This window comes from Myiozetetes cayanensis, unplaced genomic scaffold (assembly GCF_022539395.1).
Source record: "Myiozetetes cayanensis isolate MyiCay16 unplaced genomic scaffold, myiCay2020 scf4, whole genome shotgun sequence".
NCBI classification, from domain to species: Eukaryota; Metazoa; Chordata; class Aves; order Passeriformes; family Tyrannidae; genus Myiozetetes; species Myiozetetes cayanensis.
The window spans coordinates 6,350,783-6,461,584 of NW_026087631.1; the positions used below are offsets into that span (position 1 = coordinate 6,350,783).

The 110,802-nt window shown below is 42.4% G+C and overlaps 1 protein-coding gene across 5 annotated transcripts; it reads left to right on the forward strand.

Moving 5' to 3' along the window:
* The first annotated feature begins 846 nt into the window (after positions 1 to 846).
* PIGG (phosphatidylinositol glycan anchor biosynthesis class G) lies at positions 847 to 83,805 on the forward strand. Of its 5 annotated transcripts, none has more exons than XR_007630458.1 (14): positions 847 to 1,054; positions 4,279 to 4,484; positions 5,450 to 5,659; positions 7,175 to 7,363; positions 8,875 to 9,013; positions 12,535 to 12,747; positions 20,014 to 20,231; positions 22,918 to 23,199; positions 29,769 to 30,226; positions 37,601 to 37,792; positions 45,508 to 45,817; positions 54,163 to 54,326; positions 77,208 to 81,374; positions 82,189 to 82,278. XR_007630458.1 is itself a non-coding variant. In XM_050328596.1 (14 exons), the coding sequence occupies exons 1-13, from the start codon at positions 895 to 897 to the stop codon at positions 56,724 to 56,726; spliced, it is 2,787 nt and encodes a 928-aa protein (XP_050184553.1). In that variant the 5' UTR covers positions 847 to 894; the 3' UTR covers positions 56,727 to 56,774; positions 82,189 to 82,328. The 5 variants fall into 5 exon arrangements, 4 of the variants coding, with proteins under 4 accessions (XP_050184553.1, XP_050184551.1, XP_050184552.1 ...); XM_050328596.1 differs by lacking the exon at positions 77,208 to 81,374 and adding an exon at positions 56,681 to 56,774 and having other exon boundaries at positions 82,189 to 82,328; XM_050328594.1 differs by lacking the exon at positions 77,208 to 81,374 and having other exon boundaries at positions 82,189 to 83,805.
* The last annotated feature ends 26,997 nt before the right edge of the window (positions 83,806 to 110,802 follow it).

Sequence of the window (110,802 nt, forward strand, 5' to 3'; positions counted from 1 at the left end):
ACCGCGGCAGGGCAGCTTCGTCCCGGGACCGGCCCCAGCCAGCTAAGCCCAGGGGCAAATGTGGGTGCAGCCCTGGGGATCCCACTGCCCCTGTGGGATGGGGGAAAAGGTGCCGCTCGCAGGCAGTGCAGGAACACCCGGCACGCCGTGCCGGCGGAACTGTGGGCCACAGCAGAACGGCACAGACCGCTTCACTCCGCAGAGCGCCTTCAGCTCCCCGCTTCAGAAAATTAAACCCTTAAAACTCATTTCTTCCCATTCGTCTGCCGCGAGCCACCTGCTCCAGTCTTTTCCCCACTCCAGTGGAAAGACTGAAAGGTTATCGCTATTCGGCCGTGTTAAGAAACGTGCGCGTGTGTGGCGGGGAAAGGCTCTGCTTCGCCGAACAACTCGGACTCCTTCCTCACCTGCCACGCTCTCCTTATGACAACGTTACATAAAGTTACATAAAAGTCTCCTTGCACCTCCCGCTCCAGCGGCTCGTCCTCCGCTGGGGAGCGCGGGGCCGAGCCGCGGGGTGGGATGGCGGGGTACGACGCGGGAGTGGGTCGCAAGGAGTAGGACACGGAGTGGGGTGCGGGGCGGGATAAGGATGCGGGATAAGGATACGGGATGCGGAGGCGCGAGCCGCGCTCAGGGCTGAGGGGGCGGCGCGCGCGGCTCTACTTCCGGCCCGGCGTTGACACCTCCCGCGAGCGGAGGGGCGGGGTCGCCGCTGGCCAATGGCGAAGCTCGGCGGGCGCGAGCGGTGGCCGCTGGTTGGCCGGTGCGGGCCGGGGGCGGGGCTCGGCGGCAGGGCCGGGCCGCGGGCGGGCCCGCCCCTCAGAGCCGCCCCCAGCACCGCCCGGGACGGGTCGGGGCCGGTGCCGGCGCTGCCGCCCGGGCCGTGCCAGGATGCGGCTACGCTCGGGGGTGTTCGCCTCCTCCTGCCTCCTCGTGCAGGCCCTCGGCGTCGCGCTGTTCCTCCGCGGCTTCTTCCCGGTGCCCGTCAGGTCTCTGCCCCGCAGAGAGGCCCGTGCGGACCCTCCCGCCGAGCCGGCCCCGCCCGGCCCAGGTAACGCGAGCAGCCGCCCGGCGCGCCCCCTCCCTCGGTGCCGCGGGACACCTTTCTGGAAACGCCTTCGTGCTTCCACAACTGCTTCCGGAGTAGTTTAGAACTTAGCTGGTTTCCGTGTAGTTGTCGATCACTGCCAGCAGCATCTGCTCACGGCGGCAAAAAGCCTCCAGTGCCAGCTGTCAAAGTCCGTGAAGGGTTTGCTTTCCTGTCCTTTTATTCCCCGTTCCCTGACGCTGATATTGCCATACCTCTCCTGTTTAATGGCAAGTTTTCTGCATTAAATGATGCCCTCTCAGTTAAAACGCCCGAGTGCTTACCCTGTTTACTTTCTGGCTACGTTGTCCCCGAGAACCATCCTGTCTGTTGGGACTTCAGGGCCTCAGGAGTGACAAAGTGACTGTAGCAATGCAGGTTGCAACGTGCACAGTATTGCTGTCCCATTGCCATTTCTGTGAAATGGTCCTGCTCTATTCCCCAGCTGAATGGGCGAAACCAAAGTTTTCCAGCACCTTTTTAACGAGGAGTCAGTGGAGGTCATGTTGGTAGTATAACTTTCTTATATGTCCAGTCACAGGTTGTATTAAAGGAATATGAAGAGGAGGACTATGTACTTCAAGGAGTGTTCTTCACCAGTGCTTGGAGCTTGTGGGGTGAAACTTCAGGTTCAGTGGGCAGCTGAATTGAGTAGAATTTATTTTGCTCGTACAAAGCTCTTGCTTGGGACACCTACTTATGAACTTAGTAACTTTGTGGAAGAGGACTGTACCTGCCAAACTGGGTCTTCAGTTGCTTGTTATTTGTTGTTATTCTTCTGAAGTGTATGACTTTTTTTTTTTTTTTTTTACAGTATCACAGTATATTCTGAGTTGGGAGGGACCCACGAAGGTCACTGAGTTGTTACTTAAATTGCTAGACACAGTGGAAGAAAAAGAAATTTGTGTAATTTATAGTGTGATGTGCTGATACCAGTTAAACACGAACACTAGTTTGGTAACAGACCTGAGTGGATTCTGCTGGATGGCAGGTTGCTTTTTCACTGGGGTTTACCAAGACTGCCAGAGATGTTTGACAGGCTGCTGTGAGTGAAGTGTTGCATTCACATGTGGTTTTTGGCTGGAGACTAATGTAGAGGGAGAGTGCTTGGGTGGGAGGGAGGTGACAGGCAACTGGGTTTTTGAAAGGACTGGTTTGTGTTGAAGAGTGTAAGTGTGCACCACAGGGCTCTACAGGCAGTTTAAGTTTAGGTGTGTCACTAGTAATCCCAGTAGTAGCAGGCAAAAATGGAGTGGCAGTGGAAGAACACTTTCTGTAGTCCTTGGGTCATGGTTTGCTTGCACAGTGATCTCTTGGTTTGGACAAAAACGTCTAAAGGCAGGGTATTGCTTAGTAAATACACGGTGTAGAAGGCTTTCAACCTACTTTAGATCTATTCAGGAAAGGCTATTCCCCAGTGCCTCAGGAATGTTTCACTTTGTGAGTCCTGACTGCCATTGACTCCATCCTGTCTTGCTTGTGAGATGGCTATAATAGTGAATCCTTGCAGCACATCACTGTAGGCAGTTTTTGATAGAGAACCTGTAGTTTTCTTCACTGCTTGCAGTTCAGCTGTGTTTAAAGTAACTGTTTTCTAAGCAAGTAACCATAAATAAGCGTGGCACATGCCAAGACTTGCACAATGTGTTGCTTTCACTATCTTACAATAAGTATTTTCAGATGGTTTGTGACTCAAAAATCATTTGAACTTCTCAATACTTTGACTTACTGATGAATTACACTGCAGGAGGAACTTAGGAGTAGGGTATATGTGTTTATGATCTGATCATTTTTGGTGTCCAGGAAGCCTTCTTTCACTAAGCAAGTGGATAGGAGTAAATTATGAGGAAGATTTTACCAACAATACATCCAGTAGTGCCTTCTTGTTTTTCATGAAGAGCCAAAGCATGCCTTTTAGTTGATAATTCAAGTCCTGGAAAACCAAAATTGTCAGTTTAATTAGGGTTGCTTGCAGTTAGCATTTTATTGTTTTTTGAGATTTCCTTCTTCCCCCTGCTGTGCTCTTCTCCATCACTTCCTGATCTGGAAAAATCACTAGCAGTAATGAGTCTGTGAATGTCAGTTTATTGATGCTTATCTGTACCCAAAATACAGTTTCTGAGGTGTTTTGTTTTTGTTTTTGTTTTTTTTGAGAGTCCTGTGTTAGACACACCATTATCTGTGACCTTTCCAAATTGTCAGCCACTTATGCAGAAACAAACTTTATTCTAAAGAAGTGTGAAACCCCCTAACTTTATGTAGCGCATGTACCGAGAAGTTGATTGAACACAATCTTGTTAAGTAGAGGTCTGTGGACAGGATCCATTCTGCTTCCATTTTACCCTTCTGTATTTTTTCCTGGTAAAGAAGTGAGACCTGCAGAGGGTGAGCCTAGAGCTTAATGTCACCATGTGGACCAAGCTCAATGCAGATCAAGAGTTGCTGCAGGCAGAATTAAGTCCGCGCAAGAGAAGGGTGGCCCTGGAGGCATGACATTGCCTACTGCTCGATGCACAGCAGCATTTTGCTGTGCCCACCCATGTACCACGTTCAGGGAATTCTTGAATTGTATTTTGGCCCTGCAGCTGCCATCACAGAACTAGCCTGGCATACAATCTTCTACCTTGAAGGGGGCAAGTGTGCACAGATCTTTTTCCTGCAAGTCTCAGTGAAATTGTGTGTTTCTTTGTAATTTTCCTGTTACCTGATGGTGAGATTTCATTCAGAGGCATTGCTTTTGTTCTGATGTGCAAAACTGTGTGTTAGTAAAAGCCAATGTAGCATCTTTTTTCTAACAAAAGTCTGTCAGATATATGTAGTTCAGCCTTAATGAATCAACAAGAGAGAAGGTAGCAGCTACCCCTTCTTGTTGCTTTGAACACTCTCCCATTTCAAAGCTTTTCCTCAGTTTTCCCAATTTCACATCACACATTCCATTCAAATTTTGTTTTACTTCTTAGATGCTGTGTTGGAGTTGTTGTTGTGTTAATCCTGTGCTGGATAGCCTGAAAACTGAGCGTCCCCTGATTACTTCTCACATTGACCATTGTTTGCAACTTCTCATTTCCAAATGTTAAAATAAGAAAGGACTTGAAAGCACTCATTTCTGTGGTCTGTCCTTTTAACTTCTGTCTAGTCTTTGGTAGAATTTGTTAATGACTTTTGTATACCCTGTATTTGTTGCTTAGGAACGGTTTCTAACTGGACCAAGATTCCTGCACCGCTTTTCAGTAAAGTTGTCATTGTGCTGATAGATGCTTTGAGAGATGACTTTGTGTTTGGATCCAAAGGCAAACAGTTCATGCCATATACTACGCAAGTTGTTGAAAAAGGGACTTCCTACAGCTTCATTGCTGAAGCAAAGCCTCCTACTGTGACCATGCCTCGAATTAAGGTAAATGTTTTAGGTTTTTTCCATTTCATTTGAGAAAGTTTGAAGTGTTTGTTTCGTATGCTTGGACTTGGCATAAAGGACAGGTTTGTTGTGTTAGTGCAATCTCTCTTTGCTATAGTAGTGCATGTGACAGAGTCCTGATTTGCCATCGCCCAGAGGTTAATGCCCTAGTGCATAATCTTTTTGTTTGTAGTCATGGGAAGACCAGTATCGTCTCAGTTGTCAAGTTTTCCACTGGTCTTCCATTCAAGAACATGTTTATTGGTATTTCTCTATGTTCTTGTAACTTGGATAGAAATTTCAGTTTAGTATTAAATTGCTTTGTCATAAGGATGTTTTTGAAGAGCTTAAAAAGGAAACTGTGCGAAGTTCCACATAACTAAAAGATGAATTGTGGAGGTGTCGTCAGAGTACTTGATCATCCAGGCTTGTCACTCCAGGATCTGAGTGACACCTCTGCATTGAAGAAGCTGGGGGAGTGATCTTTGGTAGGTCAACTAGAAAGCCAGTAAGAGAGTGAGGGGGAGACAGTCTGGAAATTCTTCATAGGTGGACTTCATTTCATTTCCTAGACATTTCTTATTTAGTGTTTCAAATGTGCTATCATTGTGAATGTTGAGTCAGTTTACTTAGACCTTCTAAACTCTCTTCTGGTGATTTAATGACTAGTAAGTGAAGCAAATTTCAGCTAAGTCACACAAAGTCATTTCACTGTCCACTGATTAAAACAGTATTATTTTTACCTTTTGTAAAGCAGTTTTTATCTCTGACATCAACTAGCACTGTATTGTGACAGGTGAGGTTATGTGTCAGGGCAGCTTGTGTTCTTTTACTTTGTTATGTTTCTTTACTGAAAGTGAAGAAAAATCCGTCTGGGTTATTGCTTCCTCCTGCTTACACTGCTACTGTCTTCTGATCTCTGGAAAGTTCTTGTTTAATGTTGTCTCTTTTCTTTTTTCATGTAGGCCTTGATGACAGGTAGCATACCTGGTTTCATTGATGTCGTTGTGAACCTCAATTCCCCAGCTCTGTTGGATGACAATCTGATATGGCAGGCAAAAGCAGCTGGGAAAAGAATAATCTTTTATGGTGACGACACATGGGTTAAATTGTTCCCAAAGCACTTTGTGGAATATGATGGAACTACGTCGTTTTTTGTGTCAGACTTTACAGAGGTGAGAGGCTTTGTATGACCCCAAGGTAAATAAAGTGAATGCAAACACAGAGTGGCAACCTCTAAGAGTGAATGAGTAAAGCAACACTTGTTCTGAAATAGGCACCTGGCAATTAAATAGAAATTAGGTTTACATGTGTGTTTGGTATGGGCACATGTGGATCTAAGCATTTCAGTCCTTCATGCAAATACTGTGGGAAGTGTTTGGGTGATGCAGTAACCATCAGTGTTACTGTATAACTTTCCTCAAGGTGCGATTTTCTTACAAAACTTCTTGTGGTGGGAAGTTAGACCAGTTGCTTTGTTTAAAAATTCCACTGTCCACTTTCCAGTTTGCTGTCATATTTTTATTAGTTAGTGCTGTCTTTAAGAGGCCAATTAATAGATTATCTTGGTCTCCTAGAGGCATACTTCTGTAGTATTCCATCACTTTTGTAATTGCATTAGGAATAGTATTTCGTTATGTTATCAAAGAGGGAGCATAGAAAATAAGTGAAACAAATTTTGAAAGTTCTTACTCTGGACAGAGTAGAAGATTAAATTTGGCAATTTTAGTTCATTTTTGAACCTTTATGATTTGTTAAACCTCATTCTACTGACCCACTGCTACTGACATATTTTATTAACATGTGTAAGGAAATTAGAAAGGTCTAATGTGGATTTGAAGACACTTCTAACTGGTTACACTAATAAGACTTGCAAAAGCTTCAACATGGAGTGGAAAAATGCAAATATGCTGCTGGATCTGTGATTATGTGACTCTCAAGCTATTTATGCAGTCTTTATGTATCTGAATATAGTCCATTAAACACACAGCTTTTTATAGATTTTTTTGGTAGTTATATCCAGAGTCAGCGAAGTGATGTTGTGTGTGAAATATTGTAAGGATTTTTAATATCCAGGGAGAAAATATGCAACTAAAAATGCAGTCAACCTAAGCAGGAAAACAGGTAAGTTAGGGTCCAAATAACACACACCAAATAATATTTCTTTCTCGCTATGTTGCCAGTTCTTTCACTCTCAGCAAGTAAAATCTTTTTGTGTTTGCACAGTAGCAAAAATTGAGTTGAAAAAGCAAGTGTGGGGTTTTTGCCCTCCTGTGATTCCAAGCACTAAACAGAGGCTTTTCCCTGTACTTATGATACTTGATGTACTTGATAGTTCGTGAGGTGAGAAATTCAGGAGTGTGAAGGATGAAAGTGACTAAAAATTTCTTGAAACAGTTTTAAGTTTCTGTGGAAGCTTTGTGACCCATTTGCCTTGTTTGTATGTAATCTGATGCGCCGTAACCAGAGACAAGTAAATGGGGTGAAGAAACTCTTTTGCAAGAGAAATATATTTGAATATCTGACATTGAACTAATCAGCCTGGTTTTTTTTCTCTCATTAACATCGTGAGTGACTGTATTTCTCATCAACTTCTACAGAATTTTTGTGGCTAGTGCGATCTAATTTTTCTATGTTTTTTACAAGAGGGAAGTTGTTTTTACCTTTTAATTGTTTTCCTTTTCTTTGAGGTTGATGATAATGTTACCAGGCATTTGGATAGAGTATTAAAGAGAGAAGACTGGGATATCCTAATACTACATTACCTGGGGTTGGACCATATTGGACATATTAGTGGGCCAAACAGCCCATTAGTGGGACCAAAACTTCGTGAAATGGATAACATACTGAAGAAGATTCATATTTCTCTTCTTTCAAAGGTAATATAGCTTCCTCTTGGATCAGTGTCTGTTAGTTGTGAACTGACGTCAAAATGTTTGCTGGTTGGGGATGGTACCTCATTTATTCCTGGACTAAAGGGGGTATTCTTCAGCTCTTTTCCTTCCCTTCCCAGGCCATTCCCCAGTTAACACTACAGTGTAGCGCTTTTTAAGGATTTACTGGCTGACTTTAGTAACATCTGTTAAGAGCCTCCTCTGAGCAGCTCTGGGAAATAATTCCCTCTTGGTGTGCAGCAAGAGGAATGCATGCCAAAATTCTCTTATCACTCGTGAATTAGGACAGTGGTTGATGTGCTTTTTAGTAATGAGATTCGGCAGGAGGAGCAATGGGCGTGTATAGTTAATGGCTCTAATGTCTACAGTAGTGAAGGCATACCTAATTCTTAAATATTTGAAAAATTCAAATGGAAATGGTGGTTGTAAACTGCATTTTGTCTTATGCTAAATGTAGCACATTTGAACCTGTTTTTAGGTTTGGGAATACATGTTGTGACTTACCTAGACTGCCTGGATGTTAAAGTACCAAGTCTTAATTCCAAGTGGCCCGAAGTATTTTTTCTTGTTTGTTTTTGGCAACTGCAATTCAGAATAGCTGCTCATAAAATTTCAGTTGTATTTTTAGAGAAATGGATACTGTTGTATGAAAAGAGAGGTTAAATCCTATGTGTGGAAATTTCATGAATGTTGTAGTGAGTGGTTTTGCTACAGTTTTATAGTATGTTTGCTTTTGTCATCTGAAAGCCTTTGTCTCAGTTTCAGAATACAGGAATAATAAAGGCACTTCACTTTTTGGGTAGAACAGGTACTGGTAATAACTAGAGATGACAACAAACTACTTTTTTGCGGACTGACTGTTTATTTTGTGCCAAATTTGATTTGTTAGCTCAAAATCCTCGGACAGGCCTCACTTATGCTTCTGTTTCTCTTTATTCAGAAACATACGCATCATTTAACATCAATCATGTCAGATTTAAACCCCAAAAGCACTTGAGACACTAGAGAGCATTAGAAATAGGATTCTTTTTCATATTACATTGATATTATTTTAACATTTGCCATATTAATAATTCAGCATGTATGTTAAAAGCTCAGTGAAGAAATGAAGTGAGAAATACGTCTCTGTTCCTGGCCTTCTGCTACTGTTCCTGGCCTTCTGATTTTCTTCCCACAGTGTGATAACCTTTCAGTGAGTTTCTTGAGACTGTAAATTAACGGTTTTTTTAAGTTTAGGGGGGTCTTTGTGGTTTTTTTCCCATAACTTATTGACAAGGGTGTTAGTAAATATGTGCCTTAACTTCTAAAAATTACTATTACTGCACAACATTTATTTGCAGACAGCTCTTGTTATCCGCCCCAGGTGTTGTGAGCAAGTTTAAAAAAAATTAAATTCACTTTGAGACATATTCATGTTTGAAAATGATACAGATAGTGAAGTGATACATATGAATCATGTTAGTATGATAACTTAAATTTTTGTCTGTGATTTGCAGGATGAAGCTTCTTTGCCCAACTTACTGGTTGTTTGTGGGGATCATGGGATGTCTGAAACAGGTAGTCATGGTGGTTCTTCAGAAGGAGAAGTGCACACACCTCTGCTGTTTATCAGCTCTGCTTTTGAAAAGAGAAGTGGTAAGGATCAAAGAAGCATGACATTTTTTAGAACTGTTTTGGTTTCAGCTGGAATAGTGTTAAATTTCTTCTTAGTAGCTGGTACAGGGCTGTGGTTTGGATTCAGTATAAGAATAACTTTGATAACACACTGATAATTTTAGTGCTTACTGTGAATCAAGGACTTTCCTGTTTTCCTGTGCTCTGCCAGGGAGCAGGTGCAAAAGAAGCCATGAGGGAGCATAGCTAGGACAACTGACCTGAACTGGCCAAGCCATGGAGCATCATGCCCAGGATATAAACTGGGGGCTTCCAGTCTCCACTTGGGAAGGGCCTGGACGTCAGTCAGCAGGTGTGGAGCGATTTTACTGTGCATCACTTTTTTCTCTTGGGTTTTATTCCCCTCCCTGTCTCCTTTTCATTGTTGTTATTATTATTATATTTTATTTGTTTCAGTTATTAAGCTGTTCTTATCTTAACCCAGGAGGTTTACCTTTTCTTTCCAGTTGTCCTCCCTGCCAGGATGGGGGGTGTGAGTGGGTGAGAGGTTGCATGGCACTTGATATAAGGCTCCAGTGGATACCAGTGCATAGGGCACCCTAAGAGTCTGAGAATACTACTACCATATATGACTGTAACAGTAACAACAGTAATAATTATGTGTAGTTTATAATAATTATTATTGTAATGAAAAGGAGAGAGGGAGAGGAGTAAAGCCCAAGAGAAATGAGTAATGCACATTGCAATTGCTCACCACCTGCTGATCGGTGCACAGCCTGTCCCCAGGCAGTAGTGGACAGCTCCCAGTCAGCTCCCTTCAGTTTGTGTACTGGGAATGATGCTCTGTGGTATAAACTGTTCAGTCCAGGTCAGCTATCCCACTTGTGTTCCCTTCCAGCTTCTTGTGTACCTGCTCACTGGCAGAGCACAGGAAATGGAAAAGTCCTTGGCTAAGGGACTTACCAACAGCTAAAACATTAGTGTGTTATCAACATTATTCTCATACTGAATGGAAAACACAGCCCGGTACTAGATAATAGGAAGAAAATTAGTGGTATCCCCGCTGAAACCAGGCCAAGAAGACACTGGCAACTCTAATTTATATTTTCTTTAGAATATTCTTCCCAAAAAGTGCTTTGGTTTCTTCTACAACTATCTGGCTGTAGAAGGCCCATTCTGTGTGACCCAAAACTCTGGTTTTAGCCAAAGCTGGCATCTATATCTTGATGAAACCACGAGTTAAGCTTTGTAACCACTGAGAGAATTGTGGTTTTTTTTGGATGATAATTTTCTACAGTACTGCCCTACCTGACTGTTGAGAGCTAACAAGATCTGTTGTGAGGATCCTGGGCTACTGGTAAATGAATAGGTTTAGAAGCAATATCTTATTTGAAGTGAGTTTTAAGTTTTGCCTTTCATTTTCCAGAATATTTCTTTGGCCTCCATTCTTCCCTTTCAGACAGCTAGGACAGAGAAATGAATGACAGTTTCTCACACTGAGAGTTAACAGGCAGGAGGAAGAATTGCTCTTGGGAAGGGGTGAGAGGTGACAGCAGTGAAAACTCTTGATTGCTAAGCCTTAAGTAAAGAATATGGAACATGAGACTGTTTACTGTATCGGCCAAGTAGTTGATTTTATATCGTTGGTGTGAGTTGGTATGTTTCTGAAACTGATTTTCTACTTGTAAATAATAATGAAAGATAAAAGTAAGATGGCTTAAGGTAAGAGGCAAGAAGGAAATGGAATGGTGGAGAATCTTTAGTCTGATTTCTATAGTAGTGCTTAAAGAAACTCCTTGACTGAGTGAATTGGTGAAATGTATTCACACCAGAAGTGAATATCTTCCTCATAATGCCTCTCCTGCCTTTCATTCTGCCTCTTACTCGTTTCCATCTGTTTTCTTTGCTTTTAAAGCCTGTTTGCAGAACTTTCATTTGTTTATCTTGCTGGAGGTTCCTGCAGCACAGTGGAAATACATTTTTCTGTCTGTCATTTGTAAAGCTGTTATTCAACTGCAACAGAAAGCATTGCTTGAGGACTTGTTGAACTCTTCTTGGGTCTAAAAACAAAGTCAAGAGTGGACCAAAGCTCTTGGATAAGCTTTTGCTTTATGAATTTCACTAGTATGTGTTGACTGCAAGGCCATGAGAGTGAAGATTCTGTAAATGCAATCTTCTGTTCAGTGGGTTTGCTTTCTGTTAGGCTTAGACTAAACATGCTGTTTTCACAATGCAGTGAAATATATCTCGTCACCTGTCTTTTGGGATAGAGTTTGCGATTTTTAATTATGCCTTTGTAAATATCCAGCAGTTTACTTCTCACTGGCACAGTAATTGGGATTCTAGTGACTGCTCCTTATGATCCCACTGTAAACAAAATGTACTGTGGTTAATTTAGTAGACCTCAAAATAGTAATCCTGTGGGCTTTTTGCATTTAGTATGCTGTCAGAATATTACTCGTATAGCCTTCCACAGGGATGCGTCACCCATGATTGGCTGAATGCACTTGGTGGTTTGGCTTTTTTTAACCAGTTAAGTACTCGCCTTTAAAGATAAAATCTGAAAACTGCTGACATACAGGCACTCATGCAAAGAGGCTTTACGGATTATGGATGGCATTCCGTACAAATATGGGATTAATCGGAGCTAGATAGATGAGAAATGAGAGAAGTTCTAATGCTCTTAAGGGGAAGCCTTGAGAATAATAAAGACTATATAGAACTCTTTCTGTACTGTACTTAAGTTAAAACACTGCCTGGAGTTACAAAGAGGATGAAATAAAAGCATCATAGAAAAACACTGCTGCGTAACTAGTTCAACATGCAAAGGAACAATTGGCTCAGCAATCTTAAACAAAAGGTTACTTATGTTAGTGAAGTCATTCCCATGGACAGATATCTGTGGGACTGAAGGCTAATCCTGATAACTGCAGTAAGTTAATGGGATCCTGCACAGAACTCCTTAAAAATCACTGAGTCTGCCTGCATGTAGCTGCAGATTTTGAGCCTCAGCATTCTTTACCTGATCTCTAATTCTGTTTGCCTAGCAACCTGATATTAATTGAATCTTGAGCTGTTGTCATTATATTGAGAAGCTTCTAGAATGCTGTCAACATTATTTTAGATTCTCTTTCTTTGTTCATGCATTAAATTAGTCTGCTGTAGTGCTTCCTGCTATTTCTAATGTAAAAGTTATGAAACCCTCTTAGGATGTAGGCTGCAACTTGATGTTAAGGTGATCTCCTGGACCATCTGTTTTCTTACTTGCATAACATTCATGTTGTGTTTACAGTAGTTGTTAGCACTGGAGAGTGATACTGGCTGAGAATTTAATAAATTTTGGATTTACAGCAGCAGAGGACAGCGGCTGAAAAAGATCAGTCAGCTCTCTGTAGACCACTTGAAATAGCTGAGCTAACAGCAGTGAAAAAATTTTGAAACTAATAAGGTGCCAGCTGTCTCTGGAGAAATAGAATGGGCCTTTTATTGAAATACCTCTCTCTTTTTTCCCCCCACCTGTTCTTTTATTTTGTTCATTCTAGGTCCTCTAACCCAACCTGAACGTGTGCAACAAACAGATTTAGCCAGCACACTGGCAGTAGGTCTTGGTCTACCAATTTCAAGAAACAGTGTTGGGAACCTTATTCTGCCAGTTGTCGGAGGCAAGACAATGAGAGAACAACTACGTTTTGTGCACTTGAACGGGTTCCAGCTTAGCAGGTTGCTGCAGGAGAACACGCCTGCCTATGAAAAAGGTAAACCAGCTGTACAGAAAGTGTCACGTAGATTCTAAAAGAATTAATTAAACAGTTTGGACTTTCGGATTCAAGAGTATAGCAAAGTAGCTGCAAAGTAGCTATTCATTTGAGAGCAATATTCAGAGAAATGATACCGAGTTCAGCCTTTGCTGTAAATTACTTTGATACACTGCCTCTGAATACAGTTTTTTTAATGACCATTAATACTCCTAGTAGGCAAAAGAGCAGAAATAATGATGAAGGAGTAAGATTAAAGGAAAATTGCCAGTGTGGTTAAATCTTAGTGGTTTCATAACTGCTCTTTGTGAGGTGTCCTACATAGGGCACTTACTCTGAGCTATTTGGAGAATTAGCACAATGGAGTGAATTTTCTAGTTTAAATAAAAAGATGCTTCAAGTAAAACTCTGAAATAATTTAGGGTAGGTTATCTTTTTATTTCATTCTTAGGTACGAGTTTATTTGGAGTGAGAACCTAAAGAACTACAGAGCTGCTAATTAAAAATACATGCATGTGTGTGTTCAGAGGAAAGAATAAAAAAAAAGTGGAAAAAATAACCCCAATCTAGCAAAATGTAGTATTTTGTTAAGAAGTACGGTACAAACTGCAATATAAATAAAGAAGTTAATATGATAATTATGTGAAAAAAATTGAGTCAGAGGATGAAGGAGAATATTTTACCATAGACCTTAGAAGATGTATTAAAGTGGCTGTGAAGCTTGTCACTTGATTTATAATCCGTTGAATCATTAAAATAACCAGATGAGAATGCAGAGCTGTGTTGCAGCTATGAATAATTAAAGTGGATAGCAACGTAAATTTTAGCAAGATAATCATTGTAGGTCAAGAATCAATTATCTTTCAACATCACAGCTTCTAATCATAATTAAACCCTGTCCAGGAACTCAACCAAAATTGCTGCTTGTGGTAGCAACATGTCAATAGCAGGACCTGTGCTCCAGCTACTTTGATTTTTTTTTTTTTTTGCACAGATTTCCTCTCTTAACCCATTTGTCAAGTGAGGAACTTGCCCTGTTGGGGGGGTTCAGGATATGCCTGTGTTGCTGAAATTTCTATCACAAAGCTCCATCTGATGGTATTTCTTCAGACTGAAGTTTCTACCAGCTTCTGGTTTATATCTTCACAAATAGTCTTGTTTTTCTTAGAGTGTCCTAGATATGCAAGGCTGTAGCTTAATGATTTGGTCTGTATGATTAAGATTGGCAGGGAAAAGTTATGTGCTGTTTGTTTAATGTTGTTTGATTGATGGGGATGCTTCAGACCTTAGAAATACTAAAGAAAAGGTCCCTAACTCAATGACTAATGTATGTAATTTAAAAGCATGCATGAATGGCCTTTTGTTTTGCATGATTTTTAGGTGGAGATAAATGCCATCCCACCCATCCCACTACAGGCACACACACACACACGTATGCATGTCGGTCGTGATTCCCGTAGAAAGAGTTACCTTGCAGAGAAGTGCTCATATTCCATAATCTGATCCATATTTGAGGAGTTTGCCCTGTTTTTAAAAAGCTTGCAAAGGAGGACCCTGGGAACTGCTTAGCAGTCAGCCTCATCTCTGTGCCTGGTACGATCATGAAACAGATCCTCGTGGAAGACATGTCCAAACACATGGAAGGCAAGAAAGGTTGTTAGAGATGGCCAGCACTGCTTTGCTAAGGACAGATTGGGCCTGACTAAGTTATTGTCCTGTAATGGAGCAGATGCCCCATCAGTGGACTAGAGAATTAGTAGATTTTCTGACAGGTAGAGGAAGCCTCATATTTATCATTCATGGTGCTGATATGGTGCTTCAGCCCCCTGTTGCAGTTCAGGCTAGATAAGTGGACAGTTGCTGGGCTCATGTGATTGTGATCAGTGGCACAAAGTCCACACAGGCCAGTACTATTTAACATCTTCATTAATGGCCTGGACGAGTGCACCCTCAGCAAGGGGAGGACACAGTACAAAACTGGTTGAAGTGTTTGATGCAGTAGGTGGGTCTGCTGCTACTCAGAGGTACCTTGACAGACTGGAGAAATGGGCTGGCAGGAACCTCTTAAGGTTCAGCAAAGGGAAATGCCAAACCCTACACCTGGAAAGGAATAACCCCAAGCATCAGGGCAGGTTGGGTATTGCCTGACTGGAAGACAGCTCAGTGGTGAACCACCAAGGGGTCCTTGGGGTCACCAAGCTGAACACCAACCAGCAATTAATTCCACCCTTGTGGAAGTAAGACTGATAGCCTGCAAGGCTGCATTAGGAAGACAGTCATCAGCAGGTCAATCCTTCCTCTTATCAGCTGTGGGAAACCCCCATCTGGAGTCCTGTGTCTAGTTCTGGGCGCTCCAGAACAAGAAAGACACAGGTATAATGTAGGGAGAGCAGTGAATGGCCATGAAGGGTGATGAAGGGGTTGAAATGTTTGTCATGGAGAGGCTGAAGCTGACAGGACTGCTCAGCTTAGATAGGCAAAGACTCAACAGGGATCTTATTAATGTAAACAGTGTGTGATGGGAGGGAATAAAGATAATTGAACCAGTGTCTAATTGGTGGTCCCCACAAAAATAATTTGCTTGGATTAACTTTTTTTATGAACTTTTTTTATGTAAGTTTTGTCAAGCACTGGAATGAGTTGCCCAGAGAGCTTGTGGAGACTTCATGCCTGGAAACATTCAGGACCTGACTGGACACAGATCTGAGCAATCTGCTTTAGTTTATCCTGCTCAGAGCCTTTGATTTTTATTTGTAGAACATCTGGACGCTCATCAGAATTGTACTGACAGGTATTGAGACATATAATTTCTGAATTCCACAGACAAGGTCTGCTGCCAGGTTTTTTGAGGAAAAGAAATCCCAGACGATAAGTCAGTTAGACATCTCACTTGCATTTGCTGCTGCAGGTTCAAACTTTCCAACACAGATTCTCAGCTGGTAACAAATGGTGGATCATAACATTTCAGCTGAATGCTCAGAGAAGTGTCTGTGATTGGAGTTTAAAGTAAAAGATACTTGCAGGGTAACCTAAGCCTTGATATTATTATTATTTTCAACTCAAATGCAGTAGGCTCTTCTGAAGGGGAAAACATAGGGTTCCTGTGGAGAATATTTTGATTTACGGCACAGAGGTTATGACACCAGCTATTAGGACCATGAGGATGATGACTGAATCAGTCATAGTAAGAAAAGTTTCATCCATTGTAAGCTCATAACATACACATTGATTTTTGGTGCAATATGAGTTTCCTTTTTAATGCAGTAAGATGAAGTCAGATGTCAACTGAGTTGAATCGCAGTCAGATGGGAAGGCACAATGACCTTTATAAGCTGTTTCATGAAGAAGCCATGGACTTCCCTGGGTTCACCTGCTCCAATGTTAAGAGTAAACTGGAAGAGTACACAAAAATATCTTCATCTTCAAGTGTGTTTTAAATACATCTGTTAATAAAGAGCAGAGTGAAGGCAAGTCAGTAACTTTTTTTTTTTCCCCTAGTATTTGTTATACAAACATGGTTTCTCTAGCCAAGAGGTAGTAGAGCATTTCAGGGGAATCAGATTTTGATTTATTGAGATACAAAGGAATCTTCACAGCTAAACCTATCTTCAAGTAAATTAAATTTTACATGAGAAACTTGAAGCTTGACTAAGGGCTTTGTTGTTTTAAAAACAACTTTTTGAAACATACTAATAAATGCTAATGTCAGGCCTTAGGTTTTCTTTTGATAGAGATGGACACCTGCAAGTAAGGAAAAAGTCTGAAAGAGGAGAATAAAAACAGCTGGCAAAAATGAGGAAGCTGAAAGGAGAAGTATCTAAAAACACACTTTAGGTTTTTGAGCAGGTTCCTACCTCAGTGTAAGGTGGGCAGATCTAGGTATCTAGCAGTGCTTCCCTCATGTTCTGAACTTATCAATGTGCATTGGAAGGATAAACTAGGACTGTTTCTTTGAAAGGCACTTTGCAGAGTCATGACTGAGAACAAGTTGGATGTTGTTATTAAAATGAGTGACCGCTTTTCAATTTGGGACTGATCCTGAACTTTTATTAGATGCATGTGCTGATTGAAATAATTTGACTGTTACTGGGACACTTGTATACTGAAACTGCAGGAGTCACCTTTACATTATTCAGTCTTTTTTTAGAGCTCTTTTTAAGTGATTGCTGCCTGTGACTGTAACTAAGTGGAATTGTTGTCAAACAGATGCTTCTGAAGCATAGCCATCTGCTTGTGATCAGATGGTTGTGAGGCTGAAGCACAAATTGCCAGTGTAATACTATGCAAGTAAACCATTGCTAGTGCTTTGGGAAATGTGTAACTGGGCAAGCTCACTTTGGATTTTGCCTCAAGTTTAACCTGTCTTAGGAGTATCCCATGCAGGAGTGACTTGCCAGTATTACCTGCCAGTTACCAACAACTAGTGCCTGTGACCCTTCTTTTATATGTACAAATGTGCCATTGAACAGATATCATAGGAGTTCTCAAGGGAAATTTGGTAACTGTGGTCCTTTATTCCTGTCTGCAAGATCTTTAAATCACTCACTCATATGTGGATTTGACTAGTCATCTTACATAACATGGGCAGAATGAGTTTGGTGGGCAGTAACACGGAAAGAGGTAGATGAGAATGAAATAAAAATGCTAAAAAAGGGAGAGACTGAGCAAGAAGCATGACAAGTGAGCAGAATAGGAGCAGAAGATGTGGAGGGAATTTATTTATGTATCAAAATATGGCTTGAACTCATTTTGGTGTTCTGTGTAATGAAATAGTATCATGTCAAATCTCAGTTTGATTAAAGCTCATTTTAGATGATCCTTTATGGATGTCCTCAAAAGTATGAATATTTAACTCTTATTTCAAACATACTGTTAGAGAAACTTTACAGGGAATTAATTTTTCAGAGAACTATGGGAAGGAAATAAAATCATCCCTGTGTACTGGCAGCTCTCCTGATATGTAAATGTTTGCTGCTGGCTGAATTGTACTTTCTAGCAGATGTCTAAAAGCCTCCTGCATCACAGGATCAGCATGCTTTGGAGTCTGCTAGAAGTCTTGGGAGAACAGACTGGACACTGTGAGTTAAATGTTGGTTTCTAAAATTCCCACTTTGAATGCAGTAGATCACAAAGCGTCTTGTATGATAAGAGACTTACAAGAGGTAGGCACAATTCTTTCATAACTGTACAAGAATTGTGAATAGACATATTCATCTTCATTCACTTGAAATAAAATTAAAAATGTTTCTGGATTTAATACTGTACTTTTACTGAAAAGGCTTAGCAAAAAATATAGTGGTTTTTTTCCCACATCTGATATACTGTTCATCTACCAGGGGTAAAAATGAGCTGTAACGTAAGACTTTGTGACACCAAAGTTATTTCAGTTATTGCTTTAACCTTTACTATCTGAAATTGTACAGCAAATGTATTACCTTACCTTTAGCTAAGAAGGGAAGAATTGCAAGTTATATAAAAATTTCCAAATTGACCCTTTTACTTTTTACACTTAGGTTGTCTTTAACTTTCAAGTGAAATTGCAGGGAAATAACAAGGGCTATTAATCTGAAGTGAAAGCAAATATTTTTTTTTTGCAAGAAATACAGATAAATGTACATATTCATGCACAGCATAATGTTCAGTGAGATGCAAGTTACGCTTTTGCTTTCCATGTGTTGTCAACTGAATTTATATTGTGAATCCTTACTACGCTCAGTGATCAATATTTTAAAAAGAGAATTACAAATTTGGTAAGTTAGGAATGGAATACTATAGTCATCTAGTCCAACCTTCCTGCTCAAGCAGGGTCCCCTACAACACTACTCAGGAATGTGTCCAGACAGCTTTTGTGTATCTCCAGAGAAGGGCTCTGCAACTTCTCTGTGCAACCTGTTCCAGTGCTCAGTTGCCTGCACAGTAAATAAGGACTTCCTTGTGTTCAGGTAGAACTTGCTGTGTTCCACTTTCTGCCTGTTGCCTTTTGTCCTATTGCTTGGCACCACTGAGAAGCGTTAGGCTCCATCCTCTTCACACCTCCCTTCAGATAATTGTATGCACTGATAAGGTCTCCTCTCAGTTGTTTCTTCTTGAGGCTGAACAGGCCCAGCTCCCTCAACCTTTCCTCACATGAGAAATGCTCCAGTCTCTTAGTCATCTTTGTAGCCTTATGTTGGACTCGCTCCAGGAACTCCTTGTCTCTTATTTGCTGAGGAGCTCAGGACTGGACACAGCTCTGGATGTGCCTTGGCTGAGCTGAGTAGAGGGGCAGGATCACTTCCCTTGACCTGCTGGCAATGTTCTTCCTGCTGCACCCCAGGATCCCATTGGCCTTCTTGGCCACACGGGCACACTGCCGGCTCATGGACAGCTTGCTGTCCCTCAGGACCCCCAGGTCCTTCTCCACAGAGCTGCTTTCCAGCAGGTTGGCCCCCAGCCTGTGCTGGTGCCTGGGGTAATTCCTCCCCAGGTGAGGATCCCGCACTTGCCTTTGTTGAATTTCAGATGGTTCTCCTCTGACTGTCTCATCAACCCATCAAGGTCCTTCTGAAGTGCTGCACAGCCCTCTGTGGTATCAGCTACTCTTTCAAGCTTTCTTGTCAGCAAACCTGCTGAGGATGCATCTGCCCCTTCCCGAAGTCACTGATGAACAAGTCAAACTACACTGGAGCCGGTATCGACCCTTGGGTGACACCACTAGTGACAGGCCTCCAACTAGACTTTGCACTGCTGATTACAATCCTCTGAGCCCTACCATTCCTTCAGTTCTCAGTCCACCTCACCATCCACTCATCCAGCCTGCACTATCAACTAATGCAGTGTTTGTGTCTCCTTTGGTGTTTCTTTTAGAGATCAACTAGGTGATCATTTCCCACTCAGCTTGTACAATATGCCCAGGATAGTGAGTGGTTCCAGTGGAAAACTTTTTTTTTTTTTTTTTTTTTAACAGGATCTAAAGCATTTGAATTGTTTGTCCTGGAAACTTTTTGCAAAAGTGAATGAATATTTAAATAAGTTTGTCAATTGTTAGAGACCTTGACATTTTATTAAGTTAGGGATTAATTGCTTTTATTCTGAGTAACTGGCTCATCATGGTATTGCTACAGGGAGATGTTGTAACTTTGTAGGTCTGAAAAAAGCTTCAACCCCCATAGCAATTATATATTTTTATGTATTATACAAGCAAATATAAAAATATGATCACAACTCTAATTAATCCTCCTTTGTTCATGCATCCTTTTGCTTCTTTTCTTTTCTCCCACCGCCCAGATCCTGGATATGAACATTTTAAGATAGCAGAAAAATCCCATGGTAATTGGATCAAACTGTATTTAGAGGGGAATAATTCAGAAATACTCTTAAATCTTGGCAAAAAGGTCCTGAAGCAATACTTGGAGGCCCTCAAGACTCTGAGTTCTTCACTAAGCAAACAAGTGGCACAATATGACATGTATTCGATGATGGTGGGGACTGTGATCATTATGGAGGTATGAAAATAGATCTTTCAGTGAAAAGGTTAAGTGTACAAAAGTAAAAGTATCTTGGTTTTGACTATTTAATGTATACACTTACTGGTCTTAAAAATTACCAAGTATGAATTCTTAGAATTGGCTGACATTCTGCTTGGATGAGGTTAATACTCTTTTTAATAATCTGGCCTTTATAATGATTCAAGAGTGCTTTTGATGTGAATTACTAATGTTTCAGCATAGCTAGTTACAGTAAATATGCAGATGTACTACAATTTAAATTACTCCCGTATTATTTAGCCTTCTATTTTTGAGTAGCTTTGCTGCATTTAAAAAAAAAAGGTCTAACAAGTAAATTCCTACCCGTTCCTCTTTATCTATCAGTGTAGCTGCTCAAAACAGGCAATGCCTTATATGGACAATTTTCACAATTCCAGGAATTGTTCTTCACACTGATGGGTTTAGAGCCCTGAAATAAATACTTGCTGTGAGGTGTTGGGTTGCCACATTGTATCTCCTGTAGGAATAAAGATAAGATATGCCATGTCTGGAATTTTAAGTGGATTTCTTCAACTGATCTTTTGGGCAAAACTCAAATGCTGGAAATAGCCTCAAAAGCCTGGAAATAGTGTAATGCTTTGAGAACCATGCTGAAGGAGTAGCATGCCTGGACACTGAACTTCTATGTACCAGAGTTTGCACTGACCTTTTAGATTACAACATTGTCAACTTTTGTAAGTAAAAACATTTTTCCCTAGGATGGAGGTACCTACTACAAGCTTAACTTAGTCCTTGAATGTGGTGCTGTACAAGACTCTCTTACTGTTCAGTGCCTGGAATAGATAACAGCATGTGAGCAGCTCATTAATATTTGAGTTTCCTCTATCCTGGCAAGGATCTGTGCCTTGTCTCCTATGCTCTGCTCCTTGCATACAGAGTATTTCTGAAATGGCTTTGTGGTTAGACTGCTTGGTGGGGTTTGTCCCTCTGCTGATCACCTCACAGGGATGAGTTCCACTGTGCCCTTGGGTAGATGAGGTGGTGGGTTCTGCTCTACAGATGGAGGATCTGGAGATGGACAAAGTCCAGTGCAAAGCTGAAGTGCTCATATTTCTTTCTTGTTCCTTTGTTTTGGGAACCTGTGTATTCAAGCTGTGGGCAACTGAAGCACTGGATTATTTTTTACCTCATGAAATGTTTGTAAATGCTTACTGTTTCTAGAAAACAAATCTTAGGTATTATTCTCAATGGACCTTTGTTAAAGACACATGCAGCTTACTAACCATGGAAATTTTCAATTTTTCGTTGAGCAGTGCGTGCTCAGCATCACTGCAAGACTTGGTGCAAAACAACTGGAGTTTTTTTTATTTTATCCAGCGTAATACTCAAGAAACTGCCTTGCTTTCCAAAATCTTTTTCTTTTGATACATATTTTCCACCTTCACTGAATAAATAACAGTAGTGAAACTCATATGTCACTTCAAAATACACCGTGCTAGAAGTGCTGTTTATTGGATGAGGAGGGTACCTCTGGGACATGGACTGATAATAATGCACTTTCTCAAAAGACCTACATTTAGTTTTGTAGATAACTGGTGCCTTCCTACCATGACTGCTGTCTTTGTTTTAATTTTAAGTTCTGTGTTAAATGTAAGACCCAAGCCAGTTCGCTACTCTGAAACTGTATATTTTCATGACCAAATGAAATGTGGAGTAGAATATGATGAAGCAGCAGATGAGTGCAATGCATTTGATGATTTTTGGTCTACTTTACTGCATCTCACTGTAATGTGGGAAAAATTTAGGCAGAGGTCTTCACAAGTGACAGTGAAAGATTGCAGGTTGGCAGTAGTCTGTTTTTATCTTGATTTGTTTTAATCTTGCCCTAGCAGAGGCTGATTGAGGTCAGTGTAGTCCTGGCTCCATCTGTTCAGCTTGCAAAGCATTTTAGCATGTGGCTGAAGTTTCTTATTTTTTGTAAAGGTTTGTACACAAGTAGCAGAAATTTTCATTGTATTATTCATCTCCACTGCTGCAGTTACCCGAAAGAAAACTTGGAATTCTGCCTGATCTGTGTGCAGGTTAGGGCAAAGTTAAAATAAAATCAATAAATCAAATTAAGATGAGGAGAGGTACAAAAAATAAATAATGAGAGAATTCATAAGCTTGAAATTCAGCATACACTTGTGTGATAGTATGAGAATTTCCTCTGGTTTGAGAAGCTGCTTACCTCAGCAGGATCTCATATATGTGTATCTCTCATAAAGGAGGTAAATTGCTTTTGATAGAGTGCATGTAACTTCAGGCATTTATAGGCGACAAGTAATAGGTCAAATTTGTTTGCTTAGGAACTATTTTGATGTTGGGAGTTAAAGCTCTTACTTTTACAGGGAATAAAGATCATACATATTATCAGTTACCACAAGTGAGGATCCAAGTGGTAATTTATTAAACGTGGGAACTGGTGTGTCCAAGCCCTTAATAAATGAAAACACTATCTTGGATTCTCCCATTTATATGGAAATACCTTACTGGGGAAAAAAACCTCTACATAGTTCTTCACAGGGGTTTTATTTTGTGAAGTTATGTACTAGCAGAGTGACATGGATGACAACAGCATGATTTTTTTTTTGTGTGAATTCTCACTGTATGTTTTAGCTAACCCCAGTTTTTAAAGTATTAATTCTCTGGTTTTTTCCCCTAGGTTCTGCTGCTGCTTTTGCTCAGTGTTCCAAAAGCCCTGAGCAAGCGGGCAGAATTTGAAGTGCCGCTCTCCCCTCCACTATTCTCTCTGCTGTTTTATTTGATGTGTCTGATGCTGTGTGCAGTTCATGTCATTGTATGCACATCGGCAGAAAGTTTGTGCTATTTCTGCAGTATGTCCTGGCTAACAGCAGTTGGAGTGATGATGCTGATTTCTGCACTCATGTGTGGTATTTTATCTGCTATTGCAAAGATCTATGAGAATTCCCGACTTCCGCTGAAGGTGAGAGCATGTGTTAATTATGGTTCAAAATGTTTTGCTTTTCATGGTGTGCTTTCAGTTAAAATTTTGTTAAGTTTTTCTCTCTGTGTGCCTAAAGAAGTTTTTATTTTGTAATGTAATTTGAATAATTTAAAGTTGTAATTGAAGTGTGGTGTTTTCACTGTGGCATGATACCAATTGCCACAATGAAGATCACAGAAGTGCTTATTTTGACATTACTTGAGGAAATGTTGTAAATATTATAAAATATTTTGCGTTTGACTTCATGAGATCGGAAACAGTTATGCTGTGTACAAATTCCGTGTTGTTACACGATGATGTTTCGCAGTTGCAGTTGAAGCAAGATGTGTATACTTTGCAACAACGTGCACCAGTGATCATAGAATCATAGAATTAGCCAGGTTGGAAAGGACCTCTGAGATCATCAAGTCCAACCCTTGATCCAAGTGAATCCAGTGATCCATGGTCTGGTAGATGCCATAGTTACCAGATCATGGCACTAAGTGCCACATCCAATCTCATCATAAAAACCTCCAGGGACTGAGAATCCACCACCTCCTTGAGCAGCCCATTCCAATGTCTGATTACCCTCTCTGTAAAGAATTTCTTCCTAACATCCAACCTAAACCTCCCCTGACAGAGCTTAAGACCATGCCCTTTTGTCTTACTGATAGCTGCCTGGGAGAAGAGACCGACCCCCACCTGGCTACAACCTCCTCTCAGGGAGTTGTAGAGAGTGATGAGATCTCCCCTGAGCCTCCTCTTCTCCAGACTAAACAGCTCCCTCAGCCTCTCCTCGTAGGGCTTGTGTTCAAGCATAGGGATGTGCTGTTTTTTAAATGGACTCAGTTCACTTTTGCCATTTCTGATTTGTTCTGCTTAGTGTTCTTATTAGCTTTCTGTATTTTATTGTAAATGAGATAGACATTAGTTTTAGAAAAAGGAAAAATAATATGGTCTTGGAATGGATGTGGACGTCGGCATTGGAATAATTCATGCTTCAGTGTATTCTGTAGAAACCTCACATTTACTTACTTTTTTCCATCTTTTTACCAGTTTTTCTAATTTTAGTAGACAACAGGAATCTAAATATGATGACTTTCTAGACCTGCATAAAATTTACGGGCATTCCACTTCAATAGCATTGAGACCAATTGCAACAGGTGATAAGTTTCTTCCCCAGGTGGATAGAATCAGAGTTATAAAATATATCTGGTCTGGGTTGGAAGGGACCTGAAAGATCATCCAGTTCCAAACCCTTTCTCTGGTCAGGGATAGCTTTCACTGGACCAGTTTGCTCAGAGCCCCTCCAGCCTGGCACGGAACACTTCCAGGGATAAGGTATCCACAACTTCTCTGGGCAACCTGTTCTAGTGCCTCACCACCCTCACTGGAAGTGGATCAACTGCTTCAAGTTGATAGTACACAAATGAGGAGGTTTTCAGCAATGCTTTCCAGGGTTTTGTGTGTGTTTGTTTCTTCAAGGCTGGGGCAGGTAGGAATAAAAAATACTCGATTCTCTATCCCAGGTCTGTCTGTGATCATTTTCCTCCTTGAGATATATCTGACAATGTGGAAAGCTTAAACATGTCTTATGAAGTGTAGGTAATAGTAATTCTGATCGGGGCAGACATGACTTTGTATTCAGACCTGTAGAAATACATTTTTGTCCTTCTGTCTTCAGTCCTATTCCATAGGTGACTGTATTGCTGGATGTGCATCTCATCTCGCCAAAGTCAGATAGGCTTCATTCCAGCCATGGGTAAAAGCAGTGACCTGGTTTTGATTAACGTTTCATCCCCCTTTCCAAAAGAATGCCTAGACTCTGCGGGAGAAACTGGTTGTCTTTGTGTGCTCTGTGTTGATCCTGGAGGGCCTTCTGTGTGAGTTAGGAGTGCCACTTGTGATAAAGTAACTCTAAATCCAAGTGTGTGTGACGTGCGCGTCTCCACGGTGAGAATCTGTGGATGGGGCCCACTTCTGAAAGGGCTGTGAAGCCCTGATCTTCCCATGGCAGGAGCAGAGTCCTGAATCACGGTCTCTGCCGGCTAAAAAAGGCTAAAAAGCCTTTTCCAAGCTCAAGCTGTACGATAAAGTGTAGGTATTTTAGAAGTAATTAAGATAAGCTCTCCTGTTAATGGCTTCAGAGCTTTTTTCCTTCAAATTGTTTCCGTTCACATCTAAAGATTTCTCTGAAGTGCTTCTCATTTGTAATGCTTTTTTTTCCCACTGTGGCTGAATATAGAAACTGATTACCAAGTTCATGAATTTTCTGAAGACCAGTGCAGGCAGTGTTAACATCTGCTTCCTGACTGTTATTTATAGATTCTGATTGCTATGTTTCTAGCAGTACCAGTCCCTTCTTTTAATGATACTTAAGGCTTTAAATAGTTCTGCAGCCCTTTATGAGCTCAAAAAAATCATCAAAAATTTTAACTTTTTGTTCATAGCCTCACTGTAATTGCTTGGTAGTTGACATAAGTATGGTATTTACTACTACTAGTTGTGGGTTTTATCTCCCTGTTTCTGATAGAAATAAAAACTAAGTTGTTTTGAAACTAGACCACAAAAGTTAAAGCTTGTCAAATACAGTTTTTGAGAATTTTCATTATGCAGAATTATAGTGGGTTTTTACTGCATAAAGAAATTGTTCCTCTTTCGGTTTATTTTGAAGTACCCTGTTCATCTTACAATATTTTTGGGGTTCCTCCCCTATGTGATATTCTTGGTTAATTGAACAGTGATACATTTTTATGGAGTTACACCTAAAATTTTTTTGGCATTTTTTGACTTGGGGGAGAAAAAGGGTGACTGGGTGGTGTCTTTACCAGATAGCTTTCAAAAATGATCCTAAACTGCTTTGAAAACGTAGGAGCAAGTGTCATCTGCAGTACTTTGCTGTGGTGGGTCTGGCTGAGCCGAGCAGAAGATAGACTACAGGAGGTTTTATTTCAAAGTGAAGAAGTTTCAAAATTTACTGGTCAGAGATTCACATATTTTATCATTTATGTACTGGTATTTCTGTGAGCTAGCAAGATATGTTCAAAGACAGGGCAAGAGGTCAGTTTCTGTATTAATTGCTAATGCTGGTACATTGGTTGTTAAAGGTGCCTTGGCTTGGGAGATCATATGCTTAGATTTGAAGGCTGGAACTTATAAATTTCTGAACAAAAGATTCTCTGTTAAGTTTGATTGCCAAGATATCGGTTAGAATCAGACAGGTCTTCCAGTGTCTGGAATGTCTGCTGAGTTCCTGAGGGTTGGACGTGCTCAGCAGCTAGAAAGACAGAGCTGTGAATAGCAGAGTAAGACCTGCATTTCTGTGCCTTTAAACCACATCTAAGAACTAAGTACAGTCTAAGTATTCTAAAGTCACACTGTATGTGATACCAGACTCATACCTAGTAAAGCACAGTTCCTGTGTAAGGGATTGCCAGTATATTTAGAAAACCTCGATGGAGATATCTTCAGAATTTCTTAGATTACCGAGGCTCAGGAGATTATAATTTGCAACTTAATTTTTGAATTTGCGTAGTGATTTAACTCTGATCTGAAATGTGGTTTATCAGTAAATGGCATTGGATTTTAATCCTTTGATGTGAAGGTAGGAGTAATTTTTTTCTCTTTTCACTGGAGTTGTGAGAGACAAGCAGGCAAGAAATACAGATTTTGACCCTGGGACATTTCACACTAATGCCATTGTTTTCATGAGAGTTTTGTGTATTCCTTATTGATAAAGCATCACTTCTTCAGTTTTCATATCAGTTACTGACAGCAACCAGATACAAGAGACCAACCATTCCATAGATTTTCTGTTATGTCTTATAAAGAAGATGAATCATATCAAAGACTTGTTCATTGTCATTTATTGAGGATCTCAGATTCCTTTGTCTTTTCAAGCAGATAATACTTACATGCTCATTATTTAGTTAGCCAAGATCTTTAAGGTCAGCATGATGGAATTATTGGAATTTAAACTTTCGGTAGTTCAGTCATGTACTGTTCTTGTCTCAGCTTTGTAAATTTCGTGCTCTTTGGTCTTTGCACAGAATACCTTGTCCTTTTATTCCAAATACCAGCTTATGGTATTTGCTTTTCAGAATAGAGTACTAAACAAACCAGAGTGGTCTTTTGAGCACCAAAGAAATTTCAAATACTAGTAAATTTAGATTGGCCCTGGACATTTTTTTTAGTTTATTAATATTTTTCCCCCTATTATGTTGTGTGTAACCTCATGGGACCTTTTTTTTGTTGTGGGTAGTTTGTTGGGTTTTTTTTAAAGTGAAATGACTTTGGTGTAGTGTGTTCTTTAACAAAAGAGGAAATGAAAGGGCTGTGAGTAGGTGATAACTGTAACTATACCTCCTGCATTCTTTCATAAAATTTTGATTCCAGAGAGGGTTAATGAGGTTTTTGCATCAGTGTGTTTGTTGTCTTCTCCATGTTACATGGTCCTGCTTATTAAACAAAAGTACATATGCTGCTGTCAGTAAGTCATAAAAACAAGTGAGACTTGCATCTGAGATGCTCAGAGATACTTGTATTTTTTACACCTGCTTTCTTTTTACCTGCTTTTTTGTTACCTGCTCCAAGATTATTGAGTTTCGATATTCTTCTAACCTATGATTGAAACAGTTCAGGAATTGTAGTACACTGTGCATTTTTTAACGAGAGTATTTCCTCTGTGAATTTTGTCTCTGTGAATATTCACCATGTTTTTTTAAAGTTTGTTCATAGGTCAAATGTAGGAGGATGATGTGGTTGAAATATGCGGTTAAAGAAATGAATGTGACAGTAGGTTCAGAGATCTTTGTTCTGAAGTAAAAATGGCATGCAGTAGTTTTGATTTGGCTTTTAAATTGTTATCGGGTGCTTAAAATACCAGTTTAAGAAGTAGTTTGTGATATTCTCTAATAGAACAAAAATTGAGAAAATAAAACGGTAATAGATAATTTTGACTGTGTTTTTCTCAAAATACTTCACAAGTGTGTAATGCTGTTTGTTAAGGTGTGTTAAGAAGCTCCTGCTGGCTTTGGTGTTCTCCAGGGCTGGAGTGTTTGTCTTGCTTTGGTGCTGGAGCCCAGCTGTCCCTGCCTCTGGTGATCCAGGGTCACTTTTCCTGTCGCTGACACCCTGACCTGTCTTGCTTGCACTCTGACCTCTCCAGCTGCTGGCACCGAGGGCTCAGAGTCCTGATGGCCAGTGGTCCCCAGTCCAGTCACTCTGGCACATGGACAGCCACGTGCTGCAGTCACTGGCACTGCAGATGTATGGGTCCAGTGATCCGTGATCCTGCTCCAGCTGCTGGCATTTGCTTTTCCTTGCTCTGGGCTCAAGTTGCTGACATGCAGGCTTTTTCACAGCTGTTTGCAGCGGCACCTCGCAGTGCTCACAGGTGGGAGCTGCAAAATAAGATAGGACAGGATTTAATAAGACAGGATGGACAACAGTGACCAGGCTCAGTCAGAAAAGTGCACTGACTGGCTCCTGCTTGTATGTAACTGGCTCCTTTACCCTTTCTCCTCTCACTTTGCTCTCTGCTTCCATCCTGTTCCCCATCACCCTCTTTTCCCCACTTTTAACCACTTCCTGTATCATTACTTAAGGAGTTGGCCAGATGTCAGATATCCATAATACCTGTGGTCTGTCACTCGCCCCTTATCTGTTATAAAGTCCAGACTGAAGCTCTTCAGAGCTATGCCTGTGATTTCCTAATGGCCTGTCAGTTAATGGCTGAAGAGTTTTGGTCATCTTTGTGGTCTCCCTTAGTGCTTACTTATCATGTTTGTGTCTCTGTGTGATCTCTTTATGGCTTTCCCTGTGTGCTGAATGGTTCTCTACATGATAACATCAATGAACTGGGTGCTCTCAACAACTTCCACACGCCCTTACGCTCTCTTTTTAGCCCTATCGTCGAGGGTAGTGATGATGAGGCAATTCCAATTATCCACTGAGAACAGGAAATCGCACTAATGGAGACATGAGACAAAAAATATTGTGGTTTTAGGTAGGCACTGTGTGTGAAGTAAATAATAGATGGGTAAGGTTTAAAGTAGATTTTATGATGAAAGACGCATTTCAAGCTAGACAAGGTTAAGGGGTGCCATCAGACAGCAACTTTTGTTAATTTGAGTAGCGAAGGCTGTCACTGTATTGTGCTGAGGATATCACAGGTTTAAACTATTAGAAAATTACTTATTATCTGTATCTTAAGTTTGATTTCTGCATGGTTTCTATTTTTACTTCTACAAATGTGCAACAGGGAGTGAAGTTGTTTAGAACCTTCTGTCACAGGATGGTAGGGAATCTGTACAGTTATGATTATTATTCATAGAGAAGTTTCATCCCTTAAACAGAATGCAATTATAAAAATTATTACTATGCTAAATATGCTACACTGAAATGATTCTTGTGTAAGTTTTTGAGATTTGTTAAGATAGAAATAACTTGTCTCATGATTTATTTTGTTTTCTTAGAGGAAATTGCTGTAAGCACACTGTGAATACTTACACATGAGAAATTTTTATATCCTTTCATCACTCCTGTTTTGTTTTTTGGTTTTTTTTCAGAATCCAGTTGTGTCCAGTTCTAGTTGGTCAGAAATAGATGTGCTGATTCTGGCTGGAACAATTGGCCATGTTTTGAGTTTGGGGGCAAGCAGTTTCATAGAAGAGGAGCATCAAACTTGGTATTTTCTTATCAATACGCTTTGTTTGGTGCTGTGTCAGGAGCTTTGTAGAAATAATTTTCTTCTAAAAGAATGTGACCTTCAACATAGCACCAATGTGAAGCAAAATTTTGATAGTCTCGGGGAAACCTCTGAGTGCAAGAATATAGACATTCCAGCAGCAGGTAGTTCAAAATTGGACAAGGCCGCGTCTTCCTCTGAATTCATGGAAGGATCATATAAATGGATAAGCGTAGCAACTCCATGGGTCATCCTTATTTGCTGTCGGCTGCTTCGATCCTTGAATCAGACAGGTGTCCAGTGGGCTCATCGGCCAGACTTTGGACACTGGTTGACAAGGTGGGTATCTGATTTACTGTCACTCCTTCTGCCTTATTTGAAAACTAATGTGTGTTTCATTTGGTGAAGTACATATGTGTTTCTGTGCAGTCTGTGATTAGAAGGTGCTGCAAACGTGCAAAGCAGATAAATAGTGAGGTAAAATTCCTCGTGTACTATCAGTAGTTCATAATCTTTGCCCCGCACCATGACTTATCTAATTAATGCCAATTATACACGATAGGTTTATCAGAAGCAAAAAGTAAATATTTTCCGTATGTAAGTCAGGATTGTCTGGTTGGAGAAATTAAAAATCGTTTAATAGAATTAAACCCTTGAAATTAAGACAGGAAGGTTCTGCAGAATTCCGAACTTTATGAAGTCACAGGAGAAGATGCTTCATGTAGAATTTTTTTTATTTGTCTATCACAGGCTTTTAACGTGTGGGTGGAAAACTGAAGGAATTTTTTGAGTGTAATATGATAAACAAGAAGAGGAATTTTTTTGTAACTTGAAGTACACCAGAGAAGAGCTTCTGCTTTTTCTAATACCTTAGTATTTTGCAGAACTACAGTCTTTATTCAGCCATAAAAATTACGCGAGATTTGAACTGTCTTCTGTACTTCAGTTGGTGGATGGAGAAGCAATACCTTGTGACTGCCTAGCTAAGGTTTTGCAGGCAGCAGATGAAGAGGCTGTGCTGTGTAAGATAAATAGATTTCTTGCCAGTTCCTTACAACACATGGATGAAATGTCATTCATCATTCATTAAAAACGACATGAGCAAATGGACCAATATGAGACTTGTTATTTATTGGCAACCTCACAGATGAAATACTAATTGCTGTGACAGGCATGAGTGCTGAAAGACATGAGTTAGGAGGGGATTTATTGCATATAGTGGTTGTTCTATACCAGAGCTTTCACTGTGCCTTCGTGCTCCTGAGATGAGGCGAGGGATCAAGGAAAGAATATTGTATATTGTACATCAACTCCACATGATAGATAACTCCTGCATTTTGAGCTAAGCCAATGTGTGAGCAGGATGGGGCGTGATTTGGTGGGACCATGAGAATTTTGACAGTTAATCCTGGGCCAGATGTTTTCTTCAGACTGGCAACCCTTTTCTTTGGAATGTGCTGGTGCCACAAAGGCATGGAGCAAGGACCTGATACTCCTGCAGCTGAAAAAATTGTGTTTGTTTCAGATATATGCTTTTACTCATGTGGTGCACTGGGACTGTTTACTGACTCTTGCAAATGTTACCAGCTTTCTAAAAATTCTGTGCACATTTGGACTTGGTTTCCAAAGATCCTGCTTCAGTTTAATGTGCTCCTGCCTCTGATTTCACGGTGCTAGGTATGTCTGTAGAGCAGCAAAACCTATTCCAGCCTTGGCCTGTAGGGTCTCAGGGAGATAGCACAGGTAGAGCATAGCTTGCAGATAGAGCAGGTGCCTCCAGGGCTTCCTGATTTATAACAAAAGTTGGGTAATCCTGGGAAATCCTATATACCCAGGTCTAACACCTACTACCTGTCAGGAGCTTCCAAGCAACCAACTCAGGTAAACCCAGGGCTTTGTACACCTGTTCTGGCTTCCTCTGGGGTTTTGCTGTTGTTGTTGAGGAAGGAGTGGGGAGAAGGGACGGAGGAGGTTATTTTTGTGTTTTTTGCCCCTATAAATTGGAATTTGTGTGAATTTGAACATGTCCATATCTTTCTCTGTACTGAGTAACCCATAACTGGACCCAGGGTTGAACACCAGGGGAAGAAACAGCCTTCCTCAGTCTTCTGGTAATGTTTTTCATGATGCAGCTCCAAATGCTGTTGGTTGTGTTTGCTGCAAGGGCATGTTGAATGCTGATTATCAAGTCAGGAGTTCATCAGGGTGCTCAGAGCCACCTCTGAAAAGAGGGTCAGCCTCCATCTGTCCTGATGTGTGTAGCTCTTTGTTCCAAGGTGCAGGACTTGCCTCTTGCCCTTGTTGAACTTCATGAAATCCCTGATGGGCCATTTCTCCAGCCTGTCGAGGGGCCTTGGAGTGTCAGCAGACCCACCTACTCTCCCAACCACTGCTCCCAGTTCTGTGTTGTGTGCAGATTTCCTGAAGGGACACTGCCCCATCGTTCAGGTCATTAATGTAGACACTGGCCCCAGTGTGAAGTCCTGGGGTTGACAACTAGCGACTGGCCTTCAGGTGGACTTTGTGCTTCTGATGGGAACCCTGTGAATCCAGCATTTGAGTAGTTTTCAGTCCACCTGACTGCTTTACAGTCTTCCACTGAGCTTGTCATCTCATCACAGGAGTCTGTCAGGTTGATTATTCTCCTTCATAAAGCCATCGCAATCCTCTTATTGAAGCTATCTGCTTCCCCCTTCAGTAAGGCTGAAGTACAGCAGCTAGATATCAAAAAGCCAAAAAGCTTCAGAATTTTACAGGTGAATTGCTCCCTGTGTTCTCTGTCAAATTATGGCCTCACATTGGGCATATTTGCTTGGGTCTCGAAGCAAGTAGAAGAGAAGAGGTTGTACATCTACACTCTTAGGCTGTGACTGATTATTTGGCTGTAACAGGGTATTGGAGGAGCTCTTGCCACACAAGGCAAGGTACTTGCTCTCTTACTCTTCCCCTCACTGACCCTGTATTTTACCTGTTTGCATGTCAGTATGGTGAACTAAATCACTGAATAGATGTGGCTGGAAAAATAACTCAAGATGGCATGGGAAACACTTGGCTTTCTGCTGGATCACAGCCTGATTTACCATCAGGCTCCATAGGCAAATGGACTGGCTAGTAGTAGGAATGCAGGAAGGGAAGAGTGTACAAGTCAACACTGCTGTTGTTGGAATTACTGTAGAAACAGAATGTGGAAGTATCTGCATCTTTTGAAGCGCTGCAGACATAAAGAGTTCGTTCTTTCTTTCTGCCATTGTCAAGCGTTCCTTACAAGAACCTGCATGCCTTTCAGATATGATTGAGAAAGAAGCAGTGATTCACAAACTTGTGTTTTGGGGGGCTTAAAAACACTGTACAGGAGTCCAGAGTGCTGTGGCAAGCTAAGAGTGCATGTGATTAGGGCTGTCACACTTCAGCATTCTCCCTTTCACTGATGTGTTTAGGCAGCAGGTGAAAGAACAGAACCCTGGCAGCCCAGGCACAGGCTGGCTTGGGCTGCTGTGGAGCTATATCCTGACTTTAACAATGGAGCAGCTTTTAGCCTAACAAGAGAATACAACATGTCACCATGCTGATGTATACTTCAGTTGCTTTATAGGTTTAAAAGATTAGCAGCATTTGAAGTATACGAAGTTTGGACTCGACTGATGGGATGGTAGTTGAGTTCTTGAGTTCTGTCGTTCACTGGACAAACTTCAGGAAGATCAGTCAGTGATGCAACTAAATCTTTACACATCCTGGGGTTTGTAAAGTGTTAGTGGAGCCCCTGGTGGTCTAGTGGTAAAGGCGCCGCACTATCACCGCGGAGACCCGGGTTCGATTCCCGGTCAGGGCCACTCCCGGGCAGGTGGGGCTCGTTAGCCCTTAAAGGCAACCCACCTACGTCCTAAGGACCTCGCTGCCACCGTCCAAGCTCGCTTGGCCCCGGCAGATGAACCTTAGGATTAAAGGGTGGGCTCAGTTCCGCGCACACTGTGTCTCACCTAAAAAATCCAATGCGCAGGCTGGAAGGTGTAAAGACCTTCCCCGGATCTTCGCTCGCGAAGACTGGCCATTATTATTATTAAAGTGTTAGTGAATTCCTATTTGGCAAACACGTTTGTATTTTCTTTGGTTAGAGGTTTTAACGTCTTTGTTCCTTCTCCTTTACAAGAGAACAGGGTGGTAGAGATGTCTGTTTCCCAAGTGTTTTGATCAAGATTGAGGTGATGTGTTTTCCTTAACAGCATGAATTAAAAGTTGGTGATAAACTGAGTTGCATAAAGCACTTATTCCTCTTCCCAAAATGCATTGCTAGTCTGTAAGGTTGATTGTTGTTTTATTTTTAGCATGAGTTTAATTTGCATAGTTATGTCTTAATAGCTCCCTTTTTACTAATAAGTATTTAGAACTTTACTCATATCGTTTGTACCCTTGTTAGTTTGAGTTGCAGCTATTCAGGCTTTTTCTAACCAGTCTATTATTTTGTCTCTAAAATGAATTAATTAACAAACTGCCCTCTTTTTTTATTCCCCTATATTGACCTTTTAGACATCTGGGCTCATACTCAGACTAATATTTTGCTTATCTGGACAGTGCTTAGTGCCCTCAGCATTTGAGACAGAGAGACTGTTATCCAGGTTTGTCCATAGAAAAATGTAAGTACCCAAACACAGAAAATCAGTGTGCCTGTAGTGTATTGAATTTGGCTACTAGGGATGCATTCAGCAGTGCTGAAATAAGGAAAATGTTCTTTGGTATTTGCAGACAGACTCTGTGAAATCTGCTACAAAGAGGAAAAAATACTTTGATGGGGAAAAAGAGCAAAAGAAAAGTAGATGAAGTGGAAGAGAAAATGTAATCTAAATCTGACTGGAAGTCAGTTTTTCTTTTTAATTAGTTGGGATTTAGTTAGCTTCATTTAGCTGGTGATCTTGGTCAGAACTGATACTTGAAAGGTGTCAGAGCTGCTACATGGCAGCATCACCTTGAAGAGAAGTGACAAGAAGCATCATCATGGGAAGATGCTAATATTTTCCTTTAATTATCTTAATAACTTAATAACTTAACCATCCCCAAATTCCCTTCCCCTGAAGCTAGCATACCTTGTGACTCCTGTGTATTCAGTTGTACACAGTAAAATGAAAGTCAACAAATAAAAAAGGCCTTATCTACTTTACTATTAGTCATGCGCATTTATAATTCCTTTCACTCTACTTGTACTTGCAGTAGTGAGGTGACGTCAAAGAGGTGGAAGGAAATTTCTTCAACCTTGATTCTGTTACCAGAAGTATGACTGTAGTCCACAAGATGTTACAGTAACAAGATATAGGCAAAGTGCTCTTTTTTTCCTTCCCCTCTCACCAGGTTTTCTCTCAGGAAGCTGTTGGTTCTTCACTTCATTTTGTGGTTTGGGCAAAACCCACTACATTGCAGCTGACATCAGGGTAGCATGTTTGTGCTTGCATTTCTAAGTAGACTATCAAAATCATTCAGAATTTTGCTAGATGACTGGAGTCTCTGTGTCTGTGTTGAGCAACTACCATCCCCTTTCAGAATACATGTTAATTACATATGCTTTTAGCTGACTAACTGGAGGAACCTTGGCTAGAGAACATTGAAACTGTTGGTGATTTATGCTGACCTGACTTCACTTGCTATAAATCCATTTCTTCTTTCTTCAGCAAACACTATGAAACACTGGGATAGGTTTTTTTGAGTGGATTTATATGGTTCAAAAAAATTCCCAAAAGAAATCACAGAGGACTGTTACCTGAAAACCTGGACAGATTTGTATATAACCCCTGTGCTAGCAGTCAAGAATGCAAAGCCATGTGACTGATGTGCACATGCCTTTGAATATACCTTTGCTGTGCCCCTATTTTCTCAGGGGGAGGGTGTTAGAGTATGAATTCAGATGTTCACTGCAAGAATTGCAGCTGTTAGTGAGTGTCTGCCTTGAAATGGCAATAGCAGTTACTTCTGAAAGACAGAAATGGCTTTTTAAAATTTTTTTTATTGCTGTGTTAGCTTTGTCTGCAAGAGTCTCTTGACAAAAGTGTATTGATTTTTTTAGATAAAGAGATAAAATTATGATGATGTGATGTTATTTATTCCTGATGTGACTTGCTCTCATACAATGAGTAGCCAAGGAGATTACGACCTGAAAACTTAAAATTTTCAAAAATGTTCATTTGAAATGTGCAATGGCTACCAAGTTAATTATGTATTGATCATAAGAGATGGTGCTTTCACTGTCTTCATGGGTCGCTGCAGGAATCCATTCAGTTCTTCTGCTGACTGCTTATGTAGAAAAAGAAGAATTGTGAGGAGAAACATCAAGACTGCATTTTCTCTCCCAAAGTGTTCTAGATCTTGTTTCTCTCGCTTTTCTCCACTGGCTTGCAGAGAGCAGTGCATCTCTTCGGAGTCTTGTTAAGTTCTATGAACTACTAGACTGGGTCCTGCACGGAGGATTAGCAGGACTTTTTTTCTGTCCCATAACCTTTCCTCTGTGACTTTCCAAGTGCAGTAGCTGAAACAGCTGTTGGTCAAACCCATGATAAACCAAATACTAGGAACAGGAAAGTAATCCTCTTTGAAGTACAGTAATTTTATTAAATCAGAGATAAAACTAGAGTTTCATAAGTGTGATGGCATTTAATGCAGATGACGGCCCAGGCTCATTGTTAGTTTTCTGAAGTTAGTGATTTTTTATCTTGGCATCTTCAGTGTGGAAGGCAGAAGATGGAGTCCATCTACATGATGTTCTTAACAGAAGGTAAATCTAACCAAATTAGTGGTTTTACATCATTTGGGATACTGGGAATATTTGCAGTAGGCATGGGTTGGCAATTCTTGGACTACTATGGACTTTATTAAAGTGTGTAGGTAACTGTGGTAGGGGTTGGGTGCGGATCTTCACTTTACCCCATTAGATTTTGCAGTGCTAATTTATACTACTGAAAATTTAAATACATAACATTGGCAGCATGCTCGGTGAAATGCCCTTGATTCTGGAATGAATGTTACCTCTGTCTAGGATGCAGAGGAACAAACAAACTGTATCTCTAATAGTCTCTGTCAATGATGCAAATTTTGTGTCTTTCTCTTACATACTACAAAGTGCTGTAGCTGCATAAGGGAATCATATTGTGCTAATGAATTTGTATATGTGTGTTGTAAATTATGTAAGTATATTTATAAATATATATAACATTCTGGGTAGGTAGTGTGTTCTATGTTTAAAATTAATTAAACAAAATCAAATACATGTGTTGTTACTTGAGAAGACAGAGTAGTTCTAATCTGGCAATGCAAAAATCTTTTTCATTTTGCTAGAAAATAAAATATTGTAGTATAAACCAAATGCACTCTTTCAGAATGTATAAACAACAAAACCCTAGTTTAAAAGCATTAGACCCTTTTTCATGATGCAATATACAGCTCAGTTTTTATATAATTAACAGAATAACTAGCATATGGTGGAACACAATAATTACACTTTTAAATATGTGTACCTGAATAGAAAACCTTATTAATAAAACTGTTTTTCTAGAAATACTGAAATATTTTACCATACCTCTCAGCAACTTCATAACAAATATCAGTGCAGTGATTAATTTGGTGCTGCATTAATTGATACAGTTTATTAATTGATTAATACGCTGCTGTAGCTAATGTGTTTAGCTCTAATTTATGTTTTAAAGGAGGTTTTTTGTTTGTTTGTTTTTTTCCCAGCTCTGAACATAAACCTGAACTCTCCTTCTTGGCTGCAGTCTCCCTACTTATGATCTTCTTTCTGGTTCAAAGAAGATGCTCCCTGGTTTCAAAAATTGCTATGGCACTCGGGCTCCTGGGAGTCTACAGTTACCGGGCAGCTGTTGGAAATGTCATATTTCCATGGCAACATGGTGGCAAAGATATTTCAAAGTAAGTTAATCAACAGATCTGTAACACTGTTTCTAGCAAGGTGTTAACACTTTGGATATCAGGGGATGAAGGTGGAGGGGGCATGATGTCTGGGTTGGAATTACATTGTTATGAATGGAACTCTAGTTGTGTAGGTGACCAGCACTCAGGTTTTGTTGTGTGTGCTTAATTTTAAGCCCAAGTTAAGTGTCTTTTGACTGTGACAGATCAGGAGCCAGTCAGATAAAAATTAATACGAGGAAAATCTAGTAGTCATACCCTATATTTTTGTTAAAATGAAACTCCAAATGCACCGACTCCTCTTGCTTTAGATGGACTTGCCGTGCTTACCAGAGCACTTGCGAAGCTCATTTAGCTACTTCTTAGTTTCAGAAATGCTTAGGCAGTAGTTCAGAGAGCTGCTTTTCCATACCTTGCTTTTCCATTTGAGTCTTCTGTAATATCTGGGCTTTCAAGATGTAAACACGTCCTTCTTGAGGTCTCATCTGCACAGCACAGTGCATACTAAGGACTTTTCGGCTGATGTTAAGTTTCTTAGAGCTAGTCTGTAACTGCAAGGAAGCTATTAGCTCTTTTGCTAGTGACCCCTTCTGGAACGTGGCTAAGAGGTTTCAGTTTTCTTATCCTACTTTTCCCTGTTGGATTGTACCTGAGGCTCTGCAGCCTCACGTTTTGCTAAATGTCAGAGAGCTGTAAAAAAAACTTCCAGAGTCTGTTACAACATTTGATGAAGGGGAAGAGATAATGGAAGAGATGTTGTTGAAACCATTGTCTTCTGGATGTAGTAAACTTCCTCTTGCACTCATTTTGAATTTCATATGAATACAATTGGTTTCTGTTGGAGCTTCTTAGTCACGCACTGGAGATTTACAAGATGTGCAGAGATAGAAAAAGCCCTTCAGGGTAAGACCTTAGGACATATGGAAAAATCAGGTTTGCTAACATGGCATGTTTTACAATAAATATTTGTATGTATGTGTATCTGGATATATTTACATACAGTCCCTCTTTCCAAATATTGAAGATAGTTCTGGTTGTATCCTAGTGTTAACATTGTGTGTTAGTGCTGCTGTATGAGAAAATAATGATAATCTTTACTTAGTCTGCAGGATTTGGCTCTATGTTTGAAACATACTTGATTTTTGAGTGTAATCTCTAGGTTTGCTTTGTGTTTGGGTAAAATCTTTAGAGAATAAGACTGTTCTTGCAATAAGAACTAAATACTGCAGCGTGGGACAGAACATTAAATACAGCAATTGAGCCACAAATAAAATACGATTAGAAAAATAAGTGGAGTACTTCAATACTGAAGTCAAACATTTATTTAAAACTTGGTCATTGTGTAGTCAGCATATTGATCGTATTAATACAAAAAGCATAAGGGCTTTTCATATTATTTCACCTTAAATAAATAGTTCATGTGGTGATTTGCTAAAATTATGTCAGAGCTTTATATAAAGCCCAGATGAATCTTCCCACGGCACGCTGTGGCACACGGGTCCCATCTGAGGAGAGGTTCTGCCTCCCTCCCACGTACCATGGTGCCTTTCGTAAAAGCAGAACGCCAAACAATCCAAAACAAACCCATGTGTCTACTGCTGCCAGGTCAGAACATTGTCCTGGTACCTATCAGTTCACAGCACAGGCTGGCCTAGGGGTTCCAGCCTGGTCCTCTGCAGCCACCACTCGTGCTAACACATTGGCTTCTCAGGTGTAAAGTATGAGGCCTGACAGAGAGAGACCTGGTTTGCCCAAGATGACTAACTCACCTTCAGCAAGGCTCCCAAGACAGCACGTCAAAAAAGATGGTAGACACAACTTAATAGGTTTCAGATGATAGGTGGAGTGTCGACATAGTGATGCCAAGTCATCTCTGTTATATTCCTGATGTGATATATTTGGTAAAAGCCTGCTTAAAATGCCACTGGGAACAAACCCAGGACTTTCTTTTACATGTGTCTAGTTATTGTTAGTGCATTCACGATCTGGAGTAACTTCTGATCCAGGTGCAAGGTAGAGGTAGTTTTGTGTAATATCAGTAAAAGCTGTAGGCAGCCACTGCGTTTTTCATGCATAATTCATTCTTCTGTAAAATGGAGGCTCTTTACTCTGTAATACTCCCCCTCTGTACCCTTTACTGCAGATTTTCTCTTAATGTTACAATTGCTGGAAGGTGGATGAGGGAGAAGAGGCAATTTAAGAGTTCTGTGTGTTCTGTGGCTTACCCTAACAAAAATCTCTAAACTAAAAAAATGCAAAGAAGTAATTTGGCCTTAAGTTTTCCTCACAGTTATTTTTAAAAATTATATTTTGAGAAATGAAAAAGATGAGTATATACTGTACTAACACAAAATAATAGTAGTGCATTTCCTGCTAAAAATTTTTTTTTAATTTGAATTTGCATCAACTGCTTAATTTCAGTTCTCACTTAACTCATTTAATAGACCTATACCCAAAGCTGGTTCCTAAAGTTTTATTTCTAATTTCTATATTCATATTCATATTATTTCTATATTCATATGAATATATTTGGTGTAATTATTACCAAAAAATATAAATATTCAGAGTTATCAGAGACACTGAAAAAGGTCACTGAGTTTCTGCATTAACCAGAAACAGAAGAACTCTCTAAACTTCACTGGTTTTTACTTTTTTTTTTTTTTCCCCCCCAAAAAAGAAAAAGCCAATGGGCCTTACAGGGATTTTACAAGGGCTTGCTGTTTAAGGTATAAAATAGTAAAACCTTTTTAGAAGGGTCATTAGGTATAATTGTGAACCTTTGAAACCTAAACCACAGAACACTGTATTGTATTCAGCTTTAGGAGGGCCACATCAGTGTTGTGTGGTGGTTTTGCCTTTTTTTCTTGGTTCTGTGGATGCAAAAAGAAAACTGAACGTGAAAATGCTCTTGCTTATTAGTTGTCCTGTTGCTTTTTCTTTCCTGTTTGTGAAAAGGAGGATTGAATTCAAGCTTATTTCTCAGTAATTGGTTGAGGACGGTGACCTTCCAAAGAATGAAAAAATAATTAAAGTTTAATTCTTGATAAAATTATGTTTTATTGATAAAACTTATTTTTAGAAATTCTGACTAGTGGAGTTTTGTTGTGGTCAGCTAGTTACACTGCTCAGATGAGTATAACTATACTTTTACTATTTTTAGAGTCCTGGTCTAATCCTCCATATATTACTAAGTCCTGATGACTCAAGAATCCTCACTTCTGAGCGAATTATATTAACTTTGTAGGAGACCATGTTCACTCATTACTGATGTAAAAAGTGATTGGTAGTAAGAGTTTGACTCGTGGAGCTGCAGTCTACCGTGCTTTAGACCGACAGAACCACCATCCACTTCACAAGAAGTGATGGGTTCTTCCACCCTCTCACCAGCAGCCAGAAGGAACTTAGGGATGGAGGGCAATGGAAATGGCTTTCTGCTCTAATATTGGGGGAATTTCCTCCTGATCTACCTCATCTTCCCAAGTTGTTGACCTACCTTATCTCTTCCACAATAGATAAGAGGCCCTGGAATCTGAGGACCAGAGAAATGCGAATGTGAATGAAGGTCCATCCAGGTTGAAGAGGTTGCTTAGGGCAGGGCAGCTCACCCCCTGCATCACAACCTCCTCAGTTAAAAGAAAAAGAAGGGTAGTAGTTACTGGTGATTCCCTCTGAGAGGAATGGAGGGCCCGATAGACTGACTGGACCCAATCTGTAGGGAGGTGTGTTGCCTCCCAGGGGCCAGGGTAAGGGACATCAACAAGAAACTTCCCAGCCTGGTACAGCCATTATTATTACCCACTTCTGGTTTTCCAGGCAGACAACAACAAAGTTCTAACTAGAAGTCTGTGGACAGCCAATAGGGGTCTCAGGCCCTTGGTCAAGGGATCTGGAGCGCAAATCTTGTTCTCATCTGTCTTACCAGTTGCAGAGATTGATGGGGCAAGAAACAGGAAAATCATGCAGATGAACACCTGGTTTTGAAACTGGTGTTACCAGCAGAATTTTGAGGGTTTTGGTCATGGACTGGTTTATATGACACTGATCCTGCTGGCAACACCTGCCCACTGATCTCAAAGAGGAAATCGCAGGTTAGGAGTTAGCAGGACTCCTTGAGAGAGCTTTAAACTAGACTTCAAGGGGTACAGGGACATAGCTGGGCTTGAGAGAGATAAGGTGTGGAAGGGGAGGGGAGGACTATAGCAACCACACAAGTAGCAAAAGGAGTCCTAAGAGGGGATACCTTGGGCAAACACAGGCAACCAAATACATAACCACAGGACAGGACTATGGGTTGTCCCTTTGCACCCCCCACTCGGATAATGACACAAATCAAATACTTCTATATAGAAAATACTTCTATATAGAACCTATACACCAGTGCAGTGTAGGGAACAAACTGGAGGAACTAGAGATCTGTGAGCAGTCACAGAGCTTTGATCTCACTGCGATTATGGAGATGTGCTGGGATAGCTGACCTGACTGGAATGTTGTCATGAGGGGCCACACGCTGTTTAGGAAAGATGGGCCAGGAAGGCATAGTGACAGTTTCCCTCTATGTGAGCCAAACACTTGAAATGTATCAAGCTCTGTCTTGGGATGGATGACAAGCAAATCACAAGCTTATGGGTGAGGATAAAAGAGCAGACTAGTGAGGGTGACATTGTGGGTGTTTGCTACGGGCTGTCTGATCAAGAGGAGAAAGAGATTGAGAACTTCTACAGGCAGCTTGAAGCAGCCTCAGGGTCACAGTCACTGGCTCTTGTGTGGGACATTAACCCTGACATCTACTGGAGATGAAACACAGCAAAGCACAAACAGTCCAGGAGGTTCCTGGAGAGCACTGATGACACCTCCCTGACACAGGTAGTGGAGGATCCCACCAGGATGTTCAGCCTCATACTGACAAACAGGGAGATGGGAAGGTTGGAGGCAGCCTTGGCTGCAGTGACCATGAGCTTGTGGAGTTCAGTTTTGGGTGAAGAGGAAGCAGGGCAGCAAGCAATCACAGACTTCAGGAGAGCTAACTTTAGCTTCTCTAGGGATCTTCTTGGAAGTATCCCACAGGCCCTACAGGGTCCAAGACAGCTGGTTGATGTTCAAGGATTACTTAAGAATGACACATCCTGATGACGAATGAGGAACTCCTGTCATTGCTCAAGTGTAAGCAGGAAGTACACAGGAGAAGGAAGCAGAGCCAGGTCTCTTGGAATTAATGTAGAGAGGTTGTCAGAGTAGGTAGAAATGAGACAAGGAAGACCAAGGCCCACCTGGAATTAAATCTGTCCAGAGATGTCAAGGAGAAAATGAAGGGCTTCTTCAAATACATCAATGACAAAAGGAAAACAAAGGATAACGTGGGCCCATTCCTAAATGGATGGGGGACGCTGGTAGTAACAGAGGATGCAGAGAAGACAGAGTTACTGAACACCTTCTTTGCTTCTGTCTTCACTGACAAGACCAACCCTCAGGAATCTCTGACCCAGGAGACCAGGTAAAGTAATGTTGAAAGGAAGACTTTCCCTTGGTCAAGGAGAATTGGGTTAGAGAACACCTACACAAACGTGGCATCCACAAATCCATGGGCCCTGATGGGATGCATCCCTGAGTGCTGGGAGAGCTGGAGGGCACCACAGCAAGGCCACTCGTGATAACCTTTGTAAGGTCGTGGTGATCAGGAGAGGTGCCTGAGGGCTGGAAGAAGGCAAATGTCACGCCTGTCTTCAAGGAGGGCTTCACTGGCCACCTCAATCCTTGGAAAAGTGATGGAACACCTCATTCTGGAGGCCATCTCTACCCACATGGATGAAAAAAAGATGATCATGAGTAGTCATCATGGATTCACTAATAGTAGATCGTTCTTAACAAATATGACTTGCCTTCTACAAAAGACAACTACCTGGATGGATGAGAGGAGAGCAGTGGATATTTTCAACCTTGACTTCAGCAAGGCTTTTCATATGGTCTCTCATGACATCCTCATAGGCAAACTCAGGAAATGTGAACAGGATGAGAGGACAGTGAGGTGGATTGAGAAATGGCTGAATGCAGATCCCAGAGTGTCATGATCAGTGGCACAGGGTCTAGTTGGAGGTCTGTCACTAGTGGTGTCCCCCAAGTTTCAATACTGGTCCGAGAATTGTTTAACTTGTTCATTAATGACTTGGATGAAGGGGCAGAGGCCTCCTCAGAAAGTTCACTGATGATACAAAGCTGGGAGGAGTGGCCAGCACCCCTGAGGGCTGTGCAGCCCTTCAGAAGGACCTTGACAGGTTGGAGAGTTGTGCACAGAAGAACCTTCAGAAATTCCAATAAAGGCAAATACAGAGTCCTGCACCTGGTTTTGGGGGACCAACTTGCTGGAGGTTGGACCAGAGAACCCTCTGTAGTCTCTTTCAACCTGACCTATTCTGTGAGTCTGTGATCCTGTGAAACCTAAGGATAATATATATTAAATTACAGGTGAAGTATGTAGATAATGTGCATTTTTATCTTTTGCAAGATAAAATAGATCTGTAAGCAGAGATTTTTCTCATGTGCTTGTTTGGTGAATTCTATGGATTATTGCTAGCCTAGCCTACACTAATATGATCTGGGGTTTTTTTGCCCAGAAAACATGAGAATGTCACTACATTTTGATGAATATTTGCTTACACTTTCTTAGTTTGTCAGACCTTGCACTTCTAGAATAGCAGGTCAGTTTTTAAGCTTACTGGTCCTTGTCAGCTTTTTAGACTACATGCTGTGTTTTATTCAGAAGCTGCCTTGCATTGGTAATTAAGAGGCAAATGAATTAATAGGTGGTTTGAAAATAGCATAAATGCCAATTACACTTAATACTTAAAACATTTAATTTTTTTTTTTTTTTTTTGGTAATGGAATTGCTTTTCAAATGGATTTCAAAAGTCTGTGCACTTAACAAGGTAAAAATGAGCTGGTATAAGCCAGCACCAATGTGTATCTATGCAGCTGTGTAAGGTCTGCCTGAAGTGTGCAAAGATTTCAGACTGAAATAAGGATCTTCAAATACTGTCACTGTTGTTTTAGTGGGCTAAAAAAAACCCATATTTGTGTGAATGAGTTGTGAAAAATCACTGAACAGCTTAAAAGATATAGGAATTTTTAAGTCAATTTAATTTCTGAAATAAAGTTTCCGTATCTCGTGAAGGAGTATTTTTTTATTAACATTCATTATGCTCTATAAATGGCATATGTATATGTATATATTTATGAATCTAGATCTTGAATAGTATTAGTGGAAATTTACTTCGGTTACATTAGTTGTTCGATCCTTGTATGGGAGAATGACTTAAGAGTTGGACTTGATGATCCCTGTGGATCCCTTCCAATCAGCATATTCTGTGAAATCTGTGAAATACAATTTTATTTTTTATTTTAGATTAGTTTAGATTTTTAGCTCAAGCTTTTTTCTTTGCTAAAGTTGATTTGGAGTTGTTTTAATTCAAGTATGAACCCTTCCTAGGGTTTTTGTATGTGACAAAGCTCTCTCAGGAAGTTGGCCAGTACCAGCCTTAGATTTTGATCTGTTTGACAGAACTGGTTGGTCTTGACCTCTCCTGAAAGGCTCTGTGAAATAGGTGTTAGTAAATAATTCATCTTTCTGATTTATTTATTTATTTATTTATTTATTTATTTATTTATTTATTTATTTATTTATTTATTTATTTATTTATTTTCCAATTTTATTTTCTCTTTAGGGGGATCACTGAAGCTCGTTTTGTTTATGTCTTTGTTCTTGGCATAGTCTTCACTGGCACTAAAGATTTACTAAAGTCACAGGTTATTTCTGCAGACTCCAGCACGAAGAGCACAGGATTATGGGAAGTATATAGCGGATTGGTTCTACTAGCAGCCCTTCTATTTAGACCCCACAATTTACCAGTCTTGGTGTTTTGCCTGCTGATTCAGACAATGATGACAAAATACATTTGGAGACCTCTGAAGTTCGATGCGGCACAGATTACTATCATGCACTACTGGTTTGGCCAAGCTTTCTTCTATTTTCAGGTAAGCTGAATACTCTCAGAGGTGGGAGGGGGAATAAATTTTCAAAGAGATATTGGCCATTGTAAATAAAATGCTAACTAAATATTAGAGTGGAAGAGTTTAGTCAGTCCTCAGAAGGGTTTAATTTCTGATTGTTTTATTAACATTTTGGTTTTAGAATCAGGGAAAGATGCATACCTTGATGTCTCATCCTCAAAATAGATTTCCAAAGTGTTGCAAGGATCAGGTACCTATACCAGCATGATTTTGGTCTGTTAATGGGCCTCATAAATATTGTTCAGGTGATAATTAATTAGAAGTTATTATCTAAGTTGATTAATACCATTAAAAGGCAGATGGCTGTTTGTCACTGATTCTTGAGCATTACAAGCCTTTAGTTGCATCAAAATAGGCCTACATGCAGTTTAAGACTGTGACATGTAGTATCTCTTGTGAGTATCAAACTAATTTTATTACTTATTATATCAAATTGTATCTTCTTTCCTGAGGAGCCTTGCTGATTTCAATAACATAGTTGTCTGCATTGCAAATAAAGTTGAAATTCCATAAAAACTTTCCTGTGCATGGAAGGGAAGGACCTTTATCATTGAACAGGATCTTTGTGTGTAATAACATTGGAAACAGTGTAGCAGGCTATCTAAAGTTAAATTTGTTAGGTTGGGAATCAGGTTATTTCTGATTTAGGAGGAGAGGTTTTCTGATTTGTTGCAAAAGTTCACGGTGAGACCTGTGTTGACTTTGCTTCTAAGCTGTGGCTGGGGATGTTAAAACTGTGGTCAAGCTTAGGGTATGTCCTACTCTGTAACTACAGACTGAGGATTGGCTTGACTTTGCTCTGGCAGTACATGTCCAGATAGGATATTGCTGACAAAGGTAAGGTCATCATGATTCTTCCCTTCCTACCCAGTTTTCCTGCTCAGAGAACATAGCATTTCCTGGTTGAATGGCTTTTGCATGCTTTGAATGTTACTGTTCACCAGTCAGCTTTGATTACGGCCTTCTGAGAGCAGCTCTTAGTGTGGCTGGTAGGAGGCTGAAGGGTACTGAGACACTGAGTCCAACCTCCCCCCATCCAAGAGCAGGTCAAATAGATTAGGTTGGTCTGGACTATGTCCACTCCCCATTTTAAATATCTCAAAGGATGAAGACTCTGCAAGCTCTCTGGGCATTTGGTCCCAGTGCTTGACCAGCCTAGCCAATAAAAAAGCTTTTTTTGGTGTTTAAACAGAACTTGTATTTCAGTTTGTGTGTGTTGCTTTTTATCCTTTTGCTAGTCACCCTTGAGTGACTTAGAAGGTCAGAGTCTGACTGCGTTTTCTGTACTACCCCCTCATCGGTTATTTATACACATTGTTATGATCCTTTGAGCTTTCTTCTCTTGAGAGTAAACAGACCTAGCTCTTCTACATAGTTGTTTGTATCACAGATTCTTTCTTCCCATCATCATTTCCGTGCTTCATCTGGTGCTTCAGTGGACATTCTCCAGTACACGCATGGCTTTCTTGTGGTGGCAAGGCCAGAACTGAACCCAGGCACCCAAATGTGATCTGGGTTAGTAGAAGGAATAGAGCATCTACCTCAACCAGCTAGTGAGGCTCTGCACAAAGGACAAATAACTAGGTGATCTCTTCCAAGTTGCTTTCCATACAGTTAGTTCCCAGTGTGAGGAAAGGCATAGCTTTATTCCTCCCCAAGTACTGGATTTGCTATTTCCTTGTGCTGAACTTCCTGAGTTTCTTGTCAGTCCATTTCTATAGTCAGTCAAGGTGTTGAGTGGCAGCAGACCCATTTGCAGACCCATCTGCTGTATCGAGCACTCCTCCCAGTTCTGTATTGCGTGTGCACTTCCTGAGGGGACAGTGTGCCCCATCGTTCAGGTAATTAGTGAAGATGTTAAACAGTATCAGCTCCTGTGTCAGTCCTTGTGGCTCATCACTAGTGATTGGCCTCCAGGTGGACTTTGTGCTGCTGATGGCAACCCTGTGAGCTCAGCATTTGAGCAATTTTAAGTCTACCTGACTATCAACTTTCCTAGCCTGGGCTGCATCAGTTTGTCGCTGGGGATGTGGTGAGAGATGGTCTTAAAAGCTCTCGTGAGGTGAAAGTCCATTAGATATATGTAACCCATGTATCTGCAGCCAGTATGGTACGATGGAATAGAAAATAAGGACTTCCTGAAAAAATGGTTTTGTTATGGAAGTATAATGGAAGGCTAAATTTTGTATCTTCTCTGATCTAAGTGATGCCAAAAATTTGGGAATAACTTTTCTGGAAGAATTTACCTGAAATTTGGAACAGCTGTACACATTTTCCAGAAATGAGTTATTAGACCTGTCAGGAGCTTGATATGTCTTTCCATTTCCAGGGCTAAGGGTTGGACTCGATGGTCCTTGTGGGTCCCTTCCAACTCAGTAGCTTCTGTGACTCCGTGATTTAGAAACAGCTTAGCAAAAATTCTGACAAATTCTTAAATCTCTTTAGCATAGGAGTTTTTTTAAATGTATCCATTTTAGAAGGACATGCAAACAGTCTTTTACAAAAAAATATTTTTTATGTTTGTCTACTTGGAAAACTAAGGTATGTGGGTGCAGTCACCATGCCCAAGACTGATAAAAATGGCAAACGAATTGTAGTAGAACAGAAAGAAGAATTGTGATTGGGGCCTACTTCTCTATTTTATCTCTTTATCTCTATTTTTTTTTTTCTATTTTCAAAGCATCTTAGAGATGTTTCAGAAATAGAGAAATCAATTCTGCTAAAGGAAAAGTGCTTTTAAGAGTCCAGACAGATGGGATTTTCTTTCACACCCCCTCTTCCTTAGAGAACAAGTTTTCAGTTCTCTTTTAAAAGTGTTGTAAGTACATTTACATTAGATGCCCTTTTTAGAATGGAGATTAAGAGTTTGACCAAAATACCAGTCTTTGGATGTTACCTTTGTTCTTTTATTGAAGAACAAAAAAACTGTTCTGGAGGCATGGAAAGAAACAAATTAAATCATACAAGGCTTAGAGGGAGAGGGTTTTTTGCTGTTCACAATTGAAAACAGTTATCTGATGTACAAAATATTAGCATAGAAAAGCAGAATGGTTGAGCTGGTAGTTCATAAACCTACAGATGTTACAAAGGCCCCTCAAAATCTAATTAATGCTCTCTCTCTTCATTTGGTAAATTTCTCTCAATTTATTCTCAGAATAGCTTTTCCAGTCTGGGACTGTAGATCCAAGAATAGAAGAAACTTCCTCCAGAAATTATGTTTCATTTCATGACCTTTTTATGCTGTTTTGCTCACTATGCAGCATTCTGATCTGCACTGCCAGGTAAAATTAAAAAGCTGGCAACCTTAAAAAACCCCACTGCTTCATTAATTGTTTTTTTAAAATATATATACATTTAAGTTTCTCGTTTCCTTTCCTTTGAGTTCAGAATGACTTGTTGCAAGGAAAAAATTGCTCAGTTTGTGTAGCTTAAAGTCAGGATTGAAGTGTCTTATTGTTTTATTAGTGACACATAATTAACTGACAATTATATATTGATAATTAACTGTCAGTCGCTGAACTACAGATGCAGGATCCATACCAGGTATACAACAGGTGAACATTTACCAATTTCTACACCATTTTCTATACCTGTTTTGGAAAAAAAATCTATCCCCTGCACTGGGACTCCCCTCTCCCAAACACAAAGAGGCAACCTCCCTTTCAGGTGTGTTCCAAACAGTCTCTTCTCATGGCAGTGCAGTTTTCCTGTTTGCTCACACCTCTTGTGACAAATGCAGGCAGTCAGACTTTAAGTATATCCATTGTATATCTCAGGCATACCATAGGCAAGTGACCCTGAGTGAAACCATAGGTGATTTCATGCGGTTTTGTACGTTTTCCAGCTTTTCCTTAACTGGGTGATGAAAGGTAGAACTCTGAAAGTGCCCGTGCTGGTTTAGTAACAGATTTTAGTTGCCTGAATAAGCCATTTAATCTTTTTTCCTTTACCTTGTGGGAAAACCAGGAAGGTCTTTGCTTGGTGATGGCTTACAGATCCCCTCCTTAGTTCTGTGCCTTCCACTGAAGTGCCACCATTCCTACTGAGTGATGTGCAGCTGCACCAGATTTAGCATTTACCTTGTCCTGTCCATGACCATGACTATGAGCACTGAGGCCTTATGTTTTGAATGGCTGATTTTTGATGCTGGAATTCCAAGATGTGAAGGAAGCACAAATGTATTTTTAGGTATCATGTGCACTGCTGGTATAGATTTAAATTCTTCCCTTACATTTTTTCCCTGTGGTTTCTAGAGCTGTCACCATGAAGCTGACTGGGTTTAGAGTGGTGCTGGGGTTTTAATTTCCAGGCAGTCATAAAGATCTAATGTAGCATATAAAAATGATAGCAGGTTTATGATTCACACTGAAATTTGTTGTTGATGTCGATCAGATTGGATACTAAATTTAAACTGTGCTAGCTAAATGAGGCAGGAGAAGAAAAATATAAACTAAATATGAAGCGCTTCCATCTGGAAATAGGAGAGAGAGTTGGAGGACTGCTTTTTGCACATGTCTTGGTTTGATTGGGAAAAGAATGAGACTTCTTTGCCCATGTTGCTGAGCCTTATTAAATCTTGGTAGACAAGGGGGTGCGTAATGACAAAAGCAGTAACTCTGTCTTGCTGAGTGTGGAATGGAAGTGCTGGCCTTTTGAATATGATACTGACTAAAAATAGCCTTGTTCAGGATAGCGTATTTAATGAATGAGGCAGTGTTCTTCCAAAAAAATACCATAGGGTCCTTCTAGACTTTATGGAAGAAGAGCTGTGAAAATCCTAAGTGTACAGAGTAAGCAAGGTTCATAGGAGCAGATACTATTTTTCATTACTCAGCTGGTATAACTGGTGAATGTGGGGTAAAAAATGAAGTGCATGGGTATGGAAGCTAATTTTTTTATTTTGAACATAAGTAGGAAAGAATCACCCCAAATTAAGGGCAGGTTGGAAACAAATGCCTTGATCTTACGCTCGGTTTTGCATTCTACGCTTCATCTGTCTCAGGACCCTGATTGCATCTTCTCTCTAGTTAGGAGAGTTCAGTGTCATCTCCTTTGTGGAGAGCTGTTGGGATATCACAGCTGGGTGAGCAGGGGAGTCTTTGCCTGTCCTGTACTTTCTTGATCCTGACCTAGACCTGGACATGGTGGCTGGGCTGTTTGGCCTAATCTTGGACCTGCCTTTTCACTACAGGCTTGCAATCCCTGGATTACATCTGGCCCTGATCACTGTCTCCACATCCAGCCCTGACCTGGACATGGCCACTGAACAGTCCTGACTTACTGCTCTCACCTACCTTGCTTTCGTGCTCATTTCCCTTGCAGAACCAGCTGGCCTTTTCTGCTCTCTCACAGTTTGAACCTAAACGCAAATTTATTAAACAATTGTAACTTAAATGGGAAGATTACACATTATCTCATTTTTCCAGCCTTTTAGCAAGATTTTTATGAATGGTAGGCATTGGAAAAGGTTGCTCACACAGGTACAGTCTTCATGGCTGGAGGTTTTTAGAGATTGTCTGGATAAAGCGCTGTGTTATTTATGTGGAACTGGGTAAAACCAATTTGTTTCTTCATCTTGTTTTAGTAAGTAGGGTATTTGCTTTATTTATCACTTTGTGAAAAAGTTTAAAGTTAAAAATACTCCAGTATTGTCAAAAATGTATGAAATTAATACATTTTTTTCAGAATGCTACTTATTTATCAAGATATTATTTCAAGCTTGAGAACCTCTTGAATTTTTCAATGAGCTTGAATGGTTGATTGTGTTCTCTTAAGCTCTTGAGTCGTCGTCCACATCTCATCTCTCATTAGTAACTTCTCAAAAGTATGCTGTATCTTTATCATTGCCACTTACCCTTCAAATGCAGTGAGAATAGAAATAGATAAGTTGGTGGTTTCTCTTAACTAAAGCAGCTCCTAAAAAATCTATTTTGCAGCAAGTATGTCTTAAAAATATTTTCATTACCTTGGGTGAAAGCTTATAAATGAACAAAAATTCCACATGTTTATTTATTAGTCTTGTGTGGGTTTGTTCCCATCCTTATTGCAGCATATCTGTAGAACAAGAGAAATAAAATACAGTCTCAATACAGTCTCAAAACCTTTAAGACTTGTTTATACTTTCTGGTGCTTTTTATTCGTGGAGGAAAACAGAATAGGTTTATACATTTTTAGAATAATTTATATCTAATTTATATCTAATTTATCTTGCCTCTAGGTAGAGAGATGGACTGAGTGATGTTTTCAAATGGCTTGTAGCTTTCTCTTGTTATGATTTCAAAGCATTGTAGGGTGATTTACACTGGAGAGGACTCTAGAAGGCCTATAGTTCCATCCTGTTTTCAGAGCAGTGTCAGCTGTGAGGTTCAGACCAGATTGCTTGGGGTCTTGAAACCTGCAAGAGTCTGTCTGCAGACAGCAAGCAGAACCTTGGCATCCTGGGGCATGTCCCCATCCCACTACATGTGAGAAAGAGCAAGAATAAATGCAGCACTGCAGAATAGGGCAAAAAGATGTACTCTCCTTGGGAAGGTAGTGAGGCTAAGAAGAAACTAGGAAGGAAGAGTGCTCTCGCCCTTCTCCTCGACTCCCTGGATTCCTTCTACACCAGGTTAATTCCCTCTGTCTTTGACTTTGTTTAAAATGATGTAGATGTAGAACAAGGTGGAGTAAACAGTGTTGAAGAGATGACATGAGCATGATCTCCTGATGTCTCAGCTTTCTACTCTGCATGCATCATGCAGAAAGGGAAGGCAGTGAAAAAGAAGTTGTGGTGGGGAAAAGACCTGTTGCTGTAGACAGGGACTGGGGGAAAAGAAATCATGTTCTCTGCCTACCTGTCCCTGTCAAACCTTTGTTCGTTGAGGAACAGCACCCTGCCCTGCTTTGAAAGTGCTGCACTTGACCTTTCAGCTCTTGCCATGACCTCGGTCTACATCCCTTAAACCTGAGGATTAGCCTTAATTTACAGCTTTCTTTTCCAGTCTCATCTTACAGGTTCTAGGGCATAGATATGCTTTTTCTTTAGCTGCTCATCATTAGTTATTCTTTGCTTTGGTTCTGTCATTGCTGAAAATTACATTAAATGCATGACAGTAATTTATTACACCGGTGCAGTGTAACAGTAATTTACTACAGTGGTGCATGGTGAAAGTCAAAATGAGGAAGACTGATGGTCATCAGTCAAGCCTTTTTGGTGTATGATGTCTTTGTAAAATTCATACTTTCCTGTCCTCTTTACATCTTCAGACTCCCTTACATGTTGAGGATATCTTCATGGTAGGATCCACGGGGATAGTGACTGCTTATAATGAACTCAAGGTTCTGTCAACATGGATGGCTTTCGCCTCTTAGATTTTAGAGCTGTTTCAGGAACAGGTTTTTTGGTGTTGGGTTGTTTTTGTTTTGTTTTGTTGTTGTTGTGTTTGTTTTTTTTTTTTTCCTGTCTCCTAGTGCCTGCTTAGTGAGGTACCTTGCTGGGGCAACTGACCATTCTGCCTTAATCACGGGGTACTTTAGGTATTTGAGTAAAGTTAAATACTTGGGGATTTTCAGTCAAAAACACTTCCTTCAATTTCATATTATTCCTTGTTATTTAGTGGTTTTGGTCACTGGAAAACTACATAAAATACACAAGTCTTGATATTTTTATTACTGTATGTTCTTTCTCTTTTTCACTTACTAGGTTTTAAATGTCTTTTATTGATGATTCAGGCTATCTAGGCTGCATTTTGGTCTATTTCAATGCAGTCTTTTGTGGTATAAGACTTGGATAGGAGCAACCTTTCTAAATTTTCCTGTCTTAATCTGTTTACATGCAGACACTTGTGCCATGAGGCAGGCAGGTGGGCGATGTAGTGTTCCATTACAGCTCTAAATTAGAGTCCTGTTGTCTCTGAGGGCAAGAAATATTTATTTCGTGGTGTAATTTTAGGCAGCAGGCCTAAAATCTTGTGTTTGAAGTGTGTGTGATGAAAAATGCTTTTTTTTTTCATTAGTGCAACTGAAATCAGCAAGTGCTTTCTTTAAATTATTTTAAATGTAATTTATTAAACAATAGTTGTGTTTATTTGCAGACAAAATACGCAAAATAGCATGCTGTTTATACCTTCATTAGTCTGTAAATCCTAAATAAAAGCATTTGTTTGGCAAGCTGTTTTATTAAAATTCAGATGTAAAGAATATAGCTGTGCTATAAAGGGGCTTAAAGAGTAATTCTTAAAATGGTGCAATAATTAATATTATTCTAATGTATTCTAAGTGTATCTTTGGGGATACTTGAATATTTGCAATTTTATCTCTGTTTTCAGGGAAATTCAAATGGCATTGCTACTGTGGATGTTTCAGCAGGCTTTGTGGGACTAGAGAGCTATGTGGAGGTACCGGCTATCTTCCTTACGGCGTTTGCAACATATGCGGGACCTTTTCTTTGGGCCATTCATCTGCTGTGCTACTTAAGTTCTGAAGTTAGCAGGTAATCGTGCTTTGAACTAAAGTAATGCTCCTCTGTGTACTGCAGATATAAATACCATCCACAAAGTGCATATTTTTTCAAAGAAACAGTTTTTGTTCCTTTTTTCCTTTGGAAGTTTTCCATTAAGAAAATGCATGTTCTTTTTTCTGGTATGGATTTGTATCCCCTAACTCTTCCAGTTTCATTTTACCTGCAGAAGTTTTGCACTGGGAATATGCATGTATGTTTCACTGATTTTCTTTCTCTGAATGCATTCTCAGTTTGCTGTGCTAAATTACTTAAAATTTTATTATGTTTTGTTGTGACAGCATGTTCTGCTTAAAAATGTTCTTCTTGGAACCTATTAAGTCAGAGACCTGAGAAGGACATTTTAAAGTAGTAGAATAGAATTCAAACTTAACTAATGTGATGTCCTTCTTTGACATAGTGACATGCAATGCTTTATGAATAAAACATACTTATATTATTGTATGTTACTGGTTATTGCAGTCATTTGTAGATAAAATATTCGTGCTTTGGGTATCTTGTGTGGTGGATAAATTAAAATGAGTTAGTGCATTAGAGTTTTAAGAAGACAGTTGAAAAATACTAGGTAATTTAAGTGTGCATGTAAAATCCAATTGGACTCTCTAAAACTCTTTTTAATTCATCATTCAGGGTACTCAAAGGGAGAGATGCATTATGTTAAAACAGACAGAGGAGTTGTGAGTTCTGTATTGTATTGTATCAGTACCCAAATTCCAAAAGTTGATATATTTTCACAGAAATAACATTTGACAGTGACTAAATTCTTACTATCTCAGAGTCTTTTCTCTGTTATCTGTGGAATTGAAATGCACTCCTTTTTTATTGATGAAGAAAATGTCGCAGTAGGCTTGGCAGGTGGGATTTTAGACAGTATTTAGTTTATCACAGCCTTTTACCTTATGTATTGCCATGCTCTGTGAACCTCTGACTCCCTTTTATCTACAGTGTCATCCAGTCTCATTGTGTCAGTGCTTTTTGTTTTTTGACTTTTGTCTTTTGCTTGTTTGTTTTGGGCTGTGCCTTCACTGTGAACTTGTGTTGGCTGGTGTGTGTTCATTAAAGGTGTAAGGAGGACCCCCAGCCGACCCAGCTGCATTGTCTAGGGGAGGTTTTTTGAGCCAGCAGGGACCTGTTCTAACAGGCTAAATCATTGCACAGTCACTGTGTCCATCGTCCTGTATTAAGAGGCACCTTTCACAGGTATTCACAGTGATTAACCTTTATTGTCTGACTTGTCTGTCTGCTGTGTTGCTCTCTAAAGATGTCTAGCACTCTGCTTGGTTGCTGTGGAATTATGCAGCCCAGTGCTGGGCCATTGTATTGCTCTAGTAATGCCCTCCTTAGCGTAGATTGAGACTGTGGAACATTACCTCTCAGCCCAAGGCCAGCTAGCTTGAAGACATCTTTGGTCTTACATAGATTGGTACGGTCTAAGTACTGGTGTTGTTGTATAACACTTCTGAAAGCCAGCCTTTTCTCTGTTCATTCTGGTATTTTTTTTGCTTCAGGAGGAGTAGATGTGAAATACACTAATTATTGATGTCTTAAAGAATCAAGAGATTTTTTTCTTGAATTTTCCTTGCTGCCTGGTGACTTGACACCAGACTAAGTTTTAACTCTAATGATCCTCAGTTTAGCTTTAGTTACTCCTTTGCTCCATCAATATATTTTTCTAGTATCCAAGCTCTTCAAGTTTCCTCCATTCTTTCAGCTCTCTTTAAGAAGGGTGCTCATGTACGTAGAAAAAGTGCTGCCACTTGTCTTCTAGAAAATATGTGACCAATGAACCTGGGTATTGCTTGCATTCTATTAATGTCCTGTTTTTCCTCTTTATACCTCTTTATACTTCTGCCATGATTTGTTTAAAATAGTTCTGTATGGTTTCACTGTTCACAACCATGTTCTTGTCATGTTGGGGTTTTTTTTTTCGGCAGTCCCACTCTCCATTCTTCACTATTACACTGTAGGTGCCTTGGAACTGACACTTTTTGCTTGTGCTTGGAGGACTCTGAGCACAGCAGAGTAAACGGCTCATTCTGTTGTCTGAGGAGGGAGGGGGAAAGAGTTAAGAGTTCCCATAATTTGAAGAGCTGCAGTTTTAATGTTGTTTAAAACCTAGACAGCAGACTGTGATGAACACTAACATACAATGAAGAGAAAATGATACCATATAGCATGTTCTTTGAAAGCTCTTCTAACAAAATAATGACAAACTTTCCGTAACAAAATCTTTGAGTGTCTGTACTTGTTTGATATTGTTTCAAATAATATGCCTCTGTAGTGGTGTTGGTTGTTGTTCTGATGTTTTCTTGGTTGAATTTTTGCAGATTAAAAGCTCAGCTATTAGTGTTGCCAGGTACAGTGCTGGTTTAACCTGCGCTCAAGTGGGTAGCTACGGCCTGTAATACCCACATCACTTATGTAAGTAGATTCCATTGAACAGCTTGTGTCTCTGGCCATTTTTAAATTCCTTTGGGTCAACTGGTAAGGTTGTTTCCTCTATGAAACAGTGCACAAAAGTGGACTGGAATCTCTAGCTCCTGAGACTTATTTAAATTGGTATGTTAAGTTGCTCAGAACTTGGTCTGTGTGCTTTTTATTCTACTCTTGTGCTTTGTCATTGCTGTCCAAATTATTGTCTTATTGCTTTGTTGATATTCACTGGAACCAAAGCTAGAAGTGAGAAGGCAGAGGGTCATCTGCTTCATGTGTTTTCTTAAATGTATGGGAGACTGAACTTCTTAAAAACTGCTAGATGCTTTAGGATGTTGCAGTGTGCCTTGGTCAGTGAAATTCAAATCCTTTCCTTTTTAAGGTCCTGAGAGCAAGATGAAGATCCTTTCCCCACTTCCTCCAGATGGGAAGGTGTGAAAGAATCATCTGGCCTTGTTTGTGGAGTTCATTTAGTGGGTCCCACTAGATTACCACAGGATGTTGTCAGGATTCCTGACCCATCCTGGTCTGAGATGAGTGGATGTGCCTAGAACCACTCAGCAGTGCTGTTCTTAGCAAAGAGCCTAGCATCCTGCAGCCTCTTTTAGAGCTGTTGCTCTAAAAGAGGAGGTTGACCTAGGCAGGGAAAACTGACTTTAGGGCTATTTTTGTTTATTCCAGCCATTTAGCAGAGCCCATGTTATTTATAGCTGCATCACTTGTGTTGGCTTACCAGCGCTTCTTGATGAAGATCTTTGAAGCTGAGTTCCATTGGGCATCACTGCCTAAGGGCAGGTACACATGTATACCTTTCCCTCTTTCTTCATTTTGCATTTATGAAACCACAGAATACCTGAGTCTGGAGTCCAGCCCTCCTGTCCGAAGGAAGGTCAGCTAGAGCAAACAGGGAAGCTCCAGGGCCTCCTTGAGCAACCTGTTCCAGTGTATAGCAACACTTGCAGTTAACCAGTTGTTTACCGGTGTTTAAGGGGAGTTTACTGTTTATCAGTTTGTGTCCATTAACTTTCATCCTTTCACTGAGCACCAGTGAGAAGAGTCTCAGTACATCTTCTTCACCTCTGCCTGTGAGACATTTATGAACGTTGGTGAGAACCCTGCTGAGCTTACTCAAGGCTAAACAATCCCAGCTTTCTCAGCCTCCCACCGTATGTCAGATGCTCCAACCCCTTAATCATCTTTGTGGACTCCCTTCAGTACACCCATGTCTGTCTTGTACTGGGGAGCCCACAGCTGGATCCAGAACACCAGATGTGATCTCACCACTGCTTAGCAGAGAGGAAAGATCACCTTTTTCAGCGTGCTGGCTCTACTTTTCCCACTACAGTCCTGGATTGTTTAATGAGAACATTGCATACTCGTGCTCAGCTTTTTGTCCAGCAGGAGTAACATATGCCTTCTGCCAAGCTGCTTCCCAGATGGTCAGCCCCAAGCCTGTTCTGGTGCATGGGCTTGCTTTTCCCCAGGTGCAGAATTTGGCATCTCCCTTTGTTAAACTTCTTGAGTTTCTTGTCAGTTCGTTTCTGTAGCCTGTTGAGATGCCTCTGAGTGGCAGCAGACCCATCTGCAGACCCACCTCCTGGACAGACCACTCCTCCCAGTTCTGTGTTGTGTGCAGGCTGGCTGAGGGGACACTCTGCCCCGTCACCCAGGTCATTAATGAAGACATTAAACGGTGTTGGCCCCAGTGTGACACCCTGTTGATCAGTAGTGACTGGCCTCCAGGTGGACTTTGTTTGGTATCTGAATTTTCATTCCACCTGACTGTTCACTTTCCCTAGCCTAGGCTGCATCAGTTTGCCTGTGGGCATGCAGTGAGAGACATTAAGAGCCTACCTGTGAGGTGAAAGTGCATTAGACACGTATAGCTCATATATTTTTGGCCAGTAAGGTAAGATGGAATAGAAGATAAGGAGGTTTTCAGATAATACACTTTCTGTGGAAATGTGTTTGGAAGTCCTTAAATAATTTGCTTCCATCTGATCAAAAATGTGAAACTGTAAGTTATTTTCCTCATATGGAAAGGTAAATATGTTTCCAAAATAATTAAGTGGCATGTGATAGACACTAACATGGATATAAACTGCCACTTTTAATCCTTCAGGCTCTCCTGAGAAACTTGGCAGCTTAAATGTGATGGGATTTTCACAGACAGAAATAGAAAGAAGAATTCTTTAGGTTCAGTCTCCATGGAAACTGTGCAATAACTCTTGAAACTATTTTTGATACAGGGAGTACTGATTAAACTGATGCCTGAACTTAACCAAGTGTTCTGTGTGTGACTTGCATAAATTCCAGGGAGCACCTCATTCATGTAAAGGGTAGTTTTTACAGTGACTACTCTGTTGGTCTGATCTGAACTAGAACTTAGTAATTTTTGGATCCTTGACTGGAAAGCAGGGCCATGTTGTTGGATCATCTGGCCTATATTATATGACCTCACTGTGCAGTACACTCCAGATGGATTCAGTTTTCAAGTTTCTACCCAAACAAAATTGTTATGTGGGTGATGTTCACTGTATTCTGTAACTACAACTCTCCAGCTCTTTGGCCGTCGTGATAGTTTTTAGATTACCTGCACACTGGAACTTGTGTTTCAGTTGGTTTAACGAGTTAAGTGTCAGGGTGAACTGGTGGCTGTTTCCCGGCATTGAAGGCTGCATACCTGTTGGCTTTTCTTCCTCGGTGATCAAAGTTGTAACAGTGCTCTCATGTTAGTAAATGGCTTTCAGATATTGAACATGGAAGTTATGCCCAATCGGAGGGTGTTAATAGTTGCATAACTTTAATGGTATGCCTTGAGTTCTTCATGTGGAATTCCAGCACAGCAAACTAAAGTTTCACAGTGAATTCTTTTATAATACTGATCTATGCACAATTAGGAAGGCATGCTAACTAAAGGAATTTCAGCAGTTAATATCAGCTTTTGCCATTTTTGGCCTCATGTGTTTGATCCGTTGAGTGCCTCGTTCACAATCCATGTTAATATATTAACATTAATATTTTTCTTTCTGACATAAGCTGGACATGCAGTGAGTGTTTCAATATACTTTTTTTTTTTGAGTCCTAGTCAAAAAGTGCAGCCCCCTTAAAGACAAAGGAATGATACATTTTTCAGTGAACCCTTCAGTATTTTATACAAGTAGTTTTTTATTCTTTGAGTTTTACTCCATTCTCTCTTCTTAGGTTAATTAAAGCTGAAAAAAATGTTTACAGCTAAGAATATACGCTGCTGCATTCTCTAGAATGGTAATTCTTTTTATCTATTGTGCTGCCAGCAGCCCCACTCTAAATAAATAAAAACAGTACAGAAGAAGTTATTTACTTGTTTGTTGATGTGCATGGAAATCTGGAAGTGATTTGATAAAATTGGGCTGGGGTTTTATTGCCACAAGCTGGAAGAGTTTTTCCTGAGATACTGTCATTGTAGATGAAGTAGGCTGAAGCCATTGTAGACTGAAGATTCCTTTTAGACTTAGTTACCGCTCTGTGATGGATGCTTCTTCATTCATTCCTTTGTCATACTGGGGTGACACTAACTTTTTCTGTGAGGTTTCCTTCAGGCATCCATGACTTTTAGCGCTGAAAAGTATTTTCTTATTAGAAAGTGATCCACCAAAATAGGGTTGCCTCTGTTATAAACAAATGACAAACTGCTTCAAAGTCATTTGCAAAATAAACATCATCCTCTTGCTCCATGGACCACTTTTTAAGTGGTCTATCACTTTTTCTTTGTGGGTAGTATAGAATTGAAAGCGTTCTGAAAATCTTTCATGTTTCTGCCCAGGCTCTGATTTGAGGTTGTCATGGTTACATTGTCTCCTTCCTCTTGCTCTTCTGGTGTTCATGTGACTTATAGAATTATACTTAAGAGCCTATAGCTTAGCTGAGTGTACAGTCTTCCAGTTCTCATTGCATCTGTAGAGCTGCAGACTGTCTCTTACTCTACCTAGAGTGCAGGTATGCAGTATCACTTTGCTGTATTTGTCCTTTATTTTTGCTTGGAACCTCTGTCTTGTGAAACAATATTTTTCTGCCGTCCTGTATGATTAGGTTTCCTAATGCTGCTGACACAAAAAAGTTCAATAAATGTTAATACATAACAAATGTTAACACATAAGCTTATTGAATATATTAAGAGAATCAGCATTAACAATTTTGGGCATGAGTAACCTAGGGGAAATTTTTTGATCCAATGGTAAGCACACAGAGTATCCTTGAAGAATAATGACAGTCTAGTCAGAAGGACTCTAGAAAGGCTGAAAAAGACACTGAAAAGGTGAAAAAATAATGAATGGAATGTTGGTTAAGTTCTGTGTCTGTAAATAAACTTATGGCAGTCCTTCCCATTTTTTCTGAACCACAGCTACTGGAACATAACAGAGGAAAGCTAACTTTCATCAGAATTGCAGAATAACAGGAGATCATGGGGCATGTTATTTTCAAAAGCTGTAGGTACAGGGTACAGAATTTTAGTAAATTCTGATGAAAGGGATTAGGTTTGTCTGTACCGGCATCTAAGAAGATTTTGATTAGTCCACACAGCTGATAGTAGAGGAAGGGCTGTGAAACTTGGTGCTGCTATAAAATGAAGTTGCACTTTCCTGTGTGCTTTCCCTCTCTCTCTCTCTCTCTCTGACTCACTATCCTTCATTATCCCTTGATTGCTATCCTTTCTCTCTTTCACTTGGTATCCCTTTTGTTATGTTGCTTGGTATCCTCCCTACACCACTTTGCCACAAGCTTCCCTTCTCTCTTAGACACACTTCATACCTCTTTTTCATGCTTTGCCTCTCACTTGTACGTGCTTTGCCTCTCTCCCTCTCACGCTCGTGGCAAGACAAGACTGTTCCGTGTATACTGAGGAGAGAGACCAGGACAGAAAGCATAGAATTACAAGAGTACATCTTTATTCAGGCACATGAGGTGTCCCAGCCAAACTTGGGCACCTGAATGTGGTTGTACACAGGGTTCTTACACCTGTGCTCACGCTTCTGTCTTGTTATCCCAGTTTCTGTCTCTCTCTGTCTTGCACTACACCTGCCTTCTCCCCACACCCTGCACCCCAGCTTTTCCTCTCTCTTGCTTTCTTAGTCTATCACAGACACTTGCCCTCCCTGTGCACTTTCCCTGTCTCTCATGCCCATGCTTTCATCACCCCTCATACTTGGGTGTTCCCTGCCTTTTCTGTGTGCACACTTTTCCCACCTCTCACTCGTTTGAGCTTCCCGCCTCTCACATGTGTGCTTCCTCTCCTTGCAGTTGCTTTCCTCTCTCCCATGGGCTTTCCCACTCTCGTGCTTCCCTCCCCAGTTCACTTCTGTCCCTCTCATGCTTCTGTCCCTTTGCAAGCTTACCTCCCACCCCCCATCTTGTGCTTCTGCATGCGCTTTCCTCCTCTCACACTTTCTCACTCAGACTTCCCCGGTCGTGACTACCCATCACGTTTTTCCCCTCTCTCATGCTCACTTTATGCCTCTCCCAGTCATGCTTTGTCCTCTTCACGTGTGCATTCTCCCTGCCTTGTGTGCTCTTTCCACTTTCTCTAATGCACTTCTCCCGCTCTCACACAGCCTTCCACCTTCTCTCATGCACTTCTACCTTCTCTCACATGCCTCTCTCACTCTCTCTTGCCTGCTTCCCTCACTTTTATGTTCTTCCTCAGGCTGGCACACTTCAGTCTCTTAGGGTGCTCCTCCCTTCCTGTGTGTGTTCCCATCTTGCAGCTTCCTCCTTGCATGCTTCCTGCTCTCATGCATGCATTCTCCTTGTTCATGCGCTTTCCCCCTCTTGCATGCATGGAAATGCTCTCTCTCACTTGAATGTGCTTGTCTTTCCTATGCTTACTTTCTTGCACACATTTGGTCTCACGTGTGTCTGTCTTGTGCATCTTTCTCTCTCTTGTTTTTCCTTTCTGTGTCTTCCTTTCCCTTCTGTAGGTTTTCTCCTTTCTTGCATACTTTCTCAAGTCTCACAGATCTTCCAGCTTGCACACACACTCAAGCGCTTTCAAATTCAGATTCCTTGCACTCTCCCTTTGAGACACGTTGAATCTTTTAACTGGGTTTTCCTCCTCTCCCACCTCTTCTCTCTTGCATACGTTTTCTTCCCCTAGCCCTTCCCTCCCTCATTGCCACTTTGTCTCTTTGTATCTTACTTTCTCTCTCCTCTGTATGCTTTCCAGTCTCTGACAGACTTTCTCTTTCTTTCATGCACTCTCCTTCTCTTAAGCTTGCAGAATCTCTCTAGTGCTTTCTCCTTCCCACTTGCTCTCTGTACCTTCTGTCTGTATAGCTTTTCCTCTAAATCTATAAACCTTCTCCCAGCCATACTCTGCTTTTGGCTTATCTTGAACCTGATCTTCGTCCCCCTCAGATTTGCATTTTCCTTCCCTCAGGGATTTCCTGTCTCTATCTTTGAAGCTTCCTTAAGTCCTTCACACACACAGTGGCTTCCACTCCTTTCTTCCCTCTGTCGTTGTCTCCTTGTTCCTCTTCCCCTTCTCTGTTGTTCCTTCCACTTCTCTCCCCTTTTCACATTCCGCCTCACCCTGAGGCTTCCCCTCTCTTTCCCCCTGCACCCGTATTTCCCTCTCTCTGAAGTGCTTTGCCTTTTTCTAATGTGCTTTGCCTGTCCCTCATCTATTTCCTTATCAATGATCTGTATGAGAGGATCGAGCGCACCCTCAGTTAGTTTGCAGATGACACCAAGTTGGGTGGGGATGTTGATCTGCTGAAGGGTAGGAAGGCTCTGTAGAGGAATCTGTAGAAACTGGATCGATGGGCCAAGATAGTTGTATGAGATTCAACAAGGTCAAGTGTCAGGTCCTAAAATTCAGTCACAACCCACGCAGTGCCACAGGCTGGGGGCAGAGTGGCTGGAAAACTGCCCAGCAGAAAAGGACCTGGGTGTGCTGGTCAGCAGCAGCTGAACATGAGCCAGCAGTGTGCCCAGGTGACCAAGAAGGCCGATGGCATCCTGGCCTGTATGAGAAATAATGTGGACAGCAGGACCAGGGCAGGGATTGTCCCTCTGTATTTGGCACTGGTGAGGCCACACCTCAACTTTGTGTCCACTTCTGGATCCCTCTCTACAAGAAAGACATTGAGGTGCTGGATCGTGCCCAAAGAAGGTCAAAAAAGCTGGTGAAGGGTTGGGAACATAGGTGTTATGAGGAGCAGCTGAGAGAATGGGGTTGTTTAGCCTGGAGAAAAGGAGGCTGTCATTCTCTACAACCACCAGAAAGTCCTAGCAAGGCAGGTCGGTCTCTTCTCCCACGCATCACATGATAGGACAAAACGAAGTGTCCTCAGGCTGTGCCAGGGGACGTTTAGATTGGATATTGGGAAAGAATTTCTTCACTGAAACGATTATCAAGCTTTGGAACAAGCTACCCGGTGAAGTTGTTGAGTCACCATCCGTGGCTGTATTTAGATGTGTAGATGTGGCATTTTGGGACATGGTTTAGGGGTGGACTTGGCTGTGTGGGGTTAATGGTTGTAGATGAAGATCTTAAGATATTTTCCAGCATAGATGATTCCATATGCTCTACCTCTTGCATGTATGTTCCTCTCATACTTTCCCTGCTACCTGACACTTGCTTTCTCCTTCATGTTTTGCCTCTCCTGCCTTTCACCTCTATATTGTACTGAGCCTCTCTCATGTGCTTTTTTTCTTGTAATTCCATACTTCCCTGTCTAATTCTGTCACTTTGCCCTTGTGCTTTACCCTTTGCCTCTTGTGTGTACTTCCCTCCACTTGTGTGGTTCCCTTTCTCACACACATTTTCCCCCTGTTGCATACTCACCCCCCTTAGGTACATTTTGCTCCCTTGTGCATGCTGTCTTCTCTGCATGCATACTGCCTCTCTCTCACACACTTTGCCTTTCATGTGAGCTTTACCTTTCGTGTGCTCTGCTGCTCCCTTGTTTGCGCTTTGCCTCTCGTGTGGGTGTACTTTACCTTTCTCTCTTTTTTGCATGAATGCATGTTTTCTCTCTTCTCAGTCTTTTGTGCTTGTGCTTTACCTCTTGTGCATATGAGCTTTGCCTCTTGTGTGCATGCTTCGCTGTTCTCCTTCTCTTATATGTGTTTTGCTGCTGTCTTATGTGCTTTGCTGTCAGTGTGTCAGTTTAGGCACTTTATTCTCCTATTCTACCTTGCTTTTGTGTCTCATGTTCTTTCCTGCCCTCTCATGCATTTCCACCTCTCGGTTTTTCTCTGTTAGCACTTTGTCTCCCTCAAGCTTTCTGTCTCTCACAATCCTCCTTGTCTCACTTGCTGTCCCACTCTCTGTCCCACTATACTTCTCTCTTCTGCTTATTATCCCTCCCTCTCAATCGCACCCCCCAACCATTCCTCTCCCTCTCGACCTTTCCATCTCACTCTCCATCTCTTTCTTCTCCCTTCTCCCCTCCCCGTCAGTCTATCTGTCTCTGTCTATCTCTGGCTTCTCTCCTTTGCTACCTCCATCTCTTCTGCTCTGTCTCCTCTATCTTTCACTCTCCCTGAAATGTACTTCTCTTCTCTCTGTTGTGTCCCTGCTCCACATCTTTCCTTCTCCTCCAGACGTGTTTTGCTTCTCTCCCTCACTCACTTTGCTTCTTCCATGATCTGTTTTCTCTTGTGCTTCAATTTTTGCATTCTGCCTAGCTTTGCCTCTTGCACTTTCTCCATTCCTCGTGTGCTTTCCTACCTCTTGCCACATCCTTGCAAGCACTTTCCCTCTCTCTCATGCTTTCAGTCTCTCACCTGTGCTTTCCCTTCACTACTTGCTATTTCTCTGTTACTCCCCCTCCCTCTTTTTTGCTCTCAGCATCCCACTCTCTCTCCCCCTTTCTATCTACCTGTCTCTAGGGCTTTCCCTTTGTCTTAGATATGCTAAGACAAAGCACAGCTGTATTTCTCTCTCCCCCCCTCACAATTTACCCCCCAGTCTCACTTTTATGTTTCTTCTCTTTGTTTAGCTTCTTCCTCTTTGTCTCTGCTTGCCTTGGGCTTTCTCTGGACTCCCTCTCTCTGTCCTTCTATTTGTCTCTTTCTCTTAGATATGTTTTCCCTCCTAGCAGTGTACTCTTTCACTGTCTTAGTTCCCTCTGGCCTCCAAATCTTTCCCCACCTCTTGGGCCTTGTTACTCCCCTCTCACAGAAACTCAGTCTCCCTCCTGTAGGTGTGCTTTTCCATCACATTCAGATCAGCCTCCTTTTTCACAGACCCTTCCCCTCTCCTACAACCTTAAACACATCTACTCTCTCTGACGTATGTTGCCTTTCCATGTGCATCACTTCTCTCTTGCTTTCCTTATTTCTTACATTCTTATGAACATCTGTGCTCTTGAATGTTCCTTTTCTATCTTCCGTTTCTTCAGTGTTCCGCACTTTTCCTCCCTGGTGTCTTCCCATTGCTTTTTCTTTCTCTTTCTCTCACCTTTCTTATGTATTTTTCTCTCTTCTGCCACAAATTCCCCTTCTTTCTCAGATGTGCTTTCCTTCTCTCTCTGATAGGTTTTTCCTCTTTCTCTAACATGTTCCTGCCTTTGTAGTTTTCCTCTTTTGGTTTCACTTTTCCAGTTGCACTTTCTTTTGCTTGTGCTATTCCTTGCTATATGCTATTGTTCCTCTCTCATGTTGCCCTTTTCCCTCACTTTCCGTCTCATCTTTCTGAATCCCATTCCCCTGTCCCTTCCTTGTTCTTCCATACTTTCCCTCCCTCTCTTTTGCTCTGCTGCTCAGACTTGTGTTTTACTCACCCCTTGCACACTTGTCCATCTCTGAAACATGTCCTTTATTGAGTATTATGTTCCCTCATTTATGTTTTCAGTCTCTCTCTCATGCCTTCCCCTCTCTGTGGTTCATTATCCCTCCCTCTAAAGCACAGCATGCCCCTCACTGTCCTTGTCTCTCTTGGATGCATTTCAGTTCCTTACACACACTCTTACACTCTCTCATCCTTTTGTGTCTCATGTGCTTTGACTCCTGTTTGTTTCTTTGTTCTCTTGTGTTTCCTTCTCACTCTTGTGCTTTTTCATTCTCTACCTTGCATTCCCAGTCTCTCTTTCCTCATGCTGCATGCTTTTCTCCTTGTTGCACATTTTCATATCTCCTTCTTTCAGTTTTCCTTTTGTTCATGCTTCCTGTACTTTTTCTGTGATTTTCCTCCTTTCTTCTGCCAGCCCTTGCTAACCCTTGCTATCCATATATCTAGCTTGGTTACCCTCTTCACTCTCACACTCTCCCATCCTCTCTCCCCCACACACTCTTCTCTCCCTCCCATCTCAGTTTATTTGCCTTCTATTTTCACTTCTTCTCTCTTCCCCCTTCATTTGCCCTCTTACTCTCTCAAATGCTTTTTGCCTGTATAAACTTTCCTCTCTGGCATACTTTCCCTCCTTTCCATAGTTTCCCAAAGTCACATGCTTGCTTCTCTCTTAGCCTGCCTTCTCTCAGGTGCCCTTGCCCTGTCACATGCACTTTGCATCTCTCCATAGTTTCTCAGCCCTGCTTGTGCTTCTTCTTTATCTTGCACTTGCTTATCCTTTTCTCCCCCTCTCCCTAACATGCATTCTTTTGCACAATCCCTTTCTCTCCTGCTGGTACCTTCCCCTCCCTCATGCTTTGTGTCTTGTGCTTCCCCACTTTTTTTCACGCTATCCCTCTCTCCCACAATCAGTTTTTCTCAATCCTCTTCTTTCTCTTGCTTTTGCTTTTCAATCTCTGGTTCCTCTTTCCTCCTCTCCCTTCCCCCTCACTCTGTCCCTCCTTGGACATTCCCATCTCTCCAGTCTGTATCTCTCTTCACGCTCCTTGTTTTAACTTTTCCCATTCACTTTCCCTCTCTAATGTGCTCTTCCTTCTTCCTTACTTTTTTTGCCTCTCTCACACTACCTTTTTCATGTCCTTCCTCTCTCTCCTGGATGCTTTGCCTTTCTTGAGTGCTGCTACTTTCTTTTGCACTTGCCTCTCACCATTCCCACTTCTCTTTGTCGTTCTTTCCTCCCCTGTGGGTGCTTTTCCACCTAGGGCACATTTTTGTACTTTGGTGCATGCATTTTCCCTGTTGTTCATGCTTTCCCTACCTCTGTTGCTTGCTATCCATCTTCTTATTGCTTGCTACCCCTACTTCTCCCTAAGTATCTCTCTCTTTTCCCTTTGCTATCCCTCCCTCTTTGTCTCTGTTGTTTTCCCACTGCCTCAGCCATGCCTTTTCTCTCTCTTTGATGTGCTTGCTCTCCCCTTTTCCCCCAGATTTCTCTCTCAAGCATTCCCCCTGTCCTGATCACCCTACCTGACATGCTTCATTTCCAGTATGCACTTTACCTCTCTTGTGCTCGTGCTTTGCCTCATTCAGATGCTTTCCAGCTCTTGTGGATTCACTTTGCCTCTCTCATGTGGAGCTGCACTCTCTGGCATACTTCCCTCACTCTGATGTGATTTCCTGCTTGCTCCTGCTTTCCTGATGTGATTTCCCTCTTGCCTGTGCTTTCAATCTCTTTGGTGGGCTTTTCTTTTCTCTCTCATGCTACCCCTTGCATCTCTTGCCACCCTCTCTGTGGTCCCTTCTCCCCCACTACTGCTCTCCCACTTCAATCCCTTTCCCTCTCCCTGCCTTCTGTCCCTTCCCTGTTCCTGATTGGCATACTCCTCATGTCTTTGCCATCACATCTGCATGTCTCTCTCTCATGGATCACACCTCCCTATTTTCTTTCTCAGCCATACCTTACCTCCCTCTTTCTAGTGTTTTCCCTCTTACTTTCACTTCACCTAACTTGTTTGCCATTTCTCTCGTGCCTTTGCTGTCCTGCATGTTTATGCTTTCTCAGCTGCTTCCCTTGTCTCAGTGTCTGTTCTCAACTCCCCATCTTGCATTTCCCCTCTCCCCTGTACTTCTTCATTCCTCTCTCACATGCTTCTCTCTTTTGACTGCATTTTTCCTCTTGCTTGCATGTTTACCTGTGTTTTTTCTTCCTCCCCCTCCTGCTTTCCCTTTTTGTTTTGCTTTCTGATGCTTTGCCTCTTTCCCTCTTCTGCACTTCTACTTTCGTCTCTCACACTTTCTCCCTTTTGCAGGCTTCCCACAGGCTTTCCTCTTTCAGTTGTGCCCTTTACCTCTGTGTGGTGCATCTTATGCCTGTCTGTCTCAACAGCCTCCCTCCTGCATGCATCCCCCTTTCTCTCATGTGCTTCCCTTCTCACATGAATTCTGCCTGTCATGCTTTCATTATCTCCCCTGTGTGCTTTTCCTGGCTTGCTGCTCATTCTCTTGCACTCCCCTCTCTCACATGTCCTATTACTCTTCATTTCTGTGTCTTTCTCCCTCTCTTGCATGCTGTCTCATGCAATTACCCTTCCTGTTTGCACTTGCAATGTTACTCATCTTTTTTGTCTTGTCTTGTCTTCCCTCTCTTCTGCTACCACTGGCACTGTCTCTCTGTCTTGCTCCCTCTTTTTTTTCCTCTAGCTTTCCCCCTCTCATCTCATTCCTTCTTTCATATTGTCCTCAGTTCTCCCCTACCTCTCTCTTTCTTCAACTCCCACCCTCTCTGTCACTTGCCTCCTCTTCCTCATACACTTTCCCAGCAGCACATGATTTGCCTCCCACTCACCTGCAGTGCCTCTCTCTGTCATGTGCTTCTCCTGAACTTAGTATCATTTGCCGATCTCATGCTCCCCTCACCTCGCACTTTCTCACACACACTTTTCCCGTCTCCACCTTATATTCCCTCTCTCACACACATCTTCCCATCATGGAGTTTGATTATCTAGCATGTGTTTTTTGTCTTTGTGCTCACTCTCTCATGCTTTGCTTCCCTTGCATGTGTTTCCTTTTGCTTTACTCTTTCCCTTTTTATCTCATGTAATGTCGTTCTCACTAACCTCCTCTCTCATGCTTTCCCACCTTACTCACATTTTTCCTCTTTCTTGCATTCTTGCATTCACTTATGCTTTCAGTCTCTGGCTTGGGCTTTGCCCCTCTAGCTTGCTACTTCGCTCCTTATTGCTCTCAGTCCTTGTTCCACTTGCTACCCTTCTCTACCTTTGTCTCTCTCTGTATGTTTCCCTTTCCGTCATATGGCCTTCCTACTGTCTTGCATGTTCATGTCTCTCTTGGATGTGCATTCCCTCTGTCTTTAATGCACACTGATCCCTTCTCTTGCTTTCTGTATCTGTCTTGCTTGTGTTGTCACCTTGCCCTTGCACACCTTGCCCTTTCTGTGTTAACTTTTCTCTTCTGCTACCCTCCTTTCTTGCATCGCTGTACAAGGCACACAGTTCTCTCGTGCTTGCCCTTCCTCTCTTAACTACTGCTGTCAGTTGTCCGTGTTTCTTTCCTCCCTCTCTCATGCTGTCCCTTTTGATCTCTCATTATCTCTTCTTGCTTTTCTTTCCTCTTATTTTTCTTTCCTTCACGCATGCTTTCCTGTTCTTCCCCATCTTCCCTATGCTCTTCCCCTGTCTTGCTGTCTCTCTTCACCTTCTTGTAGTTTTCTCCCTCACTCGTATGCTTCACCGTCTCTCACTTTGCTTTACCCCCTGCACATTCTGTCACTCTCTCTGCTGCTTTCCGTCTCTCACTGGCATTCATCTCACTGTCTACTTGCTAGTTCCCTCTCTCTCTGCATTCCTCTCCTCCGTAATTTTATTCGTCTTGCTGCCCCCTCACTTTCCCTCTGAAATTCTTCCCAGCGCTTCCTCTCTTGCTTTCTTCCTCTCTTTGCCTCTCACATACCTTTGAACTCACTGACCTATACAGGTTCTGTCACTCTCACATGCTCCTCCCCTGTCACTCTGTCTCTCTCGGGGTCTCTCCCTCTCTCGTGCACTCCCTTCCCCCCTCTCTCGCTATCCCTCCCCTCCCACCCTGACTGTCCCTTTGGCTCCCCCTATCAGACATCTCTCACACCCTTCCTCCTTTTCTTTATCACACACTTTCCTCTCTCACGTTCTTGCTTGCTTTCTCACGCTTTCCTCACAGGGCTTCCCTTCCTAGCATGCTTTCCTTGGCTCCTACTCTTCTGCATACGCTCTTTCCTATCCGTACTGCACTCCTTACATTTTTTTTTCCTTTTCTTGTGAGTTCTCTCTCGCACATTTTGTTTTTCTTTTATACTTCACTGTCTTTAATGCTTTCTCTTTACAACATTTAGTTTCTTTTGAACAGTCTCCCAGTCTCTCTTGCTTGTTCTGCCCTTATGCACACTGCCTCTCTCTTCCCTCACCTTCACTTAGTCTTTCACTTCCCCTCTTCTCTTTTGCTCATGGTTTCTGTCCCTCTTTCACACATTCCATCGCTTTCCTTTTAGTTAATGCTTTTGATTTCTGGAATGCTATCCCTCTTGTGCATGCTTTTACTTTGTTGCATGTGCTTTTTCTTTTGTCTAATGAAGTTTTCCTTGATCATCCATATACACCTTCCTCTCTTGTGTGTGCTTCTCCTCTCTCTTTTCCTCACACTACCATTCATTTTCTTTCTCTCAAGTTTTCCCTGTCTTGCATGCGTGCTTTTCTTCTCTCTCTGTGCGTGTCTGAAGTTTCTCATCTTTTTCTCATGCTTGTCATATTTCTCCCAGATGCTTTCCCTTACTCAGTGTCCTGCTCTATAATGCACATTCCCTCTCTGATATGCTCTTTCACTTTCTCATACACACTTTACCACTTGTTTGCTCAAGAGTTCCTTGTTTTTACTGTGCATATTTATCACTTTAATGCTCTCTCAATCTCTCTCATTCAACGTATGTTCCCCTGTTGTGCCTACTTCCCCTCTCAAATAGTTTCCTTCTTTGTTCAACATCTTTCTCACCCTGTTTCACTCCCTCTTTTCATGCTTTCTCTTCCTCCCTGTCGTGTAAGGTTTCCTTCTCTCTCTTACGTGATTTACCTCTGTCCTGTGCATCTATTCCTCTCCTGGACACACTTCACACTCTTCAATAATGTCTTGATTTGTCTTTCCTCCCCTTTCTCTTCTAATCACTTCTCTGTCATTCACTCTTCCTTTAATGTGTAAGCTTTCTCTTCCTCTCTGGCACACAGTACATAACCTCTCTCTCTTTCACCATCCCTCTCTCATCGATGCACTTTCCTGCTCTTTCTCCCTTGATTTCTTTCTCTTAGGCACATTTACCCTTTTTCTGTCACACACCTTACCACAATTACTGTCTCTTCATGTCCCCCCTTTTTCCTTTGCCCATTTTCATGCTCTGTCTTCACATTCCCCTGCACTTCATGCGTCTTACATGTGTTTTTCTCACTTTTTCTTTGTCTGCCTTGCACTTTCTTTTGTTAACACTTTCCCTCATGTTACACACTTTCTTTGTCAGGCTTTCTCTGTATCTCATGTTTACCTCCTGTACACACTTTGTTTTTCATTCTTGTCCCGTCTCTCATGCATGCTCTGCCTTTAACACTTTCTTATCTGTCCGCTTGATTTATAGATTTTTTTGTAGGTTCTGCTCTCTTGTGTGTTCTTTCCCTTAAATTTGGCTGCTTCTTTCTCATGTGTGCACATTGTCCCTTTGTCTTACATGTAATTTTCCTCTTCTATCTTGTGCTCCCTCTCTCTTGTGGCTTTTCTTCTTTCTGTCACGTTCTTTCCCTCTTACTTGCATGTGAGGGCTTTCCCTCTCTGCTGTGCACATTTTCTCTTTCATGCTGTTTCTTTCTGTCCTGGGCTTTCTTTGTGCGTCTCTTGAGCAATTTTCTTTCTATATGTCATGTCATCCTCGCTGTCTTACCCACTATGTCTTTGCTTCTGCATTCTTCTCTCTTGTTCACTCCCTGTCAATCTGCCTATGCTTTGCCCTTTCCCTCTCACTCTTCTTTCCCTCTTGCTTGCTGTCTTACCTTTGCTTTCCTTTTTCTCTGGCTGACTCATTTTATTCCTTGCTCACTCTTTTCTGTCTACTCTTTTTTCTCTCTCAGTCACACTCTGCTTTCTTTGCCCTGCTTCTATTTATATTTCTTTGCCTCTTCCTCACTCTGTCTATCCCACATGCCCCTTTTCTCTGTCACTCTATTGCCCTCTTTTCTTTGCATGTCTTGTTGTCTTGCTTGTTCTTTCTCTCTGCCATTGCTGTCCCACTCCATCTTTGTATCTTCCTCTTTACTGCCCTCTTTTTCATTCCCATTTTTGCTCCTCCTTTCCCGTCAGTCTCCTCATCTCTCTCACACCCCTTCTACTCACTCCTGGTCTCTCCCAATGTCATGCTACCCACAGCACTACCATCCATTATCTTCCTTGCCCCTCTCTCTGTGCCTTCCTAGCTCTCCCTCTTTCCCCTTACTCTGGGCTCCCTTCTTTCTCAACCTATCTTCACCTCATCTCTCTCTCAGGCTAACCTTTATTCTTCTGTTTTCCTCTCTTTCTCCCTCCAACCTTCTTGTCCCTCCCTCTCACTTGCCCAGTTTCTCTAGTTTCCTTCTCTTATTTCCTCTGCACATGCAGTTTCCTTCATGCATGTTCTCTTTCCACCTTTGTATTACCCTCTTTTCCACTCTTTTTCCCACTTCCCTTGTTTTTTTCTCCTCTGCCTTGTCTCTCTCATTCTGTTCCCATTCCCTCTCTTTCCATTTATCTTTCCTTATTACTAGTTCTCTTTCTGTCTCCTTCCTGTCCTCATTCTCTCATTTTATTGCTTTCTCTCTCCCTCACTTCCCCCTCTCTTCTCTCTGTCAAATTTATTTTCCCCATTCTCTTTCCATTCTCTCCTATCTCGGTCCCTTTTTCTCTATCCTCATTGTCTGTCTTTTCTGTCTTCCACCTTCTTCTCCCTCTCTTATTTCTTCTCTCACCCTTCTTTTTTCCATTTGCCTTTTATTCACCTTTTCTTGTCAGTCTCTCTTTATCTCTCCTTTTTCTCTCAGTCTCTTTGAAGGTTCTTTCTCCATTGTCTTCTCCCCACCATATATCCTTCTGTCTTTTCCCTTTCCTGTCACTCTCTTGCCCTTTCCCCTGTTTTTTCACCCCACATTCTTTTCTCTGTCTCTTCTTTTCAATATTTGGCTTCCACACTCTCTTTCTGCATAAAGCCCCCAACCTTTTATCTCTTTCCTACCCTCCTTGCTCTTTTCCCTGTGTGTGCTTCTTCCCCTCTGCGTCTGCCTCCCTCCTTAGCCTTCCTTTCTGGGTTTCCACCTTTTATTTCCTCTTACCTCTACTCTTTCACTCTTGCTCTCTGTCTTTCTTCTCTTGCCTCTCCCTTTTTCTTTACTTCTCCCCATGTCCTCTCTTTCTCTCTCTGTGTATCTCCATCTGGATCCACCTCTCCCTCTTTCTCCTGCATTCCCTCTCTTCCTGCCTCTGTCCTCTCTCCCGCCTCTTTCACTCTGCTTGTTCCCTGTACCCTTCTCTCCTCACTCACACTCCTTTCCTCTTCTCCTTATTCTCTTCCTCTCATTCTGTTTCCTCTCTCCCTTGCTCTCCCACTCCTGCACTCTGCTGTCTCTGCTTCCCCTCTCCCCTTTTTGCTCTCAAACTCTCCCCTTCCCTTGCTATTGCCCTCGTTCTTTCTGTCTCCTTTTCTCCCTCTCTTTCTAGAAGGTTGTCCACATTTTCCTCAGAGCTGTCTTTTAAGTTCCTTGGTCCTACTGAACGTACTCAAAGTGCAAAGTAACATCTGCAATCTTCTGAAAGTTGTGTCGTGTCTGTTTGCTTTACATTTCCTGTGTCAGAGCCAAGATTACTATTACAGTATCACCAAAGCTATGGCATGAAAAATCCTGTGCTGATTTGTCTGCCTTCTCAGCTTGAGTCCAGTCTGCAGCTACTATACCAAGGTATCTTCCTCAAAAATCAGATTGGTCTTGCACTGAATTTCTTGCCAAGATGAAACCATTTCTGTTTACTGTTCCTTTTATGCTTCACAGTATTAGCATTGTCTCCTCCTTTGCAGAGATTCTAGGGTATGGGTTTACAGATCCTGCTGTAATCCATTTTTTTTCCCAAGAGAAAGTGTGTGGGGCTCTACAGTCTTTATGGCAATGATGAGTATTATTCTTTTTAATAATTCAGCTTCGTGTAAATTATTTGTAAGTCCAACACTCCTTTAAACTTGCCAAAGTAAAAAGTGTGTATGATACTTGGGCTTAGTAAGAGTATCCCTGTGTAATCCCGGAAGACCTTTCATTGCACCACAAGGAATAAAGAGTCTCTGAAGATGAATCTGCTGTGCTTTGTGCCAGAAAAAGTTATGATGAGAGTTGAGAGCAGTATTCTGGTACAGTGCATAAAGTATACACAGTGCACTGAAGAAATTGTCCCCCTTTTCTCTTCAGTGCTTTGGATATTCCTTCCTCTTAATTCTGAAATGGATTGGAGCATAGTGCCAACTTTGTGTCTTCTCTTAAATTCATAAGAGCTGCTTATCGATGCTGGCCTCTCAGTGGTTTATGCTGTTATTCAAGCAGAAGCAAAGCCATTCAGAGGAACAATTCCAGAAGGAGATCCGTATTTGTAGACTTTTGCTTCCATCCTTCTTCATTAAAGACACATTTCTGGATGTAACCTGTACTTTTTGCTGTCAATGGCCTTGTTCTACTCTTTTTACAGGCCTTTTACTTTTTCACCATTATTTTTCCATATTCATCTGTTCTGTGGCCGACATAACTGAATCCTTGGTTCTGGTAGCTGTGGATAGGACTGTACGTCAGATACTGTCCTTCTGCATTTATCTAGGATTTTTCTGTCTCCTTTTCTCACACCTTTTCTTGAAGCTCAAATTCTTCTCAAGCGTTTGTGTTTTTGGAGTGGCAGGAGTAAGTTGAGGAGAGAGCTGTTATTTTAGTTGTCACAAGTTTAAAAATAGTTACTGCAATGGAAAAATAGAAGAAAGAATTGACTCTGCCCTCAGTGCAGAAGAGGGAGCATTGCTTCACAGAATCAGAGAACAGCCCATATTGGAAACACCCTCAAAAGATCACCTGGTACAACCTTTCATGGGAAAGGGGGAGCATCTAGCATCCTCTCCAGTCTCATGTTGAAAATCTGCAGTGATGGGGACTCCCCCGCGTCTCTGGAAAAATTGTTTCCATGATTGATTGGTTTTCTCACTATAAAACATGTCTTTCTTACACTAAGATGAAACCTCTGCTGGTGCAATTTGTACTCATTGCCTCTTGTCTTCACCTGGCAAAGAGAGCAGCTCCATCCTCTTTGAAGCCACCTTTAAGTACTTCAATACTGGAATGCTGTGACCAGGTCTCCCTCAGCCTTCTCTATGGAGAAGAGACCTAACTCCTACAGTCTTACCTTGCAGAGCCCTTTGATGCTCTCCAGTCCTCCTTCAGACCCTTTCCAGTCTGTTCATGTCTTTTTGCAGTGGTGGGGCCGGAACTGAACATTGTACTATGAACATACTTATCAGGTATGGCCTGACAAGCCCTGAGTAGAGTGGGATGATCAGATCTCTCCCTGCTAGTAATGCACCTGAAAATGCAGCCCAGGACTGATCCACCTCTTGCTGCAGCAGCGCTCTGCTGATTCCTGTTTAATTTGCTGACCAGCACCCACAGGTCCCTTTCAGCAACACTGTTCCCCAGCAACGTGTATCCTAGCCTGTACTGGGCTCTTTGGTTATTCTGAGCTGGGTGCAGGACTTTGCACTTGTCTTTGCTAAACTTCATACAGGTCTTGATAGTCCACTCCTCCAGCCTGTTCAGAATCTGTCCCTTCTGACATGTCTACCTCACCACCCAGTTTGGTGTCATCAGCAGGTTGGTGAGGGTGCTTCAGTCATCCTGCCACCTAGATCATTTATGAAAATGTTGAACAGTTTGAGGCTCAGTATCAATCACTGGGGGACCCTACTTGTGACTGGCTGCCAGCCTGAGTAAAAAACATTGATCACCACGTTTTGTGGCCTTGTTGGATGGTTTCCTGTCCATACTTGAGTAATTTGTGCTTCACCTTTCTAGAAACGTGTTGTATCGCTGTCGTCATGTCCTGTTAGACTGGTGTGTTTTAAACTGTTAAATTTTGAATTTAATTGAAGGACTTGATAACAGTTAAATTTCTTCAGACCCTGCCTGTCAAGAACAATTGCCAGATGCAGTTTTTCTTTACACCTTTATCTAAGATGACGAAGAATAACTGTTTACAAAGATGGGCAAGGAGCCACAGATGCACCTTAACACAAAATCAAGTTATAAATGTGATTGTTATTCCTTGTATGTCGATGCCAATGTAAAGGTGGTTTAGGTTTTTTCTACCAAAAGCCTTCTGAAATGTTAAGTGAATTGTGGAAGAATACTTGCAGAAAATGGAATACCTATGATTTGAAATACTTACTGTTTGTGTTTTGCTTGTTAGGAACTTTGATTATTTAGTTATATCTTATTGCATTAAATTCTGGGCCAGTGACAACATAAATAGACTGATTCTACTTCTTTTTTTTTTATTCTGGACCTGAACAGAACAACACATGCTAAAGATAACCTGAACAGAGACTTCTGGGAATGCTTGGAGCCATGATAACAGGCAGGAACAGTCACTGCATATATACCAGCGTGGGTCACCACAGAAGTAGTGAGGAAAAACATATCAAACATAGCACTTGGGATTTCATGCAAATCCTGTTTTTGAAGAATGGCTGGAACTCAGCAATAGCTGTCATAGCTTACATGGAGAAAGCTGGTTTCCTGAATCAGAGCTACCTACTGAAAAAGAGTAGCTTCTTGTGAAGAAACCTAGAGATTGCGTGGCCATGTTGCCTAGAGTGCAGTTCAGTTATTTCTTTGTCTGCAGTCCTGAAAAAGACTCAGATGTTTGAGCTTGTGAACTGTTTCCTCATTTCTTTACAGGAAGGTGAAGACCAACCAAGTGAAGCTGCAAAGCAGAGAGTTTCCAGTACTTTTAAAGTTGATTGCCACAGGATCAGTATTTGGAGAAATGAGCACGTTTCCAAGAAATGTGCTTTTAGAAGCCTTTACTAAATGTACAGTTGATTTCTTACCTGAGCAATTAAATGATGATAGTAGACATTCAGAGTGGCTGTTCAGACCTTCTGGCCCAATGCCAGCATAATTGGATTTCTACTTACAGTCTAATATAAATCTTTGATAGGTGTGCAATTTAGGAAGTTCATTCAAAATGGTTTTCAGGGGCCAGAGTTGATCGTGTAAATTTCCAAAGGACTCCTGGTTCCTTTGGAACTGTGTCTTTCCTGACAATGCAGGATTCTGTGCTGTAGTCTAAAAAAGCCTTGTAAGAATCAAACTAGATGAGAGTGGGACATGTGGGAGAGACGTAGCAAATTTGTTCTTGCTGCTAAACTGATGGATATTTGCTTAGATCAGAGAAATTTCATACAGATTGCAGATGCTCCAAGATGCTGCAGACACTTGGAGTGCTACAAGGGTTTGTTTCTGACTGCAACCCCTTTATTAGTATGAACAGGACAAATTAACAAAATGCCAACTATTTTGCAGCGAGCACTAAAAAGGGACATTTTGCAAACTGAAACTGCAGAATGTCTGGAAAGTGCCACTTAATACAGGAAAAAATGTTAATACAGTAAAAATTGCCTTAAAATAGGCAAATTCAGTAATAAGAGATTATCTAGGCAGTAAAATTCAGCTGAAACCCTCTAGAAACAACCCTCCTCCTCCAACTCTAGAAAAATTGCAGTACTAGGGTATTCCTTGCTCGTATGCTTGCATGTTTCTAAAATGTTTGTTTGATTTGGTGGGTTGGAACAAGGGTTGGAACACTGTAAAGCAGTGTATTTTAAAATTCCTTGTGGATGCATTTTTTTGGGCTGTCTGTGGAGCTTTTTGCTTGATTTTTAAACTACAAAATTTGTTGCCACCATCTGCCATGTATTCTATATAACTGAGAGATATGTTTTCACAAGAAAAGTTATTTTTCTTTCTTTTTTTTTTTTTGGCACCATAATTTTTTCATTTTGCAAACCTTGTATTTATCCATTTTAATAGCACCTTAGAGACAGATTGAGAGGTGAAAGATTTGTTGACAAAACATTGGCAATCAGGATTTCGGATATCCAGAGAAGCAGAAAACCTATTAATAGCACAATTTCTTGGCCACGTTTTTTCTGTGTATTTAAGATTCAATTAAAAGAGATGATTTTTGTTGAAAGACAATATGTGCTCTAGAGCATACTTGGTGCTTTCAGTCTAAATATGGCACGTCTAGTGATGTGAATCTGTAGTGTTCTTTGCTTTAAAAGTCTCTCCAAAGTAATTGGTTTTTTTTTCTGGATCTTGCATGAAGTTTGGATATGCTTTGTCATCTTTAACACTTGGATTTCTTATTCAAGTCCTCATAAGAGAACTTGCTAAAGGAACTCAGTATTAGGATGACTATTCCTCTTTTTTACTGCTTTTCTGTGCAGAGGCCTTAGCATTGGGCTGGTTTTGTCAGAACATGGATGTAATGTGTACAGTTTACATTCCTCTTCTCCTTTAAATAAAGAAAGGCTTTAGTTGCTGAAGAGGCAGTTTGGTGTGGAGTGTTTACAGATTGATGCCTTAGATCTGTCCTGTGGTCTTCCATTATTTTTATTGAAACAGCACTGAGGTGTTGCAAGGTTATTTATTACTGGCTGATCCAGATTGTAAACAGTAGGATACACGAGTGGCATGCCGCAGACAGCTTTCTGTGTTCCTCTGGTGACCCCATTCAGAATAACTCGGGAACCAGCTGAACTAGCTGTATTGTCATGGTGATATTATCAAAAGCAGGCTGCACCCTGGCTGCTGCCTTCCCTGTGGCCTGGTTCCCTGTGGTCACTGTGTGTCTAGAATGAGCAGAAGGAGTGCACAAAGTCATTACTCTTAGCTGTTCAGCAAATTTTGTCCCTGGCTGAAGCAAGAAGAAAGGATAGTGATGTGCTTGAAGAAGTAAGTTGTTGCTGTAGCATCAGAACAGCCAAGTAGGTTCTAGCTGGCTTGTGCTCACTCACTCCAGTGCTGTTTCAACAACAACACGTGTGAAACCTTTCACCAAAAATCATCCTAATTTCACCAAAATAAACCTAATTATTCTGCTATTGAAAACCCCATTGACAGTTAAACTTTGTGGGCACAGTGTGCTTTTGTTGCCTTCTCTAAATTGCCCCACTGCATTATACAGTGAAACTGACCAAGATTTCCCTCTGCTGGTAGCTGTCTATGTTTTTCTGAGAGGTGAAATGAGTGCTGAGACCCTTTGGAAGTAAAGCCATTATATAAGCAAAACACAGTCCATCATTTTGATTATATCAGAAAACAGGAAGAATTGTATCACTGAATTGGGGATACTTTGCCAGTAATCAGAATATGAAAATGCAAAATTTAAGTGTTACTAGTAAAGATCCCTGTGTGCTCTCATTTCAGTATAAAATGAAATATCTAAAATATTATGTTTTCCTAATTTTTGAGCCAAAGAAATGAACACATAGAGATTCAATTCAAAATAAGCTTCCAGACGGTTTCTTCACAGTTAAAAAATAGCCATTTAAAAAATTTTAAACACCACTGATTTATGATTAGGAGCTTTTTCACTATAAAGTACTAAATGTGTTGCTAGGTGAGCACAAACTAGGGAAAAATATATGAACTGAAATTTAATTTTGAAATACAAGGCTCTCGAAAGACCTGGATGTGTAAGTCTGTAGGCACTCACTTTTAGTATTCCCTCTAAAACATTGAGCTCAGTAAATGTGATAGCCACAACCACTGATAGCCTTCATCTAGAAGGTCTGAAGTGCATTTTTTGACTCTAGAAAGTGGTTTAAAAATTAGCTGTTTTCCTGTGTGACTCAAAAGCCATTTCCTATGTCTGTTCCGCTGTGGCGTCCAACAACTGCTTTTTTTACTACAAATACTGTTTTCACTCAGCATGAAAATAGCTAAGACTGAGTGAACTGCAGGTTGTTAAGTCATTGTCAACAGAATTAGTTATTAAACGTAAAGCTGATTATTTACACAAGCTCACTAAAGACTAAGATAGTTATGCAGAAGCAGGGAGGAGCCTAGTTCACTCCCAAGTCGTAGTTTCCTTGGCTAAACAGCAAGGGAAATAGTTTTCTGTGAACTGAATGTATGTTTTGGAGTCATTCATGCCTGCTGTTCTTAGTTGGTTTTTCAACTCTGCTTTCAACACGACCTGTTCTTCCTTGCACTGAAAGCCTTGGGAATTTAAATCTTGGCTTCGCTGGAAAGCAGGGCTGTATCCTACTTATTTTTATTTAAAGAATAAGAAATTTAATGGTTTATGTAAAATACTGCATTCTGTAGCTTACTTAGTCATAAGTGACTAATTTACATCTCACAGAAGTGCTAGTCGTGTTAAATTTTCATTACTTGGAACAAGATCAGAATTAAAAACTGGGAGGAGCAGAACAGATTCTCAGATCAGGACCTCAGTGTAATACATTTCTGCATTTTGCCAGCGAGTTCTTTTGGGAACTGATGATGTAAAATATTTTGATGGGGAGAGGAAAATGTTCTTATTATTCCAGCAAAATAGCTTTATTCCTTCCCTTTGTCTGAACAGGTAACCATCTGAATTTGGCCTGAATTAGCCTCTGCAGATGTGGTCTGGGGAAATTGGACAGGGGCCAACCCAGCATCGTCGCTGTGAGTTGGCACCTCAGGAGAGGGAGAACAATCAGAGTGCATAAAACCCTTTCACTTCCATTTTCACCTGACTCTTGTCACCCACCAGAACACAACATCAGTGTGGCAGTTTTGGACCACGTGGGTCACATGTGGGGCAGGTGTTTCTTGCGATACAGCAGACCCAGCTGAGCTAAAGCGGCTGTGACAGGAACGCCGTGTATTGCTCCTGCAAGCCTGAGAATGTGGTATTCTCTGGAGAACCTTCTGCCAGCTAGCTCTGCAAAGCTTTCCAGTAGCACAATTTTTATGTTGTTTTGTACAGTGTTGCTGGCTGTGGGCAGCAGTGTACTCTGGCAAGTTTTGTGCTCTTTACAAGGGGCACAGAGCCCATCTGGTGACCCACTGAACAGGTTAGGAAGCTTTGTGAAGAGAACTGAAGTCTATTCTCTTCCTCTTAGCATTTGAATTCTGTGGAAAGGCACTGGAAGGCCAACAGGAGACAAAGCTGTCTTGAAGCTGCCTAATGTAGACTTCAACAATTAGAACAAAGTATATTAAAGCCCAGAACCATTTAAGTGTGACGTGAACTGCTGGGTACCTTTACTGCAATGACGGTTGCTATGCTCACACCTAACATACTTACACATTATAGCATATATAGCGGTGACAAGAACAAGCTTTATTAGTTACATAATCGCATCAATCGCCAGCTTTCTAACACAAAGTATTAGACCTGGGACTATTCCTTGTGTTGAGAAATACTGCCCAAGAGTGGAGGAGCTTTATTAATTTTACCTGAGGATAAGATAAACTGCTCTGTTTTCGTCCCCAGGAATTCAGCAGCGGTGGGTCACGGCTGTTTCTGCTACGCCCTGATGCGCTCGATTCCAGTTGCCGCCTACGTTGTTCTGGTGACGGGTCTGCGGTACCACCTCTTCATATGGAGCGTCTTCTCTCCAAAGCTGCTGTACGAGGGAGTACACGTGTTCATCACGGCCGCTGTCTGCCTGTTCTTCACAGCCATGGATCAGAACCACCTTCACAGAGCGCAGGATTGGAAATAGGCGCGCGGCGTGCCGCTCTGCGCCGCGAGGCCCGGTGCCACCGGAATTGGAAGAAGGAAAATAAAGGCTTTAAATTGTTGTGCAGAATTTTGAAGAGTAGCCGTGTTTATTTGGGTCAGGATCAGGGTTTGAAAGGTCTGTCCTGTGTTAAAATTGAGTTTGCTCTAAAAATGTTGAGTTGAAATTAACTAGTTTTTTGATAAGTTATGTTCTGTAGCTGCCGTTGTAGTGCTCCCCAAATAACAGAATGGTGATATTACATTTTTTGGACCTTAAAATGTATATCTTAATATAAATACAGACCAGTGCCTTGTGGGCACTGAGAAAATCTTCTGCACATACAGTTTTTTTACCTTCTTAGACTACAGGATCCTAAAAATATTCAGGATTTCTTGGTGCTGTTCACAAGATATTCTGTCTGTTAGCCTCAGGGGATTTTTGTGTTTGTTTTGTTTCTAGTGGATGCATTTAGATTATTACTAAATTATTATTGCACAAATATCCCAGGTAAGAGATTTTGCTTGTTTTGCATGGGCAGCAAGCATTGCTATTTAAAGGCAGCATTTTCTTTGTAACGTGAGTGCAATCATTATCTGTAATGGATTTCGATCCGCACTTCAGGCACTGAATAAGAAATGCTTATGGTCTAACAAAGTAATGAATCTTCTGTGGAGTCCATCCACTGCTACAATGTTGAATTTCTTCTTATCAGTGTATAAATGTTAAATCAGGTTGGTGGCAGCCATGCTGAACATTTGGTCTTGTTTTGCACATGATGGTAGAGAGTTGTGAGCAGTGAATAGGAAAATAGTTTAATGGACTAAGTTACCAGCAGAATAAAGTGTGTTTGCAGTTTGCATCACCTTCCCCCAGTGACCTGTTTAGCCATCTCATTTGAATGTGCTGTAATTAATTCCAAACAATGTTGTTTTCCTTGCTTCTGTCAAGAAGATATATGTTGATGACTACACTGACTATCAATATTCTTAATGTGTGTTTTTTTGCCTCATATTTTTGTCCATGTTAGTAGCTGATAGGATTTAGTCTAAATGTATTAGAAGTATAGCAGAAGAGAAGCATAGGGAGAACCTTAACTTTTGTCATAAATCTGGAAAAAGAAAGCTTTCAAGACCTGTGCAGCTGATAGTCCATTTGTTAGACTCACTGATACACTTTGCATCTCATATTTCAGATAAAGCAAATCTCAAAATGTAGGCCTTTAGTTTTCATGTATTAATAACAAGCTATCTTGACCACTAATAATGAATTTTTTTTCAATTATAAAACAACCACAAAGTTCAGTACGCTGGCAACATATTGCCATTCACTGTGAGCTGTTGAAAGATGTAAAATTAAATACAAATAAATCACTCTTCACTGCAAAATATGGTATGTGAATGTAGTACAGATATACCATTTTTATCATTCTCAATATTCTTCTAGTTACCTGTTAGTGAGCAACCATGTGGGCATTACCAACATATTCTCTTTTTGGTTAATTGGTTAATTCCTAGGCAATTATCCCTAACATTCTAACAAGTTATGTTTGACTCAGACAGAAAGAGTGCTAATAAAGAGATGGAAGGGGTGAAGGAGAAGTTGCATCTGGTGTACAGAATCCTAAAACAGTGTGGGATGACATTCACAAGATCCTCTTTTCCTTCCTTCTGATGTTTTTTGCTTCTAGTACATTTTATCAAATAGTGGAATTTTAAATACTGTGTGTGAATTAAGGTTGCATTTCTTCAGATTACTTAGTTAAATAATAATTTCTCCTTTGAAGTTGGAAGATGTCCAGATTGCATCCTGGGAAAACTGTGTTATTTAGGTCTTCAAGACCAGGAGAGGAAGGAAGACGAAGACACCATGTCTCTGTCTCAAGTTAACTCATGGTTTAGGTGATACATGGTACTTTCCACTTCAGAATTGCCATTTTTATTCTTTTTCACCCTTTCCCTTTGGGCATAGGCAAATGAAGTCGTAGCTTCATCAGCTTACGGGCTATAGCAATGCAAAACTCAGGCAGTGAAGGAATGAGTTGGTTCTTGCCACAGGCAAACAGACTTTAACTGGGGAATTATGTAAAAATAGTTTTATTTTAAATCAACATAAAATTCTGGCATTTGATCTGAATGTACAGAGAATGCAAATGCCTCAACACAAATTCTTACCTCACTAGTTGGTTGTTCCACCTCCCTTCTCATCCAGTCTCCTCCCATCATGTTCAGCATTTTCCAGACCCTCAGTGAAGGAGACAAGTGCTGTGGGAAGCAGGGATGCTAATTTTTGCCATTCTGAGCATGCCAGTTCCTTCTGTCCAACTCCTCTGTAGTCCCTGCTCTGATGTGGGATCAGCCTGGGCTGCAGCTTCCTTGGTAGTACCCAGTGCATGGGCATAGACGCCTCCTTAAATACCTTCTGAGCAGGAATGTTTTCTCAGTGTGGAGAAAGTTTTGACATGTTGAATTTCTCCATTCAGCACCCTCACTGTTGACCAGGGCCAGGTTCAGCCACTTACAGTGGTCTGTATGTTCCTTTATGAGATTCACTAGGTCACCCTCGGTCAGCTCAGCTCACTGGCACTCAAAGCTTGTAACATGTCATCAGCCTTACAGAGTCAGACCATGATGAAGCTCGAGCTTCATTCTTGTAAATGAATTCGGGTTTAGGAAAAAAAAATAATTAAATCTATTCATATTTCAGGTACTGTATATCTGTATTTCTGCTCTCTAGAAAAAAAACAAAAACAAACCACCTTGTTTTCCTTGGCTCTGTATAAGCCGGAGGAAGATCCACGGCGTGCACCCCAGCCTTTCCAGCAGGCAAGGCGTGTGTGCTAGGCTGCTGCACCTAGACTCTGTGGAGAAGGGAAGAGTACTGGATGTTGGACAGCTTTATCGAGGCCTTTAGCATTGGGTGCTTGGTGGTCATGTGTTGAGCTGTGGATCAACGGGCTTGAAGGTGGACTGGATCTCCGAGCTCTAAGGGTTGCCTTCAGTGGTCTCAGGTCCCCCCCAGGGGGCTGATAAACAGCAGGGCAGTGCTAGGGTAAGGCAATTTAAAATTTTTCTTAAGCTGGATGAGGGGAGGGCAAGACCAGAGCAAATCTGGGAATGCTACCAAACTGGAGGAGTGGTGTATATGCTGGTGGGGAGGACCACCCTTTGGAGGGACCTTGGAACTCTGGAGAAAAGGGCTGCTGACCACCTGCTGTACCATCCAAGCAAACACCTCTGGCTGGTAATGGTGCAGGATGAGGCCTGTGGGCTGGTGAACAGCTCTGCAGACCCAGTGGGCATCAAGGGAGACTGTGAGCAGCCCTGACAGCCTCATTTGCACACACACACTCATTTGCACACATAGTTTGTCCAACACCTGGCCCAAATCCCACTGGCCTGCTCTGCTGCTGGCACCCAGAGAAGGGAACTGCAGAGGTCATGAGCTGTGCTTCTGTTACTGGTACCCAGACCTCTTCTCTCACCGAGAGAAGTTTTGTCAATCTGATTCCAGGCTGAAGTTCACTGGTGTTCACATGTACCTGCCAAGAGCAGAGGATGCACTCACAAAGAAGTAGGGTTTAATGAGAGGATGTGGCACACAGTAGTGATGAAGTGGACTCCCACAGAGGAATAGCACTGACTGTTCAGTATAAACAGAAGCTTGTTTATACTGAGCCAGACCTTTTTATCCACATTGGCCTCTGCTTTCCCATGTTTTTTCCTTCCTGAAACATCTTGAACCTTCTTTTTCCCTACCTTTGGTACTTTTCCTAAGTATTACATAATAACTGACATGTTCTATCAAGCCCCTTAAAAACATACCATAGGTTTTACAGAATCCTGAATTGCTTTTCCCTGTGGAAAAGCATAATGAGACCTGTACTCCTTCAGGCTCCTTCAGTCTGCAAGGTCTTCAATGGGAGGAGTTCCTTTGATTGACTAATCCTGGTGGGCTTCACAGCAGGGACAATTGTCCAATTGCTTAGTGGATAATTAGATAGTCGTCTAAATAAATTACTATAAATTGCTGGTTAAGCAGTTAGGTTAGCAGAGATCCTCAGCATTTCTCGCCCATCTCACCCTCACCAGACCTTTGTGTAACCATGACTTTAATTACCAAAGTTCACTGTGATTTGTGCCTTGTTTCAGCCCTGGGGGATGAGGAAGCATCAGAGACTTTTTGACTGCAGTCAGCTCCCAGGAGGTGGGGCAAGGAGATAATGGGGGTAGACTCTTCTCAGAAGGGCACAGGGAGAGATACAAAGGCAACAGGCACAAGTTGCAATACAGGACATTGCCAAGAGGTCACAAAGGGGACCCTTTTCTCACTTGGGTGTTTATTGCTGGGATGGGGGCCAGTGAGATCTTCCAGCATTGGAGCAGTCTCATTTAGTTGCCCCTGCTGTTGGCTGGAAGTTGTACTGTGTGAGCTCCAGAGGGCTCCTCCAAGCAAAATTTTTCAAGCATTGTGTGGTTTTGTTGTGTTTGAAGTTGTCTCTGCCATTTCTTACTGTACCATTTTTTTAGGCTACTTCCTGAAGTGAAAGAGCTTTATCACTGATTTCATGATAAAAATATAAATAAATTAACCAACAGAAAATAAAACGTGTCATGTTTTATTTTTCTGGAAGAGATAAGCATCACAGCTGAAAACTGCTGTTAATTTCAGTTTTATTTTATGTAGCTGTGCATTTACACCTTAGATACCAGAAATATCATCAGTGGAAGGAGAGGTGATGCCTATTGGGTGATGTCTATTGCAAAGACTACTGGTGATGTAGATCATGACACAGCACAGCTCACACAGCAAAGGAGCACCCAGTACTGCTTGGTTGGTGCACTGGTCACCAGCAGGAAGACACAAGGTCCAGAACATGCAGAAGACCCGGCAGCTGTTACCCTGAGAGCTGGTTATCTCTGCTGATAAGATAAGATAATCCTGGAAGACTTGAGCTTAATTTTTCCAGATAGCAGACAAAGAAAAAAAAAGGAAAAAAAGAAAAAGAAGAAAAAAAAATAAAGCTGCTTGAATGATGGGTGCTGTTTTTGGAGGCTGTAGAATTTTCCAGTAAGTCAAAATAGCCCTACCTGATCTCAAGCTTTTGCTGACCTGCAAAAGCTGTTTGTCTGGGGTGGTTACCTCAAAAAACTGAGTGTGTGGTCACAGAGACAGCACTGGAGTGTGGTGTAGTGTCTGCAGTTGTTCAGGCTTACTGGTTTGGCACAAGTTGGTTTGTCGCCATTTGTGTACAGCAGTTGTTGAGCAGGGTTCGTCTGTAGATCCTTTGGGTAGCTGGGCATAAGATCAAATTAAAGAAAACATGCTGCTGAATCATACCTAGGGACAGTGCAGTTCATCCCATCTGCCCTTTTAACGCATGCAGCATCTCTGAGTAGGCCAAAAGGAATCCCTTCTATGAAAACCCCAGAATAAAAAACCCACAAAAAACAACCAGCAAAAAAACCCCAACCAAACAAAAAACCCCCAACCATAACAATCAAGACAGTTACCTGACTGGGAGCAATAGTTCAACTACACCTAAACTCACAAAAACTGACTTCCAATATGCTTTCATCTCAACATCCTACACAGATTTTTGCTGGTGGGGGAGAATGGGGAACATAAGGAAAGAAAATGTGTGTGATCTTATTCATACTGCTGACCTGTTTCAATCGACTGTTTCAATCAAACCTGGAGCAACTTGGAGCAGAGCAGAGGTCGTAGGATATTCTGAGTTCTCAGATGGCTCAGCTAAACAGCAGCAATGTGTCATGGACAGAGATCTCAGGGCACGATCCTGCTACTACCTTCACTTCAGCAAGGCTTTTGACGCTGTCTCCCCTAACATCCTCGTAGGTAAACTCATGAAATGTGGGTGAGATGAATGGACAGTGAGGTGGATGAAGAACTGGCTGACTGGCAGAGCTCAGAGGGCCCTTAATCAGTGCAGCAGGATCCAGTGGGAGGCCTGTAGTCAGTGGTGTTCCCCACTGGCTCCAGTCTTATTCAACCTGTTTATCAACGACCTGGACAAAGGGATAGACTGTACCCTCAGCAAGGTTGCTGATGAAATGAAACTGGGGGGAGTGGCTGAAACACCTGAAGGCTCTGCTACCATTCAGAAGACCTTGGTAGGCTGGAGAATTGGATGAACAGAAACCTAATGGGTTCAACAAGGGCAAGTGTAGTTTCTACACCTGGGGAGGAATAACCCCAAGTGCCAGGACAGGCTGGGGGCTGAGCTGCTGGAAAGCAGCTGTGAAGAGAAGGACCTGGGAGTCTTAGTGGATGGCAAGGTGACCATGAGCTGGCAGTGTGCCCTTGCAGCCAGGAGGGCCAATGGGATCCTGGGGTGCATCGGGATCTATTCAGTCCTGGTGAGGCCACATCTGGAGTGCTGTGTCCAGTGCTGGGCTCTGGGCAAGGAAAACAATGAGCTACTGGAGAGGTTCCAGAGGAGGACCACAAAGATGATTTGGAGTCTGGATCATCTCTCTTATGAGGAGAGACTGCGGGAGCTGGGCCTGTTTAGTCTAGAGGAGAGAAGACCGAGAGTGGATCCCAATAATGCAAATAAATATCTCAAAGGTGGGTGTTAAGAGGATGGTGCCAGACTTTTTTCAGTGGTGCCCAGCAATAGGACGAGGAGCAATGGCCATAACTAAAACACAACAAGTTTCACCTCAACATGAGGAAGAACTTTTTTATGTTGAGGATGAGAGAGCACTGGAACAGGCTGCCTGGGGAGATCATGGAGTCTTCCTCTTGGAGATATTCAAAACCCACCTGGATGCATTCCTGTGTAACCTGCTGTAGGAGGCCCTGCCTTGGCAGAGGGGTTGGACTAGATGATCTCAAGAGGTGCCTTTCAACCTTAATAATTCTGTGATTCTGTAAAGACTGGGCAATCAGGACTTAGCTAGTGTCCATCCATATAACAGCAGCTGCCTGACCAGTCCATGCACGTAGGCTTTAGGCAAAAATAGGTGTTGAGTCCTGGCTTTGCTAGTTTCCCTGTTCTTTAAATGCATAATGAAGATGCTACTACAAGGTCCTTCTTACTCTTCAGAGAAAGAGTCATCAGGCAAATGTGCCTCAGAAGCAGAATTTTATTAGGTTTTGATGAAGGCCATGGCCAACACCTGCAGCTGCACCTTAGTGTCCTTGTGGTGGAGTCTGGACAGCTGCTGCCTGTTTTGGTTCCTGAGTACAAGTGCAGGATAGAAATGAGTCACCCTTTCCATCCTTCCTCCACACTGGTGCGTCTGTCAGGGTATGTGACACTGCCTGCACTGGATTCCCATCTCAACAGAAACACAGCCAGGCGTGTCACACAGCCTGCCTGGGACTTGGACGGTGACTTGGCAGTGACAGCCCTGTCCCTTTCACAAAGTGTTGTGGGGACCTGACGGGGGGCTGTCCGCTACCAGAAGGGACACACAGTGCTCTCCTGGCCTGCAGATCAGCAGAGACGCAAAACCAAAGGTCAGTCTTTTCATGTTTCCTGGATAACACTTGTGTAGAGCCTGCTCACTTGCCCTAGAGTGAATCTTGCAGAGCAAACACAAGGATACCGAAAGTATAGCACGTGCTATACCATGGCTAGGAGACAGGTTGTCTTGGTTTAATGGCGATATGTTCGGGAGGTGAGACCTCTAATGGGATGAACCCTCCTTTTTTTCTTCCTCTTTTTTTTTTTTTTTTTTTTTGTAAAATTTCCCCCAGAATAGACAAGGTAAAAATTACCAGGAGTCTGAATGAAGGAAACAAAAATAAACCCCCACAACAACAGCAGAAAAATATTACCTATCTACTCCCCCTTCCTCTAGGTCAAAACAAAACCTGGAAGGATGTGTCGCCTGAAGGAAAGTCCCGTGGCTGGTCACACCAGGATGGCTCCGCTGGAGCCAGGGAGACCTTGTTCTGATGCCGCAGCTGAGGCAGGGCGGACCCTGGGAAAAGGCTCAGGGTGCTCCAGCAGGCAAAAACCAGGCACCAAGAGGGCAGTCCCAGCATGTGCCTGCCGTCTACCTCCCATCCCTTGAGTTCCCAGGATGCTCCCCTTCAGGGAGCCACCATTCCAGCATGTCCTGAGACGCTGGGGATATCCTTCCCCCATCCAGCTCGGGCAGAGGGGGGAAGTCCCCCCTGCTCCGAGTTGCGTGGTGGTGCAAAAAAAATTCACTAAGAATCCTTCCTATTTAACTACAACTGCAACGCCGGGTATGCACAAACAAAATATTCAGAGCCCGAAACTCAGGTGATAAAATAGTAGACGATCAGCAAAATAATTAGTGCAGTGAATGTGGATTAGATGAAACAAAAGCTCAGAGGTTGGGCAGTTTTTTCTCTTTGATGCAAAGATTATAATTAGTCTGTATTTTGGTATGTGATAGTTTGAAAATGTCTTAGTGGAATACAGTGCAAGTGTAACTTCCCTGGAAGTGTTTCACCTGTTGTTAGATGCTTATATCAAGTTGCTGGATTCTTTTCATCAGTCCAGTTAGATTTTCTTATATTTTTACACGTGACATGCCCAGAAAAACCCTCTAAACACACCATTTCCCTGGAATGGGCTTTTTGATTTTATTGTTTCATGGCCTTGCTCCATTCCCACTGAAATCAAGGGAGTTTGGCTCATACTGCCAAGAGAGCCCTAACTTTCAAATAATTTCCAGTTGCCATAATTGGAGTCTTTTGTTTGCCTGATGCTGTACTGCTTAAGATTTCTTAAGTACCCTTAGAAAATAAAGGCCAAATCAGTTTTAATTCTGCATTTGAATTGTCAGTGTCATGCTGCTTTTATGTAGGCATATGCATATTGAGTATTATTTTCTGAGTGTAATTGCCTTAAGTGCTGTTGATCGTGCAAAGAGAATGATGCATTCTCTGACTCAAGGGTCTGGGAATCAGAGCTCCAGATCCCGAAAATGCTTAAGCCTGCGGAGAAAGCCCTCTCAAGGGATGAGACACACATCCAGTTACTCTTGTGTTCAAGGCTGGGGTCTGCACCCAGCAGATGGATACAAGGTGAAGAACACTGCATCTCACCCCTGAGCAGTGCTGGTCACAGGAGGGAGGGGTTTGGCGGGAGGGAAGGATAAGGATGATGAGAACAGGTGCAGGCAGGAGAAGAGCAGTGTGGATGGAGTGCTTGGAATCAGATGGAGGCAGCCAGATGGGACGTAGAGAACACCAGGAAACAAATGAACAGAGGAAAAAGAATTAAATGCGTGAATCTGGTGTCAGGTGGTGATCCCTTCAACTTGTTGGCTGGTAACATGAAAAAGCTATGAGGAAATTTGTTTTCAAGGTGTTTGTAGGGGGCTTGTGGCTAAATTCAATGGACTCTATTCCTGAACTGAAACACAAAGGAAATAGAGGAGAATATGAAAACATACGCTGGATAAAATGACCAGTGCTGGAAAATCAGTCTAATCTGAAGACCAGGAGCACTTATAAGAGTTGCCAATTCAAACTGACTGGTTTTACTGGGCACCCTCCCTCTCCATTTTGTGGAAGATTTAACCTGTTCTACATTGGATGATTTCTTATAGGCAGCATCCCACATTACAATATTAGGGTGCTGAGATCTCATAGTCCGTAGTGCTTTGTGTTGCCTGTTGATCTTCAGCCTTGCTTGCTGACCAGTCAGCACTTCAGGGGATCCTGTCATGATCATCCTCGCAGCTTCAGATGTGTTCAGAGCGATGTGTCTTGACGTTGTGGAGGTAGAAGGACAGTACAAGAAAGACTTGGACCTAAGCAGATCTGCCTAGTGGATCCAGAGGACAGCCACAAAAATGATCAGAGGGCTGGAACATGTCTCCTGTGAGGACAGGCTGAGGGAATTGGGGTTGTTCAGCATGGAGAAGGAAAGACTCCAGGAAGACCTTATAGCAGCCTCTCAGTAGTTAGAGGGAGTTTATAAGAAAGATGGGGATGAACATTTTAGTAGGGCCTGTAGCAATAGGACAAAGGGTAATGGTTTTAAACTAAAAGATTTAGAATTGGGAAAAAATCCTTTACTGTGTGGGTGATGAGGCATTGGAACAGGTTGCCCAGAGAACCCTTGGATGCCCCATCCTGGAAGCGTTCAAGTCCAGGCTGGATGGACCTCTGAGCAACCTGGTCAACCGAAAGGTATCCCTGACCACGGCAGAGGGGTTGGAACTGGGTGATCTTAAAGGCCCCTTCCAACTCAAAACATTGTATGATTCTATCAGACTTAGACTAAATATAAGGTAGAAATGTTTCATGGTGAGGGTGATGAAAATCAGGTTGCCCAGAGATGTGGTCGATGGCCCATCCCTGGAAACAGTCGGGTTGGACAGGGCTCTGAGCAACATGATGGAGTTGAAGATGTCCCTGCTCTTTGCAGGGACACTGGACTAGAGGGTCTTTAAAGGTCCCTTCTGAGCTAAACCATGCTATGAAAAATCAAGAAGAGGGTGGGAATGCTGTAAATGTAATGTACAAAAATCCACAGACATTGTACCCTGAGCATTGCTAGAGCTGATAGTACAGAGCAATTTCCTTTTTCACGCATGAATGTTTTACGAAACACTCATTTTATGGCTCCTACTTCACAGAGTTTCTTGCTCCCTGAAGCTAACATCTAAAGAAAGGTCCGCCCACAGCTTGTGAATGAAGGAGGGAAGCTTGTTTTACAAAGGACCAAGAAAAACTCTAGAAAGAGTTTTCTCTTTGGGAATTTCTTTGCTTTAAAGAGAGAGGGTTTTACTGGTGAAAGAAAAACACAGCAACCTGCGAAAATGTAATATATCTGGAAATCCCTTGTTTTCTGAACACAGCCTCCCCAAGGAACATGCAAGACCACTCCAAAGGGATAACAGCATGTGCATTTGCTCGTTTTGCTTATTTCTGTGACTCATAGCTTTCAGGCAACTTCTACTCTCTCACTACAACTACTGCAACTTCTGAGTCTTTGCACCACTCAGCTGCACACAAGCCAGCTTGTGGGAACACCACTATCATGTGCCTCTTCAAGGGTGCACCTCACAGCTTAATGCATGCCCTTCTGTGTGTGTTTGTTCATCTGCTGCATTTCACACAGCTATGTTGAAAGGCTTCAAGAGGGGGAAAAAAAAAAAGCTTTTTTAGGTGGTAGTGTTGTAGTTGTACCTTCACAGGACAATTACTGCCTTTTGGTGTGTAAGCACGTGGAGTGTGGGGGGGAAATGTCCTCTTCCACTAAAGTGATCCTCTTCTACTAAATAACAAATTAAATTCTTTTCCAAATTAAATTACAGAGATCAAACTCATCCTCTTGTGCATTCTTCTTCATAACTGCTGTCTGTTGTGTGAGACAACATCTACAAAAATTCGAGTATTTGAGTCTGGCAACTGATGAGACCTGGAAACTACAACTACTCTAGGTTCTGGTCCTGCAAAGAGGAGGCATGAGGAGGGCAAAAGAGGAAGAATTAGCTTATCCTTTTTTTGACTGTGTCTGACTAATGTGTTCACAGGAAAATGAGCTTCTACCCATGCTCAGCTTCCCTGGTTGAGGCCAAATTCCCAATGCTGATTTTATGGTTTCAGGGGGACGTGGAAAACATGGTGGTCAGTCACCTAATGGGCCTGAAGACTGGCAGTAGCCGTTCTTTCTCCATCATATTCTCTAATCAGAGCATGGACAAGATGAGGGGACTGTTGTCTGAGTCCCACCAGTTCTAAGCAGTCAGAAGCACTTACTCAGTCAGAGTATGTAGGAGAGAAAATATAATGAAAGATTAACGAGTTAAGGACAGGGAGGAGTCATTCACCAAATATCTACCAAATAGGCAAAAGAGACTCAACTCGGGGATATTAATTGACTTTACTACCAACAAAATCAGAGCAGGATAATGAGAAGTAAAATAAGTCTCTCAGTCCTCCCTCCTTCTCAAGCTTTACCTGCTCCTCCCCAGCAGTGCAGGGAGACAGGGATTGCAGGTTCTGGTCAGTTCACCACAGGTTGTTTCTGCTGCTGCTCAAAGAGAAGAGTCCTTCCCCTGCTCCAGCCTGGAGTCCCTCCCATGGGAAACAATCCTTCATGAATTTCTCCAGCATGAGTCCATCCCACAGGCAACAGTTCATTGCAAACTGCTGCAAAATGTGGGTCACGGAGTGTAGTCTTTCAGGCACAGGCTCTTCCAGAGTGGGTCCCCCACTGGGCCACAGGTCCTACCAGGAAAACCTGCTACACCATGAGGTCCTCCCTCCATGGGTCAGCAGATCCCTGCCAGGACCCTGCTCCAGCATGGGCCTCCCATGGGATCACAGCCGTCTTTGGGCATCCACGTGCTCCAGTGTTGGTGTGCTCCATGGGCTGCAGGTGGATCTCTGCACCCCTATGGACCTCCATGAGCTGCAGGGGGACAGCTGCTTCACCACAATCCTCACCACAGGCTGCAGGGGAATCTCAGCTCCAGCACCTGGATCACCTCTTAACCCTCCTTCTCCACTGACCTTGGTGTCTGCAGAGTTGTTCACATGTTCGCACTCTGCTCTTCTCCAGCCACAATTACATCTGCCCAATTTTGTTTTGTTTTGTTTTTTTGTTTCCCCTTCTTAAATATGTTATCACAGAGGCATCACTACCATTCCTGATTGGCTCGGCCTCGGCCAGCAGTGGGTCCATTCTGGAGCCGGCTGGGATTGTCTCTGTTGGACATGGGGGAAGCTTCTGCCAGCTTCTCACAGAAGCCACCCTTGCAGCCCCTCAGCTGACATGCAAACCCAGTACAACCCTCTTTGCTGACACTCTTTTCCTTTGTATGACGCAGCTGAGTGTCCACTGGAGCTGAGTCCCCCCCCCACCAGTTAGTGAGCTGTCTTCCTCTGTGTGCTGTGGATATTTGCATGACTTATGCAAGCTGAAGAACTGCCGGGAAAACAAGGAGCTCTGCCCCCAGCACAGCTTGCAGTGTGACCTGCAGGCACCCAGGTGACCTGTCTGTGTGCACAGAGACAGCTTCTGCAGGCCAGATCTGGAAAGGACATGACTTCTTGTAATGTGGCTGAGTGGAATGAGTCAAGGCTTGCAGGGGGAAGGATAAATTTTGTTAGCTAAGGAAAAAATCAGGCAAGTTCTTCTTGTGTGCATGTGTATACAAAGGATACACCCGTGAAATATCAGTGGTAAAAGGCAGGGTGGGAAGCCAAAGAAAAATATGTACCACCTTCCAGAAACCACGACTAATGACATCTTCTGATGTGGCCTTCTGCAAGGGCTTGTGGAAGAAGCCAGATTACTATACTGCAAGTGGCTGGGCAAAGCCCTGGAAACTCCCATTTAATGTGCAGGAGAGAAGGGCTTGGCAATTCCTGCAGCTCTGTGAGGAGCTTTCAACTGGTGCTCCTTGAGACTGGTGTCCTTTGAGATAGGGGTCAGCAGACTCATCCAGACTTCTGAATGTCCATGTTCATGTAGTTCTCTAGACAGAAATGATTTCTCTGTTGTGTCTGCTCCTCTGGTGTGTGAGAAGTGACATTTCAATGGTTCCTTCCAGCTTCTGGAGACTGTTTTATTGACATGAAGACCAGACCTCAAAGAGAATCTGTGAAGAAAAGGCAAAAATTTTTCTTAACTTTGTGTGGAGTGAGAAGGGTTGTGTCTTGTCCAGACAGAAAGCCTGCAAGAAAAGCAACCCAGAGTTTCAAGGGGCTTGTGGACTGTTGAAAACCTGAAGTTGTGCATGGATCTGCAGTGTCTAATCCAGTGGGGACCAGGCTTCTGGCCATGCTGCTCTCTGAGTTGCAGCCAACAAAAGACGAAGTGCTGACAGGTGAGCATGCAGCTCCTTGGGGACATTGCTTCAAGGAGCCAAGGTGTGCCAAAGGATGAGACTCCCACCTGAAATGGAAGATGGGGAGCTCCTAATTTCTGTGGCTAGTGTCTGCTCTACAGAAACCCAACACTGTTTTCCCGGGTGCTGGGTTGGGAGATCTTATTTTTTCGGAGTGTGGAGTTTCGGCACAGATGGGTTGTGAGGGAAGACAAGCCCCATATCCATGATGTCGGGCTGGAGGTGACTGGAGGTGACTGCTGCTTCTGCCTCACAAAGGTCTATTTTGGGGTCCTCACACAGCACTGAGCAATTTAGTTTGACCAGGCAGGAAAATCAGGGGCACGTCTGAGGTCCTTGGTGAGAAGGCCAGCCTCTGCAGCTGTGGGTGGATGAGGTCAGGTTGCATTGCTTATGCCAAGGCAGTTGCACTGCAACTGTATGAAGGTGTAAAACTCAGCCCTGGGTCTCCATAGGGTGATTTCTGTGGATTTTCAACATGTCCTTGAAAGCAGATGCATGTCCACACACATTGTGGAATCACGGCCCCAGCCCCTGGCCTCCTGCCTTAAAAAGGCTGCTTCAGGGACTGAGCAGCTGGAACTACCTGCATGGAGACTGTGCTGTGATGTCTTCTGGTGAACTGAACAAGTTAAAACCCAGCCTTTATGTTTGGTTGTCTGCTATCTGCTGCCATTAATCCACTTCAGATAATTTGGCAGTAGCAATCAGAATGAATTAATTTGGGATTTGCAGGCTGTTGAATGTTTTTCCTCAGGCAGCTTTCTGTTGAGTTGTGGACTTTGGGGATTAGCTGCTATTTAAAGCAGCAGTGTGTGAACTTCCCTGATGGCTCATGCTCTGCCTGCCCAGCTGAGCCAGAAGAAGAAGTGATGCATGTGGGTGCTTATTCAGTGCTCTGCCTTGGCTCACTCATCACTGGTGAAATTGATCTTGTTGAGTTTCTAGGCTTTCAAGTCTTCCTGTGTGCTGGGCTCTGCTGCATGGCAGCTAATGTGCTAGACACCTGTACAGTCTCCATCTCTCCAAGAAGGGGCTGTCACTGCTTGACAAACATTTCTCTGGGGCTAAAGCAGCTGTTTCCCCCTGTTTGCTGCTCAACACAGGCAATTCTACCTGCTGCTTTCACTTACAGAATTCATCCTCTGCCCCAGAGGGACCAGTCTTGGGTGTTAGGAGTAAAATGGCTAAATAGAAAGAATGAGCCACGAAAAAGGAGCAGGGGAGCTTAGGGAGTGATGCAGGGACATGGTGAGCTGCTGCCTGAAGGGAGGTGTTGCCCATGCTGCTCAGAGCAGGAGCATGAGCCTGTGGCCAGGGAGCCAAATGCTCTGTGCAGGGGCTGCCCTCTTGCTGGCCCAGCCCAGCACCACTGTGGGGGCAGGAGCGTCGCAGGAGCAGCACATCTTGAAGAGAACCTGTCATGTTTCCCTGACTGCCTGGGCATTTAGGCACATGACTCACACCTGGGCGTCCCTACCTTTTTTCAGCAGATTCTCTGACTTGGGTGGACACAGTGAGGGCAACTGGAGTCACATGAGGCTGTGACAAAAGCCTGGAGTCTGGAAACTACTTGTTTAAAGGCTGATGCTTAGAATCTCACGTGGAGTCTGAGATCTGCAGCCTGACTTTCAGAGGGGAAGAGACTATGAGGTTTAACAAAGGTTTGAGTAGAAACCATTTGGAAACAAAACAACAAAACCATCCAATAGATTTGTACATTTAATATCCAGTTTTCACCTCCTTTTTGTGCCCAGGTCCAGCTTTTCCTCCTTTCACACCATGAAGTAATATTCACTTTACCTTTCAGGGAGAATTTAAAGGGGGAGCCAGGATGAAAAATATGTGCATTGGGTCTTCTGGTCTTGATCTTGCAAATGCACTTGTCTGGGGTGCTTCAGCACAAGATCTGTGAGATCAGGCTGTGTTTGACCACAACCTGAGCTGGCAGGAGCCTGACCATCAATCCTGTGTTCAGAAGTTATAGTTCAGTTTCCTCCAGCAGCTGCTCTAGCGAGCCTTGTACAACTCCTGCACAGACTTATCCTTTGACCTTACCTGTAAGCTGTGTTTTGGAGACATGAATATGGTTTTTAAATGTTTGTATGAAAATCAGTGCTCATCCCATACCTTTCTATTTTCAAACCAGGAATTTTTAACTGGACAGAAGTATCAGTCTGTGACAAAAGAGAGAGCAGCTAGAACTGTCCTGGTGACTGATTTTGCATTTGCAAGTTACTGCAGAAAACTTTTCAATCCAGAAATATTTTAGCTGGCACTTGTTTAAATTGGATCCTCTTAAAATAGCATGAGTTATTTTAGAAGCCTTTTCTCCCTTGAGCTTCTTAGTATCTATTAGGAAATATTAAGTGTGCATTCACTATGCTAAAAGAATAATGGAGAACTCAGAGCAACCAGCTCTGTGTGGGATGCTTAAAGCATTAACATATTTTGAAGTGATTATTTCCAAAATAAGATTCCTAGAGTTGGAAGTGATCATAATGTGACTTCTGCAGTTGAAAGATACAGAGTAGGAAATGTAGAGAGCTGACAGCATATATGTGTTCTGAATTAGGATTAAGTGTTTCTGTGTGCCCTCTCTCAGACCAGTGCTGTAGCATTACTGATATTGGGGCATACATAACAGATTTAAAAGTTATTCACTTTAAGAGTCAGCTTCTGTGACCTGAGAAGTTCATGGAGATACTAATTTCAGACAATTCAAAGCAAATAATGTTGCTATTTGTTATTATATAGCTGGTTTTATTGTTTCTCTTTTTGTACATTGGAGGATATTTTCTTTTCAGTGGGAAAATTACCACCACTACCACAGCAGAGTGTCTTTCATTTTGGATGGAGGGGCACATGCTAGAGAAAGCCACATGATACTGGAGAGGGATGCAGAGAGGTGAGTTTCTATCAGACATGGCTTTGGCCACCCTGCTGGCCCGTGGGAGCCTTGTGGTTTTGGAAGCATTAATATTTTCTTCTCTGAACATCCCAGGGAGCTTCTGGATCCCCAGCTGATCTGGGGTAGGAGCTCCAGCTAGTGCAATAACACCCTCAAGCTTTGACACGCTTTTTCTATGTGCAGACAGGAGGAGCTGGTAAATGCATGACCCTGGGAAAGCAGGGCAGTGATGCTCTTCCTTTTTGCTTGTCCTGCTGCTTGGAGTCATCACTTAGGCATAGCTCTCTGACTGCTCGGTCCTGAAGGACAACTTTTCTGTCCGCTGCTTGGGCTGATGAAGCTCTTTCTAAGTCCACCTCATTACAGAAGTTGTTGCTGCTTAGCCAAGAAATTCGATGCAAACACACATCATACGCACATGCACATGTGAACACACACGTCACACAGGCACAAAATTCATCCAAAAACCAAAACAAAATATATCTGATCTGCATTTATTCCCAAAAAAATGATCCCTAGTCTACTGAATTAATTTCTCTTCCTTATGCAACGAGCTGACAGATATGCTGTTAGAAATGAAGGGTGAGTCCTGTGGTTTTCTCCTTACAAAAAATTGCATCAGTCTTCAAGCTCCTCTGTGTTGTGTTCAGTGCCCTGCAACAGTTCCTCCATATTTATCTAAGGGAATGTGAGGCTTCTGAGAGTGTCCTGAGTAGCAGTGGAGCCAAACAGCTTCTGGTAGGTGTTAAAATACTTTTCTAGTTTGAAAAGTTCATACAGCGGACATTTGTTAACAAAAAAGAACACTGGAAAGGCAGTAAAATCAATCCAAACCAAACTTAAACCCATTATGCTCATGCCTTATCTGATCCACATTAAATGGATCTTGAGAGGGTGTTTGAATACACCACTGTGGAAATTGTAGCCAAAATACCCTCTAAATGAAAAGACACTAAACAATTATTTGTCTAAAAAATGTTTCCTGGTGCCATTGATGTCCCAAAGCCTCAGAGCTTTTTTGGGCTCACATTAGTACTAAGCAAAACCTTTAAATGTGCCCTGGAGAAAACGATAATGAGGCAGAAAAGTCCTATTTGTGATCATGGACTGGTCATTTTTATTAACACTCCTTGATGACAGGTCAGGGAACCCAGGAGAGGTTTCCAAGCACAGCTTCACTTTCACAACACATGGAGGCACCCTTCCTGTTCCTTCGGGCAGGACACAACTATGGGACAGAACCGGGACACACCCTTTACCTTAAACATCTGGAAATACCTTTGAGGTTTTTTTCCAGCTGCTGGGCACAGAGAGGGAATGTTAATCCACCTTCTTTTCCTCTCACTCTGTAAGGACCCACCTTGAACTTTAGAGCAGTGATTGTGACTTTGCTGCAGATAGGTGCTGGACGAAGGCATGACACAGGTTTGGAGACCAGCAGCCTGCCACCTTGGTCAAATCCTGCTTGTTCCAGGTGCTCAAGGCATATGCACTGGTCATGATGCAGGAACCTAAAATGAGGCTGATGCTGGGGGATACCATTTCCTTGTGAGAGCTTCAGCACTCACACGATGATGTGAAATTGCTGACTGTGTCACTGCCCAGGGAGCAGCTGCAGCCTGGCACAGCAGACATGGCAAGGGGACAGGACCATGGATCCCACCTGCAGTGCTGCTCTTCTGTGGTGGTGAGGCTGTGGCTGTGGATCCACTGCCCCTCTTCCTTGCTTTTCATAAACAAGGCGCAGAGCTGGGGCCCGAAGTCCTACTCTGCCCTGGACAAACTCTCTTGCCCAGGAGGTTCTTCTGGCTGGCTTTGCATATTTCAGCCATCTAAGATGTGGGCACACTGGTAACATCTGCCCAGGAGCTCCTCTCAGACTGACAGCTAATGGGACAAAACATGGCCTGGAATGTGTGCCATCACCCATTGCTGATAGGTCTGCCCATGTTTCTAGGAAGAGAAGGGATCTGGATGCCCACTTTACAGAGCCAGGTAACTGTGGGATGTGGTGCTGGATTGGACAGAGGTGTAAAAGGGAGCATAAAAGAAAATACAATACAAAGACTGTAATAAACATGGGTTGGAAAAGGAAATTACTGAGATAAATCACTACTCTATGGAAGAACCTGGAACCCATCTGAGCTGGATGCAGACAAACCATTTGGTCAAAGGCCTTGTCAACAGAGAAGGCAGCCCATATTCAGCATGACAAAAGTTGCCCTTGAACCTCAGCACTCCTGCCAGATGGAAGGTGGAGCTGGTAGAGGAGCAATCCCTCCCCTCACACGGGGAGGCCTGGCAGGGCAGTGTGGGCTTGCTTTGACCCATGGGATCAGGCAGCACTGTGGATGGCTGCACAGGGGCTCAGTCTTCTTCCCCACAATGAGTTACTGCAGATCACAGAATCGCAGAATGTGTCGAGTTGGAAGAGGCCCACAAGGACCATTGAGTCCAACCCTTAGCCCTGCACAGGACCACCCCCAAGAGTCACACCATGTACCTGAGAGCATCATCCAAATGTCTCTTGAACTCTGTCAGGCTTGGTGCTCTGATCACTGCCCTGGGAGCCTGTTCTGTGCCCACAAACCCTCTGCCCAAACCTGGTTGATCCAAGTGCAAGACAAGTCTGTGCTGCTTTGACTTATGCTGGTGAAAGCACAAGGGAAAGAGGGAGAAACTGAGGAGAAAAGGCCACAGCTGGATGCCAGGTCCCTCTTTCCTCCATACTACCTCAGGGAGGTAGAGTTTATGCAGGAAACATGTCCTAAGCCTAGTCAAGGAAGGTGATGGACAGAAGAAGAATGGGCAAGACATGTAGGATTATGAGCATAAAATCAAAGCCTGGTTTTGGTAGCGTGTATGTTTGGGCTGTCTATGTTGCCACCACTCTAGGTGGTCTTCATAAGAGAAACAGCATCTCAAGCTGACTGAGACTTGTGTCTCTCCTGCTTGGGACATCCACATTTCATGGCAGACAACTCTCCTGCCCTCTGGATTTCATGCTCTGTTTTGTGCCCCTGAAACAGGATAGCCTTTGAGGGCGGTAAGATGATCACAGGGAGCTGTCCTGGGCACAAGGCACCCAAGAATGCCTGTCTCTCTGTTTGGAGAGGACAACGGAAAAATTGACCTGTCAGCTGTTGCATGTTTCCTCCAGGAGGGAGTTAGATTGAATGAAAACATTGCTACGAATCTGGGACCAGAGCCTGGGAGTAAAAAAGACAGAGCCTGGACTTGGTCTGTTGATGTGGCTTTGTCTACAGCTGCATTGAAGTATTACTTCACTGCTATTCCTGTGATTGGCTCTATTAATGTTTTATAAGACCTTGCACAAAAGCTCAGAAGGGGGTTCCTTGCTAGCTGAATGGCCAAATTTTCACTGTTGGCTGAATGGCCGAATTTTCACCGTTATGCCAAGGACTAACTCCGGTGTTCAGACAGCTATGCACAGCTCTTTCACAGCTCTGGAAGTAGCTACAAAAGTAGAAGACACTGTCTCTGAGACACTCTATGACTTTTTGAATGAAAAGGGAAAGCACAGAGATTTTCCATGGGCTGCTCTGCCCCACTAAGCACTGCACTTGTTAACAGCAAACTGCTTCTCCCTAGGAAAGGGTATTCTGCTCTTCTTTGTGAAATATGCACTGAAGTAACACTGAAGTACTTTAAAGAGGAGATTTTTTTGTTTGACAGGAAAAAAACTTTAAGAGTTGTTTGGGTTCAACCTTTCCTTCCATGGCAGAAGACTACTTTCATGCGTGCTTTTATACCCAATTTTTATCCCTCTTTCAACACTCAGTTGTCTATTGTCCTCAGAGATGATAACAAGGAGGGTGCATTTAATACCAAAAGCTGTAATGTTCTTCTAACCAGAGTTTTAACACTGGCTATCCCACTGTCACAAACATTTCAGCCTAGAAGCTGCAGACCCAGGTGATCCAGTGGCCCCCCAGCTGTGTATGCCATATTAGTGTTTTGGAGGAAAACATGTTCCCTGTTGTCCACGTTTCCCCTGATGTTTGGAGTGTGGGTAGAGAATGGCTGCAGCTCCTGTGATTATCTTTCTCTTTCTTTACTCCTAATGTTTCCCACGGTGGCAACCATCTTTCCCCACCTCTCTGCTTGTGTCTGTATTTCTTCACCAGGCAGGGAGGAGGCAGCAAGTGCTGGGACACAGCAGGCCTCGGGGGACACTTGCAGCTTCCTTTTATTGACTCCAGAGGCCTCTCTTGAGTTTGCAATCTAAACAACTTTGGACTGGATAAAGGCAAATCCTTCCCTGACAAACTCTCTGGAGACTGCGTGTGTGCTCAGGGCTTGAATCAGCAGAAAAAATTTTAGCGACTCTTTTGGCTTTGAACAAGGCAAGGAAAGTCAGGCCAGTGGTGATGGGAAGGAAAATCAGAGAGTTAGTACCTGAGCAGGGCAGGGATAAAGGAAAGAGATCGCTCTTCTGATGTCCTCTATAAGAAATGCTGTAACAAAATACAGAAAGACTTGCTTTCTGTAGTAAGAGAAACTGATTTTATAATGAGTGAGTAGGAGATTTCACTTCTGGGTTGTCTCAGGGATCGTAAAACTGTTAACGCTTCCAGCTCTTCCAGATATGCCATCTTTGCTGAAAATGATGTTTGGCTGAAATCTTCCTTCTTTGGATGCCTGCCTATATTTCCAGATGTTCAACAGCCTGGTCAGTGTTGTTACACAGAAATTTAAAATCTGTGCACTGCTGATGAACTGGCAGGTCCCACACACTGAAATGAATGTGGTGAACTTTTTGCACACAACGTAGAGAAAGTCACCCAGGATGCCAGGGGATCATTGCACAGCCTTGTCCTTTGTGAGACTTGTTCTGTGCAGTGAGCTGGACACAGAGCCATAGAATCATAGAATGGCCTGGGTTTTTGTAATTGACTTTTCACTAGGCCAGGTTGCTCAGAGTCCCAGTCAACCAGGAATGGGGCATCCACAGTTGCTCTGGGCAACCTCTGCCAGTGTCTCACCACTCTCACAGGGAAGAATTTGTTTCTAATACCTAATCTAAATCTCTCCTTTTTTTTTTTTTTTTTTTTTTAATTTTAAACCATTCCCCCTTATCCTACCACTTCATACCCTTTTAAAAAGTTTCTTTCTATGCATGAGCATGATTTTTGTTATGGAAAACCCTGCATGAGGAGAAACATGGCAGGCGTGTTTGGGGGGAAGATGTATGAGACTGAATGATTAAAATGCTTTCATGGTTAACAGGCTGTTGAAAACCTCTACTTCACAAAGTGAGACAGATTATCTTCCCCCCTGAGGCTAAGATCTCCCTTTTACGTGTGAAGTCTATAAATCAAGTGGAAGAAAGGCTTCACTGGGACCACATACCACATATCACCCAGCTCCAGCATCCAGTCTTTGACTCTGACCAGTGACAAATACTCTACTGGACAGGGATAATATGGGAGATAACATTTGGTGACATTTTGGCAATTCACCTAAAATCCTGTTCTCAACATCTCTGACAGCCAAGCTATGTTGAGTAAAAGAATTTTTCCTGTTTTGTGGGTGGGCTGCTGCAGAGTTCAGTGATGCTCTTGCTCTGTGAGAGCAGTGATTTCCGTCACTCCATGACTATCACCACCTCCCCCGGCTGCCGCTCTCACCTGGAGTCTGTGTGGCCTGTCCTCACCCAGGGAACCTGTCCTTTCCCTGGCCCCACTGTCTTGGCCACCTGTGCAGCACCAAGCCCCAGGTCGAGCGTTTGCTGCTCGCTTTCCCAGCTCTGTGATCCCCAGAGCACCTCACTCACCTCAAGCATCATCCCGTTGCTTCCAGTCATAGTTCTCCTTGCTGACCTTTGGAGAGTGAGCTTGCAAAATGTCTCTGATCCTCTGTGAGCTGGAGAGGGAGTAAATTTTAATTACTCTCTGAAACCAATGGGTTGGACAACCTCTCCCCTCAGCCCCAAAAGCACTGTGCATTCTGTTCTGTAAATCAGGTGCTTTATTAGATCCACTGTAGCAGAAAATGAAAGGTAAAACTGAGTGTAGACTTATTTTAGATGCAGTAGTAGCAGAATTAAGAAGGGAAATATCTTTGACTTACTGGGGGAAGTCATTTAGGAAGAAATTGGAACGGTTAATTAGAGAAAATTATCTCTATCTAATACTTGAAGGCTAATTTAAATGCTCCAGTCTTTTTCATGTAAGGAAAAATCTGTTTTAATATCTTGAATTATTATCAAGGAATGTAAGCTTAATGGTAGCAACAAATTTTCATAAATTTTCCACCAAGAAATATTGTTACAATGGCACACAAATACTACAAGAGATGTACAGAGATGTAAAAATCATAGTAGGCCTCTCTTTTTTTCTCTCCTTATATTATTCTGGGGGTAGGAGAGTGGGGGCAGGGAGAAGACAGAGAAGGATATTTAAGAAGCTTTTCAAATTTTCATGTACATAAGAAGCAATAGATACTTTGAGATCAAAAGCCATATCTGTGTGATTCCTGAATTTTAAACTATCAGAATAAGCACTTAACCTCTTGACAAAACCCTGGGATTTCTAGGGGTTCCAGTAAAAATGTTTCTTTTACTCAGTAAAAGTAAAAGACAGCCTCTCTCAGAGAACTCCTTTCCCTCCAAAATTGATAAAAACCTATTGGATAGTTACATGGGGGACCATTTTTATGGGAGACTCCAGAAATTTGCCTCAAGGAGTCAACAACACAGAGACCACACAGGGTCTTCGATTTTTAATTTTTTTTTTTTTAATTTTCTCCTGAGAGGTGGTAACCCATTAAGCTACTCCAGGGTGCAGCTCTACCTTCACACCTTTGGGAGGGATGAATGCCATTCAGTCATTGGGTAGATAACACGTCTCACGACAGTATCTGCAATTACCTAATGACAAGTTGTAGGGTTTTTGTTTGTTTGGTTTTTTTTTCCATTTGGGAGATGTATTTTCAATGTAGTTATGCATCTCCTACACCAGAGATGCTTTGCTTCAACCAGTGTAAATTCTGCTTTTCACAGCAATTTTTGTAAAGGAACAGGACAGATCTAGAATAAATATGCTGTGATTTATACTTTCAGTAGAACAATGTCAGGGTTACTATAATAAACTTGTATTTTTTGTTTTGTGTTGTTTTGTTTTGTACAGCCCAGTTCTGACAATATTGAAAAACATTAGAAGAGTGGATTAATTTCCATAAAAGTGGTCAGTACTGCTCATATAAGAACGATGTGGCAGCTTTGGGACTAGAATACTAACTCCTGAAGTTATCTTTCTGCCTACAAATTTTGATGTTGGGTACTCTAATGACAGTGAAACTCCATGATGACTCCTTTGTGCCAAAGCTGGTCAGGAGGGCACAGATTGTTCTGGTGACTTCATTCCCAAATACTCATTAGCACTCACCCCAGAACTTTTGTAAACAGGGACAAAACAGGCATTCACCTTAAATCATAAAAAGGAGTTACAAGGAAGCCATCAGCACATTTAGTCCTATGCTTTCAGGCACAGATCATCCTTCAGCCTCCCTGGAGGCAAGCAGCTTACTTTGTAATAACCCAATGCCCAAGACCTTCTTGCCTTTCCATGGAGCAGCGGACTCTGGCCACAGGATTTTAGCTGGGTATGCCACTGGAGTTTTTTAGTATCACAGATACTGTATTTACAAGCACAATTAGAGACTTTTGGAAGGCATGATGCAATAGCACAAGGGAAAAAACATGCAACCCATGCAGGGCCAGATTATGATCTCATTTGGATTAATTTTAATGCGGAGCAAATGCAAGGATTTAAGCAAAATTAGTTAAAGCACAGCTACTGTAAACTCAGTTTGCAAAGTGATGGTCTCACATACACTCTGTGTGCATGTGTGATGCCCTAAATGTGCCACTACAAATTTTGATGGGGAAGGTGAACTTGCAGGGGTAGGATGCAGCTGTCAAAGCAGAGGAAGGCAGAAAGGGCATGGCAGAGAAGAGGTGGGGAGGCTGGGGTGTGAAAGAGAATATCAGGTCAGATCTGGGGAAGGAAAGAGGCAGGCAGCTGTTAAAGTGGCTTGAATCAGCGTGGAGAGCTTTCGTTGAACAGGCCAAAGGGAGAAAGGGAAGTCTCTTCTCCTATTTTTAGCCAAGCAGCTGAATTACTCCACTTCCCTGCCCGTGGGGGTCAGGCAGTAATGGAAACCACCCTCTGAGCAACCACTGAGCAGGAGTAGATCTGTGCTTTGCCTGCTGGTTTGCCTCATCTCCAAGTGCTGCGTGATGGCATGTGCTGCAGCACAGACCTCCCCTGAGCCAGAGTTCAGGAGAACAAAAATGCTGAAGGACTTTGGCCGCGGATGGGCACCTGCTGGACATCCCAGGGGCTGGGGCTGTGAGTGGACCTATACTCTCAACTGCTGGGAGACCACAGCTATGCCTGAGCAGAGCAGTGCCCCATCCCACAGGCGAGCTCCTCATCAATGTGCCGAGCAGCCAGTCTCCATTTCAGCATTGTGTGCCTGTAAGCTTGCATGCCACATCATTTTGGGTATGTCCTCAACTATCTAGAGAGATTATCTTCCATATTTATCGTCAAACACCTTGTTCCTTTCCAGAGGGCAATTCAGTGCAACTAAATTAGGTTCCCGCCTTGCTTTGTGCTTTGAAAGAGCCTTTATCTCTGCCTAATGACTGCAGGGTATATGCTTCCAGCTCACATACTTAAGTTAGGTGACGCTGTATATACACTACTGATTATTCCTGGCCTTGTCTCGGCGTCGTCTCGGAAATACAGATCAAGAATGAGCCTCCCTGAGCAAATGGAATGGGAGATGATGTGTAAGGCTGAGGGTGATAAAGGAAAAGATCAGGGCAGTGTTGACATGAGTGTTAATCACACTTAAAAAGATCTGCCAGGGCTTCCTTCTCTGCAGGGAATTCTTGGTGTTGTATTCTCAGGAGCCATTTTCACCAGTGGTGGTCTATGGGGAAATATAAAAAATCAGTTCATTGTACAAATTTTTTTAAAATATATATATATTTTTTTTTTACTTTAACTTTTTTTTCCATCACCATCCTGGTGTTTGAGGAAGAAATGGATGAACTTTTTTTTGTTTCCTTCAAGGGTCTGTGAAGAGAAGAGGAGGTGAGATCTAGCAGGTAATTCACCACTGCAGGATCATATCTTCTTTGCAGAAAATAGTCATCAGGTTTATTTTTTTGGTTTTGCTTTTTTTTTTGAGATGTTATCCATGAAGGGTGGGAGCAAGGGAGACCCAAAGGATAGAGTTTTTGTGTCCGTCCATGGAGATGGTCCTTTGCAGTTCAGCTTGTGCAAAGCCAGGCTTTGCTGGGGCTGTGTGGTTTGCCAAATGTAGGAGACAGCATGGCCTATTGCTGGTGGCAGCACTCAAGTGCCAGTTTCTCTCTGACATGTAGGAGGCAGCAATTTGCATGAGGTGTCTGGCTAACTGTGTCTTTGACCTGTGAATTCTCTCCTACCCCAGGCCCCCTCAGAAGCAGGATATTTATGACAATGTATTATGCAGCATGTATTATGCTCCACTGCAGTCTCATCTTTGGTTTCCCTCAGCTCCTCGTGCCTTTGTCCTGGAACAAAGCATGTATGGGGACCACATGCTTTTCCCAGCCCCTGCAACATGTATCAACACATACCAGGGTGCTGCTGGTGATTCCTTCTCATCCCGTGCAGAATGACTGCACTGCTCTCTCTGACTGGGGAGTCCTGCTCGGGGTAGCACTGTGGACCATTTGAGCAGTGATTCGAGTTAGAAGCCAGGCAGGCAAGATGCAATGAGTAGAGTTACACCTAGGGATTATCTGGGATGTCTTTTTACTGGGTATGTTTCTCTCAACTCATTTGCACACGCGCATGGGAGTCACAGATTCACAGAATATCCTGAGTTGGAAGGCATCATTGAAGTACAACTCCTACCCCTGCATAGAACAGCCCCAGGAATCTCACCATGTGCTTGAAAGCATTGTCCAAACACTTCTTGAACTCTGTCAGGCTTGGTGCTGTGACCACTGCCCGGGGGAGCCTGTTCAGTGCCCAACCACCCTCTGGGGGAAGAACCTTTTTCTAATATCCAACCTAAACCTCCCTTGGCACAACTTCAGGCCATTCCCTGTGTGTCCTATCACTGACTACCCCAGAGAACAGATCAGTGCCTGCCCCTCCTCTTCCCCTCACAAGGAAGTTGTAACTGTAGTGAGGTTTCCCCTCAGTCTCCACCAGGCTGAATAGACCAATTGCCCTCAGTTGCTTCTCACACAGCTTTCCCTCAAGGCTCTGCACCATCTTCATTGCCCTCCTTTGAACACTCTCTGATGGCTTCAAAACTTTCCTATATTGCAGTGCCCAAACTGCACACAATATTCAAGGTGAGGCTGCCCCAGGTCAGAGCAGAGCAGGACAATCCCCTCCCTGGACCAGCTGGTGATGCTTTGCCTGATGCCCCCCAGGACAGGGTTGGCTCTCCTGGCTGCCAGGGCACTGCTGACTCACATTCAACCTGCCATCCACAGGACCCCCAGGGCCCTTTCAGTGTCACTACTTTCTTTAAAGATCATCAGAGATAATTTCTCAGGATTTTGGGGCCATCTCTCTCCTTTCACTGTCCCATGTGGAAGCCCATGGCCCTGGCACAGCTGCTCACCCTGCAGGGATGGCCCCTCACACAAACTCCCACTCAGAGCAGAGGGATGCCTGTTTTCAGGTCGGGCTCAGGGGGGTGCCCTGGGAGACTCACCAAGCCCCAAGCCCCCACATCTCCTCCTCACCTGTGCAGGTGTGCCAATGGCTCCAGGCAGGGACTACTCCAACCCCCATGTTTCCTGCTCCTGAGGGACACAGACTGACCTGCCTCCACCAGCCCCACTGACAAGCAGCCATGGGGCAAGCTCTCTGTCAGACACTGCCCTGGCAGACCAGAGTGCCACCCAGGGTCAACCACAGCCTTACAGCCATCAGGGGAGAGCAGTGGCCCCAGTCCCACCAGTGTGGGACACCCAGCACAGCCCTGCCAGCTCAGCCAACCCCTCAGGGACACCCTTGGGCAATGGCAGTCCCCCAGACAGGACCACGCCCATGGATTTGGACACCACCACAGGTCCTGACATCTCACTGGCCAGTGATGTCCCCATGCAGTGTCCCCAAGACTTCCAAAGCCATCCTGAGCACGGGGCACTGCAGTGCAATGGGCATGAAACCTCAGGACACACAGTAGGGCGTGGGGACACACCTGACCCCACTGCAGAGTAGCATGTCACCACGTGACAACAGCGAGTCACCACATGACATCAGGCTGGAAAGGTGAGGGATGAGGAGGAAGAGAGGCTCTGGGCCAAGGACTGCCAGCAAGTGCAAGGCTCCCACAGCCAGGGCTAGGGTAGAAAGACTGGATTGGGACTGTTGAGGGATAGATCATTTGAGGACCTATCCCAGTTTGAGGAATAGATTCCTTGGGGACCTATCCCAGTTTGAAGGATGATACTACTCATGAGGGAAGATACTGTTTATGTAGTGAAGATGCAAATATAGATGTAGTGAAGATGCAGATGTTGACTATTTTCTTCTGGTTGTCAAACAGAAGATTTTATCTCAAAACCTGTGTCCGCCAGAGCTCAGCTTTCCCTTGCTGAACATAAAACT

What these genes read in the sequence shown, in the direction of transcription:
- PIGG (XM_050328594.1), top strand. Translation starts at nt 895, where the DNA reads ATGCGGCTACGCTCGGGGGTGTTCGCCTCCTCCTGCCTCCTCGTGCAG. An exon ending in GGTGGCAAAGATATTTCAAA is followed by an intron (nt 37,793 to 45,507) that starts GTAAGTTAATCA and finishes TTTTCTCTTTAG; the next exon opens with GGGGATCACTGAAGCTCGTT. An exon ending in TTAAGTTCTGAAGTTAGCAG is followed by an intron (nt 54,327 to 82,188) that starts GTAATCGTGCTT and finishes TTTCGTCCCCAG; the next exon opens with GAATTCAGCAGCGGTGGGTC.